General features: G+C 44.2%; 1 protein-coding gene and 1 long non-coding RNA gene across 4 annotated transcripts; one reads left to right on the top strand and one right to left on the bottom strand.

Annotated features, from left to right (window-relative positions):
* Positions 1-4,521: 4,521 nt before the first annotated feature.
* LOC143996976 (glyoxylate/hydroxypyruvate reductase B-like) lies at positions 4,522-101,168 on the top strand. 2 transcript variants are annotated; one of them, XM_077492310.1, is made up of 7 exons: positions 4,522-4,638; positions 5,686-5,724; positions 13,181-13,561; positions 90,080-90,251; positions 94,269-94,447; positions 96,560-96,656; positions 99,381-101,168. In XM_077492310.1, exons 3-7 carry the CDS (start codon positions 13,186-13,188, stop codon positions 99,535-99,537), a joined length of 981 nt encoding a protein of 326 aa, XP_077348436.1. In that variant the 5' UTR covers positions 4,522-4,638; positions 5,686-5,724; positions 13,181-13,185; the 3' UTR covers positions 99,538-101,168. The 2 variants fall into 2 exon arrangements, with proteins under 2 accessions (XP_077348436.1, XP_077348437.1); XM_077492311.1 differs by lacking the exon at positions 4,522-4,638 and adding an exon at positions 5,073-5,287.
* On the bottom strand, positions 72,409-106,799 carry LOC143996977 (uncharacterized). 2 transcript variants are annotated; one of them, XR_013277633.1, is made up of 3 exons: positions 105,392-106,799; positions 97,855-98,014; positions 72,409-72,689 (listed from the first exon to the last, which is right to left on the bottom strand). It is a non-coding gene; the product is annotated as an uncharacterized LOC143996977 (long non-coding RNA). The 2 variants fall into 2 exon arrangements; XR_013277634.1 differs by lacking the exon at positions 105,392-106,799 and adding an exon at positions 103,030-103,178.
* Positions 106,800-129,094: the final 22,295 nt, after the last annotated feature.

Here is a 129,094-nt window from a genome sequence, read left to right on the forward strand (position 1 = left end):
TACAAGGGATGTTTACATTCCTTGTAATAGGAATAAAAGTGATCCATTTTTTTAATTTTTTTAAAACAGTGTAAAAATAAATAAAATCAATTAAAATAAATAAGAAAAAAAATTTTTTTTTTAAAAACACCCCGTCACGACGAGCTTGCGCACAGAAGCGAGCGCATACGTGAGTAGCGCCCGCATATGAAAACGGTGGTCAAACCACACATGTGAGGTATCGCCGCGATCGGTAGAGTGAGAGCAATAATTCTAGCCCTAGACCTCCTCTGTAACGCAAAAAATGCAACCTGTAGAATTTTTTAAATGTCGCTTATGGAGATTTTTGAGGCTAAAAGTTTGATGCCATTCCACGAGCGGGCGCAATTTTGAAGTGTGACATGTTGGGTATCAATTTACTCGGCGTACCATTATCTTTCACAATATAAAAAAAATTGGGCTAATTTTACTGTTGTCTTATTTTTTTATTCAAAAAAGTGAATTTTTTCCAAAAAAAGTGTGCTTGTAAGATTGCTGCGCAAATACGGTGTGAAAAAAAGTATTTCAATGACCGCCATTTTATTCTCTAGGGTGTTAGAAAAAAAACAATATAAAATGTTTGGGGGTTCTAAGTAATTTTCTAGCAAAAAAAAATGTTTTAAACATGTAAACACCAAGTCTGAAAAAGAGGCCTGGTCCTTAAGTGGTTATAGTGTGATAAAGGTGTATTTTGGCTAGTAATATGGGTTAAAGGCCCTCCTTGAGACCCTGTATCTGAAAGCTGGTTGATATGTTGCTCTGAATGTGTGCTGGTGAATGGTGAGTGAATGGACACCCCTTGCCTGTACTGCATCCCATCCTGAAGATATCGGAAAGGAGAAGATACAGAAGACACAGAATGGTGACATGGAAGCTGTCACGGAAGAATGATGTTGGTGTGTCACCCAGTAACAATGCAGCACGTGTGGGGAAGTACAACATGTTAAGACCGTTATGGACTGTTCCATAGGAGCTGTTTCTGAAGCACATGTTGAAAAACGTAACAGATTAAGACATTTAAAGCGGGATTCCGCTGCCGAATCTTTTATTTTTTTTTCTGTGTCTTTGTTATGCGTTTACTAATGTGTTTTTGTACTCACTACTTGTGGCTTTTTACTCCCCGGCTTGCCGATTTCTTGCGGGAGAAACAGTTTTAAAAATTCATGCCGGCTGTTTCCATATTGCTTGTGGGCATTTGAAGCCTACAAGTATTTCCTTCCGGGATGCGGTGATGCTGTGCTCCCAGCATTCACCGCTCGATCTGACGCATGCTCATTGATAGCAGCAAGCAGCGCCATAAAACTTCGGGTTGCCATCACAACGGGCAGCGTCCTTGGAAGTTCCCGCCCTGACCAAGGGATTCCGCTGCCGAATCTTTTTTTTTTTTTTCTGTGTCTTTGTTATGCGTTTACTAATGTGTTTTTGTACTCACTACTTGTGGCTTTTTACTCCCCGGCTTGCCGATTTCTTGCGGGAGAAACAGTTTTAAAAATTCATGCCGGCTGTTTCCATATTGCTTGTGGGCATTTGAAGCCTACAAGTATTTCCTTCCGGGATGCGGTGATGCTGTGCTCCCAGCATTCACCGCTCGATCCGACGCATGCTCATTGATAGCAACAAGCAGCGCCATAAAACTTCGGGTTGCCATCACAACGGGCGGCGTCCTTGGAAGTTCCCGCCCTGTTGTGATGGCAACGAAATAAACAATGGTGCCTTCTGACACACCCTTGTCACATGACCGGCGTCATGTGATGCCGAAATCTCACGAGATTTCGGCAGGACAGCGTTCCCCACTGATTCATGGGAACAATGTGAGAAACCTCCCAGGGGACTTTGCGGAGCCGGGGAAAGGTGATAACCAAGCCTACTCCCACGGGAGGAGAGCCCGGAAGTCACCATTGAAATGTAAATTAAAAGTTAATTACGGCGATCGGATTTTTATAAAGGTTCGTTTGGCATCTATGGGAGAAACACTATGGCTTGTGAGCTTTTTAAAATGTGAGTACAACACCGCTTTAAGGACTGTTCCAAAGGTACTGGTTCGGAAACAAATGTTGGGAAGCGGCAAGCGTTAAGACATTTATTGAGTGTTCAAGGTTTGTAAAAAGGGCTGTTTCAAACAGAGAGCTCTCTCTTTTAACATCTGGAGACCAGCCTATGAGATTAGAGGATGTGAAAGGTATCTTTCATATTCTTTATTATGTTCTGATTGTAAGCTTTGTGATATTGTAATATCTTTTAATACTTTCATGTTAGTGTTTCCCATCGTCTTGGGAAATAAATAAGTTTTATTAAGCCGTGTGCTTTATTTCATAGCTACCCTTGTATTATAGTGATATCATCAGTAACGTGTTTAAAGTTTAATATAGATTACCTTCATGACTAAGCCTATTTTTGACATTTGGTGTTTACAAGTTAAAATCCATATTTTTTTGCTAGAAAATTACTTGGAACCCCCAAACATTATATATATTTTTTTAGCAGAGACTCTAGAGAATAAAACGGCGATTGTTGCAATATTTTATGTCACACAGTACTTGCGCAGCGGTGTTTTAAACGCAACTCTTTGGGAAAAGGGACACTTTCATGAATTTTAAAAAAACTAAACAGTAAAATTAGCCCAATTTTTTTACATAATGTGAAAGATAATGTTACGCCGAGTAAATAGATACCAAACATGTCACACTTTATAATTGCACGCACTCGTGGAATGACGACAAACTACGGTACCTAAAAATCTCAATAGGCGGCGCTTTAACATTTTTTTCTGGTTACCAGGTTAGAGTTACAGAGGAGGTCTAGTGCTAGAATTATTGCGCTCGCTCTGACAATCGCGGCGATACCTCACATGTTTGAGTTAAACACTGTTTACATATGTGGGCGCGACTTCCGTATGCGTTTTCTTTGCTGCACAAGCTCGCGGGGGGCTTTAAAAAATAATTTTTTCTTATTTATTTTATTTATTTTAAAATTAATAAATTGTTTTAAAAAAAAAATGTTTTTTGATCACTTTTATTGCTGTCACAACTAATGTAAACATTCCTTGTGACAGTAATAGGTGGTGACAGGTACTCTTTATGGAGGGATCGGGGATCTAAAGGACCCCCGATCCCTCCTTTACACTTCGCCGATTCTGAATACTGTATATATTTTTAAATCCGGCACCATTGGCAGCCGAGTAAACCGGAAGTGACGTCGCTAACATGTTCACAATTAGGAGACTGGAATGAAGCCGCTTACGGCTTCATTCCAGTCCCTCCCCAGCCGCCAGAAGCGGCGGATTGTGCATCGGTGCTCCCGATTGACCGGGAGCCCCGGTAAGAGCAGCGGGAGGGGGGACATCCCCTCCCGCTCCCCTGGCATAACAACCGAGCGGCTTTTAGCCGCATCAGTTGTTATGGCTGGAAAGCCAAACGCCCGCTCTAAAAATCAGTACCGGGATGATGCCTGCAGGTGTGGGCATCATCCCGGTATAACCCCCGGAAGCCGAGTACGCACATCAGCGTACGCTTGGGGGCAAGGGGTTAACTAACTATAGTGATTAGATAAATTAATATATAGGTACAATAATATTTATTGTATCATTTTTATTTCATGTTTTATACTCGCCACCGCCAAAGGTGAGGTTTTATATTCACTGCCCCTCAAAAGAAAATGGCTTATGTCCCCCGCCCCCAGAAGGAGAGAGTCTATACCCCCCCCACCCCAAAAAAAATAATAATAGAAGGTTTATACTCACCACCCTCAAAAGAAGAGGCTTTATACTCACCACCCTCAAAAGAAGATGGTTTATACCCCCCCCCCCCCAAAAAAGAAGATGACTTATACTCACCACCTTCAAAGGAAGAGGCTTTATACTAACCTAGCCCAAAAGAATAAACTTTTTTTTTCTTAACAATAAACTTTTATTGCAAGTTAGTTATTCATTTGTAACCAACATAGTTACATTGGTTCATAAAGATAAGAGTATAATATTTGCAGGGGCGGACTGACAACTCATGGGGCCCCCGGGCAATAGGAGATTATGGGCCCCCCAGGCAATCGATTATGAGGCCACACAGTATACACACAGAGTATACAGATACACAGACATGTTTCTATAATCTCAGGATTTTTAAACCAAAATTATGTCCGTAAGGGACATTTCAGAGACAGATGTAAAAAAAAAACACAGATTTTTACATACTGTCCCTGGTTTTACTGAGGCTGGCAACCCTGATGGGGCCCCCTAGTGGCCCGGGGCCCTCAGGCAGTGCCCGAGTAGCCAAATGGTCAGTCTGCCGCTGAATATTTGTTAACCTGTACCAGTCTACCCCTAATGAATCATCTATAGAAACAGTCTCCAAACAGTCTCCAAATGAGGGGAGATAGTCTTAGTATGCAGAAAGATGATGCTTTCTTCTTTTGGGCATCCCGTGAACAGCACTTACCTGATGAAAGCTGTCTGGGAGGCGATGGGGAGTCATAGCGCCGTCCCTGTCGAGGTCTCTTCTTCTTTCTGTATGAAGGAGCAGGAGCTAGGACCGCACTGACATCCCATCTACCAGCCTGCTCTTTGCTCAGTGAAGGAATAGGGCAGACATCAGAGAAGGTAGCAGACGGAGCCACAGGAGGAAGCTGGTAATGAGTTTGTCCTTTTAGGTCTCCATTACTTTCTAAGTTTTATATAGCTTACAGTTTAATACATTTGTTGAACTGTGAATATCACTATAACATAGCTCCCAACTGTCCCTTGTTTCGATGGACTATCCCTCATTCAGAACAAAGTCCCTCGCCTCTTTCCTCACCATTTGTCCCTCATTTTCTCATTTTGGTCTGATCTATATACCGTATTTATCGGCGTATAACACGCACTTTTTCCCCCTTAAAATTGGGGGAAAGTCGTGGGTGCGTGTTATACGCCGATCCCCACTGTCTGCGAGTCAAAAATTCCATACTGGGCGGGACTGCGAGCGGAGCCCAGCCGAATACACAGTACAGACGGCTCTGTCTTTTTCGGCAGTGCTCGCTAGAGAAACAGCAGGGAGCCAGGACTACGAGCGGAGCCGAGCAAGTCGGCTCTGCCTTTTTCGGCAGCACTCGCTCGGTCTGTCTCGGCGGCGGGAAATTTAAACATGGGCAAGGCTGCAAACGGCGCTGGCCAAGCTGCAAATGACACTGCAAAGCTGCAAATAGCGTGGGGCAAGCTGCAAATGACACTGATCATTTTGCAATGATGGACAAGGCTGCAGATGCACACTGATAAGGCTGCATTGACTGGCATTTAAATGTAAGTTTTTTTTTCCTTAAACTTCCCTCCTAAAACCTTTTTCCTTAAAATGCCCTCCTAAACTTGGGGTGCGTGTTATACGCCGGTGCGTGTTATACCCCGATAAATACGGTAGTTGTATATAAAATACGTTATTTATCTTTCAAAAAGTGTTTCTCAGTGCTAAAACTTTCATCCAGTTTCTAATTGCTGCATTTGTAAATTGCATAAATGTATAAAGGAATAGTAGAGGTGTGTCCTATGCCTACATACTTTTGTTAATAGGTGTCCCTCATTCCCATCTTAGAAAGTTGGGAGGTATGCAATAAGTACATTCCTATGTGCACATTGTCTTCGTATAGAAAATTATATAACTGGTTAAGTAACTAATTAACTCTTTTTTTTTTTTTGCTCTTCAGCAAAGCATTAGTGTGTCAGACGAGAGAATTGTGGCTGAGGTATGTACTGTCGAACTTTGTCTCTTTACCATGCTTTTCTCAAAGTTCTTTAGAGCTGCACATTTTTCAAGCATACAAATTCAATTTTCAGTTTGTATAACCGGTTTCTTTATGAGTTGTTAGGCTGGCTAAACCTGTGGAGAATTACATGGTTGGGTTGGCAGTCAGGTTTCTGGCAATTCTCAAATGAGACAGCTGAGTGCGGAGTGGGGATGAGGTTTAAGTCTGGACAATGCAGGGTTTTCCCCAAGTTCTAGCTGTTTGCCCTTCGACTAATTAGAAAACCAAAGGGCCTGTTCACCTGCCTGCCCACCACTGCAAACCTCTAGTTGTGCAGAAGTATTACTGCCACCACTAATAAATGCCAGATTTCCACTCAGGGCTGTGGGTGCTAGGATGTTGGTGGCTGTTGGCATCCTAGTAACCAATGACACATTCCTGGCCCCATTCAGCTGTAAAGGGTGGGGATGCCAACCTTGGCCAATAACATCAGCTAGAATTCCAACCCCTTTGTTTACATTTTCCTGCCAAACTGGGAATTCCCTGGCCAGCAGTAAATGCTGCCAGGGATGCGTCAATGGTTGCTAGGCAACTGGTGTCCTAGCAACCTCTATCCTGCTGTGAATGACAGCATTGAAGCTTGACTCATTTATAGCAAGGCAAGAGGATTGGTGGAAGGGTGGGACATTGACTTCATTGGACATTATTTTGGACATAACAAGCATGTCATAATTACCCAAACTATTGCACAGAGCAGCTCTGATCCTCCTCTTCTTGGGTCCCCCCACTGGTACTTCTGACCCCTTCATGTACCCCTCCCAGCAAGATGCTTGATATGGGGGTATTCGTAAGGGCTTGATCCTGAGCTCCACTGTGTGCATTAATTGACACAGATAGTTTGGCTTGACCCTGCCCCCTGCTCCCTCATCACTGAATTGATTGACAGCAGCGGGAGCCAACAAGGAAGGAGAGAAAGAATAGCTCTGCTACTCTTGTGTACAGCACTGGATTGAGACTAGGCTTGGGTAAGGATTGGGGGGGGGGGGGTCTGGGGAGGGAGCTGCACCTAAAAGGCTTTTTATCTTCATGCAGAAAATGCATTTAACCTTTAGAACCAATAACATTTTAAAAGTGCCATTTAAAGGCCAAGGTGAATGGTACCCGGGCCTCATCACCGAAGAAACAAGATTTTGCCTGTAATGTCTGCATTTGCATTCAATTGCTCTGCATTCAAATTGCTCTTGACAGAGTCAGCCGAAAGGCCCATCTCTTCACTAGGTTCGCTAAAGCCCCCGCAGGCTCTTCACGCCTTTCCTGTTCATCCATTCCTGGAACAGCTTATATATGCTGATTGGTTTCTCCCAGATGAGCATTTTCTCCCTCCTAAAAAAATGTCAACTCTCTATCCTATGGAAGAGAAATTTACCAGGAAGTGGAGTATTCAAGTGGTGGATGCTGCTATCTCCTCTGTGAATAAAAACCTGACTTGTCCTGTAGACAATGCCCAAATGTTCAGGGATCCAACAAATAAAACGCTAGAGTCTTTACTGAAGACTTATTTTTCTACGGCAGGTGCGGTAACTCAACCTGCTGTTGCGGCAATAGGCATCTGTCAATCCCTAAAAGGCCAGCTGAAACGGGTTCTTAGAGATATTCCAGTTCAGCAGGCCCGAGATTTAGCTGAACTGCCTAAGGTGCCTAGGATCTTGTGGCTGAAGAACTGGTCAGCCGAGGCGCCATGCAAAAAACTCTTGGCTGGGTTTTAGTTTCATGGTGAACGCCTATTTGGAGATGACTTGGATAAATACATCCAAAAGAGTGGAAAAAGTACCTTGTTACCAGTTAAATGAAAGAATAAGCGTTCCTCGTTTAAACAAGCTTCCTCTCCAGAGCCAGGGCCAACTGCCTCCAGTCAGTTGCGACGGCCTCCACTTTCAGGTTCAGAAGGTAAAACTCAAGGTAATGCCCAGGGACAAAAGAAGCCCTGGGGGAGGAAACCTACAAAGCAGAATTCTAAAGTCTCCTTATGAAGGGGTGCCCCCCTCACTCGGGTGGGGGGAAGACTTTTGCAGTTTGCAAAGGTGCGGCAGGAAGAGATTCTGGACAACTGGGTCACCTCCACAATAGCTCTAGGTTACAAACTAGAGTTGCGAGCATTTTCATTGCCTCATTTTCTGAGATCAAACATTGCCAAAGATTCAGGAAAAAGGCAATCTCTGTTACTGGCATTAGACCAAATGTTATTTCAAAGGGTGATCATGGAGATCCCCGTGGAAGAGCAGGGTTTGGGGTTTTATTTAAACCTTTTCACGGTGCCATCTGATGTCAGGCCCATCTTAGACCTCAAAGGGCTAAATTAATTCCTGAATATCGGCTCATTTTGCATGTCGACCCGGTCAGTCGTTTCCATCCTACAAGGAGGGGAACTTATGGCGTCAATCGACATCAAGGATGCATATCTGCATGTGCCTATTTTTCCTGCTCGCCAGAAATGTCTGCAATTTGAGGTAGAAGGGCACTATTTTCAGTTTGTAGCCTTGCCCTTTGGTCTAGCTACTGCACCCCGGGTTTTTACAAAGGTTCTGGCCCCACCTCTAGTCAGACTAAGAACTCAGGGCATAACAGTTATAGCATACCTAGACGACTTGTTACTAGTAGACTGGTCGGTAGCCCGCTTGGACCAAAGTGGGGTCAGCACAGTCAACTACCTGGAATACCTAGCTTGGATTCTCAACCTAGAGAAATCATCCTTAAAGCCACTAAGAAGGCTAGAGTACTTAGGTCTGATCATAGACACAGCCCAGAGTAAAGTGTTTTTGCCCCAGGAAAAAAAATCAGTGCTATAAGGGATCTGGTTCAGGTGGTCAGGACAAAGAAGAATCCCTCCATTCGCCTTTGCATGAGGTTATTAGGGAAGATGGTGGCCTTATTTGAAGCTGTTCCTTATACCCAGTTTTATTCAAGACTGTCGCAAAACAGTATACTAACTGCTTGGAACAAAAAGGCCCAAGCTCTAGATTTCCCAATGCATCTGGCTGTGAAAGTATGTCAGAGCCTCAGTTGGTGGTATTTTCAGAATCTTCAAGAATCTGCAAGAAGAATCTCCAAGAATATTCAATATACAGAAGGGGAAACAAAAGATGCCAACCTTATAGGTTGGGGAGCAGTCCTGGAAGAAGCGTCTGTCCAAGGAAGATGATCCATGACTGAGAAAACCCATCAACATTGTAGAGATTCGAGCGGCACCCTTGGCCCTGGAGGCCTGGACGTTCAAGTTGCAGAATTGTCCTGTCAGGATCCAGTCCAACAATGCCACAGCAGTGGCTTATATCAATCACCAGGGGGGGCACCAGGAGTCCTGCAGCCCAGAAGGAGGTAAATCATACTCTAGCCTGGGCAGAGAAACATGTACCTTGCCTATCGGCAATCTTCATTCCAGCAATAGAGAATTGGCAAGTCACCAGCAGTTGTTCCCGGGGGAATGGACTCTTCATCCCAGAATCTTCTGGGCTATGTGACAAAGATGTGGGACCCCGGATGTAGATCTATTGGCATCCAGATTCAACAAGCAGTTGGACAACTTTGTGTCAAGGACAAGAGATCCACTCGCTTGCAGGTCAGATGCGTTGGTGACCCCGTGGGATCAATTTTCACTGATTTATGCATTCCCTCCTGTTCAGCTGCTGCCTCATCTTCTTCGCAGAATGAGGCAAGAAGCGAAGCCGGTGATTCTTGTAGCCCCAGCATGGCCCAGAAGATTTTGGTATGCGGAGAGCATAAGGATGGCAGTGGGGAAGAAATGGACCCTGCTGCCACATCCAGACCTGCTCTCGCAGGGACCAGTATTCCACCCTACCTTACAAACGTAAAATTTTACCGTTTGGCTGTTGAAACCCATATTCTGAAGAATCAGGGTCTTTTAGGGTCAATGCTGTCTACCCTGATTAATGCTAGGAAACCAGCTTCCAGAGTCATATATTATAGTCTGGAGAGCATATGTTGCCTGGTGTGAATCCAAAGGTTGGCATCCCCGGAAGTATGTCCTGCAATTAGGAGTATAAATGAAGCTGGCTTTAACTACTATCAAGGGTCAGCTTACGGCTTTATCAGTATTGTTTCAGAGACCACTCGCTTCTCATTCCTTGGTCCAGACTTTTATACAGGGGGTAACTCAGCTTAATCCACCAGTTAAATCACCATTATGTCCTTGGGATTTGAACTTGGTTTTGTCGGCATTGCAAAAACAGCCATTTGAGCCGATACAATCTATTCCCTTGGTCCTTTTGACAAGAAAATTAGTGCTTCTGATTGCAATATCCTCTGCAAGAAGGGTATCAGAATTAGCTGCTCTTTCATGTAAAGAGCCGCATTTAATTATCCACAAAGATAAAATGGTGTTGCGGCCTCATCCAGTTTTTTTGGCTAAAATGGTGTCAGATTTTGATCTGAACCAGAATATTATCCCTCCTTCATTTTTTCCAGAACCTCTTTCTGGGCTACAGACGTCACTACATTCCCTTGATGTAGTGAGAGCAGTTAAAGTCTATTTAAAGGCAACTGCCCAGATTCGGAAAACATGTTTTATTTGTTTTGCCAGACGGTCCTAAGAAAGGACAGGCAGCATCAAAAACTACTATTTCTAGATGGGTTAGGCAAATTATCATTCAGGCTTATGGTTTGAAAGGGAGGATTCCACCCTTTTAAAGCGAAGTTCCACCCTAAAGAGGAACTTCCGCTCATCAGAACCCTGCCCCCCTTCGGTGCCACAATTGCCACCTTTCAGGAGGGTGGGGGGTACAGATACCTTTATAATACAGGTATCTGCACCCACTTCCAGTCATAGCTATCCACAGAATCTGAGGGTATTTATGCCACTTCCTGTGGGGCCCCCGCTGTCTGCTGGGAAACACACGGATCCCAGAGACAGCAGGGACCGTCCTTATTGCGCAGCGCGACTCATGCATGTGCAGTAGGGAACCCGGAAGTGAAGCCCGGAAGTGAAGCAGTAGGGAACCCGGAAGTGAAGCCCTGATTCCCATACCCAAGATGGCGACGGCAGCACCCGAGAGCCGAGCGACAGATTGGCTTCGGGTGCCGACTTCGCGGGCACGCTGGATGGGTAAGTGTCCATATTTTAAAAGTCAGCAGCTGCAGTATTTGCAGCTGCTGACTTTAAAAAAAAAAAAAAACGGCGGAACTCCCGCTTTAGGATCAAAGTACACTCAACCAGAGCAGTTAGTGCTTCCTGGGCAGTGCATTACCGGGCCACTATTGCTCAGATCTGCAAGGCCGCAACCTGGTATTTAGGCCATATGTTTACTAGATTCTATCAGGTGGATGTGAAAAGACATGAGGATACCGACTTTGGGCACAATGTACTGCAGGCTGCAGTATAGGTCCTCAAGTCTGATGGTATCCTGCTAATATGTGTCTCCCTCCAATCAGATGGCATTGCTTTGGGACATCCCACATCCCATATAGTTATTACTATTGCTCTGTGTCCCGTGATGTACAATAAAGAAAATAGGATTTTTATAACAGCTTACCTGTAAAATCCTTTTCTTGAAGTCACGGGACACCGAGATCCCTCCCCTCTTTGGGATATACGCTTGCTTTGGGATATATTGCTTGGCTACAAAACTGAGGTGCTCCCAGTGTGGGAGGGGTTATATAGGGAGGCAACTTCATGTCTTGGGCGTGCCAGTGTCCATCACCTAAAGGTGGTTATATACCCATATGGTTATAACTATGGCTCTGTGTCCCGTGATGTACTTCAAGAAAATGATTTTACAAGTAAGCTGTTATAAAAATCCTATTTTTTCTTTGTAATGTTACTTTTACTTTTGTACAGGTGTTCCACTTCACAAGCAGGTTTACGGCATCCCCCAAACATGTTATTTGAAGGAACTGTGCACTTTTAATGTTGCTTTTTAAGCCCCTTAAAAAGCGTTGCTCTCTCCCGCATGGTCATTTTTAAATATTTTTTATTTGCATGTACATTTTCTTCCTGGTAGTGCCCAGCTCCCCATAACTTTTTGTATGATAATTTCTTTCCTATCAGCCTTAAAAATAAGTTAAAATTTATTTTCAGGATTCATCCCTCATAGACTTCAATTAGGTTCAGAGAATGTTTGCAGTTTCTAAACTTTTCTTTAACTGTTTGGCGAATGTTCTTCAAACTGACCATTTGGTTCATTGCAAGTGCCGACACCAGCTCCGCTGTTAGAAATCACGGGGCCCAGTAATGCCTACCGGACGGGCCCCACCATGTGAAAATACCAAAATTATATTTTCACAAAGAATACGAGAAAATCATCATTAGTGGACACAAACATTCTGTCTCACTCCAAAATATCACCCGCCTAGCACAAACAAAACTTTATATCCTAGAACAAATCTTCTCCCCCAAATCCCCCCTCCCAGCACAAATCTTTGCCCCTCCAATCCCATACCCCGGGTCAAATCCCACTCGAATCCCACCTCCTAGCACAAATCTCCCTCACCCCCAAAAAATAACCTGCCTGGCACACATCCTCTTTCTTCTCAAACTTTCTATCCTAACACAAATCTTCTACCCCAACCAGCCCCTCGCCAGCACAAATCCCACCTGCTAGCACAAATCCCTCCTATTAGCCCTGAATTCCCCAACACCCTTCTGGCACAAAATCCCCCTATCTCCCCTCCCAGCACAAGACTTCTTACTTCAATCCCCCTCCTAAGACAAATTCCCACATATCTCCCCTTCCCAAATCCCCATTACATTTGCCAACATAAATAGCCACCCCCCCCAACTTACAGAGGGAAGCCACCACAAAGCCCGCAGGAGGGGTTCTGCTCTCCCCTCCTGTCAGAAGAGCGTTCTACTACACTCAGTATACAGCAAAAGGGAGGCCTGCACACAGTCCTGATCTCAACCGGATAGAACACACTTGGGATGAATTAGAGCAGAGACTGAGAGCCAGACCTTTTCATCCAACATCAGTGCCTGACCTCACAAATACGCTTCTGGAAGAATGGTCAAACATTCCCATAGACATACTCCTAAACCTTGTGGACAGCCTTCCCAGAAGAGTTGAAGCTGTTATAGCTTTAAAGGGTGGGCCAACTCAATATTGAACCCTATAGACTAAGACTGGGATGCCATTAAAGTACACGTGCTTGTAAAGGCAACTGTCCTAATACTTTTGGCAGTATAGTGTATGTCAAGCCTTTGCAAGAGAATGCATCAGGTTCAGAGGTGCATATAGAATATACTTTTCAGGCTAACAAATACCTGCTTTTAGTCCTGACCTTTACTTAGAATGTTTAAAATGCCTGGCAGGTTAACTTTAAAACCTCAAAGGTTGTTTGCCTATAGGCTACAATAGCAGCATTCAGGTTCTACAGGTAACTGTGCACTCTGTTTTCTATGTTATATCAATCATATGCTATCAATTGTTTTTCATATATTTTGTAGGAGAAATGGAAGAACTTCCCTATGCACTGTTATCCCACAGTGGTGGATCTCGGGGTTTTCCAAAACATTATGAAAGTTTTGTAAAACAGCACTTCCATATTGTATACCTGGATGAGTTTAACAACAACAGAGAGCTATATGCCCCAAAGATACAGGCTCTCTTGTTGTGGTGGCACCTGCCTGTAGTGACCAAAGAACTCCTAGATTCTCTCCCCCATGTTAAAGTGATATCGAGTTCCGGAGTAGGTGTGGATCACTTGGATCTGAAGCTAATATCAAGTTATGGTATAAAAGTCACCAATACACCAGGTGTAGGAAATGATGCCACTGCAGATACGGGAATGGCTCTTATGCTTGCATCTGCCAAAAATATAGTACAAGGTAAGATATTGTGTCATGTACATGTTAGCATTCTATTCTCGCTTTTCTGTACTTCAAGGTGATCTATTAGCAAACCTCCTAATGGGTTATCTACAATGCTAGGATATTTATCCAACTGTCCCTTGAATGTCTTGACTGAGGCAGAACAGATGTCCCCATTCCTAATAAGATTCCCTCATATGCCATCCCAAACCATTTCTGTACCTGTACCCACCAATAACCAGACCATACCAAAGTTTGGATATAAATTGACCATAGCAGCCTTTTATTACCATATAACAATAGAAACAAAAAACAATTCCTTTAAAACATTCCAAACCACCCATTCCAGGAAGGACGCAATGTTTCGACAATCGCACAAAAATGATCCATTTAATACTCCCCCTTGCGACAGACCCGAGGAGATGGAAACTGTCCAGATAGACAGGCAGGGCCAGATTAAGAATATTGTGGGCCTGGTACTGAGGATTTTGGTGGGGCTTTTTTATTTAAAATAATAATAAAATGCAAACAATTTTTTGCTATAACAAATTAAGTTAAATAGAGAGAGGGAGGTTGAGAGAGAGAGAGAAGGCATGAGAGAGGGGTAAGGGGTAAGGGAGGGGGAATGAGAGAGAGAGGGGGGAATGAGAGAGAGAGGATGCGCATGAACATGCGTGGGAATGACATCAACGCAGCTCGGCCAAAGCAAGTGACTGAGGGCACAGAACCCAGAAGGAAGACTGGTTAAAGATGGAAGCACCCGGGATCAGCTGGTTTGATCACAGCGCAGCGCTAGAGGGCTCAGTCTGACAGGTAAGTGTACCCTAATGTGCTAGTATGCTGTGCAGCATAGCATAACCTACCTTAGGGCCTCTAAAAAGTAGTAATGTTAGTGAAGTTTACTACCACTTTAATATCACAGGATCCCAGGAGCCTCTCAAGTTCATAGTTGCCAACATTTCAAAAATATTTTCAGGGGCACTTTTTTTTACCAGTAGTATATTTAGAGTAGCTGACATCCCCTATGTTCCTCTATACATCAAAATAGTAATCACAAAATTAAATGAGTACCGATAATGGGCAGAACAAATATGAGGGCATTCAATATAATTTTAAAGAACTGTTTTTGTGAGTAGGAGGCATAGCGGAGGAGTATGGATGGTATAAAGGTGGGAAGTATATGCAGGTAAGGGAGAGGAATGTGGAGGGTATAACAGAGGGCACTGTGTACAGGAGAGGAGTGTGGAGGGTATGGCAGTGGCCACTATGTACGGCAGAGGAGTGTGGTGGGTATGCCAGTGGGCAGTATGTACAGGAGAGGAGTGTGGAGGGTATGATGGGGGCAGTATGTATAGGAGAGGAGTGTGGAAAATATTATGGGGGCAGTATGTACAGGAGAGGAGTGTGGAGAGAAAGACAGTTGGCAGTATGTACAGGAGAGGAGTGTGGAGGTGTGACAGGATTCGCTTTGGGTGGGTGGTTTGTGGAACTTGGCTTACCTCGGAGAGCTGTGGAGACTCCATGTCCAGCTCCCATTGCCCCTCTTATGTGTTAATCACCCTGCATCCATTAGGGGCACAGGGTGACTGAGAGTCCCACTATGATCTGTGCTATTTAGGCACACTGTACGGCCACATTGGAATGTTGTATATATGTATATATTGTGTGTTGTCTCATGCTGTTGTGGACTCTTTGCTGTGATCATTTGGGGTGGGGTTGTATTCCAAGGTTCTATTGTGTCTGTCTGCCTTGGATATTATGGGATGCATATGTAGATTAGCTGTGAGATTGGTGGGGGTGAATTCCTCCAACAGCTCTCCCTGCTGATAAGAAGTTTACTGATGAGAAGTTTGAATACACCTGGCCTGTGTGTATATTGTGATTGGACAGTTTACCCCGCCCTGAATCCAATCGTGGGGGGAAGTGTCTCAGAGTTGGATATCTGTGGTAATTTGCTGAGTTTTTGTGAAGTTTTGATGTTGTTGTTCACCCTACACTGTGTTACGGCTGGTGACTGGATAAGCTAAGGGGTCGTGGATAGTGCTGGTTCTGGACAGAGGAAGCATTTATGGCAGACAAAGACCTGTTGAGGACAGGGGTTCGTAAACAGCTGGTTGGCAGTGGCAGGATCGTGCTTCCTAGCTGTGAACACGTACAAACCTCTACCTGGATCCAAGATCAGGATAGCAGACTTCAGTCACCCCAGCGGAGATATGGATCTAGCATCAGAGTTTCCGGGGCTACTGCGGATCGTCCTTTCAGCGTACACCAGGTCTGTGTCTGCAGATGAATACCTGGAGGTCAGGCAGCAGATTTGGGTAGGACTCTAGATTAGAGCACTCCAGGTTGCTGGTATGCAACCGGCAAGTGCTTTCCAACCCCAGAGCAACGGGCCAGTGAACAACTGGAGTTACGAATGCAATTCCTGGGAGAGCAGCCCAGGAGCAATGGGTGACTGAGTTGGACAGGCTGGACAATCGGTATCCGGCTCTGCAATGGCACGCAGAGGAGGAATATTTAGAGGAGACAACAGAAAGTTCTCCAGGGGGATATAACTTTGGTGGCCCTGGATTGCTGTGGGAGAGCCATTCAGATTGTTTTGTGTTTGGTGATGAAGGGGAACTTACCCTTGAAGACCTGCGAGAATACAGAGAGGCTATGCTCGGTCTTGCAGGGGTTTCAGCACTTAAACCTGACCTGGACTATTTGCTAAGGAAGGAACAGTATCTGGAAAGGGCATATAGAAAACTGCTAGAACACGTTCAGCTGCATACCAGAGAATCGGCAGTGGAAACTCAGGAGATTGCCATCTGCAAAGCAGAAGCGTTGACAACTGGACAAAGGGACCAAGACCTCTGCCCCACACCTGCGGTGGTTCCAGAGGCCCAGGGTGAGAAGGAGATGGTCACTTTCCAGGAGCTGATGCCACACCAGAATGATGCCAACAACCCAGAAGGGGAGCTGGCATCAAGGCCAGACATCACTGAGCTCTGCCCAACACCAGTAACCTCTTCTTCATTCTACGGACAGAAGGTGGCGAATCTCTATCCCCAGACACCAGTTATAGAAATTGGGGATATGATAGGCTGTTCTGCTGAAGAAGAACAACCTGGTGAGCCTCCAGCAGAGGAGCTGGTATTAGGACCAAACTTCCTGAGCTCTGCCCAGCACCAACAGCCGCATCTGTGGAGTTACCAGAGACTTCCACCAGCTGAAGCGCTGGCCACTGGACAGAGGGTCTAAGACCTCTGCCCCACACCTGTGGGAGTTTTGGAAGCCCAGGGGGAGGAGGAAATGGTCACTCCCCAACAAGGATTCGTGCACCTGGGAGACAGTGACAGAGAAATGTCATCCCAGCAGCCAGATGAGGGAATGGCTGAGGAAGCAACCGTCTCACCTCCCCAATGGCAGCTACACGGTTTGGGAGAGATGGAGGTCATCCTTCCACCCCAGCAGCCAGGAGGGCTCTCACCCAGAAAAATTCCTGTATACCTGGCTGAGGAACATTTTTGGGATGCACCCCTCCGTGCCCCCCTCCCACTGGAGCTCCCCCATGTGCCATAATTACACGGATCCTTAACTTTCAAGATTAGGTTGCCATTTTACGTCTTGCAAGAGAAAAAGGCCCACTGAAATACAATGCAAACACCATTTCAGTATACCCTGACTTTTCAGCAGACGTCCAATCCAACGACAACGCATCTCCTTTGCGACGATGAAAACCCACCTGCGCACTGAGGGCCTCTCCTATGCCATGCTTTTCCCTGCTAAATTGCATATTATTCATGATGGGAAGGCTCACTTCTGCACTAATCCTAAGGAAGCCATGGCATGGCTGAATGACCATCATGAAGCTGTACCAAGATGCAAGGCTGTTTGATCACAGATGGCCAAATCCCCACATATACCTATATGTTACTACATGGCAGTTTCCTCACCCCTTACTTCCATAGGACCCCTTTAATGCTAAAGCATTTTTTCTCCTCTCTCCTGTTGTGGTGTTCGCGAGCCAAGTCAGACACCACAACACCCCCGTACCAGTTGGTGGCGAGGCCACGGAACAGTTCTCACTTTGTTTAAGTGAAGGTTTCTCTCCGTTTAGGGATCCAAGGCTCGCTATGTTGGGTTGACCGAGCGGGGTGGGGGGGTACAAGGTTTTCCAGGGATTTCCTAACCTTTTCTTTTTTTGACTGTTCTCATTTTTGGTTTTGGTTTTGAAAACTTTTTTTCTTGTACTTTGGTTTTTCATGTTGTTAACCTTTAAAATCTATATTTCTGATTTATTAATCAGAAGATATGATATGGGTTAAAAGAGAATTCTATTGACAAGGAAAAGAAAGGTTTAACATAACACCATTTATTAGAGTAAGTTACAGGTCTATCTAATACACAGAAAATATTTATAGTCTTAAGCGAAGGAATAAAATATTAGGTTAAAATACAACAAGAATACAGATTACATTCATCACAATACAAAACAAGACATATGACAAGCAGGTATACCTTTTAAGTGCTGGGAGATGATCTGATAATTTATCTAATACTGGTCCATGGCCCTGGTCAGTTTCATCTGCCATCTATGTTGGTTTGAGTCCCACTAATAAAGGGCCATCTCTCATTGACTTGCACAGGACCACCCTGATTGGTTAGCCCTCTCCTCCCCCGGGCGTATCTCTTCCAAGATTGGTCCATTTCCTCCTAACTTAATTTCCCCTCAATAGCAACTCCTCTTTTGGGTTTAATTGGTTACTGATAATTAGTCTGAAGCCAACTTAAAGAGGAAGTCTGCTCTTGAATAGGGCACTTAACTATGCACAGTCCTAGCCGAGGTAAATTGTCCATTTCTGAACAGATCAAAGAAATATTTTAAGCATATCAACCACCCTTTGAAATGGATAAATGGTTGATTAGCACGGAAGAATACACAAGCCTTTATCTAGCAAATTAATTCGGCTCCGTACCGACTACACACCCAAATGGTATCTTTTCCTGGGCCTTTGACTACCACATTAGGTAAACAGCAGGACATCTCCCTAACACACACACTTAGCATACTTGTAAGACAAAAGGGACTTTTAATTGAATTATATACGCTGACCAGAAGTCTGTTCATGTATTTGAAAACATCCAGCCACGTTAACCTAATATTTATTATAAACCTTCTTTATTTCTTATCCTAATATATACATCTATAATACAAATATTCCCAGTTGCTAATGGAGATTACTCATAAACTCCTCATAAGGCAACAGATGACCCCTTGTGGCAAGTTGAGCCCGATGAAACGACGCCACACTTAAGTGAGTAATTGTTTATGTCTAATCTCCATTAGTGAGTTCAGTTTCTCCCTCTGCCATCTTAGAAGTCGGCCGAGATATATCCCCATGCCCGTCATAAATAACAGTACCCCACACTGCAATATGAGAAGACCTTTTATTCCCATTTCCACCCAGGTCCTGGTGGTGATCAAACTGAAATCCCCATCATGTAAAAGTTCATTCAACCTTTTCCCTGTTTTCTCCATATCATTACTAATTTGAATTATATGGGTATCCTTCCTTGCGAGCATATTGTGAAGGTTTACTGACAATAACAAGTATCAATTCTTATATCAAAATGGGGTAGATAGGTTATAGGATCTGGGACATCAAGGGGACTCTCAATGATATAGTCTTCTGTTAACACTGGTATGGGGGTTACTACAGTTTCCGCAATAATAGTGTACTCATGTGGAATGAAGCAAAAATTTGGATAGGGTGTTGGACACGACTGACCCCCATAGAGAAATGTCTGGTGATTGGTAACGACACAGTACAGTCCATCTATGTGGTAGGTGACCTTGGTGCTAGGTGTTCTCCATTTTGACAACTTCACTGGGCAGTTAGCTTCCATCTCACTTGTACTGGTTTCTTGAGGTGGTTGGCGTGGACTTTCCAGTTTGGGGTCCCTCGCTACTTTGGCGGTGGAATTCGGGTCATTGCTTAGACCACAGACTGGAGTGTCAATTTCAAACACATCACAACGGCATAAGTACCTATTGTCTTTGACAGTGCAGCAGCTAGTGTGTGGTGCTTTCCATCGCCCTTGAACTTGAATGAGCATTTCGGGGAGGTGCAACCTTTCCTTGTACATGTCGTTTTCGAGGTACCCGAGGGAGTGTATGGACGCCATCGTGTTAAAGTAGTCATCTTGTGGATGGAACACCTGCAGCGACATGGTAAAGGAAACATACATTAGGTCCCAGTAGGCGCACAGGGACGGGCTCTTCTTGCAAGCAAATGGCCCCCTATTTGGGCGTGGTGTTACTATCCCTATATTTCGAATTGTGGAAACTGGCAAAGGTTTGCACTTGTCTCCAGAATGTACATCCATTCCACCACTATTAGTGTGAGTACAATACCATTGGGTAATGTCGGTATCTCTTAATATATCAGGGATTTTACCTGCTTGGATATCTCGGATGATATTCGTGACCTTGGTTAAAACAAAATTTCCATAAGCAGTGCATATTCCCTCTTTCCCCATACCATCCTCTCTAGCTTTCTGATTCTTTATGTTTATGATTTCGTTTATTTTCTGTTGTGTCTTTTCAAACAACTGGGCAATATATTTCATGTTATAAATCGTAAACCTTTCCTCCTCTGCAAGCCCCTCAACACCCTGCAGAACTGGTTTCTGCACTTGCCGACCCTCTTTCTGTTCAAAATTTCCAATATGCCTGCGAATCATTGACAAATCGGCTCGGTTCCAAATTGACATACCAGATCCAAAAAGTCCTGGGATGGACCCAAGTATGCTGTCCAAGCCCTTTAACTTTCTGGATCTGAAAATGCCCCTATGGGGAGTGAGGTTTGGTTCTGCAAATGGGTCTTGAGTTCGGCTTGCATGGGAGGCAATCAAATCTACCAGCAAGGAGGAGTAAAACAGAGACACATTTGTCCGGGCACATGAGCCGAATTCAGCCATGTTCCACTGGGACAAATTAAGTACTACGGGTACATGAATGAACTTAACGTTATTGAACAAAATTCCAGGGATTGATGTTGCCGTTAGGCCACTAGGTGGTCCCTCTTGCAGTGATGGGTATTCCAAGGATGTTGGTTCATAGTAGGGGATTGCAGCTGTATTTTTGGGCAAAGTTGTAGGGGCAGGGGTGTTAGTCTTTGGGGACATGTGCAAGGTGACTTTTCCTGGGACGTACTGAAGAGTGGATGCCTGTGTGTTGCTGGACAAGGGGATGGAGATAACAAAAGAATATTTCCACTCTCCGGCATCACTCAACCGTGTCTCTTGAATCAACAAGGATCCATTCTGAAAACTCATGACTCTATCCCGGTAGTCAGTAATATTCCCTGCGACACCGTTACCCCAGACTAGATGATTATCAATGGGACTCCACCAATATACTTGCTTCCCCACAGTCCCTACAATGGCCACAGGCAATAAAACGGATTCCCCCTCTAGGCAGTAGACAGGATTCTTGTCAACGATCACGCTGATGAGTGGTCCAGTCTCCTCTCCCTTGGTAGGTGTGATCAGCTGGAGCAGGATAACAATCCACATCGACTTCATGGCTCTAAATGGAAAGAAAGCAGCACATTTTAGTTGATTTCTTTGGCTCCATGGAACTGTTTCAATTGGTTCGCATGAACCCATTTATCTTGTGTCTTTTTGCCTGCCTCTATTCTGATTTTATTAACAGACGGACTTAATCTATCAATAATAGAAAATGGGCCTCTCCATTTTTGACTTAGACTGTTATCCAGGGGACTTAGTTCCAAGAACATAACTCGGTCTACTATGGCTCAAGTGCATTCTCGAACCCCTTTTTCAAAATACGCCTTGGCTTTCTTTTGAATTTTACCCATTTGTGCTGAGAGTTCCCCAGTCTCATTTTGCAGTTTTTGCATGATTTCCTTAATGTTGTCATCCTGCCTTTGTATGTCCAAAATATCCGGAACTACTATGCAGGATTTTGTGAGGGCACAAACAATGGGGCACAAGACTGGGTCCGGTAAATTCGAAGGAATTTCCCAGATCTCCCCTCCCTGTGCTCCTTGTTTGGCCAAGCAATCCGCTACCTCATTTTGTTCCCAGTACCTGAATGACCTTTTACTTTGCATACCCATGGTTTGACTGAGTTAAGTCTTATGATGTATGTGAAGTATTTCACTGCCCAAAACGTAACTTGGAGGTGTTTTTCACATAGAGAGTACTTCATTTCCACAGGAGATAATAGTTTAGATGCATATGGAATGGGCCTCTGTTGCCCATGGATTTCCTGTGACAGAACAGCTGACATGGCTGTCTCTGATATGGCAGTCTCAATGTGAAAGGGCAGTTGGTACTCTGGGTTGGCTAACGCTGGCGCTTGCGCTAAAGCTTCTTTAAGCTCCTGCCCTGCATTGGTGTGTTGCTCAGTCCATTGCCATTGGGTATCCTTTTTCAACAAATCATACAGTGGTTCAGAATTTTGGGCAAAATCAGGGATGAATGCGTGTGAATAAATTACCAATCCTAGAAAAGATCTCAGAGTAGGGGTGCTCACTGCCAGAGGTAATTGTAGAATGGCTTTTACCTTTTCGGTTGCTATCTTACGTCCATTTGCTGTCACTGTAATCCCAAGAAAAGACACAGATTTCTTCAACAATTGTGCCTTAATGGGATTACACTTCAGTCCCGCCTTTCCTAGGATCTGCCGAAGTTCCTCCAATAGCCACAAATGCTCTTCTTTGTTGCATGTGGCTAGCAACAACTCATCAACGTACTGGAAAAGATTCTTTGGAGAAGAAAAATCAATTAAAATATCTCTCATGGTTGCATGAAATAACGTAGGAGAGTTATGAAATCCTTGAGGGACAGAATAGAAAGTATACTGTTTTCCCAGAAACGTGAATGCAAATTTGTATTGACATTCTTCTGACAACGGTAATGACCAAAAACCATTTGATATGTCCAGCACTGTGAAATATTGGTGTTTGGGATTTAACATGCTCAGGAAATCCGGGACAGATGCAAAGGTGGGGGCGCAATTGTTTGTAACACTGTTCAATTTGCGGTAATCGATTGTTAATCTCCACGAATTGCCAGTACTTTTGCGAATCGGCCATATTGGCGCATTTGTTATGGATACACATGGTCTGATGACCTTTTGGTCAAGCAGTGACTCTATGGTTTCCTGTATGTAGCTGATAGCTTCCTTTGGAAAGGGGTATTGTTTTTGCGGAACTGGGTCTGGCCCACTGATGTGTATTACCGTATTTACCTTTCCACAGTCATGTTTGTGTGTTGCAAAGGATCCCTGATGTCTTTCTATCACAGGCTGCAGAAGCTAATGTTCTGGGTGATCTGTAATGATCTCCAGTATGTCATATTTTAAATCATTGCGTTTGATGGCTGCAATTGTATGAGAATCAGGTATCACAATGGTGCTACCCATATCAGTTGGAACCCCTTGCAATAGTAACAGGTTGGTCAGATCCAACATACATCCATTGGGAATTAAGACGTCTGAACCCAGCAGGCTGGTTTCATTTGGCAAACACATTAATGCTAATGCCTGTTTTAGGGATAACTCACCAATTTGGATTGTCAGTGGCTTGGACAAGGCAGACTCAACATTATGTCCAGCAAAGTTCTGGAGATTCAGTGGCTTTCCTGAAGATAGTGTTTAGTTTAAGGGATCTTTGTCATGCATAATTGATATGGCGGCCCCTGTGTCTATTAGCATAGTACATTGACGGCCCCTAATCAATGCTGACACTACAGGGCACCCACACCTATCCAGAGAAATAGGTGCTACAATTTTGGGGCCTTGTAGTTGTCACAATTGATGACGGTCAGCCTCTGTCTGAGAAGCTACCTGTACTTCCTTTCCAGGGCCTACTTGAAAGGCCTGTAATTGTTGTCGTAACTCTGCATAAGTAGGAGCTCTGTGTGACTGACATGCTTGCCCTGTGATGGGTGGCTATGAGAGTTTTCTCTTCCTCTGCCTCTATAACCTGACTTCCCCCTATATCCCCTCCCCCTCCCTTGTAAACTTTTGTCCCAGTTGGGGTTGTATGGAGGATTGGATTCTCCTGGGGAATGGGGGCCTTCTACGGTGGTAGTCCTGCATTGTACTGCAGCCACCTTCCTAAACAGCTGTTTCTCTTCTCTTTCCTTAAGCCTGTGCTGTTTATATGCTTGGATGGCATGGAATGATCTATGTATTAATCCAATCACCTCCTCATAGCTGTGTTTTCTTGGATCTATCAAATGCTCACATTTTATTCGAATAGCGGGATGGGCATTGTGTATCAATAGGTTCTTATATTCAATGTCCTCTCTAGTGGTTTTACCATTGTTAGTGTTATATGCTGCCCACAATCTATTGGCATAAACTAAAGGGTTTTCCTCATTACTTTGTTTAATTTGATAGGCCACCATCAAACCTATAGCTGAGGGGTTTATGACTTTTTGCAATTCTGCCACGGTTACTTTGTAGCTCCCTTTGCCTTCCTTAATTTGATCTGGGAGTGCATTCCAGGTGTGGGCATCAAGGGTTAATTGTAACACCTTAACTTGGTCACTAGGATTTCTCACACCTAAGAGCTCACACCTCTGTTGTACATTGGTTGCATGTGAAGTAATGTGTTCATTCGTTTTAATTTTGCCAATGAAATCCGCCACACTCATAAGGGTTTTTACAGGTTGAATTGGATATACATTGGAAATCACCTAATTTCCTTCACTATCAAACCCCAAAAACGTTTGATTTCCTTCAGTAGAGGAGGAAATCTGGGTCCTACCCATGATGGGGAACTTGTCATGCTCCTCATTTGTAGATAGCTGGTCCCCATTGTCTGGTGGGTCTATGACAATGGTGCATTCTCGATTTTCCTGTGGCTCTGCGATTTCTCACATCGCCACAGGAAATGTGGAATCGGAACCCATATCTTCCTCTCCCTAATACTCTTCATATTCCTCAGTGTCCCCAATTTCATAGGCACAAGTAGGTGCCGTAGCATTACCTTGTTCGCATCTGTTGGCCACAGCCGCCTGTCCTTTAAGGATTGAAATTGTTTGTAGCAACTGTGACTCGGTTTGCGTGCAGTGTGTGTGATCTATAAACGTTCCTTTCTTAGCTTCATCTAACTGATTTTGGACTACTTTGTATGCAGTAGTTATGTGGTCCAGCTCAGTCTCGACTTTAGTTAGCATGCTTTTATATTGTACCACTTCTTTCTGGGCCAATTTTACACTTTTAACATTTTCCTCCTGTGAGGCATTAACTAATTGATTAAGGGTAGTTAATGTTTGTACCTGGTTCTGTAAAGCTGTATTCTCTTTTTCCTTCTCAGAAATTGTAATATTTTTATTATAGACTATATCTTCCAATTTCTGCATTTTAGCATTCATAGCCATGCAAGCTGCATACATGCCTGCTAAGGCTAGACTTTTGAGCTTACTTTTTTTTGGTTGTTTTAGCTTGTTCCTCAAATAACTCCTGGACATAAGTCCAAGGAGATGCTTTTAACTTGGCATCACAGGCAAATTCATTGCTCTTCTGTTTAAGAGTATAAGTTGCTACAAAACTTTCTAGACAGGACATGGCAGCCATTACCAATCTATACAATGCAAAATTTGTAAGCTAAATTAGGTTAACTGTTCCCCTGTACTATACAGTCACTTTGAGATTACCGTATAGAAGGAGGGAAGGAAAACAAAAAAAACAATAAACAAACTCAAATTAAATAAAAATGCAGAAAATACAGCAATAATAAAACAATATTTTCAGCTCACAATAAAACTCTTTTTTTTTTTATATTAGTGGGGAAACACTAATTATACTCACTATAGCATTGAGCATTCAATACAATAATTGACCCAGGGGACAATAGAACCAAGAGCTTTGAGAGTGTGTTCCGTAAGCCCCCAAGGATCAATTATGGTGAATACCCCTCTAGGCTGACAATAGTAAAGTAAACACAACCGTGTTTACACCAGTATTTGTAACTCAATTCAGTAATAAAAAAAAACCATCAACAAAAAATTTTGCAAGGTCTAATATACTATGCTCAGTGCACCTTATTTTACACTAATAATAATCTTTCTCAGAGATTAACTTCAGTATTCAGCAACAAGACTTCCACAGTTCTGTACTTTAACCACTTTCAGACCGGACCATTTTGCTGGTAAATGACCAGAGGTCTTTTTACACTTTGGCACTGCGCTGCTTTAACTGGTAATTGCGCGGTCATGCAATGTTGTACCCAAACAAAATTTGCGTCCTTTTCTTCCCACAAATAGAGCTTTCTTTTGATGGTATTTGATTGCCTCTGCGATTTTTATTTTTTGCGATATAAACGTAAAAAGACCGCAAATTTTGAAAAAAAATGATATTTTCTACTTTTTGTTATTAGAAAAATCCAATAAACTCAATTTTAGTCATACATTTAGGCCAAAATGTATTCAGCCACATGTCTTTGGTAAAAAAAAAGTCAATAATTGTATATTTATTGGTTTGCGCAAAAGTTGTCACATCTACAAACTAAGGTACGTTTTCTGGAATTTACGCAGCTTTTAGTTTACGACTGTCTATCTCATTTCTTGAGGTGCTAAATTGGCAGGGCAGTACAAAACCCCCCCAAATGACCCCATTTTGGAAAGTAGACCCCCTAAGGAAATTGATAAGAGGCATGTTGAGCCCATTGAATATTTTATTTTTTTGCCTCAAGCGATTGAATAATGACAAAAAAAAAAATATTTTTTTTTTTTTACACAAAGTTGTCACTAAATGATATATTGCTCACACATGCTATGGGCATATGTGAAATGACACCCCAAAATAAATTCTGCTGCTTCTCCTGAGTACGGGGATACCACATATGTGGGACTTTTTGGGAGCCTAGCCGCGTACGGGGCCCCGAAAACCAAGCACCGCCTTCAGGCTTTCTAAGGGCGTAAATTTTTGAGTTCACTTCTCACTACCTATTACAGTTTTGAAGGCCATAAAATGCCAAGATGGCACAAAACCCCCACAAATGACCCCATTTTAGAAAGTAGACACCCCAAGCTATTTGCTGAGAGGCATGTTGAGTCCATGGAATATTTTATATTTTGCCACAAGTTGCGGGAAAATTACAAACTTTTTTTTTTTCTTTTTTTTTTCACAAAGTTGTCACTAAATGATATATTGCTCGCGCATGCCATGGGCATATGTGAAATAACACCCCAAAATAAATTCTGCTGCTTCTCCTGAGTACGGGGATACCACATATGTGGGACTTTTTGGGAGCCTAGCCGCGTACGGGGCCCCGAAAACCAAGCACCGCCTTCAGGCTTTCTAAGGGCGTTACAGTTTTGAAGGCCATAAAATGCCAAGATGGCACAAACCCCCCCCAAATGACCCCATTTTGGAAAGTAGACACCCCTAAATTTAGGGGTACACTAGTGAGACTAGGTAATAAATGGCGGGTGCCCTGAAACTATAAAAAAATAACTAACCAACCAGCGTCACCTGTAACAGTTATATGGTGATCACTGGTGAAAGGGTTAACTAGGGGGCAATCAGGGGGCTTTATGCGGTAGTATATGGGGGTCCCTGGCGCTATAAAAAGCTGCGGCGAACCTAAATACCTACCTGCCTAACTAGCGTCACCTGTGACACTAATACAGCGATCAGAAAAACGATCGCTTATTAGGCTGGGTTCACACTGGAGCGATGCGGGAACGCCACGAATGCGCGGCGGGTTCCCGCATCGCATGCCTCCCGGCGGCAGTTCACACTGCCCTATGCGAACTGCTGGGAGTGTCAGTGAAATGTTAATGACACCCCCAGATCAGTTCGCATATCGCAGTGCGATCTGCAAACTTGGATCGCATGGTGTGAACACCCATGCGATCCAATTCTGCTGCGGACCAAAAAAAGGGTCCCGTGCGAGTTTGCGGCGGGTGCGGCGGGTGCGACACAAATTCAGCCATACTATCTGTATAGCTGAACTCGAATCGCACAGAGATCGGATGTGATTTGCACTGCAGTGCGGTGCGAATCACATCCGTTCTCATAAACCGCTGCAATGTGAACCCAGCCTTAGTGACACTGGCGACGGGGGGTGATCACGGGGTTAAACCTTTATTGGGGGGGTTAGGGGATACCTTAGAACTAAAGGGGGCTAACCCTAACTGCCCTAACAGTTATTAGTCACAAATGACACCCGCCGGGTGATCAGGGGGTTAAACCTTTATTAGGTAATAAATGGCGGGTGCCCTGAAACTATAAAAAAATAACTAACCAACCAGCGTCACCTGTAACAGTTATATGGTGATCACTGGTGAAAGGGTTAACTAGGGGGCAATCAGGGGGCTTTATGCGGTAGTATATGGGGGTCCCTGGCGCTATAAAAAGCTGCTGCGAACCTAAATACCTACCTGCCTAACTAGCGTCACCTGTGACACTAATACGGCGATCAGAAAAATGATCGCTTATTAGGCTGGGTTCACACTGGAGCGATGCGGAAACGCCACGAATCCGCGGCGGGTTCCCGCATCGCATGCCTCCCGGCGGCAGTTCACACTGCCCTATGCGAACTGCTGGGAGTGTCAGTGAAATGTTACTGACACCCCCAGATCAGTTCGCATATCGCAGTGCGATCTGCAAACTCGGATCGCATGGTGTGAACACCCATGCGATCCGATTCTGCTGCGGGCCAAAAAAAGGGTCCCGTGCGAATTTGCGGCGGGTGTGGCGGGTGCGGCGAATGGCTGAACTCGAATCGCACAGAGATCGGATGTGATTTGCACTGCAGTGCGGTGCGAATCACATTCGTTCTCATAAACCGCTGCAATGTGAACCCAGCCTTAGTGACACTGGCGACGGGGGGTGATCACGGGGTTAAACCTTTATTGGGGGGGTTAGGGGGGTACATTAGAACTAAAGGGGGCTAACCCTAACTGCCCTAACAGTTATTACAGTCACAAATGACACCAATGCAAAAAAAAAAAAAAAAAATGACATTGGTGTCACTGTGACTGGGGGGCAGGGGTAATTGGGGGGGTGATCGGGGGGTGTGAGTGTGCCTGGCATGTTCTACTGTGTGTGTAGAGTGTTGGTGCAACTCACCGATCCGCTCTCCTCCGTGTCGGAACGAAAAATACCGACACGGAGGAGAGAATACATCACTTCCTCTCCTGTGTTTACATTACAGGAGAGGAAGTGATGTCACGGGGGATTTCTATTCGTCGGGAGCGATCGCGAGGGGGTGGCCATGAATGAATGGCCGCCCCCTCGTCTCGGATCGCTCCCGGACGAAAACCGACCGCCGCAGGCACCGGGCGGGGGCCCGACCGGGCCCCCGACCCGCGGGAAGGCAGGGACGTACAGGTACGCCCATATGCCTGCCCGTGCCATGCTGTCGACGTACATCGTCGTGCGGCGGTCGGCAACTGGTTAACTGACAACAATGAGAATATTACTGCTTGTAAAATTCCACAGTTAAAACAAACAAACTACTATCTTGTAGCTATTTTCACTGTCCTATACACAAATATTATGCATTTAGTGGACAGACCATTTAAATTAAAACAAAAATTTGTTGAACCTTTTCAACAAAACCAAGACCACACTCAATTGGCGTCTTCCCAATGAAATGCATGTGCTCACCATGCAGGGCTCTCAAACAATGGTTGGAGAGAGCAATGAAGCTTGGTGAGCACCAAAGAATACAATAAAGAAAAAAAAAAATAATAAAGAAAAAAATAATAATAATAATAAAACTTTTCCCGCAAAGTTACTTCCTCCCCATTACATAGACCGGTATATAAAGGTACATCCAAAGAACTTTTTCAATTATAATTTGGGGATATTAATGAAACAAAAAAAATTATAAAAAATATTAATAATAATAAAAAAATAATAATAAAAAAAGTAAAAAAAACAAAAACAAAACAAAACGCAGAAAAAAAAAGAAACTGTGGTGTATATTCTCTCCTTAGAGTTAATGTAATACCCACTTAATAAAAAAAAACATTTACCTATATTTTTCCCTATATAGATTGGATAAGCTGACTCAGCTTAAATTCCCCCTAATAACCTTTTTATCTAGATAGATTGAATAAGTGGACTTAGCTTAAATTCCCTTAATAAGCTTAATCTCTAATACACAAATTGTGGTATTATATTAAATACTTTCAGTCCTGTACTGGCCTTCGTTGGTCGCCACTGTTAACCTTTAAAATCGATATTTCTGATTTATTAATCAGAAGATATGATATGGGTTAAAAGAGATTCTATTGACAAGGAAAATAAAGGTTTAACATAACACCATTTATTAGAGTAAGTTACAGGTCTATCTAATACACAGAAAATATCTATAGTTTTTAAGTGAGGGAGTAAAATATTAGGTTAAAATACAACAAGAATACAGATTACATTCATCACAATACAAAACAAGACATATGACAAGCAGGTATACCTTTAAGTGCTGGGAGATGAAACTGACCAGGGCCATGGACCAGTATTAGATAAATTATCAGATCATCTCCCAGCACTTAAAGGTATACCTGCTTGTCATATGTCTTGTTTTGTATTGTGATGAATGTAATCTGTATTCTTGTTGTATTTTAACCTAATATTTTACTCCCTCACTTAAAAACTATAGATATTTTCTGTGTATTAGATAGACCTGTAACTTACTCTAATAAATGGTGTTATGTTAAACCTTTCTTTTCCTTGTCAATAGAATTCTCTTTTAACTCATATCATATCTTCTGATTAATAAATCAGAAATATAGATTTTAAAGGTTAACAATGTGTATCTATGCTGCCTTTAACCTGAATAGTGCCTTACACATGTTATTCTTAGATATATCTGCTCCTATATATCCCGAATGGCATGCACTGTTGTGCCTCTACCACCAGCCCTAAGGATATATACTTTGCACTGCTTGCTGTGCCATGTCCAGGCCACTAAAAATAAACTCCTGGAATACTAGAGGATTGAACTCGCCTGAGAATAGATCCCTAGTGTTTACGGTCCTGAAAAAGCAACGTCCCCACATTATTTGTCTCTGGTTGTCCCTTAAGCGGCCCTGGCTGGCTCAATCCTATCATGCTACTCATACAGCTTATTCCAGAGGGGTCTCAGTTTTGTTGGCTAAATCTCTAAATGTGGAGGTTTTGCAGATTAAAACAGACCCAGAAGGCAGGTATGTCATACTTATGATACAAATTGCCTCAGTGACACTCACCTTGATGACTGTCTATGTATCTCCCCCCCCCCCAATTTCCGCAGATGTGCTGGTAAAACTGTCATTTATGTTATTGTCTAGGCCCCCAGGCCCACTGCTGTATGTGGGTTACTTTAATGCTGTAATGAGCCCAGCCATGGACTGCCTGGGGGGAGGGGACAGAACCTTCAATTCCTTTACTGACCGGGCCCAGGTGCATGGACCCACCGAGATATGGAGGTGGAAATATCTGGATATGTGTAAATTTTCTGGCATTTGGTACATGAGATATCCTCCCAGTGGCATCTGCCATATCCTACTTACCTGGGGGGGTGTCAAACCATGCCCCCCTGGTGGGGGATCTCCTTCTCCTTCCAGGATCAGGCCCGAGTGTGTGGTGCCTGAACTCATACTGGTTGGGGGATGAGAAAGTACAGGGGGAATGTAGGAAGAACATAGTGAACTACTGGACTGAAAACATGGGCACAGTAGACCCGCTTACCAAATGGGAGGCCTTCAAGTCCAAGTCTGGGGTACTTTAATGTCCATTACTGGCATTCTACGTAAAAATACCCAGTAACATACTGTGGAATTGGAGGCATCTATGACGTCTGCAGAAATTCCTATGCCTCCGACCCTAGTCCAGATAACAGAGATACTTGGCTGCAATGGAAGAGACTATGAAATTGCAAAGATGGACTTTATGGGCACACACATAGGATAAAAAGTATATGAAATTTTAATTAGATAAAGTTAAAACGGTAATATACAAAACATAAAAAGAAAACACATCATGTTAATGATGACATACGAATACATGACCCTCGGGACTCAAATAACACCTCCAAATATTGTAATCTAATCATGGGATGAGAAAAAAGATATAATATAATTAGTAGCGGCATACAAGAGGAATAAAGTGCATGGAGTTGTTGAGTTACAGTGTGAGGTCACAAGAAGATTTTCCACTCTACATGTTACCCGCACAATTGCGCTTCTTCAGGAACTTAATGATCTGGTAAACATGTAAAAAACATAGAACAAATATAATATCCAGTACATAAAGCAATATAAACAGTGAAATGGTCATTTCAATGGGATCTAGCAAGATGGAGCCCAAGTCTGGTGACCACTCGGGGGGGCAAGACGCAACAGTCCTTCTATGGGGACGCATCCACACATTGCAAAAATGTATAAATTGAAAAAAGGTTTTTATGCATAACAAGTCAAATTTTACAAAGTATACTTACATGATATGAATTTTTTTTAACCACTTCAGCCCCGGAAGGATTTAGCCCCTTCCTGACCAGAGAACTTTTTGCGATTTGGCACTGTGTTGCTTTAACTGATGTCTTTTTTTTACCCACAAATTCTTTTGGTGGTATTTGATCACCTCTGCATTTTTTATTTTTTGCGCTATAGAGAAAAAAATAGGGACAAATTTGAAAAAAAAGTATATTTTTTACTTTTTGCTATAATACATATCCCCCATAAATATATAAAAAAAAGTTTTTCCTCAGTTTAGGCCGATATGTATTCTTCTACAAATTTCTGGTTAAAAAAAAAAAATCGCAAAAGCGTATATTGATTGGTTTGTGCAAAAATTTATAGCGTCTACAAAACGGGATAGTTTTATGGCATTTTTATTATAATTTTTTTTTATTAGTAATGGCGGTGACCTGCGATTTTTATCATGACTGCGACATTATGCCGGACACATCGGACATTTTTTACACTATTTTGGGACCATTGTCATTTATACAGTGATCAGTGCTATAAAAATGCACTGATTACTGTTAAATGACACTGGCAGGTAAGGGGTTAAACACTAGGGGGCGCTCAAGGGGTTAAGTGTGTCCTAGGGAGTTATTCTAACTGTGGGGAGAATGGGCTACTACTTACATGACAGCGATCACTGCTCCCGATGACAGAGCAGTGATCTCTGTCATGTCACAAGGCAGAATGGGGAAATGCCTTGTTTACAAAGGCATCTCCCCGTTCTTCCGCTCTGTGACATGATTGCGGACACTCGGCGGACGCTGAGTTGTATATCGTCGTGCAGCGGTCGGAAAGGGGTTAAAGTGATAAATTGTAGGGGTCATGTATGACTAAATCAGACAGAGAATCCTCAATATTGGGAATATTGGGGATTCTCTGTCTGATTTATTCATACATGACCCCTACAATTTATTACTTTAAAAAAAAAATGTATCTCATGTAAGTATCTATTTCTATGGAATATATTTTGTAAAATGTGACTTGTTATGCATAAAAAACTTTTTTTCATTCATAAATTTTTGCAATGTGTGGCTGCGACCCCATGGGAGGACTGTTGCTTCTTGCCCCCCCCCCCCCGGTGGTCACCGGACTTGGGCTCCATCCTGCTAGATCCCATTGAAATTACCATTTCACTGTATATATTGCTTTATGTACTCGATATCATCTTATATTTATTCATTTTTTTACATGTTTACAACATCGTTAATCTCCTGAAGAAGCTCAATTGTGTGCATAACATGTAGAGCGGAAAATCTTCTTGTGACCTCACACTGTGACTCAACTACTCCATGCATTTTATTCCATTTGGATGCTGCTACTGATTATATTATATCTTTTTTCTCATCCCATTGGATTAGATTACAATATTTGTAGGTTTTATTTGCGTCCCGAGGGTTATGTATATATATGTCATCATTAACATGATGTGTTCTCTTTTTATGTTTTTATATTGCCATTTTAACTTTATCCAATTCAAATTTCAAATACTTTATATCCTATGTGTGTGCCCATAAAGTTCATCTTTGCAATTTCTTAGTCTTTCTTAGTCTCTTCCATTTAATATTGGGACGTTGGCATACTGTTATTAGTGTATCCACAGTGTCACCCTGTGAGGATATACGTTAAATTCCAATTTTTTTACATACTTGAATACAATCTCGCAGAAGGTATGAGCTTTGCTTACTGGACCTCATGCTACATGCCACACAAAAATTCTTTGGGCATGGTAACAAGGCTAGCCGCCTCTTAGCTTATCTGACTAGACCTGAACACCCCCTCCATTTCAATCCCAAGAATTATGACTGCACTGGGACAGATTAGTGATGCTCCAAGAGATATCATGGAGACGTTTCTGGACTTTTACAAGAACCTGTACTCATCGAGAGCAGAATACACTGACTTGAATCTAAGTGACTACCTGGCCCAGATATCTCTCCCCCCCCCCTCTAGGCTGAGAACAGTGGAGATTTAGAGGCACCTCTCTCTGTCGAGGAAATCGCGGTGGCCATTTTGCAACTACCGGAACATAAGACACCAGGCCTAGACGGCTTCCCTGCTGAGTGGTATTCCCAGTTTCAGCACTTACTATGTCCATCTCTTCTGCAAATTTATAACAAAGCCCACAATGAGGGAGGCCTTGATTATTCTATTACTAAAACCACTCAAGGATCCTCTTAAATGTGAAATCACCCAATTTCTCTTATTAATGTTGGTGTTAAAATCCTTCCCAAAGTATTGGCTAACCGTCTGAACACCGTAGTTGCGAAAATGGTCAGGTGCAATCAAGGAGGCTTTATACATGCCAGATCTACGAGAATGAATGAATATTTGGAAACTATTCCAAAATCCTTAATATCTCCACGAATGCACACCTACCTGGGTCACTGTGTCCCTGGACACATGTAAAGCCTTTGATAGTGTGGAATGGCCCTATCTTTTTAAAGTACTACAGCGGTTTGGCTTTGGCCCCCGCATTATTGCTTGGATAAGACTCCTTTACGCCTCCCCACAGGCCCGTATACGTGTTAACTCCCACACTACAGACACCTTTTCCATTACTAGATGCACTAGGAAGGGGGGCCCCTTGTCACCCCTCCTATTTGCTCTGGCTATGGAGCCACTAGCTGTGCGCATTCGCTATTCCCAACAGATCAGGGGCCCCCCTATCGCTACAATAGAAGAGCAGATCTCGCTATATGCGGACGATATCCTAGTATACCTGGCTGACACCCAAGACTAACTGCTACTGGAGACTGAAAATGATCTATCTACCTAAGCTGTTATATGTACTAGCTAACACACTATGTAAGATCCCTAAATCCATCTTCAAACGGATGGATACCATATGCACGGCGTTCTTATGGAACGGTAGATCCCCTAGCGTGGCACTAAAGACATTAAGGTTACCGCCGCATTTGGCAGGTTTAGTATTCCCTAACTTTTATTTATATTACTTGGCTTCTCAACTGGTCCATATCCAATACTGGCTCCACCCCGCTGCGGAAAACGCCATTGCCTCCTCCCTAGAGACGCTCCATAATATCATATACAGAGGCCAGGCTCCAAACTGTCCAAGTACATCTATGCCAACTACCTCACTCTCCTTGTTAAAAAGAATTAACAATAATTAACAAGAACTATGCTCTTTACCTGACCCACAACAATGGTACTCCAAAGGAGTCAAATACCTGTGCCATCTATGCGACACACAGGGATTTAAATCCTTCCAACAGACGCAGGGCAATTTAGACATAGCACGCTCATATATGTTCTTCTACTACCAACTCCATCCGTGCCCAGTTCGGCTTGGTAGAAAATCCCATTGTTATACCTCAGTTAGAGAAAGTACTATGACACCCTGACTCCACTAAACTTATTTTCACATACTATGCTGCCCTTATGACTGACTGTAAACCTAGATTTTGAGTGGCTCAGGCAAAATTGACCTTTTATGGACTCTACGCTTACAGAGGATGACTGGTCGGAGATTCCGTCGGAATGTGTCCGATCGGATCGGTTTGTCGGATATTCCGACTGTGTGTGGTATGCATCGGACAGTTTCCGTCGGAATATCCGTCGGACCAAATTTTCCAACTTGCTGGAAATATTTTCCGACAAACTGCTCCGATCGGACATACTCCGATCATGTGTAGAGAATTCCGATCGGACAAAGTGCCTCGCATGCTCAGATCAAATTCCTACACCAAAGCTATTGGCTACTAGCCTGAACGTAGTCCCATCGTAACGAAATTACATCATCACGTTCTGAAAGATCGGATTTTCCGACAACTTTGTCCGACCGTGTGTATGCAATAGTTTCGGACAAGATCCGTCGGACAAAATCCGACGGATTTGGTTGTCGGAATCTCCGACCGTGTGTACAAGGGCTTAGAAGATGTGGCCAGACGGCATACTTTTTACATTGTTTCTGAACTTTGTATTCCATAGTGACAATAGTTCAGAACTTTTGGACAGAAATAGGGTCTTTCATTTCATCGGCCATAGGCCTCCCAAACATTCTCCACCCCAAGAACTGCCTCCTGGGTATCTTTGGGGATCTCCGCATTTTTAACTCATGCAAAGAGACTTATTGATATCCTCCATTTTTATTGAAGAAAAAACATACTATTGTCCTGGGAAGGATCACAGATACCCTTAAAATCCCTTTGGTTAAAACTGATTAATGGCTAAATACCACTATACAAACTCATGTTTGAGGGTCGGAAAAAGGCCAAAACCTTTCACAAAATATGGGACAGATGGCTGGCCAGTCCTTTAACCCTTACACAAGATAGATAATATGCTATATAATGTTCATAGCAGATGCAGTGCACCTAAACCATGTACACCTCACTGGTGGCTATGTAACTAGAGAAGTGCATATTGTTCGTTCTTTGTAGGTTTATACTTAATGACTGTAAGAGACATGTTAAATGAAAATAGTTTATTGACCACTCAAGTGTACCTATGTAATATCACAATGCTATGAATAACCAAAGTTTTTTTCTTTTGTATGTTGATGCCACAAATGTAATAAAAATATCTTTAAAAAGAATAATAACACCTACCAGTGCCCATAAAAGTGCCAATCAGTGCCCATAAATGTGCTAACTAGTGCCCCAACAGTAATTCCTGTCAATGCCCTTCAGATGCCACTTATTTATGCCTGTCAGTAGCTCCTCATCAGTGCTGCCTATCCCAATACCACCTATCTGTGCCTATCAGTGCTGCCTATCAGTGCCCATCAGTGCCGCCTATCGGTGGCCATCAGTTTTTATTTTTAAAAACTGTCTGTCTTTTTTTGTTTATAGTGAAAAAAAAAATGCAGAGGTGATCAAATACCACCAAAAGAAAGCTCTATTTGTGTGAAGAAAATGATAAAAATGTAATTTGGGTACAGTGTTGCATGAACGCGCAAATGTCATTCAAAGTGCGACATTGCTCAAAATTGTCCTGGACAAGAAGGGGGGAAAGTGCCTGGTATTGAAGTAGTTAAACTGGCCAGACTATATGTAGCTTCTGACAGGCTCCACAAAGACCCCCATATCTCCGGGACCATAAATGATAGGAGACCCAAATTGACCAGTGGTGGGGTAGGTCTTCAGCTGCCTACCATATTTGGGGTTTCTGTGACCCCTGGTCACCAAGCCATGACCCTGGAACTCAATCTTTTTTTTTTTTTCTGTGATTTTTTTTGTTTGGCAAATGGGTCTATCTTAAGGTGAGGGGCCTGGAGCTGCATCTCCAATAGCCCCTATGTTAATCTAGCCCTGTGGAAGGCAACAATCTGAATGTGGAGTAAATGTCCATCTCAGCCATGAGAGAAAGCAGCCACGATGACAACACCAAAACCGCTGCATCAAGTGAAGTGCCTAAAACTGCGCTTGCTCCTGGGTCAATGTATCATTCATGGATCCCCCTTGGGAAAGGGGGAAGATGAATAGGCAAAACTGATTGGTTCCTTCTTGGGCACAACCCAAAGGGGCGAAATTACCAGATCAATGCACCCCAAGTCCACTTCCTTTTCGAAGCTTGTCCATAACGACCCAAGGGAGTTGAAATGCTGAACGTAAATTCTGTACTGCAGGCGGAATCACGGAAAGAGAACACGGGATACAAAAAGCCTTAAAAAAAACAGATTCCAATAAAAGAGGTGACAACTGATATGGGTACCTACTTAGGAAAGGACGCATACTTTCCCCTTTGACTGGCATCATCCCCTTCACCCGCAGACTCACCGGAATGTCCCATATCGTACTTGAAATATTGAGGGAGGGAATGAAGGAGAGAATGGGCACTGCCATATCGAGAGCATTTATGTTTGAAAACAGCATCCATTTCCAAACCTGCACACTCCCTATTAAATTGCCAACAATGCCCCTGCCATTTTATGGTCGGTTGCCCTGGGAAAGCTGAACCCCTGCCCCCCCTGGAAAGAAACGAGAAGTGGCCCATGCCAGAGTCATCTTCATCCACAAACTGAAAACCTTGTAGTCCCAGCGCAGTGATGGTCGAATGGCCTTCTGCTAATGGAATTGCTCATCACCACAAAGCCAAGCCATTCCTCTGTAAACCCTGCGAGCCTTACCAATAGCATCCAGGTAATAAAACAACGCAGAGCAATGCTCCTGTCTTTTTATCTGTCACACTAGCCAAAATGGCAAACGTCTGCTATCAATTGGCGAATGTGCAGGGGATGAGTCTGTACTGACGCTTCACCTAAGCTTCTTTCTTGCTCTTCTCTGACTTCAACCTCCCAGGTAAATTTCTCGAGAGAAAGCAGAGTAAGAATTTTGACATACTCACCCTACCAGATTGTTTCCCACACTTCCTGTTTGATAGGAGCACCCAATGGACCCTCAAACAAACATACACTTCACCTTTGCTGAATCCCCATGGCGCACGTCATCCGCACTCTTTGTGGTGTCCTTCGTCATCTTCTGCTGCTCTGCAACTCATGCAGATTAAGTGAAGGATTTCCTTAAAGCCGCCAACAGGTCGCACATACCCGTGGGCATCCCCTATGCAGCGGAAACTGGTGCCGCTGTTGGGTGGGTGGACAGGACCACAGTGTCGCTGGAAGCGAGTGCATCCAACCTCTGACCCCCAGTAGCCCCCACGTCTAGCAAACCCTCTAAAACTAGAAAGATAAAGAAAAAGAATAAAAGTTGGGTGAAAGACACACACCTGGCTGCCCAGGACCGGGCCTAACAGACGTATTCATCGCCGCTCGCAGACCTCTTGCTGCATCATCACGCGATTCTGAAACCTCCCCCTGCAGACCGACAGGCATCAGCATTGCACTGGCTCAGGGCCAGGCACTCTAGGGTTGCCGCCCCAGCTGCCAAGGATCTGAACAGCCGGTTACTCCAGCCCTCCTGATACATCTCACAAGGGTCCCAGATTCTCCATCCGATCTCTTGGCCTTCTTGCTGCCAAGTGCAGTACTGCTTGTGGCCACTGATGTCACTGTTGAGCTGGACCTCTGTCTTCCCTATGCCTCCAAGATCACAGGCAGGGAGGGAGGATCGCAGGCCGCACCAAGGAACTGGCCAGTGTTCTGTCAGATTAGGCGACCTGTCAGAATGTTTTCGCCACCATCTTGCTACACCCCGCACTCCTCCACAATAAGGATACAGTAAGAAGGGGGTAAGTGGACATCTTGTTACACCCATCGTGTTTTGCAATTTCAATTTTTTTTTTTTAAGTAAACTGAGTTTAGTGAAATACAGTACTTAGAACTCTGTGTAAATGTTTCAATGTTGAATTTTAAAAGCAGTCTTATTAGCAAACCTGTCAGATCACCAGGCTTGCTGCTGCTGCTTTTAAAATTCAACATCTAAACAGTCAGATGGAGTTCTAAGTACTGTATTTCACTTTATAAACTCAGCTTACTATTAAAAATAAGCATAAAATGAAAAATTCAGGTAGGTTTAACAAGATGTTCGCTTGTGCCCTTCTCAGTGTATCCTTACTGTGGAGGAGTGCGGGCTGTAACAAGATGGCGATGATGAAACGTCACTTCCATGACACATTCTGATAGGTCGCCTAATCTGACGGAACACCGGCATCCGCAGGGGGATCTCTCCCACGTTGGGCTGCATCCCTTATAAGCAACTCACCAGGGGAAGCAGCCACACACTCCCAATACACTGCTGAACGAGTGGGGGAACATACCCACGCACCGCAGAGCTCCATCTCAGGAGAAGATTCTTCCCAGGGCTCCCACTGGCAGAAGCTGGTGTGCGCTTCTCCAACAGGCTTGGAGGGTCCCTGCTGGGGCTCCTAGAAGCACTGAACTCTAGGGGAAGACTCCAGGCAGAAGTGCTCCAGTGGCCGGAACTGCCGAGCACGTGGACCATACCAGTCCCCCTGTGAAGCAGCTGTAGAGTTTCATTGAAAGATAGCAGACAGCTGACTTTGCAGCTAGGCAGTGTCATTTACAGCTGCAGCAGCACAGGTGTTCCAGAGGAGGAAATCAAGCTCACCCATCCCTGCTGTGAAGTGTCAGGACCCTTAAGACCCCCATGTGCAGTTCTCTCTCTGTCTGATGACCACCGGTTGAGGTATCAGTTTCTCCACCTCTTCCTGTGCTTGCCCAAAGCCCCTCCTGGACCCCTCACTTTCCACCAATCAGGTCATATATAATCCTACCCACCATCCCTTAACCATTTACCTCTCTGTCTCCCCTCTTTTTTTTAAATTCGTTTTTTATTTTTTTCACAAGCATAGTAGTACAATTTTCCCAATATATAAATCAGTACAACATCCGCTATTTTACATATAACAGCATCATAACTGACATCCATTACCAATACTCGTAGTCAAAACTTATATTTACTCATTATCTGTTATTTTTTTCTCTCCTTATACTTTTCCTGAGTATCTCCTATAAGGCCATCTAGCCTCTACCCTTGTTACGTTTTCATTTACCAGGGCCATACCCCCCAAAAAAAGCCCTGGCAAACCTTCCTCAGTTAGAGATAGATAAAAAAAAAGTGTAGAGAAAGCAAGAGAGAAGGAAACAGAAAAAAAAAAAAATAATAATCATCATTCCCCATCTCCCCCCCACATCGCCCATCAAGATATTATTTATTCCTTTTTTTCCTTTTGTTCCCTATATATAATATAGAGGGTCCAGATTTTTCGATATTTGTCCTCCTGCTCTCTTATCATCATGGCGAGGTTTTCCATTTGCTGGATTTCTGTCATCCTTGTAAACCATTGTGCTCTAGTTGGAGCATCTGTACTTTTCCACAGGGCCGGTATACAAGCTTTCGCTGTCGTAAGCAAATGCCTCACCAGCGAATTTTTTTATTTTTCAGTCGATAACGGAATATCATGCAACAAGAAAGCCGCAGGGTTCTCTCCAAGAGACACATCAGTAATTTCTTTAACTATTTCCAGAATTCTTTTAGTCCCGGGCATTCCCAAAAAATGTGCATCAGACTGCCCTCCTCGCCTTGACATCGCCAACAGAGATTCGATACTTGTGGAAACATCCGATTCAATACTACTGGAGTTCTATACCACCTACTCAAAATTTTGTAGCCCCCTTCCTGATATCTAGTTACCATTGGCACCTTATGTGTAAGTGTACAGATCTTATTTTTCTGTGCCTCGGAGAAAGTAACCCCAAGGTCTCTTTCCCGGGCCTGAAAGAAGGCCAGTTCTTGTGGCACTTTTGCTTCAATCAATAGGGCATACATCAATGAGTGTGAATGTCTTATTGCTTTCCCCTTTAAGCATATCTGTTCGAACTTAGATGGTGTATGTACTACTGTCACTCGCAGTGATAATGATTGAAGGAAGGCGTTCAGCTGCATTTGCCTAAATGGGTCTAGTTCCTCTGAAAACACACATTCAATCTCTCCACTTGACATCACATGATTGTCTTTTGAGAAATGCACAAGTCTTCTCCTACCCTGCCACCTTAGATTAATAAAACTCTGATCTGTAAAGCCTGGCTCAAATATCGGGTTACCTCAGATAAGTCGATATATCATTTTTTTAATATCTTTTTAACAGCTCTGAGAGTGGCCCCCACAGTAGGGTGTCTCCTCACCGCCTGTGGTATATCCAAATCCGAGGACCATATCAAACCCTCCAAGGGTATGTCGACCGTTGCTTGTTCCATGTGTATCCATGGCTTTTCTTTTTGAAGTACACACCAGTTCAGTACCCTTGTAAGGTGAGATGCTTCGTGGTAGCCCACCTGGTCGGGAAATTCCACCCCTCCTTTTTCTTTTGGGAGGGTCAAGAAATCTCTACGGACTCTTGCTGGTTTTCCAGCCCATATGAACCTCGCAAACCTTGATCTCCGATCCCTCAGAAATCCCGAAGGGTAGGGAATGTAACAGATATAACAATCTTGGCATTACATTCATTTTTATGATGTTAATTCTACCGAACCATGTAAAGACTTCCTTGTCCCACTGCTGCAGATCTAATCTGTTTTGCTGACGGGGAGAAATTGAGTTTGAATATTCTGTTTAATTTATTCTGTATTTTGGTCCCCAAATAACATATATGAGAGTCTGTCCATCTGAATGAAAAATAAGTAGATAGCTGTTGTTGTTTGGGATGTATTAATTTCCACTCCCATCGCCTCTGACTTACTATAATTTACCTTTAAAGTTAGACATCCTTCCGTATCTGTGCAGCTCCGACAATAGCATCGGGAAGGATATTACTGGTGAGGTTATAAAAAATAGCAAGTCATCTGCATACGCTGCAAGTTTATGCTCTTACCCCTTACCAATGGGTTTACTTCCTCTTTGATTCCCTGAAAAGGTAAAGCATAATGGACTACTATGCATCGCATAGTAACCCATTATGTGTCACTTACCTGACACAGGAGCCAGCGAAGTCACCGCTGTCCCCTTGTGTATGGAGCCTCCATCTTCTTGGTGGGTCTCGCTGCTCCGGTGCTGTCATTCGACGGAGCCGCGATGATGTCACTCCCGCACATGCGCACGGGAGCCGCCACTCGCGGTGTATCGCCACCGACAGCGGCGCTCTCAGTGTGCCTGCGCTCTGCTGTCTACGGCGCATGCCCCTTGTGTACGGAGCCTCCATGCCCCTTGTGTACGGAGCCTCCATCTTCTTGGTGGATCTCGCTGCTCCAGCGATGTCATTCGATGGAGCTGCGATGACGTCACTCCCGCACATGCGCACGGGAGCCGCCACTCGCGGTGTATCGCCGCTGACAGCGGCGCTCTCAGTGTGCCTGCGCGCCGCTGTCTACGACGCATGCGTGCCTGTCTTTTGGCAAACATCTCCTAAACCGTGTAGGTTTAGGAGATATTTCTTGGACCTACAGGTAAGCCTTAAAGAGGGATTCCACCTACAAAAAAAATATTAAAAGCCAGCAGCTATAAATACTACAGCTGCTGACTTTTAATAAATGGACACTCACCTGTCCCGGGGTCCAGCGATGCCGGCAGCCGAGGCCGATCGATCGCTCCACTATTCTAGGTGAGGGAATCAGGAAGTGAAACGAATCGGCTTCACTTCCCGGTTCCCTACTGCGCATGCGCGAGTCACGCAGCGCAATAGGAATTGTCCGCGCTGTCTCTGAGACCCGTGTGTGTCCTAGCAGACAGCGCGGCAGGACAGGAAATGGCGTAGACTCCCACGGGAGTCTATGCCCGGAAGTGGGTGTAAATAACTGTCTTTAACAGGTATCTGCACCCCCCTCCCCCCTGAAAGGTGCCAATTGTGACACCGGAGGGGGGGAGGGTTCCGATCAGCGGAAGTTCCACTTTAGGGTGGAACCCCGCTTTAATCTAGGCTTACCTGTAGGTCAAAGTGGTTTCTAAGGGTTTACAACCACTTTAAAAAGGGTTCCAATGTAAGAATAAAAACAATAGGTGACAATGGGCATCCCTGCCACATTCCATTACATATGGAGAAAGCGTATAAACTTGTGATCCAATTCTGCATCCCCTTTCTCAATCCTAACTGTTGTAGTATGGCTCTCAGGAATGTCCAGTCCACTCTATCAAATGCTTTTTCTACATCTGTAAATATCAACACTAAAGGTTTTTGATAATGTTGAGAGAAATGTATAGCGCTTAAGACCCATTGCGTGTTTTCTCTACCTTCTCTATCTGGAGTAAACCCCACTTGATCAGGATGTATTAGGGAGGGAATATGGGGCAATAGTCTATTCGCAAGTATTTTCGTAAGGATTTTGAGATCCATGTTTAGCAAAGAAATTGGGCGATAACTCTAGCATTGAGATGTATCATTCCCCTCCTTGGGGATTACTGTTGTATGTACCATTAAGGTCTCCTCTGGCATCGTTTGCCCTTCTCGTATTGAATTGAAGGCGGCCAGGAATCTTGGTGCCAGTTTTTCGTAAAAGGTCTTAGAGTAATACTGTCATGGTTATGCAATAGTTTGTCTGCTTACCTGTTCCCATGTGTTCATCTAGAGACCAGCCGACCCTCACCTGTCTGCTTTTGTATCCATCCTCTGGCATGGCTCCACCCTAGCTCCTATCAGAGAGCTCTATATTAACCTGTGCACTGCAGGCCAGCCTTGCTGATCAACCTTTGTGTGTTAGCTTCCTGTTTACTGCCGTGTGCTCTTCTACTGTTTTCTGTTACCGACTTTGGCGTGTCTTTGACTATCCCTGTTTGCCTGTGATCCTGACCTTTTTGGCGTGTCCCCGACTATTCTTGTCTGCTTGTAGCCCCGACCTTGGCTTTGTCCCTCACCATCCCTATCCTTCTGTTGCCTACTGTGGGTGTGAGCTGGGGCACCCTGGGGGTCGCGACCTGGAGCCAGTTGCAGCCAAGTCCATCCTCACCACTAGAGGCGCTGGTGAACACCTGCTGGCTCTTAGACTCCGCGCCCCAGGGAATCTTACGCTCTAAACCCAGTGGGATCTGTCCCCCGTCTGCAGCAGTCAGCCGTAGGGTCCACAACCTTGCGGTGCACTCCTGATCCCTATGGTGTGCATCTGTCACCTCGCCTCAAGGTGACCTGACAAATACAAAGTATACCCATCAGGGCCAGGGGCCTTACCTGGTTTTAACGATTTAAGAGTTTCTGAAAATTCTTCTATTGTGATTGGGCCATCTAAGTCCCCCACGTCTTTCTCGGGTAGTCTGGGCATTCCTGAGGCCATTATATATTCTTTAGCCACCTCCCTTTTCGTAGGCGAATTTGGAGAAGACACTTGACCCTCTATCTGGTAGAACCTGGTATAGTAATCTCTAAATGCCTTTGCACTTTCCTGTGATGAGCTAACTAATACATCTCTCTGGGATTTAACACGTTCTATATAATTCTGTGCTCTCGTCTCCCTGAGCACGTTAGCTAGCATCCTGCCTGGCTTATTTCCATATAAAATGCTCGCTTGCACCGAGTTAGAGTAGCTTTTGCTTTATCCATTAATAATAAGTTTAATTCCTCTCGTAAACATGCGAGTTTCTCCTCTGTCTGTTGTGTATGCAATTTCTTATGTGCCAATTCGAGTATTCAGATTTCCCCAATTAGGGATTCCAACTGAGCCCCTTAAGGCGCTTCCTTCGTGTACCTAAGGATATGAGGATTCCTCTAATATAACGCTTATGGGCTTCCAATATACATATAGGGGTTACTTCATCTGACTACCTGTCTCCCCTCTTCACCCAGTCATGCATGCCCTTCGTCTATTTTTTTTTGCTTCGGCCCACCTTTATAATTAAAGACACTGCCATGTCACAATTGACCTTAAGATGCATACAAGGTTTGCAGGCCTATCTACTCAGTACTTCAGTTTTTCTGGTACATTATATTCTCAACAAGGAAGATATAAATAGTAAAGTAGAGGAATGAGTGATGAGTTCCCCTTTAGCTTTGGTCCGCCACCCTAGCACTACCATTTGTGCTAGTCTGGTGTGTCCACAGATGTGCCGAACAAAAACAATATAAAGTTTATAAAATAAACATCTTAATGTGAGAGAGGGAGGGGGGAAAGGCAGGGGAAAATAACTTTTTATTAAAGGTGAAGGTCTACTTTAAGATTTTAAAGACAAGCTTTGAAAACCTGTTTTCAGGCTTTTTACAATTTCTATTTGTATAAGCAATGAAGGGACTTACTGGGTACCAAAACCCTGCATCTTTAAAACCATGAGTTAGCCAATAAACTCAAATTGTTCTACATTAGGAGGAGCTGCATTAAAGAGGATATGCATATCAAAGAACGATTGTAAATATGTTGTAAAAAATAATAGGGTCACAATGTATTTATCAATCATGCCTAAAAACACGGTTTGCAGGCATCATAAAAATTAAGAGCTACTGCAGCACAGACCAGGACCCAGTAGTCAAAATGACAGCTAAGTCTTGAGAATTACATTTGAAGGAAGGCCGGGAAGGTGAGAAAAAACAGGGTGTACTGTATGCCCAAGGTGCTTAAACTCTTTTGGGCTTATCTTGTACACCAGAGGTCCTTAGTTGGGTAGTACATTTGCAAAAACATTGAGGCCCAAGTATGCAAACATCTGCAAGTCATGTTGAAAATTACTTTAAAGAAAAAAAACTGCAATTATAAGTAAAAATGTAAATAAGGGCTGGCTGAAAATATACTCAAGGGAATTCAATAAAGCCATAAGGTCACTTTTTCTGGAGGTATGGCCCTTTGACCACTTCAATACTGGGCATTTATACACCCTTCCTTCCCAGACCAATTTTTAGCTTGCAGCGCTCTTACACTTTGAATGACAATTACTCAGTCATGCAACACTGTACCCAAACAAAATTTTATCATATTTTTCATAAGAATAGAGATTGCTTTTGGTGGTATTTAATCACCACTGGGTTTTTTATTTTTTGTGACATAAGTGAAAAAAGAGCGAACATTTTGAAAAAAAAACACTTTTTTTTAGTTTCTATGATAAAATTTTGCAAATAAGTCATTTTTGTTCATAAATTTGGGCCAACATTTATTCTGCTACATCTCTTTGGTAAAAATAACCCAAATTAGTGGATATTATTTAGTCTCTTTGAAAGTTATACAGAGTCTACAAGCTATGGTGCAGATCATTGAAAATTGATCACATCTGATCACACCTGATGCACTGACGGCCTATCTAATTTCTTGAGGCTCTGAAATGTCAGGAAAGTAGCAATACTCCCCAAATGACCCCTTTTTGAAAAGTAGACAGTCCAATGTATTTAGTAAGAGGCATGGTGAGTTTTTTCAAGTTGTAATTTTTTCCTACAATTCTTGGGAAAAAGAAGAATGTTGTTTTTTTTTACAATATTTTCATAATAACAAGTTATTTCTCATACACAGCATATGCATACTTCCAATTACACCCCAAAATACATTCTGCAACTCTTCCCAAGTATGGCGATACCACATGTGTGGGACTTTTACACAGGCTGGCCACACAGAGAGGTCCAACATGCAGGGAGCACTGTCAGGGTTTCTAGGAGCATAAATGACACCTCTAATTTCCTAACGACCTATTACATTTGTGAAGGCCCTGGAGCACCAGGACAATGGAATTACCCACAAAATGACCCCATTTTGGAAAGTAAACACCCCAACGTATATTCTATGAGGCATAATGAGTCTTTTGAACAGTTCATTTTTTTCCACAAGTCTTCGGAAACCGTGGAAAGAAAATGAAAACATATTTTTTTTTACACAAAGTGGTCAGTTTATAAGGTATTTCTAACTCAAACCATGTACATAGCAAAAATGACACCCCAAAATACATTCTGCTACTCATCCTGAGTATGGCGATACCACAGGTTTGTGACTTTTACACAGCCTGGCCACATACAAAGGCCCAACATGCAGGGAGTGCCATCAGGCGTTCTAGGAGCATAAATGACACCTCTAATCTACTCTGACGGGCTGGTGACAGATACTCCGTTACTCCGACGGGCTGGTGACAGGTACTCCATTACTCCGACGGGCTGGTGACAGATACTCTGTTACTCCGACAGGATGGTGACAGGTACTCCGTTACTCCGACGGGCTGGTGACAGGTACTTGGGTACTCCGATGGACTGACAGGTATTCGGGTACTCAGATGAACTGTGACAGGTACTCAGATAGACTGTGACAGGTACTCAGGTACTTAGATGAACTGTGACAGGTACTCAGGTACTCAGATGGGCTGTGACAGGTACTCAGGTACTTGGGTACTCAGACGGACTGTAACAGGTACTCAGATGGACTGTGACAGGTACTCAGATGGACTGTGACAGGTACTCAGGTACTCAGACGGGCGGTGACAGGTACTCGGTACTTAGATGGGTTGTGACAGGTATTCAAGTACTCAGATGGGCTGTGACAGGCACTCAGGTACTCGGGTACTCAGATGGGCTGTGACAGGTCCTCGGATACTCAGATGGGCTGTGACAGGTACTCAGGTACTCGGATGGACTGTGACAGGTATTCGGGTACTCAGATGAACTGTGACAGGTACTCAGATAGACACACCTCATCCACGATTGCCGCATTGTGAGCCCCCGGGGGCCCGCAGGAGCGGCAAAATACAGAGGCCGTCATATGACGTCCACTCAGCATGGGAGATCCCATCTGTGGGCGTCATTTGACTATGGCCCGGTATTGAGGTGGTTAATATGGCCTGTGTCTTATTCATGAAAGTCATGCATCAGATTTGAAATAAGTAACGACTTGTGCATCATATTCAGGAAATTCTTGATACTGCCACTTTTAAAAGCTGTCATTATGGCTGTGAACAGATTGGCTTACAGGGAGAGGTGGGTGTTGTATGTTCATTACTTTTTGTGACTAACCTCAGGTGATACACAGAGATGAAACAAATCCTCCTACATACGTTGTACCTGTTTATCTGCACTCTTCCCTACATCCATTCAAAAACCAAAGCTTGTGTTAGAGTTCTGAATAAAGGGGGCAGAGAGCTGAAATTACACTCTGCAGAACTCAGTGAGGAGAGCTCTGAGAGCTGATTGGAGGGAACGGGCACAGCCTCCTTCACACAGCGCACAGTAACAAAGCTAAGACTGTCAACCTGCTGGAGCTCCCTCCCCGTCACCATTTTTCTCTTGGTGTCAGGAAAACTTGTCAGAATTTACTAATGCTGATAGCAGAGGAATGAAACAGCAGACAGAAATAACACATAGTGCTCCTAATTGAGACAAGTACACACTATAGACTAGAGGAATATGCTTTGTTCATATTTTATGAGGTTTACAACCACTTTATGACATTATAAAACCATCACAAATGTAACGGTTTCTTTAACAAGCTTAAAGTTTACTATGCCCACTTAAGGTTGCCACCTGTCCAGGATTCACCCGGACAATCTGGGTTTTGATTTATGTTTCCAGGTTTCAGTCTACCTTAAACCCAGACACATTATTAAGACAGGAATGTGGCTTGGAACAGGGTTTGACAGGAGGGTTAGAGGGCACTATGCACGCCTCATTACTATTCTCAAAGGTATCCTAGGTCTGTTACAATCCTAGTGTAGTGTATACTAAAACAAAAACAAAATTGCTGTGCACCGCTAAAGTGTTTTGGTTTGGCTTGAAGAAAAACTGGCAACCCTATGCCCACTAGAGAACCCCTTTTCTGAAAGAATATGTAGCTGCACTCAGTCTTGGACTAAATATGTCCTGTAAATACACACAGGAAGATAAGAAATGTTGCAATTACTGATAAGTAAGGGAAGAAAGATTGTCTCAGCAGACAGTTTCAAGGCCAGTCCAATGCAGGCAAAAAACAATGATATCAGCTATGTGTTTTTTACAGGTTTAAAAGGAAACTATAATGTACCTTCAGTAATTCAGTCTTCGAGGCTTTATCATAACACAATTTACTTGCTAGCTGTTCCATATTTTGATAATTGTGTATCACAGAAAGATTTACACTCTCTGTAAGTTATTTACTTTAAAGTGGATGTAAACCCTCTCCTATACTTAGTAAAGTGAACAGCCTCAGATGATACACAGGGATGAGACAAATCTTTCTACATAAGTTTTACATGCATATCGGCTGTCTTCAGCTTTATATATTCTTTAGAAAGTTCAGATGTGTAGGAAGATTTTCTGTTCCTGTTCAGCACTGGGAGTAAAGCCTGGGTATACAAGACAGCAGATTGGAGGAAAGACACACACACCCCCTCTCTTCATAGGTAGAGTCTTTCAGAGCTGTTCTTTGAATGGTTCAGCTCTGTGCTTATCTATGTATAGCATCCTTCCAACACAAAACTCAGACTTGTCAGAAGTTATCAGGCTGATAACAGAAGAATGGAACAGGAGAACGCTACCAGACATAGTGCTTTGAAGAGAGATAAGAAAACACTGCAGATATATAGTATGTGCCCAGCTCAAATTTCATGTATCGGGTTTACAGTGGATGTAAACCCTCACATATACCCAGTGAAGTGAAAGGCCTCAGATGATACACAGACGGGGCCGCCATCAGGGGGTACAGCCCATACAAGTGTAAGGGGCCTGAGCGACCTGAGGGGCTGGTCCCTCCGGACACTTGGGCTCCAAGTTGGCACCTCCCCTTTGTTCTTTTGCCCTCCCTACACTAGTCCCAACTCCCGTTAGTGCTGCACTAGCGTCTGACTCCCAGGCAGTGGCATAGCATGGAGGGGCAGAGGGAGCGTTGTTAGCCGGTGTGCTCGAGGGGTGCAGAAATTACCTTGACCACCCTGCACTCTCCCTTATCCCCCTCTCTCTCCCTGCCCCCTCTCTCTCTCCCTGACCCTCTTGCTTTCTCCCTGACCACCCTGCTTTCACCCTGACCACCCCTCTCTCCCTGACCCCCTCTCTCTCCCTGACGTCCTCCGCTCTCTCCCTGACCACCCTCTCTCTCCCTGACTACCCCTCTTTCTCCCTGACCACCCCACTCTCACTCTAACCACCCCTCTCTCTCCCTAATCACCCCTCTCTCTCCCTGACCCCCTTCTCTCTCCCTGCCTCCCCCTCTATCTCTCTGCCTGTCCCTCCTTTCTCTCTCTGCCCTCCCCTCTTACTCTCGCCATACCCCCCCCCCCCTCGCTCTCTTATAACTTTAAAAAGCTCAGCATGCCTCTTACTAAATAACTTGTATTGTCTACTATCCAAAAAGGGGTCATTTGGGGTATTTGTATTGTCCTGACATTTCAGGGCCTCAAGAAATGAGATCGTCAGTACATCAAGTGTGATAATTTTTTTTAGGATTTGCACCATAGCTTGTAGACTATAATTTTCACACAAACTAAATAATATCCACTAATTTAGGTTATTTTACCAAAGATGTGTAGCAGTATAAATTTTGGCCAAAATTTATGAACATAAATTACTTACTTGCAAAATTGTATAATAGAAACTAAAAAAAAAGTGTTTTTTTTTACATTTTTGCTCTTTTTTTACTTTTATCGCAAAAAATAAAAAACCCATTTGTGAATAATTACCACCAAAAGAAAGCTCTATTTGTGTGAAAAAAATGATAAAATTTTGTTTAGGTACAGTGTTACATGACTGAGTAATTGGCATTCAAACTGTAAGAGCGCTGAAAGCTAAAAATTGGTCAGGGAAGGAAGGGTGTATAAATGCCCAGCTTTGAAGTGGTCAAAGGGCCATACCTCCAGAAAAAGTGACCTTATGGCTTTATTGAATTCCCTTGAGTATATTTTCAGCCAGCCCTTATTTACATTTTTACTTATAATTGCAGTTTTTTTTCTTTAAAGTAATTTTCAACATGACTTGCAGATGTTTGCATACTTGGGCCTCAATGTTTTTGCAAATGTACTACCCAACTAAGGACCTTGGGTGTACAAGATAAGCCCAAAAGAGTTTAAGCACCTTGGGCATACAGTACACCCTGTTTTTTCTCACCTTCCCGCCCTTCCTTCAAATGTAATTCTCAAGACTTAGCTGTCATTTTGACTACTGGGTCCTGATCTGTGCTGCAGTAGCTCTTAATTTTTATGATGCCTGCAAACCGTGTTTTTAGGCATGATTGATAAATGCATTGTGACCCTATTATTTTTACAACATATTTACAATTGTTCTTTGATATGCATATCCTCTTTAATGCAGCTCCTCCTAATGTAGAACAATTTGAGTTTATTGGCTAACTCATGGTGTTAAAGATGCAGGGTTTTTGTACCCAGTAAGTCCCTTCATTGCTTATACAAATAGAAATTGTAAAAAGCCTGAAAACAGGTTTTCAAAGCTTGTCTTTAAAATCTTAAAGTAGACCTTCACCTTTAATAAAAAGTTATTTTCCCCTGCCTTTCCCCCCTCCCTCTCTCACATTAAGATGTTTATTTTATAAACTTTATATTGTTTTTGTGCAGCAACACAGCACTTTTGTCTTTCCCGTGTAGGCGAGAACGAGGTTTGCCTCCTGGATTCTCCATGTGCGCAAATGTGCCACAGAGCCCTGCAGGACATCTGCACACATGTGGGCTTTCCTGTGCATGTGCAAAGAGAACATTCCCAACATTCAGAGTGTAATAAGTTTAATTCCTCTTGTAAACATGCGAGTTTCTCCTCTGTCTGTTGTGCATGCAATTTCTTATGTGCCAATTCGAGTATTCAGATTTACCCAATTAGGGATTCCAACTGAGCCCCCTAAGGCGCTTCCTTCGTGTACCTAAGGATATGAGGATTCCTCTAATATAACGCTTATGGGCTTCCAATATACATATAGGGGTTACTTCACCTGACTACCTGTCTCCCCTCTTCACCCAGTCATGCATGCCCTTCCTCTATTTTTTTGTTTTGCTTCGGCCCACCTTTATAATTAAAGACACTGCCATGTCACAATTGACCTTAAGACGCATACAAGGTTTGCAGGCCTATCTACTCAGTACTTCAGTTTTTCTGGTACATTATATTCTCAACAAGGAAGATATAAATAGTAAAGTAGAGGGATGAGTTCCCCTTTAGCTTTGGTCCGCCACCCTAGCACTACCATTTGTGCTAGTCTGGTGTGTCCACAGATGTGTCGAAAAGCTCGTCCCAGCCTTTGGGTCCTTGAAGAGCCATGCAGTACATCTGAATAAAGGTATTGGTTTTCCATGCATGCACAGACACTCTGAATGTTGGGAATGTTCTCTTTGCACATGCACAGGAAAGCCCACATGTGTGCAGATGTCCTGCAGGGCTCTGTGGCACATTTGCGCACATGGAGAATCCAGGAGGCAAACCTCATCCTCGCCTACACGGGAAAGACAAAAGTGCTGTGTTGCTGCACAAAAACAATATAAAGTTTATAAAATAAACAGAGAGGGAGGGGGGAAAGGCAGGGGAAAATAACTTTTTATTAAAGGTGAAGGTCTACTTTAAGATTTTAAAGACAAGCTTTGAAAACCTGTTTTCAGGCTTTTTACAATTTCTATTTGTATAAGCAATGAAGGGACTTACTGGGTACCAAAACCCTGCATCTTTAAAACCATGAGTTAGCCAATAAACTCAAATTGTTCTACATTAGGAGGAGCTGCATTAAAGAGGATATGCATATCAAAGAACAATTGTAAATATGTTGTAAAAATAATAGGGTCACAATGTATTTATCAATCATGCCTAAAAACACGGTTTGCAGGCATCATAAAAATTAAGAGCTACTGCAGCACAGACCAGGACCCAGTAGTCAAAATGACAGCTAAGTCTTGAGAATTACATTTGAAGGAAGGCCGGGAAGGTGAGAAAAAACAGGGTGTACTGTATGCCCAAGGTGCTTAAACTCTTTTGGGCTTATCTTGTACACCCAAGATCCTTAGTTGGGTAGTACATTTGCAAAAACATTGAGGCCCAAGTATGCAAACATCTGCAAGTCATGTTGAAAATTACTTTAAAGAAAAAAAACTGCAATTATAAGTAAAAAATTTAAATAAGGGCTGGCTGAAAATATACTCAAGGGAATGCAATAAAGCCATAAGGACACTTTTTCTGGAGTTATGGCCCTTTGACCACTTCAATACTGGGCATTTATACACCCTTCCTTCCCAGACCAATTTTTAGCTTTCAGCGCTCTTACACTTTGAATGACAATTACTCAGTCATGCAACACTGTACCCAAACAAAATTTTTATAATTTTTTTCATACAAATAGAGCTTTCTTTTGGTGGTATTTAATCACCACTGGGTTTTTTATTTTTTGTGACATAAGTGAAAAAAGAGCGAACATTTTGAAAAAAAAAAACACTTTTTTTTCGTTTCTAAGATAAAATTTTGCAAATAAGTCATTTTTGTTCATAAATTTGGGCCAACATTTATTCTGCTACATCTCTATGGTAAAAATAACCCAAATTAGTGGATATTATTTAGTCTCTTTGAAAGTTATACAGAGTCTACAAGCTATGGTGCAGATCATTGAAAATTGATCACATCTGATCACACCTGATGCACTGACGGCCTATCTCATTTCTTGAGGCTCTGAAATGTCAGGAAAGTACAAATACTCCCCAAATGACCCCTTTTTGAAAAGTAGACAGTCCAATGTATTTAGTAAGAGGCATGGTGAGTTTTTTGAAGTTGTAATTTTTTCCCACAATTCTTGGGAAAAAGAAGAATGTTGTTTTTTTTTACAATATTGTCATAATAACAAGTTATTTCTCATACACAGCATATGCATACTTCCAATTACACCCCAAAATACATTCTGCAACTCTTCCCGAGTATAGCGATACCACATGTGTGGGACTTTTACACAGGCTGGCCACACAGAGAGGTCCAACATGCAGGGAGCACCGTTACATTTGTGAAGGCCCTGGAGCACCAGGACAATGGAATTACCCACAAAATGACCCCATTTTGGAAAGTAAACACCCCAACGTATATTCTATGAGGCATAATGAGTCTTTTGAACAGTTCATTTTTTTTACACAAAGTGGTCAGTTTATAGGATATTTCTAACTCAAACCATGTACATAGCAAAAATGACACCCCAAAATACATTCTGCTACTCATCCTGAGTATGGCGATACCACAGGTTTGTGACTTTTACACAGCCTGGCCACATACAAAGGCCCAACATGCAGGGAGTGCCATCAGGCGTTCTAGGAGCATAAATGACACCTCTAATTTCCTAACGACCTATTACAATTGTGAAGGCCTTGGAGCACCAGGAAAATGGAATTACCCACAAAATGACCCCATTTTGGAAAACAAACACCCCAAAGTATATTCTATGAAGCATTATGAGTCTTTTGAACGGTTAACTTATTTACACAAGTCTTCAGAAAACGTGGAAAGAAAATGAAAATCTTTTTTTTTTTTTACACAAAGTTGTTTATAAGATATTTCTAACACATAGCATGTATATAGCAAAAATTACACCCCAAAACACATTCTGCTACTCCTCCTGAGTATGGTGATACCACATGTGTGAGACCTTCAGGCGTAATAGGAGCATAAATTACACATCTCATTTTGTTCCTACCTATCACACTTTTGAAGGTCCTGGAGCATCAGGACAATGGAATTACCCCCAAAATAACCCCATTTTGGAAAGCAAACACCTCAACGTGTATTCTATGAGGCATGGTCTGCAAATAGGTACTCGGGTACTCTGACAGGCTGGTGACAGGTACTCCGTTACTCCGACGGGCTGGTGACAGGTACTCCATTACTCCGACGGGCTGGTGACAGGTACTCCGTTACTCCGACGGGCTGATGACAGATACTCTGTTACTCCGACGGGCTGGTGACAGGTACTCTGTTACTCCGACGGGCTGGTGACAGGTACTTGGGTACTCCGATGGACTGTGACAGGTATTCGGGTACTCAGATGGACTGTGACAGGTACTCAGATAGACTGTGACAGGTACTCAGGTACTTAGATGAACTGTGACAGGTACTCAGATGGGCTGTGACAGGTACTCAGGTACTTGGGTACTCAGATGGACTGTAACAGGTACTCAGATGGACTGTGACAGGTACTCGGTACTTAGATGGGTTGTGACAGGTATTCAAGTACTCAGATGGGCTGTGACAGGTACTCAGGTACTCGGATGGACTGTGACAGGTATTCGGGTACTCAGATGAACTGTGACAGGTACACAGATAGACACACCTCATCCACGATCGCTGCTCTGCGAGCCCCCGGGGGCCCGCAGGAGCGGCAAAATACAGAGGCCGTCATATGACGTCCACTCAGCATGGGAGATCCCATCTGTGGGCGTCATTTGACTATGGCCTGGTATTGAAGTGGTTAATATGGCCTGTGTCTTATTCATGAAAGCCATGCATCAGATTTGAAATAAGTAACGACTTGTGCATCATATTCAGGAAATTCTTGATACTGCCACTTTTAAAAGCTGTCATTATGGCTGTGAACAGATTGGCTTACAGGGAGAGGTGGGTGTTGTATGTTCATTACTTTTTGTGACTAACCTCAGGTGATACACAGAGATGAAACAAATCCTCCTACATACGTTGTACCTGTTTATCTGCACTCTTCCCTACATCCATTCAAAAACCAAAGCTTGTGTGAGAGTTCTGAATAAAGGGGGCAGAGAGCTGAACTTACACTCTGCAGAACTCAGTGAGGAGAGCTCTGAGAGCTGATTGGAGGGAACGGGCACAGCCTCCTTCACACAGCGCACAGTAACAAAGCTAAGACTGTCAACCTGCTGGAGCTCCCTCCCCGTCACCATTTTTCTCTTGGTGTCAGGAAAACTTGTCAGAATTTACTAATGCTAGTACACACTATAGACTAGAGGAATATGCTTTGTTCATATTTTATGAGGTTTACAACCACTTTATGACATTATAAAACCATCACAAATGTAACGGTTTCTTTAACAACCTTAAAGTTTACTATGCCCACTTAAGGTTGCCACCTGTCCAGGATTCACCCGGACAGTCTGGGTTTTGAATTATGTTTCCAGGTTTCAGTCTACCTTAAACCCAGACACATTATTAAGACAGGAATGTGGCTTGGAACAGGGTTTGACATTAGGGTTAGAGGTCACTATGCACGCCTCATTACTATTCTCAAAGGTATCCTAGGTCTGTTACAATGCTAGTGTAGTGTATACTAAAACAAAAACAAAATTGCTGTGCACCGCTAAAGTGTTTTGGTTTGGCTTGAAGAAAAACTGGCAACCCTATGCCCACTAGAGAACCCCTTTTCTGAAAGAATATGTAGCTGCACTCAGTCTTGGACTAAATATGTCCTGTAAATACACACAGGAAGATAAGAAATGTTGCAATTACTGATAAGTAAGGGAAGAAAGATTGTCTCAGCAGACAGTTTCAAGGCCAGTCCAATGCAGGAAAAAAACAATGATATCAGCAATGTGTTTTTTACAGGTTTAAAAGGAAACTATAATGTACCTTCAGTAATTCAGTCTTCGAGGCTTTATCATAACACAATTTACTTGCTAGCTGTTCCATATTTTGATAATTGTGTATCACAGAAAGATTTACACTCTCTGTAAGTTATTTACTTTAAAGTGGATGTAAACCCTCTCCTATACCCAGTAAAGTGAACAGCCTCAGATGATACACAGGGATGAGACAAATCTTTCTACATAAGTTTTACATGCATATCGGCTGTCTTCAGCTTTATATATTCTTTAGAAAGTTCAGATGTGTAGAAAGATTTTCTATTCCTGTTCAGCACTGGGAGTGAAGCCTGGGTATACAAGACAGCAGTTTGGAGGAAAGACACACACACCCCCTCTCTTCATAGGTAGAGTCTTTCAGAGTTGTTCTTTGAATGGTTCAGCTCTGTGCTTATCTATGTATAGCATCCTTCCAACACAAAACTCAGACTTGTCAGAAGTTATCAGGCTGATAACAAAAGAATGGAACAGGAGAAAGCTACCAGACATAGTGCTTTGAAGAGAGATAAGAAAACACTGCAGATATATAGTATGTGCCCAGCTCAAATTTCATGTATCGGGTTTAGGCCTCATGCACACGAGACGCAGTTAAACGCGCGTTCAGATGCAGTTGGACAGTTTTTTCAACTGCCCCTGAACTCATTCAATGTTATCCTATGTGTCCATGCACACAGTCTCGTTTTTTTCCGTTTTTATGCAGTTGCGTTTAATCTCGTTTTTCCAGAAGCAAAAAAATGCGTTCAGAAGCAAAAATTTCCACGTTTCAGACGCAAAACACGGCTAAACGCGGCACCCGCGTTTAGCCGCGTTTGCGTTTATATGCGTTTTTAAAGGTGACCTTTTTTTTTACATTAAAAATCTCAAAAATGATTGCAAATGATGAAAAACCATTAGGAAAATATTTTAAACAATTGCAATTGCAAGTGGACAATCCACAACTTGTGGCAAGTGACATGGCAGGTGGCAAGTGACGTGGCAAGTGGACAATCCACAACTTGTGGCAAGTGACATGGCAGGTGGCAAGTGATGTGGCAAGTGGACAATCCACAACTTGTGACAGGTGACGTGGCAAGTGATGTGGCAGGTGATGTGGCAAGTCACGTGGCAAGTGGAAATCCACAACTTGTGGCAGGTGATGTGGCTGGTGACGTGGCAAGTGGACAATCCACATCTTGTGGCAAGTGATGTGGCAGCTGACGTGGCAAGTGACGTGGCAAGTGACGTGGCAAGTGGACAATCCAAAACTTGTGGCAGGTGACGTGGCAAGTGACGTGGCAGGTGACGTGGCAAGTGGACAATCCACAGCTTGTGGCAAGTGATATGGCAGGTGGCAAGTGATGTGGCAAGTGGACAATCCACAACTTGTGACAGGTGACGTGGCAAGTGATGTGGCAGGTGATGTGGCAAGTCACGTGGCAAGTGGAAATCCACAACTTGTGGCAGGTGATGTGGCTGGTGACGTGGCAAGTGGACAATCCACAACTTGTGGCAGGTGGCATGGCAGGTGACATGGAAAGTGGACAATCCACATCTTGTGGCAAGTGACGTGGCAGGTGATGTGGCAAGTGACGTGGCAAGTGGACAATCCACAACTTGTGGCAGGTGATGTGGCAAGTGACGTGGCAGGTGATGTGGACAATCCCCAACTTGTGGGAGGTGACGTGGCAAGTGACGTGGCAAGTGGACAATCCACAACTTGTGGCAGGTGACGTGGCAAGTGGACAATCCACAACTTGTGGCAGGTGACGTGGCAAGTGACGTGGCAGGTGATGTGGCAAGTGACGTGGCAAGTAGACAATCCACAACTTGTGGCAGGTGATGTGGCAAGTGACGTGGCAGGTGATATGGCAAGTCACGTGGCAAGTGGACAATCCACAACTTGTGGCAGGTGATGTGGCTGGTGACGTGGCAAGTGGACAATCCACAGCTTGTGGCAGGTGGCATGGCAGATGACGTGGAAAGTGGACAATCCACATCTCGTGGCAAGTGACGTGGCAGGTGATGTGGCAAGTGACGTGGCAAGTGGACAATCCACAACTTGTGGCAGGTGACGTGGCAGGTGATGTGGCAAGTGGACAATCCCCCAACTTGTGGCAGGTGACGTGGCAAGTGACGTGGCAGGTGATGTGGCAAGTCACGTGGCAAGTGGACAATCCACAACTTGTGGCAGGTGACGTGGCAGTTGGACAATCCACAGCTTGTGGCAGGTGATGTGGCAAGTGACGTGGCAGGTGATGTGGCTGGTGACGTGGCAAGTGGACAATCCACAACTTGTGGCAGGTGACGTGGCAGTTGGACAATCCACAACTTGTGGCAGGTGATGTGGCAAGTGACGTGGCAGGTGATGTGGCAAGTCACGTGGCAAGTGGACAATCCACAAATTGTGGCAGGTGATGTGGCTGGTGACGTGGCAAGTGGACAATCCAGAGCTTGTGGCAGGTGGCATGGCAGATGACGTGGAAAGTGGACAATCCACATCTCGTGGCAAGTGACGTGGCAGGTGATGTGGCAAGTGACGTGGCAAGTGGACAATCCACAACTTGTGGCAGGTGATGTGGCAGGTGATGTGGCAAGTGGACAATCCCCAACTTGTGGCAAGTGACGTGGCAAGTGACGTGGCAAGTGGACAATCCAAAACTTGTGGCAGGTGACGTGGCAAGTGACGCGGCAGGTGATGTGGCAAGTCACGTGGCAAGTGGGCAATCCACAACTTGTGGCAGGTGACGTGGCAGTTGGACAATCCACAACTTGTGGCAGGTGATGTGGCAAGTGACGTGGCAGGTGATGTGGCAAGTCACGTGGCAAGTGGACAATCCACAACTTGTGGCAGGTGACGTGGCAGTTGGACAATCCACAACTTGTGGCAGGTGATGTGGCAAGTGACGTGGCAGGTGATGTGGCAAGTCACGTGGCAAGTGGACAATCCACAACTTGGGGCAGGTGACGTGGCAGTTGGACAATCCACAACTTGTGGCAGGTGATGTGGCAAGTGACGTGGCAGGTGATGTGGCAAGTCACGTGGCAAGTGGACAATCCACAACTTGTGGCAGGTGACGTGGCAGTTGGACAATCCACAACTTGTGGCAGGTGATTTGGCTGGTGACGTGGCAAGTGGACAATCCACAGCTTGTGGCAGGTGGCATGGCAGATGACGTGGAAAGTGGACAATCCACATCTCGTGGCAAGTGACGTGGCAGGTGATGTGGCAAGTGACGTGGCAAGTGGACAATCCACAACTTGTGGCAGGTGACGTGGCAGGTGATGTGGAAAGTGTACAATCCCCCAACTTGTGGCAGGTGACGTGGCAAGTGACGTGGCAGGTGATGTGGCAAGTCACGTGGCAAGTGGACAATCCACAACTTGTGGCAGGTGACATGGCAGTTGGACAATCCACAGCTTGTGGCAGGTGATGTGGCAAGTGACGTGGCAGGTGATGTGGCAAGTCACGTGGCAAGTGGACAATCCACAACTTGTGGCAGGTGACGTGGCAGTTGGACAATCCACAACTTGTGGCAGGTGATGTGGCAAGTGACGTGGCAGGTGATGTGGCAAGTCACGTGGCAAGTGGACAATCCACAACTTGTGGCAGGTGATGTGGCTGGTGACGTGGCAAGTGGACAATCCAGAGCTTGTGGCAGGTGGCATGGCAGATGACGTGGAAAGTGGACAATCCACATCTCGTGGCAAGTGACGTGGCAGGTGATGTGGCAAGTGACGTGGCAAGTGGACAATCCACAACTTGTGGCAGGTGATGTGGCAGGTGATGTGGCAAGTGGACGATCCCCAACTTGTGGCAAGTGACGTGGCAAGTGACGTGGCAAGTGGACAATCCAAAACTTGTGGCAGGAGACGTGGCAAGTGATGTGGCAGGTGATGTGGCAAGTCACGTGGCAAGTGGACAATCCACAACTTGTGGCAGGTGACGTGGCAGTTGGACAATCCACAACTTGTGGCAGGTGATGTGGCAAGTGACGTGGCAGGTGATGTGGCAAGTCACGTGGAAAGTGGACAATCCACAACTTGTGGCAGGTGACGTGGCAGTTGGACAATCCACAACTTGTGGCAGGTGATGTGGCAAGTGACGTTGCAGGTAATGTGGCAAGTCACGTGGCAAGTGGACAATCCACAACTTGTGGCAGGTGATGTGGCGGGTGACGTGGCAAGTGGACAATCCAGAGCTTGTGGCAGGTGGCATGGCAGATGATGTGGAAAGTGGACAATCCACATCTCGTGGCAAGTGACGTGGCAGGTGATGTGGCAAGTGACGTGGCAAGTGGACAATCCACAACTTGTGGCAGGTGACGTGGCAGGTGATGTGGCAAGTGGACAATCCCCAACTTGTGGCAAGTGACGTGGCAAGTGACGTGGCAAGTGGACAATCCAAAACTTGTGGCAGGTGACGTGGCAAAAGACGTGGCAGGTGATGTGGCAAGTCACGTGGCAAGTGGACAATCCACAACTTGTGGCAAGTGACGTGGCAAGTGACGTGGCAAGTGGACAATCCAAAACTTGTGGCAGGTGACGTGGCAAGTGACGTGGCAGGTGATGTGGCAAGTCACGTGGCAGGTGGACAATCCACAACTTGGGACAGGTGCCGTGGCAAGTGACATGCTAAATACAAGTACACTGCAGCTCTCACAGCTGCTGCTACTCACTCTGGTCTCACAAAATTGCTGAAATAGTTAATAATACAGTTTTTTTGAGCTGGGGAGGGTCTATGATGTTAGCTTAACTAAACGCTTCTAGACGCAAACGCGGTAAAACGCGGTAAAACGCCGCTAAATCGCGGTAAAAATTGCGGCAAAACGCGCGTTTCTAAACGCCGGTTTCAACACGTGTCCAGCAGCGTTTGCATCTGCGTCTCGTGTGCATGAAGCCTTACAGTGGATGTAAACCCTCACATATACCCAGTGAAGTGAACGGCCTCAGATGATACACAGACAGGGCCGCCATCAGGGGGTACAGCCCATACAAGTGTAAGGGGCCTCCGGACACTTGGGCTCCAAGTTGGCACCTCCCCTTTGTTCTTTTGCCCTCCCTATACTAGTCCCAACTCCCGTTAGTGCTGCACTAGCGTCTGACTCCCAGGCAGTGGCATAGCATGGAGGGGCAGAGGGAGCGTTGTTAGCCGGTGTGCTCGAGGGGTGCAGAAATTACCTTGACCCCCCTGCTCTCTCCCTGAGCACCCTGCACTCTCCCTTATCCCCCTCTCTCTCTCCCTGACCCTCTTGCTTTCTCCCTGACCACCCTGCTTTCACCCTGACCACCCCTCTCTCCCTGACCCCCTCTCTCTCCCTGACGTCCTCCGCTCTCTCCCTGACCACCCTCTCTCTCCCTGACTACCCCTCTTTCTCCCTGACCACCCCACTCTCACTCTAACCACCCCTCTCTCTCTCTCTCTGACCCCCTTCTCTCTCCCTGCCTCCCCCTCTTCTTTCTCTCCCTGCCCCCCTCTATCTCTCTGCCTGTCCCTCCTTTCTCTCTCTGCCCTCCCCTCTTACTTTCGCCATACCCCCCCCCCCTTGCTCTCTTATAACTTTAAAAAGCTCAGCATGCCTCTTACTAAATGACTTGTATTGTCTACTATCCAAAAAGGGGTCATTTGGGGTATTTGTATTGTCCTGACATTTCAGGGCCTCAAGAAATGAGGTACATCAAGTGTGATCATTTTTTTTAGGATTTGCACCATAGCTTGTAGACTCTATAACTTTCACACAAACTAAATAATATCCACTAATTTAGGTTATTTTACCAAAGATGTGTAGCAGTATAAATTTTGGCCCAAATTTATGAACATAAATGACTTACTTGCAAAATTGTATAATCGAAACTAAAAAAAAGTGTTTTTTTTTTTTTTACAATTTTGCTCTTTTTTTACTTTTATCGCAAAAAATAAAAAACCCATTTGTGAATAATTACCACCAAAAGAAAGCTCTATTTGTGTGAAAAAAATGATAAAATTTTGTTTAGGTACAGTGTTACATGGCTGAGTAATTGTCATTCAAAACTTGAGAGCACTGAAAGCTGAAAATTAGTCTGAACAAGAAGGGGGTGAAAGTGCCCTGTATTGAAGTGGTTAAGGGGAACCTTATGACAGAATTAAGAAGAAAAACGGTGTGGTTTTCCCCCCAAAATCCATACCAGGCCATATGGGCCTGGTAAAGATTTAAAGGGGAACTCCACGCCAAAATAAAAAAATGTGTGGGGTCCCTCCAAAATCCACACCAGACCGTTATCCGAGCATACAGCCTGGCAGGCCAGGAAAGGGGGGGGACAAGCAAAACCCCCCTTCTGAACCATACCAGGCTGCAACATAGGGAGGGTACTTTGGGGTGCCCCCCAATGCACCTTGTCCCCATGTTGATGGGGACAAGGGCCTCTTCCCGACAACCCAGGGCTGTGGTTGTCAAGGTCTGCAGGTGGGGCTTATCGGAATCTGGAAGCCCCCTTTAACAAGGGGGTCCCCAGATCCCTGCCCCCTTATGCAAATGGGTATCGGGTACATTGTGCCCCTACCCATTCACCAAAAAAGTCTCAAAAAATAAGAAACACAGTAAACTGTTTTTGACAACTCCTTTATTAAAAAAGAAAAAAAATAGTGTCCCTCGATGTTTCTATCATCAGTCACATAGCCCGCAAAAATAGAAAAAAAAAAAAGCCTGCTGTCATCTTTTGAGAGGCCACCAGCTGTGTGCAAATAGCCGGTGGCCTCTGAAGAGATGGCAGTGGGCTTCTTTTTTTTTTTTTTTTTTTGGTTCGGCGGCGGCGACTGTGGATTACATCAAGGGACATTTTTTTTTTTTTTTAATAAAGGACTCGTCAAAAACTGTTTACTGTGGGGGGCGTGGCCTGGACCGGCATGGCGTAGGGAGTGTTAGACGGGAGCTCCGCTTGCCTAAACTCCGTTTTACCATATCCTGGGGATAAACCTACTATTTTTTCTGCCTCAACTCGTGGGCTATACACCGGGGACCATGTCACCACCGAAGAGGGCGACTGATCCGGCGGCTAAACTGGCTAAATACCGTCACAGCGAGGCGGGGGGCCTGGAAGAACATGGCGCCGGCGTGCCTCCCACGGAAAGTTCGGCGGCTGCTGACACTGCCCGGGTGCTGGAAGCTATCTCCGATTGTAAGAGTACTCTGACTTGCAAGATTGATGAGGTGAAGGTCGATGTCTCCCTGATCCGTCAGGACATGCAGAAGCTTAGGGACCGCGTCACCGAAACAGAGGCCCGCATATCCCAGGTGGAGGATGACTTCCGGCCGCTTCATACTACCACCGAATGGTTACAACACCAACTTACCATGGTCCTTTCCAAACAAGATGATATGGAGAACCGCCTCCAGAGATGCAACCTGCGGTTCTTGGGTTCCTGCCGGAGGGCACGGAAGGTTCGGACCCCACCTCGTTCCTGGAAGATCTGCTGATCAATACGTTCGGGAGGACCGAATTCTCCTCCTCGTTCGTGGTGGAGAGAGCCCACAGGCTGGCGGGCCGAACGCCTCCACAGGGCGCGCCTTAACGTACCTTCATTGCAAAGTTATTGAACTTTCGTGACCGGGACGCGGTCCTTCACTTACCAGATTGAAGGGGAACATACCCTTCCGGAATGGCGACATTAGAGTATTCCCTGACTTCTCCGCCGAGGTGCAGAAGAAGAGGGCGCAATTTACAGAGGCCAAGCGACAGTTGCGCATCCGCCACTACTCCTACGCAATGCTCTTTCCCGCTATTCTCCGGGTCTTTGGAGAAGGCAGAACACACTTTTTTGATACACCAGAAGCGGTGTTTGCCTGGCTTGAGGGGAGAGTGGAATGGCTGCGAGACCAAGCCTGATCTTCTGGTATGCTTCCCTGACAATCTTCGCGATCTCGGCTGAAATGGATTTGATACAGATTGGGAATCCTTTGTGCTCTGAACCCCGCTTTGCTCCGCTCACAATGTACTGTATTATATCCCCCCCTTCTTCCTGCCCTCTATCGATGACACCAATGACATATGCTATATGGAGGGCGCTCTTATGCTCCCTGGATGTTTTTCTCCCGTTCTTCCTGACCTCACCGTTTACTCCACCTCCCCGGTTTTTCTATGCAATCCTGCAGATATTTCCCCCTTACTTTTTTTTATTGGGGGGACTGGTCCCACTGCATAACCCCCCCCCCCTTTTTTACCTATACCTGAATGGCAAGCTAATACCCACTGTGGCATCCGTGACATGGACTCAACGGTTTTCATACTCCTGTACACTGATCCTGCAACATCCTGGAGTCCTTGACCTGGAGGCCACCCTCCCTGCGCTGCTGCCTGATTTGCAGCGACGAATGCAGTAAATGGCCCTGCTTACTATAGTTTTCTATGTTCTGCTCGTCCTAGAGCGCAAGCAATGTTTCCCTGGACTGATTGGACCCGGCGACCCACCCTTGTTGTGGATGGGGGGTGCTGGCTGTCCGACCCGGACAGTGAGTTAAAGTTAAAGTTTTTGTTCTGTTATAAGCTTTGCATGTTTTTCTTGATTTCTATTCTTGGTATAGAGAAGTACAGTATGGTACGCCAACTATGGCTATGTATGTTATTTGTACGGTATGCTGGACACGGGTGTGCGGGAGGGGTGCAATGTGACGCGGATGTGGGGGGGCCCCGGGCCTCCGCGGGGCACTCCGCGCCCCCTCCCTCCGTTTGGGGGTGGGTGCGGAGAGCGTGTGGTGGCGTGGGGGTGGGGGGGGCGATCTATATGTTCTTATTTAGGAATGCCTGTACTGAAATGTATAACTTGGAATGTGAGGGGTTATTAGGGCCAGGCCCAAAAGAAATGCAGTCCTATCGTACCTTAAGGCGCAAAGGGCCGACCTGATGGTGCTAGTTGAGACACACTTGACTGGCCAATTGATGCTATCCCTCAAAAAACCGTGGGTGGGCTGGGTGTACCAGGCACCGCATACCACTAATTCTAGAGGGATTGCGGTGTTGGTGGCCAAGGCCGTCCAGTTCTCTTTGCTCACTATCAAATCCGACCCGCAAGGCTGGTTCCTCTTCTTACACGCTAGGGTGGGTGGTCTAGAGACATTGATACTGGCAATATATATACCACCACCTTTCCAGTTCGCTGTTCTCACAGAAGGCTTAGCGTTTATGGCTCAATTCCCCTCAATACCAGCTATTTGGCTGGGGGATTTTAACAATGTGATGGACAGAGAGCTGGATAGGCTGCAGGCTGTCCTGGTGAGCCCATCCCCACACTCGGGCCCCCGTTTTGGAAAGTTTCTAACTGAGTTGTGGACACTTGAAGACACTGTCACCCTAAAGATAAGGTTTTTTCTTGTTTCTCCGCGACGTACAACAGCATGTCTCGTATTGACCTCATCCTTATTTCACGGTCCCTTCTTCCATTGCTGGGGGGGTGGGATTCTGCCACCGGGTGCTCTCGGATCACTCACCCTACTGGATCAAGCTCTCCATAGATTCTCTACCCTCGACATATAGTTGGAGACTCAATCCCTTTTGGTTAACAGTAGTTCCAGATTTGGAGGAAGCTGGCGGGGAGTGGGATATATTTTTTCAGACCAATGTAGGCACGGCCCTTTTGAGGTTGTGTGGGATGCATTTAAATCTCACGCCCGTATGACACTAGCCCACCGCATAGCCAGATAAAGGAAGACTTCTTCCCAAGTGGTCCACCAGGTGGAACAAGCTCTAACGGCGGCTGAACTGGAGTTTTCTAATGACCCCTCCCCCCTAATGCTGATAAGTTAAAATTGCAAGCCCGTATTGTGAATAATCTTCTATTTGAAAAAGCTGAACGGAAGATTTTTTATAATAAGCAAAGGGCGTATGAGTGTGGAGAGCGAGCGGGTCGGCTCTTGGCCGACCTGGCGCACCTGGACCACAGGCCGCCAACGGTGGTCTCTCTCCGCTCCATGACCGGAGGCTTGGTCACAGACCCTGATGCGGTGGCGGGAGAGTTTCGCTCCTTCTTCACATCCCTATACTCTTCCACTAATGACAGCTCCCAGGAGGACATTGAAACGTTTCTAGCTGGTATAGATCTGCCCATATTGACAAGACCCCAAGTAGACTTGCTCGACGCCCCCATCACTGAGGATGACATTACTAATGCCATATCTCACCTCAAGCCCTCCAAAGCCCCTGGCTCGGACGGCCTGCCCCTCGAATTTTATACTACGTATCGGACAGCACTTCTCCCTAGATTGCAGGAACTGTTCTCTCACATATACTCCACCGGTGTCCTACCACAGTCCATGCGCGAGGCCTACATCATATTGAAATCCCGAATTCCCGGAAAACTATCGCCCAATATCCCTCCTCCAATTGGATATTAAAATCCTAGCCAAAATCCTGGCGCTCCGGCTGAATGGGGTGATCTTGGCCCTGATTCACCCGGACCAGACAGGGTTCATGCCTTCCGACAATACTGCACATAACCTCCGCAGACTCCATTTGAACCTGCAGGCTACCCATGATCAGATGGGGTCCAGGGTGGTGGTGTCGCTGGATGCCGCCAAAGCCTTCGACTCCGCGGAGTGGAGGTACCTATGGGGCTGCCTGGGGAGATTGGGTTTTGGGCCCAAATTCACCGAATGGATACGCCTATTATACCAGAGCCCTAGTGCCAGGGTTCTCGTTAATGGCAGGGTCTCTGATGCTTTCCCCCTGTCTAGGGGGACACGTCAAGGGTGCCCTCTATTGCCCCTCCTATACGCGATTGCAGTGGAGCCCCTTGCCTCTGCATTGCGTAATCATCCTGGTATAGGAGGCCTGCAGCATGGTCAGCTACATGACAAAATTAGCCTCTATGCTGATGACATGCTGCTTACCTCGCGTACTCTGGCCCATCTCTACAGGTGGCCCTGGACATCATTAGCGTTTTCGGCAAATACTCGGGGCTGTGCATTAATTGGGACAAATCCCAAATTCTCCCCATAGACTTTGGCCCTCCCACGGCAGGACAGGCTTCCTCCCCCCTGAAATATTTGGGTATCACAATTACTCGCTCCCCCGCAGATTTTACTAAGCTCAACATAGAACCTCTGATTGCGACCCTTAAAACCAAAACACAAACATGGGCTAAACTTCCCCTTGGGGTAATGGGCCGCATCAACCTAATAAAAATGATTCTACTCCCCCAATTTTTGTATGTTCTCTGACACGCCCCAATATATCTACCCCTTCGAACCTTTAAAGTTATTGAAGCGATCCTCAACTCCTTTGTGTGGGGGTGGAACCGGCACAAATTGTCATGGCAAACATTAAAGCGTCCCACTGATTTAAGCGGCGCGGTGTTACCTGACTTTAACCTGTATTACCTAGCTGCGCAGCTTTCTCACTTTTTTTATTTAGACAAACAGGACAAGGAACGGTATCTGACCCTATTGTGCTCTTCCTTGTCTGATATGTACACCCACCCCTTTCAAGTGCTATTTAAAAATACAATAGACCCAGAGGTGCTGCGACATCGTCGGGGCCTGCTGCATACTCATTGCAGAATATGGGAATTAGTGGGGCGCAGGCTGGGACGACCCACCACACACTCGCATACCCCCTTATGGAACAATCCGGGACTACAAGAACGATTGTCAATACCAGACTGCGGCCTGTGGTTAACCAGGGGGGTGGCATACCTCTCAGATGTTTATAGTAATCAGGCTCTTAAATCTTTCTAACAGCTCAAAGATTAATTCCACCATCCCCCGAGTCTGGAATGTACGGGCATTCTAGATACCTTACTGGGACAGAACCCCTCCAAACTAATCTCCCTCTTCTACAATGGCCTTCTCCGTCCCGTAGCAAATGCCTCTGCATACACACTGAGGGATAGATGGGTTGGGGACGTGGGGCAGTTGGAGGATGAGGAATGGGAGGATGCACTCAATACCTGTAAAAAGGTGTCTACCAAACTTTCTGATCGCCTGACACAAATATACATTATTCACAGGGCTTACATAACCCCATCCCGCCTCACTAAGTTTAACCCGGCCCAGAACCCCAACTGCCCCAGGTGCAACAGTTCGCCCGGTACTTTCTTTCACCTTTTGTGGTCATGTCCGGTAAATACACGACTACTGGTCCCACATAGTTAAATTCATACACGACGAGATGGGAGATCCGCCCTGACCCTGTGCCCTAAACAATGTTTATTGGGTATATTCCCGGATCCAGACTTTGACAAGCCCCATATCACTTTTCTACAAGAGGTACTATTTACTGCCAGGTTATTGGTAGCAAGGAAATGGATGAGAGGGACGCCCCCAAGCATGCAAGAATGGATAGCTACCATTAATGGTGTCCTTCCATATAAGAAAGAAATATATGCACACAGGGGCTGCCCAGCTAAATACGGGAAAATTTGGGACATATGGTTAAACAATGCAGCTACTTGCAACGCCATCGATGACAATCCTTGATCCCAAACGTGCTAGCCCTTTAGATTGTCTATCCTCTTTGTTTTCGCCCCTCTTTCCCCTCTCCTCCCCAGGACAGTACAGTATTGATGGTTTATAGCTCCTTTTCCGATCTGTCCCAGTGAAGTAATCTACCTCCTATTTATGTGACCCTATTGGCAACTCTGCAATGTACCTTCTCCATCCGTTTGGTCTCTGTTACTTTCTGCTTTTATCCAGCATGCTGTATTTTTGCTTTAACTGCCTACTGTATGTATTTTGTACCCTGTATTTGTGAACCTTCTCAATTCAATAATATTCACTTTCTTTGTAAAAAACAAAAAACAAAAAACTGTTTACTGTGTTTCTTACTTTTTGACACTTTTTTGATGAATGAGTAGGGGTACGATGTACCTGATACCCATTCACATATGGAGGGGGCTTGGATCTAAGGGCCCCCTTGTTAAAGGGTGCATCCAGATTCCGATAAGCCCCCTGCCCACAGACCCCGACAACCACAGCCCAGGGTTGTCGGGAAGAGGCCCTTGTCCCCATCAACATGGCAAAGCATTCACTCCCACATGTTGAGGGTATGGGGCCTGGTATGGCTCAGGAGGGGGGGCAATCACTCGTCCCCCCCTTTCCTGACCTGCAAGGCTGCATACTCAGATAAGAATCTGGTATGGATTTTGGGGGGGACCCCACGCCAATTTTATTTTTACATTTTGGCATGGGGTTCCCCTTAAAATCCATACCAGACCCGAAGGGCCTGGTATGGACTGGGGGGGGGGGGGGGCTCCACGCCGTTTTTTTTTCTTCATTTTTTAAAATCTGTATCGCCAGGAGCCAGCAATCCATTACAACCATGAGAAAGTTGAAATTACATTTCTTTTTCATACATTATGAGACACAGACTAATATTTATTACCTACTGGGTTTTATGCCATCTCTAGGTGAATGGACGCTGGTAGACAAAGTCTTAGCCCTTGTACACACGGTCGGACATTCTGACAACCAAATCCGTTGGATTTTGTCCGAAACTGTTGCATACACACGGTCGGACAAAGTTGTCGGAAAATCCGATTGTACATAACGTGATGACGTTATTTCGTTACGACAGGACTATGTTCAGGCTAGTAGCCAATAGCTTTGGTCTAGGAATTTGATCTGAGTATGCGTGGCACTTTGTCTGTCGGAGTAGGCTACACATGATTGGAGTATGTCTGATCGGAGTATTTTGTCGGAAAATTTTACGGACAAGTTGGAAAACTTGGTCCGTCGGATACTACGACGGAAACAGTCCGATGAAGACCACACACAGTCGGATTTTCCGACAAAACGGTCCAATAGGACACATTCCGTCGGAATCTCCAACCGTGTGAATAAGGGCTTAGACAGGAAGTGATCCCCTATATAACCCCTCCTATAAAGGAAGTATATTTTTTTTACCAGTGTCTGCAAGGTGGATAGGCACGTTTGTTTGAGCTCTCTGAGCTCCAGGTCTCTAGTCCCACAAATGCTTCTTAAATGAATCAAGGGACTGACCGATCGGATCCATTTGACACCGGCTCCATATGCTTAGATAAATGGTACCTGAGCCTCGCAAAGAAGACTCAAGATCCTGCAAGATTTTGCCTGTAATGCGACCTCTGGGCGCTGGACCCTGCGAAGTGGAATCCGGGACACCATAGCACTAAGGCATTCCTGCAGGGTGCTGTAAAGGTCCAAGGGAGTGGAGGACCCTAAACATGAAAAGGGTACCCAGTCCTTGAAGGTCCTCAAGTGACAGGAACCCACAGTGATGAGTGAAGATTTGGCTCTTAGTTTCTAAGCTGCCCTGCACCTGGATGGGTATGTGAAACCCCTTTACTTACTTATTGTGGGGTGTCCCAGTGATTGCAACAATCAGTCAAGCAAGCTAGAGGCTGGACACCTGTGTGCAATGACCATACAGGGGAGTTTTGGGCTAGCTGTGGGTGTTTGCAAATTGTACTATTTTTACTTGTGTCTGGTTGTTTTTTACCTGTACGATAGCACGCAACTGTGCGTCATTTTGCCTCTTGGTTCGCCATGGCGCACATGCATTCGCAAGAGCGCTGCTGTTCTCAACAGTTTGTTTGTTTGGCAGCCATGGTGCATGCAGCGGAGCCACACATGCACTGTAGCCTTTATCAGGGAGCACGAAGATTCACATCATACGCGAATACTGCCGCACCCATTCGCCATGCACGTACATGTCCACGCATGCGCAGAACGTCTTGGCGCACAGCCAGCTTATTTAAGCTGTGTATGCCAAGCATGCGGTGCTTCCAGAAAGCAGCTGTGGGATTCAGAGTAGGCTCTGAACCAAGCACTTGCAGTGGTTAATTTTTCCTTACCCAGGACACGGGTGTCACCAGGTGTTACTTGGCAGGCTAAAGGTGCTTAGAAGGATTGTTGCATAGGGGCTTGGTGAGCCCTATTAAAGGGTCTCCCTTCTGAGGTGTGTTAATACTACACCCAGATACTCTCTCTTTGTGGCTTGTAAGTGTTTTCAAAAAAGAGGGGCAGGATTAACATTACAGGGAAGGGCACACCTATGTCATCAATAGTTCCTGATGAACCTAGTCGTATCCCTGGTGTTGTATGTCCTGAAAGACCAGAGACTTCTGGGCAATCTGAGCCGCTGTGCCTATCTGATATTGTGCCTACAGTGAACACTGCTGCTTCACCCTTTATCATCAAGGATGAACTGTCCTCGGCCCTAGACGGGTTAGAGCACAGGATTGCTGACATGATTGCCTCCATCCTGCAGGGTGGCAAGAAGTGTGACAGATCTCCCTCCCGGAGCCTCCTAGTTTGGAGCAGGAATGGCTTGAGGATGGGGAAGAGCTAAAAGCTCAGGATTCTGTGGAGGGCCTGGCGGATGAGTCTGCTTCTGAGCAATCTGGACAAGAAGATATCCAGTTGATGTCTGCCTTTCAGTTGCAGAGGTATTTGATCCAGACTCTTAAGGAGATGGTTCGTTCTGCCTTTAAGTTGCCTCTTGCAGAGGTCACTGAGCCCCCCTGGTCCTCTTTGGGGTCCCTGAGACCTCTTCAGGCCGCACAGACTTTCCCCTTACACCCTTGGAACAGGCAGTGTATGTTGATTGGGAACATCCTGACAGGATTTTTGTGTCAGAAACCATGAAAACAGACCGAGACAGAAGTACAGTTAGATCACACTTGTTTAATAATAAAAGTAAATAGAACAAACATAGTCAAAACATAGCCAGAGATCAGGATAGCCAAATGTCAGGGAGCCAGAGATGAGCATAGTAAAACAGCAAGCAGAATCTGGAGCCATGAAGGTTGTCAGCCAAGCAAGTCTTTAACAGGAATGCAGGAGATAGTCTCTGTGATGTTGACCAAGGCAAAGACAGAGATCCTCTGGACTGGACAGCTTAAGTAGGCAGGACTGACGAGCAGGATATCATCAACAGCTAAGTAACTGTGGAGAGATAAGAGCTGGAAATTAGCCGAAATCTGAGCGGCCAGCTCAGAGAAAGAAGGGCTGAGCCCAGCCCTGACATTTTGTTCCTGCTAAGAGGTTTTCCCTTTCATGTCCCACGGATGAAAAGTACATTAAGAAGTGGAGCATGCCAGCCGCAGATGCAGCAAGCACAAGAACTTAACTTGTCCAATAGATAATGCACAGGGCTTGAAAGACCTTGTTGACAATAAATTGGAGTCGTTATTAAAGGCTTCCTTTTCTTTGGTCAGTTCAGCTATTTAGCCAGCTGTTGCAGCAGTTCGTATCTGCCAGTCCGTAAAGAATCAGTTCATACGGTCTGACAGGCCTAACCAGGAGGATGATCTGGCTGAAAATAAGACAGATATTCCTTGAGCGCTGTATTTTACTGTTGACGCCTTAAATGTTTCAATACAGCAGGTTTCTTATTTTAGCTCTCTTGTGTGTACATATGCGCAGACTTTTGTGGCTTACGAACTGGTGAGCTGAACTTATAAAAAATTATAAAAAGTTATTGGCAGGTTTCCCCTTTCATGGGGAACGTTTATTTGGTGATCATTTGGACAAATATATCCAAACGATATCCAGAGGGAAGAGTTTTCTAGATCCTGTGAAGGTGACTTCTTCAGTTCTCCCCTCCTCCAGGTGCGTCCCCCCTTTTGTAGCGGTGTATCCAACACTAATTCGGACTATAAGCAAATTATGTAATAAGCAACCAAAGAATTACTCTATAGAACAAGGGACAACAAGCAATATTTAAAAAACATACACAATCCAAAAATGTATATACATAAAAAAATATATGCATATGAATATATATATATATGTGTGTGTGTGTGTGTGTGTGTGTGTGTGTGTGTGTGTGTGTGTGTGTGTGTGTGTGTGTGTGTGTGTAAAAAAAATCTTATCATTAAAAAGTATATAATAAAGGAGCTTTTTGTTATAAAGAGTGACTAGAGTGGCTGTAAATTAATATATGTTAAAGAGGTATTCATATGGTATATGTAAAAAAACACCAATAGGTATGGATAAAAAAACAATTGGTAAATATAGAAAAATGATTATAGATATAGAAAATATTAGCACAAAAAATATTAATATAAAAATATTGATATAAAGATAAAGAAATAATAGGGGGGAGGGGGGAACAAGAAGATTGCCATATCTCAAAACGAAACCAAATGGATATACCGTTTGGGGTCCCTGGTTCCCAAAGGATTAAAAGTTGATATTGACCTCAATTGTTTTTTATCCAATTTCTGATGGCCCTCTCAGTTTTTTTTTAAACAAATTTATTGCTTTTTTATATTAATACATTTTTGTATTGAAATTTTTCATGTTAATATATATTTTTATTTATTTTATTTATTTTTCACTCTTTTATTATTTCTTTATTTTTATATCAATATTTTTATATTAATATTTTTGTGCTAATATTTTCTATATCTATCAGAATTTTTCTATATTTACCAATTAATTGTTTTTTGTCCATACCTATTGGTGTTTTTTACATATCCCATATGACTACGTCTTTAACATATACTAATTTACAGCCACTCTAGTCCTTCTTTTAGATGTATAACAAAAAGCTCCTTATTATATACTTTTTAATGATAAAAACATTTTTTACATATATATATTCATATGTATATATTTTTTATGTATATACATTTTTGGATTGTGTATGTTTTTTAAATATTGCTTGTTGTCCTTTGTTCTATGGAGTAATCCTTTGGCTGCTTATTACATAATTTGCTAATAGTCTGAATTAGTGTTGGAGACACCGCTCTTTTGCTGATCGTATTTTCACCAGTAGATGCCACTTTATAGAGGTTAGCCTATAAATTACATACGTAGGGGCATGAGGCATGGAATGTCTCTGGGCTCTAATTGGGCCTTACTTTCCCCGAGCGACCTCTCCCTGATTGGCCTCCATCCACTATATATAGACGTAGGGTGTACCAATATGGCATCAGATCAGATGACGTCCGTATGACGAAATGCGTAAGGCAAGACATAGTTGGTACGCAATACGTCACTTCCGCTTTCTCCGAAACTTTCGGTTTTTGACCTGGAGCGCAAGCCGAGCACACACCGGCATTGCGGAAGTGTCTCATTTGTTTTTAGTGAGAACATTTGATTTCCTTGTTTTAATTGTCGTGACTTTATGTTGATAAAATAAATATCTTCTTTTACGGATTCACACTATGGGATTCATCCTTTTCTATACTTATGTGGATGTCTGGTACTGAGAAACTCTTGGATTTCCTAGCGAGAGGAACATTCTGTTTAAACGGATTACAGTGCCCGGACAGAAGGGATCCCCTGCTTAGGGGGAGACCATCGCCTGGACATAGTCTATACGCCTGTTACCCCTGCAGGGGTGAGGCGTTCTGGTGAGTGCAGCTACAAAAGGGGGCATGCACCTGGAGGAGGGGAGCACTAAAGAAGTCACCTTCTATTCTGCTGTCACACGGATCACCATTCACAGATTGCTATTATTGATTTTTTGATGACTTTATATATTTTTAATCACATCTATATTTTTCACTAGCTTTTTACACACACACACACACACACACACACACACACACACACACACATATATATATAGTGATGGATGAACTTCCGACAGGACTTTTCGCGAACGCGGCCGATAGTTTGCGAACCGTAACGTTCACGGCGGGCCCCATTGACTTCAATGGGAGGCGAACTTTGCAAACCTACAGGTCAAATTTGCAGCCACAAAATAATTACTAGCTGTGCAAACATAGTCCCACCACATGGCCAATGACATAACACATGTATGAGGTGAATCTGGGATCGACAACTACAAGCATTCTTTTTTTATATGTGAAATTGCTGTGACAATTCAGGACTGTGGCGCGCATGAAGGCAATGGAGGAGAGGGAAGGTCAGGGTAGGCAAAGAAGAGGGTGCCGGAGATAATCACAAGCAGCGTGACATACAGCAATGACACCTGCACCGTGATAGAGTCATCTGACACCAGCACCGTGATAGAGAGCACTGACATCAGCAGCGTGACATACAGCAATGACACCTGCACCGTGATAGAGTGATCTGACACCAGCACCGTGATAGAGAGCACTGACATAAGCAGCGTGACATAAAGCACTAACACCAGCACCGTGATATACAGCACTGACAGCAGCACCGTGATAGAGAGCACTGACATCAGCAGCGTGACATACAGCAATGACACCTGCACCTTGATAGAGTGATCTGACAACAGCACCGTGATAGAGAGCACTGACATCAGCAGCGTGACATAAAGCACTAACACCAGCACCGTGATATACAGCACTGACAGCAGCACCGTGATAGAGAGCACTGACATCAGCAGCGTGACATACAGCAATGACACCTGCACCGTGATAGAGTGATCTGACAACAGCACCGTGATAGAGAGCACTGACATAAGCAGCGTGACATAAAGCACTAACACCAGCACCGTGATATACAGCACTGACAGCAGCACAGTGATAGAGAGTACTGACATCAGCAGCGTGACATACAGCAATGACACCTGCACTGTGATAGAGTGATCTGACACCAGCACCGTGATAGAGAGCACTGACATCAGCAGCGTGACATAAAACACTAACACCAGCACCGTTATATACAGCACTGACACCAGCACCGTGATAGAGAGCACTGACATCAGCAGCGTGACATAAAGCACTCACACCAGCACCGTGATATACAGCACTGACACCAGCACCGTGATATACAGCACTGACACCTGCACCGTAAGCAGCCTCAGGAGGAAGTCAGCATAGCACAGGGATGGTGGGAGCCCCTCATAATGAGCATAGCACAGGGATGGTGGGAGCCCCTCATAATGAGCATAGCACAGGGATGGTGGGAGCCCATCATAATATGCACAGCAGAGGTACAGCCCCAGGAGGAAGTCAGCACAGCACAGGGATAGTGGGAGCCCCTCATAATAAGCAGCCCCAGGAGGATGTCGGCATAGCACAGGGATGGTGGGAGCCCCTCATAATAAGCAGCCCCAGGAGGAAGTCAGCACAGCACAGGGATGATGGGAGCCCCTCATAATGAGCATAGCACAGGGATGGTGGAAGCCCCTCATAATATGCACAGCAGAGGTACAGCCCCAGGAGGAAGTCAGCACAGCACAGGGATGGTGGGAGCCCCTCATAATAAGCAGCCCCAGTAGAAATATGACACCGCTCAACCTCTTCAAACACGAGGGTACGGGCATATAGTACGGTGTGCTTTTTTTGGACAAGGAAGTGAGCCAAATGAAGAAAGAAGGTCTGTGTGCTCGATTAAAAAAATTGTTTATAGACATATACATGGTCTACTGGTCACATGTGTTGAATTCCTCTGAGATCCATGCCTCATTCATTTTTAGAAATGTGAGGTAGTTCACACTGTCGTGAGCTAGGCGAGTACGCTTATCGGTCACGATCCCCCCTGCTGCGCTGAACGTCCTTTCGGACAGGACACTGGACAAGGGGCAAGCCAACAGTTCGATTGCAAATTGGGCAAGCTCTGGCCAGAGGTCAAGCCTGCCCACCCAGTAGTCCAGGGGTTCATCACTCCTCAGAGCGTCCACATCGGCCGTTAACCCGATGTAGTCGGACACCTGACGGTCTAGGCGTTCCCTGATGCTGGATCCGGATGACACCTGTCGATGTGTCGGCTGAAAGAATGACCTCATATCCGAAGTCACCAACACATCTTCAAACCAGCCTCTTCTTGCAGGCGCTGTTGGATTGGTACCCGCAACTCCTTCTCTGGGAGTGGGAATTGCTCCTCTGCCAGCGCACGCAAAAGCAGAATGCAGCATTTCTCGAAGCAAGGCCTGGAAGTGCTCCATTCTGACAGCCCTCTGTGATGGCGATAACATTTCCGCCATTTTGTGTTTGTACCGGGGTCTAAGTACGTTGCCACCCAGTACTGGTCCTTGACCCTTATGCTTTTTATACGGGGGTCCCTATTAAAACACTGGAGCATGAAGGCCCCCATTTGTACTAAACTGGAAGCGGTGTGGTGGCCTGGCTCCTGCTCATCATCCAGGATAATGTCGTCCTCTTCATTCTCCTCTCCCCATCCACGCACAACAACAGGAATCCCAGAAAGGTTTAAAGCATGCTCTTCTTGCTCCTCCTCATCCGCCCCGGCACCATCCTCCTCTGACTCCTCTTCAGACTCCTGTTGTTCACTTGTCTCAGATAGATTAGCTCCCCCTGGGAATTCATCCTGGATTGCGACTTCCTCATCTTCCCGCTCCTGCTCCTCCACAGCTTGATCAATGACACGACGCAATGCACGCTCCATAAAGAAGGCATAAGGTACCATGTCACTGATGGCGCCATGGCTGCGACTGACCAGTTTGGTGATCTCCCCAAATGGCCGCAGAAGTCTGCATGCGTCGCGCATGAGCAGCCACTGGTGAAAAAAAAACAGCTCCCCAGAACCTGTTCTGCCGCAGAGTTCATACAGGCAGACGTTAACTGCACATTTCTGCTGGAGCAGCCTATCAAGCATATAGAAGGTTGAGTTCCATCGCGTCGGGCAATCGCAAATAAGACGTCTGACCGGCAGATTGTGTCGCTGCTGAATGTCAGCAAGGCGAGTCATGGCCGTGTAAGATCTTCTGAAATGGGCTGAGATTTTCCTTGCCTGCCGCAAGATGTCCTGGACCCCAGGGTATTTGACAACGAATGGCTGCATGACCAAGTTAAGACGTGTGCCATGCATGGCACGTGCGTAATTTTGCCCTGTTTCAATGCGCTAAGCAGATTGGCACCGTTGTCACACACCACTTTACCAACTGTCAAATTAAGCGGTGTTAGCCACTGATCTGCCTGTGAACACAAAGCTGAAAGGAGTGCCGGGCCAGTGTGGCTCTTGGCTTCCAGGCACAACAGACGCAGCACGGCATGGCAGCGTCTCACCTGGCATGTTGAATAAGTTCTGGGGAGCTTGGGCGGCGCAGCGGAAGAGACGCTAGCAGCGGAAAAGGAGGAGTCAGCCGAGGAGGAGAGGGAGGAGGATGGAGTAGGAGGAGGAGGAGTAGAAGAGCCAGGCCTGCATGCAATCCGTGGCGGTAAAACCAAATCTACACGGGTGCCACGGGTTACATGCTTGACGGCCGTCAGAAGGTTCACCCAGTGGGCAGTAAAAGTGATATACCTTCCCTGCCCGTGTTTGCTAGACCACGTGTCTGTGGTTAGCTGTATCTTGGCACCGACACTGTGTGCCAGAGATACATTCGCTTGCCGCTGAACATGGCCATATAGCTCTGGGATGCCCTTCTCTGAGAAATACTTCCTTCCTGGGACCTTCCATTGTGGTGTTCCAATGGCCACAAATTTTCGAAAGGCCTCCGAATCCACCAGTTTATATGGCAGTAGTTGGCGGGCTATGAGTTCTGACAAGCCAGCCGTCAACCGTTGGGCAAGAGGGTTATCCGGCGTCATCATTTTTTTACGCTCGAACATTAGGCCCACGGAAGCCTGCCTTTTTGCAGAAAAACGTGAGCTTGGCGTCATGGAAGGTGGAGTGGAGGACAATTGTGAGGAGAGAGGAGAAGGAGAAGTAGAAGACGAGGCTGGACGGTGAGAGCCTGGAGTGTGGCTTTGTGTGTTCCATTGCTCCCACTGGGCTCGGTGATGGCTGCTCATGTGCCTTCTTAAGGCGGTCGTCCCTAGGTGAGTGTTGGGCTTACCGCGTCTAATGCGTTGACTGCAAAGATTGTGGATGGCAACGCTATTGTCAGCAGCGGACACGTTAAAAAAAGCCCACACTGCGGAGCCATGTGCCGGTGTCCTGGGAGCGCCAGATGTGACCGTACATGGTCGATGACTCGCTCCTGATACATTTGCAGTCTGCTTTGTTCCTCCTGTGCAATGTAAGTTATTCCTGCTTCTCCTCCCTATCTGCTGGTCCATATCTCCCTCTGAACTCCCCTCCTCTTCCTCTCTTGTGGGCACCCACGTGACATCACTAGATACGTCATGATCGACGTCACCTTTCCCACCGCTATAAGTAGAGATCTCGGAGTAGGCAGCAACATCGGGGACCAACCTCCTCCTTGGGCTGATCTGGGTACTGTTGTCAGACTGCTGAGTGGCGGTTGTTGCTACCTCCTCTTCCTGATCCAATACCAAGAGTGGCTGCGCATCAGAAATGTCTTGATATGGATCGGAAAATAATTTCTGTGACTCAAGCGGAAGGTATGTGGTGGTGGTGGTGGTGGTGTTGTTGGTGGTAGTGTCTTTGGGGGTGCACATAGCAGAGAGTGAAGAAGAGGGTGCAGATCGAGAGGATGAGGAGGGTGCAGAAGAGTAAGGCTGAGTGAGCCACTCAACCAAGTCTGGTGCGTCCTTTAAAGTAATTGAACGCACCTTCTGCAACTTCCCACTTTGGCTCATGCCTGTTGCTCCTGCCCTATCCCTACCACCCCTGCGGAAGCGCCTGCCTCTTCCTCTGCCTGTCATTTTTTAAATGACCCTGTGACAAAACTCTCAGTCCCTATACTGATAAAGGACTACTGCAGCAGTAGGGCAGCAGTCAGCAGTAGTGCACCTCAACCCTATGTATTGTGGACCTATACCAGTCCTTAAGGAATAGCAGACTGTACCTCACTCAACCCTATGTAGTGTAGTACCCTATACCTTACCAGTCCTTATAAGGACCTTTGTGGAACAAGTAGGTTGTGAATGATTAGCAGACTGTACCTCAGTCCCTATACTGATAAAGGACGACTGCAGCAGTAGGGCAGCAGTCAGCAGTAGTGCACCTCAACCCTATGTATTGTGGACCTATACCAGTCCTTAAGGAATAGCAGACTGTACCTCACTCAACCCTATGTACTGTAGTACCCTAGACCTTACCAGTCCTTATAAGGACTTTTGTGGAACAATTAGGTTGTGAATGATTAGCAGACTGTACCTCAGTCGCTATACTGATAAAGGACTACTGCAGCAGTAGGGCAGCAGTCAGCAGTAGTGCACCTCAACCCTATGTATTGGGGACCTATACCAGTCCTTAAGGAATAGCAGACTGTACCTCACTCAACCCTATGTAGTGTAGTACCCTATACCTTACCAGTCCTTATAAGGACCTTTGTGGAACAAGTAGGTTGTGAATGATTAGCAGACCGTACCTCAGTCCCTATACTGATAAAGGAATACTGCAGCAGTAGGGCAGCAATCAGCAGTAGTGCACCTCAACCCTATGTATTGTGGACCTATACCAGTCCTTAAGGAATAGCAGACTGTACCTCACTCAACCCTATGTACTGTAGTACCCTAGACCTTACCAGTCCTTATAAGGACCTTTGTGGAACAAGTAGGTTGTGAATGATTAGCAGACTGTACCTCAGTCCCTATACTGATAAAGAACTACTGCAGCAGTAGGGCAGCAGTCAGCAGTAGTGCACCTCAACCCTATGTATTGTGGACCTATACCAGTCCTTACGGAATAGCAGACTGTACCTCACTCAACCCTATGTACTGTAGTACCCTAGACCTTACCAGCCCTTATAAGGACTTTTGTGGAACAAGTAGGTTGTGAATGATTAGCAGACCGTACCTCAGTCCCTAAACTGATAAAGGACTACTGCAGCAGTAGGGCAGCAGTCAGCAGTAGTGCACCTCAACCCTATGTATTGTGGACCTATACCAGTCCTTAAGGAATAGCAGACTGTACCTCACTCAACCCTATGTACTGTAGTACCCTAGACCTTACCAGTCCTTATAAGGACTTTTTTGGAACAAGTAGGTTGTGAATGATTAGCAGACTGTACCTTAGTCTCTATACTGATAAAGGACTACTGCAGCAGTAGAGCAGTAGGGCAGCAGTCAGCAGTAGTGCACCTCAACCCTATGTATTGTGGACCTATGCCAGTCCTTAAAGAATAGCAGACTGTACCTCACTCAACCCTATGTACTGTAGTGCCCTATACCTTACCAGTCCTTATAAGGACCTTTGTGGAACAAGTAGGTTGTGAATGATTAGCAGACTGTACCTCAGTCTCTATACTGATAAAGGACTACTGCAGCAGTAGGGCAGCAGTCAGCAGTAGTGCACCTCAACCCTATGTATTGTGGACCTATAACAGTCCTTAAGGAATAGCAGACTGTACCTCACTCAACCCTATGTACTGTAGTATCCTAGACCTAACCAGTCCTTATAAGGACTTTTGTGCAACAAGTAGGTTGTGAATGATTAGCAGACTGTACCTCAGTCCCTATACTGATAAAGGACTACTGCAGCAGTAGGGCAGCAGTCAGCAGTAGTGCACCTCAACCCTATGTATTGTGGACCTATACCAGTCCTTAAGGAATAGCAGACTGTACCTCACTCAACCCTATGTACTGTAGTACCCTAGACCTTACCAGTCCTTATAAGGACTTTTGTGGAACAATTAGGTTGTGAATGATTAGCAGACTGTACCTCAGTCGCTATACTGATAAAGGACTACTGCAGCAGTAGGGCAGCAGTCAGCAGTAGTGCACCTCAACCCTATGTATTGTGGACCTATACCAGTCCTTAAGGAATAGCAGACTGTACCTCACTCAACCCTATGTAGTGTAGTACCCTAGACCTTACCAGTCCTTATAAGGACTTTTGTGGAACAATTAGGTTGTGAATGATTAGCAGACTGTACCTCAGTCGCTATACTGATAAAGGACTACTGCAGCAGTAGGGCAGCAGTCAGCAGTAGTGCACCTCAACCCTATGTATTGTGGACCTATACCAGTCCTTACGGAATAGCAGACTGTACCTCACTCAACCCTATGTACTGTAGTACCCTAGACCTTACCAGTCCTTATAAGGACTTTTGTGGAACAAGTAGGTTGTGAATGATTAGCAGACCGTACCTCAGTCCCTAAACTGATAAAGAACTACTGCAGCAGTAGGGCAGCAGTCAGCAGTAGTGCACCTCAACCCTATGTATTGTGGACCTATACCAGTCCTTAAGGAATAGCAGACTGTACCTCACTCAACCCTATGTACTGTAGTACCCTATACCTTACCAGTCCTTATAAGGACCTTTGTGGAACAAGTAGGTTGTGAATGATTAGCAGACTGTACCTCAGTCTCTATACTGATAAAGGACTACTGCAGCAGTAGGGCAGCAGTCAGCAGTAGTACACCTCAACCCTATGTATTGTGGACCTATACCAGTCCTTAAGGAATAGCAGACTGTACCTCACTCAACCCTATGTACTGTAGTACCCTAGACCTTACCAGTCCTTATAAGGACTTTTGTGGAACAATTAGGTTGTGAATGATTAGCAGACTGTACCTCAGTCGCTATACTGATAAAGGACTACTGCAGCAGTAGGGCAGCAGTCAGCAGTAGTGCACCTCAACCCTATGTATTGTGGACCTATACCAGTCCTTAAGGAATAGCAGACTGTACCTCACTCAACCCTATGTAGTGTAGTACCCTAGACCTTACCAGTCCTTATAAGGACTTTTGTGGAACAATTAGGTTGTGAATGATTAGCAGACTGTACCTCAGTCGCTATACTGATAAAGGACTACTGCAGCAGTAGGGCAGCAGTCAGCAGTAGTGCACCTCAACCCTATGTATTGTGGACCTATACCAGTCCTTACGGAATAGCAGACTGTACCTCACTCAACCCTATGTACTGTAGTACCCTAGACCTTACCAGTCCTTATAAGGACTTTTGTGGAACAAGTAGGTTGTGAATGATTAGCAGACCGTACCTCAGTCCCTAAACTGATAAAGAACTACTGCAGCAGTAGGGCAGCAGTCAGCAGTAGTGCACCTCAACCCTATGTATTGTGGACCTATACCAGTCCTTAAGGAATAGCAGACTGTACCTCACTCAACCCTATGTACTGTAGTACCCTATACCTTACCAGTCCTTATAAGGACCTTTGTGGAACAAGTAGGTTGTGAATGATTAGCAGACTGTACCTCAGTCTCTATACTGATAAAGGACTACTGCAGCAGTAGGGCAGCAGTCAGCAGTAGTACACCTCAACCCTATGTATTGTGGACCTATACCAGTCCTTAAGGAATAGCAGACTGTACCTCACTCAACCCTATGTACTGTAGTACCCTAGACCTTACCAGTCCTTATAAGGACTTTTGTGGAACAATTAGGTTGTGAATGATTAGCAGACTGTACCTCAGTCGCTATACTGATAAAGGACTACTGCAGCAGTAGGGCAGCAGTCAGCAGTAGTGCACCTCAACCCTATGTATTGTGGACCTATACCAGTCCTTAAGGAATAGCAGACTGTACCTCACTCAACCCTATGTACTGTAGTACCCTAGACCTTACCAGTCCTTATAAGGACTTTTGTGGAACAATTAGGTTGTGAATGATTAGCAGACTGTACCTCAGTCGCTATACTGATAAAGGACTACTGCAGCAGTAGGGCAGCAGTCAGCAGTAGTGCACCTCAACCCTATGTATTGTGGACCTATACCAGTCCTTAAGGAATAGCAGACTGTACCTCACTCAACCCTATGTACTGTAGTATCCTATACCTTACCAGTCCTTATAAGGACCTTTGTGGAACAAGTAGGTTGTGAATGATTAGCAAACTGTACCTCAGTCCCTATACTGATAAAGAACTACTGCAGCAGAAGGGCAGCAGTCAAGTATAATATTCTTTCTATATTTGGAAGAAAGAATATTATACATGTACAAGCCTATTACCATACCAGTCCTGAAAAGAACCTTTGTGGACCTAATAGTAACAGCTACTGATTAAACTGACTGTCCCTCACTGCCACACACAGCTTCCTGTCTGTCCCTATTTAAACTGACAAAACAGAGGCTGCTGCAACAATAACTTGAATAGCACTTTTGTGGACCTAATAGTAACAGCTAATGATTAAACTGACTGTCCCTGCAGCACACAGCGTCCTGTCCCTTTCTCTACACTGACAAAAGACACTCAGGCTGCTGCAACAATGACTTGAATAGCAGTGCCTCAAACCTATATCCTGAACTACACCTAACACCTATACCATGATACCAGTCCTTAAAAGAACTTTTGTGGACCTAATAGATAGCGATTTGGGTCACTGAAGTCTCTCCCTGCTCCACACAGCAACCTCTCCCTATAGTGACAGAAGAAAGAATGTAAAATGGCCGCCGGATTGGGTCTATTTAAAAGTTAGGGGGAATGTCCAAGTGTCCATGTGCTGTAATGTCTCAATTGGCTGTCCTGTACCCCATGATGGATGTGTCATCATAGGTCAAAGTTCTTTTACACAGTATACACGCAAGTCCGCCTGGGCGAAGGGCGGCAATAGTCCGGCGGACGGCGAACAGCTGAAATTCACTGCGAAACGACCGCCGGGCGAACCGTTCGGCCATCCCTATATATATATATATATATATATATATATATATATATATATATATATATATATATATATATATATATAAATTAAAACTTTTTTTTTTTTAGCTTGGACATTTACGAGTATAATTACTTTGGACATTTATTTATTGTTTAGGATTGGTTTGTGGCGGATATTAGCACTTGTCACTTTATATATATATACTGCTGCTTATACATATTGCACATATATATGGTTTGCACTTTAACCTTGTAGTGATATTGTATTTTAAGTACTATTTTTTTATTTATATTTTCATCAGTTTGTGTCATAGTTTTTGGTATTTGCACTGGTTCACTTTTCAACACAGGTGCTAGCATTTGCACTTTATATATATATTTTATTTTTCGCTATTTTATTTTTTCACTATTGAGTTTTTACTCCCTGGTTTATGCTTTACCTCCAATCTAGGGATGAGCTTCGTGTTCGAGTCGAACGTACGTTCGACTCGAACGTACGTTCGACTCGAACATTGGCTGTTCGGCCGTTCGGCGAATTCCGAACGTTTGGGCCGTTCGCGTCAAAATTCGAGTGACGCGCGCACGGACCACAATGCACTGCGGTGGCGCAGTGCATTGCTGCCCCATGATTGGCCAAGCATGCACTGTGACCCCGCATGCTTGGCCAATCGCAGCGCCAGCAGCGAGGAGAGCCATGATTGGCCACAGGCATCCTGCCTGTGGCCAATCATAGCTCAGGCTGTGTAGTGCACGCCCCACACTATATAAGGCCGCCTTTGAGGCGGCCTCGTGTATTGTGTTACTTAGCATCTGAAGCAGTGGGTGTTCTGTGTACCTTCAACACAGTACACACCAATCGTTTTTGGCTGATTTCCTATCTTGCTGCTGTGTAGTGGTTGTTGTCTGTGCCCTGACTGCAGTATACACCACTATATTCACCTCACCTATATAGCTAGTGATCTAGCTTTAACCACTTAACAACTGCCCATTGCCGATTAACGGCTTCAGGGGGGTTGTTTAACTCTGAGAGGCCGTTAATTAACGGCCTCCCATAATTCTGCTCTCGCGTGCCCCGAGGTGTGCGCACTCGAGAGCATCCGTGACCGCCGGGTCGCATCACGGATCACGGTAAACGGCCGCTCATAGCGGCCGTTTACCACGTGATTGCTCCGTCAAATGACGGAGTGATCACTTGGAAACAAACCGGCGTCATGTTATGACGCCTGTTCCTCCCTCCCCTCTCTGTACCGATTGGTACAGCGGAGGGGAAAGAGATCGGTGTCAGCAGCGATGTGGGCTGCATCTGCAGTGCCCACATCGCTGCTCACCGAATTTAACCCCTCAATTCCTTGCCAATACTCTGCAATACCAGTGCATACTCTGCAGTACCCTGCCATTACTCTGCAGTGCAGTACCCTGCCATTACTCTGCAGTACCCCCCATTACTCTGCAGTAACCCCCATTACTCTGCAGTACCCCCCAATACTCTGCAGTACCCGCCATTACTCTGCAGTACCCGCCATTACTCTGCAGTACCCCCAATACTCTGCAGTACCCTGCCATTACTCTGTAGTACCCCCCAATACTCTGCAGTACCCTGCTATTACTCTGTAGTACCCCGCCAATACTCTGTAATACCCTGCCATAAATTGCCATACCCAGCCATACTCAGAGATACCCAGCCATACTCGGTGATACCCTGAAATACCCAGCCATAGACGCCCCCCACCCCTCACCGCCCTCCGGTGCTTCTACCAACTCGCCAGTACGATCAAAGCCAGAATCTTTTTTTTATTTTTTATTTCAGGCTTCCCAGCCTAGAGGTGAGATGTGGGGTCATATTGACCCCCCAGATTTCACTGTAAAGAGGACCTGTCACCCCATATTCCTATTACAAGGGATGTTTACATTTCTTGTAATAGGAATAAAAGTGATCAAAAATATATTTTTGGGGAAAAAAATGTCAAACTAACATAAATAAAGTAAAATGAACAATAAAAAAATAAAATAAAAATTAAAGCGCCCATGTCCCCATGTGCTCGCATGTGCCACACATGTGAGGTATCGCCGAGAATGTTAGAGCGAGAGCAATAATTCTAGTCCTAGACCTCCTCTGCAACTCAAAACATGTAACCAGTAAAAAAAAAATTAAAGCGTCGCCTATGGGGATTTTTTAAGTAGCGACGTTTGGCGCCATTCCACGGGCATGTGCAATTTTGAAGAGTGACATGTTTGATATCTATTTACTCAGCATAACTTCATCTTTCACTTTATGCAAACATTGGGCTAACAAGTGGTTAATAATAGAGCTTGCAGTCAGTAGTGTTAGGAGATAGTGCGTGCTGTCTGCGTGCTCTGTACCCAGTACATACCGCTATAATATAGGGCAGGCCCCTACTTTCAAACATCCAACTTACAAACATCTCCTACTTGCAAACGCAAGGACACAGCAGCAAGTGAGATGAAAAAAGATGGACGACAAAACAAATTATACAGGGGTGATAACCCTTCCCTATGTTTTCCAAAAAGCTTAAAGATAGTTTTTTTGACTGGAGCTACACTTTAAAAATGTACCGGTTGAAAATGACAAACAGATTCAACTTAACACAACAAACCTACACAGTCCCTGTCTTGTTTGCACCGCCTGTATACTGCTGTTCTGAGTATATAGGGCCTGGGGGCCACACGCATTTCCTTTTTTTAATATGGGTACGGGGTTCCCCTTAATATGCGTACAAGACCCAAATAGGCTGGTAATGGGCAGGGAGGGCTACCCATGCCATGTTTCTCAATGATTTTCAACCATATTGCAGGAACCAGATATAACATTAAAACCGCAAGCAGTTTTAAATGGTGTTATTTCCGTTTAATGTCATTTTGTGCAGGGACTGTTCTAAACACGGGAAACACGTGGCACTTCACAGGCATACTACAGACACCCCCCAGGCACCATATTTAAAGGAATATTTCACTTTTTTTTTTTCACTTTAATCGTCATTAAAATCAGTGCTCCCGCCAAAACGGCAGTTTTTAAAACTTTTTTTTGCAGTGACCCATGTCCCCTGAGGCAGGAGGCAGGTCCCCAAACCCTTTTTAGGACACTATCTTGCATATTAGCTGTTAAAATTAGCACTTTCCAATTCGAACGTTCGAGTCCCATAGACTTCAATGGGGTTCTAACATTCGTACCGAACGCGGGGGTCGTTCGCAAGTTCTGGTGCGAACCGAACCGGGGGGTGTTCGGCTCATCCCTACTCCAATCCCTCTCCTTCTACATTGGTTGCACAGGATTCTGAGAGGGGGTTCCAGTCATTCTGGTGGCACCAGCCTGGCCCAGAAGGCCCTGGTTCCCGGAGATTGTGAGACGGGCCATGGATGCTTCCACGTTGTCCTGATCTACTGTCTCAAGGTCCTATATTCCACCCCAATTTACAGTCTCTAAATTTGACGGCATGGAGGTGTTGAAGGACCATGGCTTCTCGGGACCAGTGGTATCTAAGTGAAAGAAAGGGGGGTAAAAGTGCGTCACCTAATGCTTGAATCAAGATAATACAGTTTATTCTTCTACAAAGTGGATAAATACAAACAAAAGTTACTACATTTTCATAAAAACTAGGTTACAAAATATACATTAACAATTGGGCATTGTTAATGTATAACAATGTCCTTTTTTGAGGATTCAGTGCTTGCTACAAAACTGAAGTACTTGCTGTATGGGAGTGGTTATATAGGGGATCACTTCCTGTCTAAGCCCTTGTATACACGGTCGGAGAATCCGTCGGAATGTGTCCTATCGGACCGTGTTGTCGGATAATCCGACTGTGTGTGGTATGCATCGGACTAATTCAGTCGGAATATCCGTCGGACCCAATTTTCCAACTTGTTGGAAATATTTCCCGACCAACTGGGTCGATCGGACATACTCCAATCATGTGTAGAGAATTTTGATCGGACCAAGTGCCACGCATGCTCAGATCAAATTCCTACATCAAAGTTATTGACTACTAGCCTGAATGTAGTCCCATCGTAACGAAATTACGTTATCATGTTCTGAAAGATCAGATTTTTCGACAACTTTGTCCGACCGTGTGTATGCAACAGTTTCGGACAAGATCCGACGGACAAAATCCGACGGATTTGGTTGTCAAAATCTCCGACCGTGTGTACAGGGGCTAAGACTTTGTCTACCAGTGTCCATTCACCTAGAGGCGGCGTATAGGTAATGTAGTAGGAAATGAATATTAGCGGAACTCTATGTCCTCAAAGAAACTGTTTTTTTTCCTTTAGAAATGTCATTATTGCTGCAGCATGTTCTATACATCGCACAGATGCACCACTTTACAGGCAGACTCATTTTTATTGTTTCCCTTTTAAGCATCATTAAAATCACTGCTCCTTTAAAAACTATTGTGTTTAAAACTTTTTTTTTGCATTGATACATGTCCCTTAGGGCAGTATCCGTGTCCCCATACAATTTTTATGGCAATAACTTGCATATAAGCCTTTAAAATTAGGACTTTCGTGTTCGTGTCCCCTAGAACTTTTTGCCTGTTCGAGATGCTCTGGTGCGAACTGAACCGGGGGGTGTTCGGCCCATCCCTACGTCTAATCTTCTGCTGTCACTTTGTAGACACTTCCTATCTGCGTGCATGCACTCCAGTGGTGGCTGCATGCCCATGTGATGTGTGTGGAAGTATCTATTTGTCATCTCCATTGGAAGCTAATGTGACAAGGAGGCAACACAAAACTGAAACTGCAGAACTGTAAAACAGGGGCCTGAAAAAGCACCTTCATAACAGAACCACCAGATATTATTGTCATTAATTGCAAATTCAGTAAAATATTAAAATAATTTTTTGATTACATTGCGAAGGTAAATATGAGATTTTGTTGGGTTTATGTAAAAAAAGAGTGTGTCCCTTTAAATCACAGTGCTTGTGAGTTCTGTAATATTGTGCTTGGGCTTGTTAAAGTTTATATCGTTTTTTTTACCCAGGTCCTATTTTTTTTCACAGGTCACAGGATTTCATGTTCACCAGATACAAAAGAGGTTGATTTTAACTGTGTGGGGGATGACATCACAGATGCAACACTGGGCATTATTGGAATGGGCAGTATTGGCTACAGCATAGCTCAGCGTGCCAAGGCTTTTAGAATGAGAATTCTTTACCATAACAGGAACAGAAGGTGAAATGTCTTTTCTCATAACTAATAAACAAAATGATAAAAAAAGATCCAAATTAATGAACAAATATTGTTTAAAGTTGAATATATCTTTATTGGTTATAAGCATAACAGCGAGCTGACAGTAAAAAAAAAGTGCGAAAAGACAGGTGCTAAATTGGTCCAAAGATTTCCGTTTAAAATAACACATATCAGAGAATATTGATATGAGACAGGAATATGTCACAAAAAGTTAGAATAAACTTATACATATCATTCTATGAATTAGGGATGAGCCGAACACCCCCCCGGTTCGGTTCGCACCAGAACTTTCGAACGGACCCCAAATTCGTACGAACGTTAGAACCCCATTGAAGTCTATGGGACTCGAACGTTCGAAATGAAAAGTGTTCATTTTAACGGCTAATATGCAAAATACTGTCCTAAAAAGGGTTTGGGGACCTGGCTCCTGCCCCAGGGGACATGGGTCAATGCAAAAAAAACTTTTAAAAACAGCCATTTTGGCGGGAGCACTGATTTTAATGACGATTAAAGTGAAAAAAAAAAGTGAAATAATCCTTTAACCACTTTCAGACCGGACCATTTTGCTGGTCAAAGACCAGACCACTTTTTGCGATTCGGCACTGCGTCGCTTTAACTAACAATTTTGCGGTCGTGCGACGTGGCTCCCAAACAAAATTGACGTCCTTTTTTTCCCACAAATAGAGCTTTCTTTTGGTGGTATTTGATCACCCCTGCGGTTTTTATTTTTTGCGCTATAAACAAAAATAGAGCGACAATTTTGAAAAAAACGCATAATTTTTTACTTTTTGTTATAATAAATATCCCCCAAAAATATATAAAAAAACATTTTTTTCCCTCAGTTTAGGCCGATACGTATTCTTCTACATATTTTTGGTAAAAAAAATCGCAATAAGCGATTATTGATTGGTTTGCGCAAAAGTTATAGCGTTTACAAAATAGGGATAGTTTTATAGCATTTTTATTAATAATTTTTTATTATTTTTTTTTTTACTAGTAATGGCGGCGATCAGCGATTTTTATTGTTACTGCGACATTGTGGGGGACCCATCGGACATTTTTGACACATTTTAGGGACCGTCACTAGTTGCTAGGCAGAATGGAGAAATGTTGTTTACAACGGCATTTCTTCATTCGGCCGCTCCATGAGACGATCGCGTGGATGGCCGCGGCGATCGAGTCCGCGGGTCCCGCGACCGCACTCACGGGGGTTCCGACCAGCGCGGGAGCGCACCGCCGGCGGCGCGCTCCCGATGGCAGGGCGGCAAATTTAAAGGGACATACATGTACGCCCATTTGCCTGCCCGTGCCATTCTGTCGACGTAAATCGTCGTGCGCTGGTCGGCAAGTGGTTAAATATCGTGCCTGGGGGGTGTCTGTAGTATGCCTGTGAAGTGCCACGTGTTTCCCGTGTTTAGAACAGTCCCTGCACAAAGTGACATTTAACGGAAATAACGTCATTTAAAGCTGCTTGCGGTTTTAATGTTATATCTGGTTCCTGCAATATGGTTGAAAATCATTGAGAAAAATGGCATGGGTAGCCCTCTCTGCCCATTACCAGCCCCTTTGGGTCTTGTACACATATTAAGGGGAACCCCGTACCCATATTAAAAAAAGGAAATACGTGTGGCCCCCAGGCCCTATATACTCAGAACAGCAGTATACAGGCGGTGCAAACAAGACAGGGACTGTGTAGGTTTGCTGTGTTAAGTTGAATCTGTTTGTAATTTTCAACCGGTACATTTTTAAAGTGTAGCTCCAGTCAAAAAAAACAATTTTTAAGCTTTTTGGAAAACATAGGGAAGGGTTATCACCCCTGTATAATTTGTTTTGCAGACAGCACGCACAATCTCCTACCGCTGACTGCAAGCTCTATTTAAAACTAGCAAGATAGTTAGCTATATAGGTGGATATAGCGGTGTATACTGCGTTCAGAGCACGCAGACAGAATGCACAATCTCCTACCGCTGACTGCAAGCTCAATTTAAAATGAGCAAGATATTTAGCTATATAGGTGGATATAGCGGTGTATACTGCGTTCAGAGCACGCAGACAGCATGCACAATCTCATAACACTGACTGAAAGCTCTATTTAAAACGAGCAAGATATTTAGCTATATAGGTGGATATAGCTGTGTATACTGCGTTCAGAGCACGCAAACAGCATGCACAATCTCCTAACACTGACTGAAAGCTCTATTTAAAACGAGCAAGATATTTAGCTATATAGGTGGATATAGCGGTGTATACTGCATTCAGAGCATGCAGACAGCACGCACAATCTCCTAACACTGAATGAAAGCTCTATTTAAAACGAGCAAGATATTTAGCTATATAGGTGGATATAGCGGTGTATACTGCGTTCAGAGCACGCAGACAGCACGCACAATCTCCTAACACTGACTGACAGCTCTATTATAAAAGATAGATATATCGCTAGATATATAGGTGAATATAGCGGTGTATACTGCGGTCAGGGCACGCAGACAACAACCACTACAGAAGAGCAAGAACGAAAAATCGGCCGATAACGATCGGTGTATACTGTGTTGAAGGTACACAGAACACCCACTAACTGCTACAGATGCCAACACACTACACAAGGCCGCCGCGCTGGCGGCCTTATATAGTGTGGGGCGTGTACTACACAGCCTGAGCTATGATTGGCCACAGGCATCCTGCCTGTGGCCAATCATGGCTCTCCACTGCGCCATCGCAGTGCATTGTGGGCCATGAGCGCCACACGAATTTGGTGAGAACGGCCCATAACGTTCGAAATTCGCCAAACGGGCGAACAGCCGATGTTCGAGTCGAACGTATGTTCAACTCGAACACGAAGCTCATCCCTACTATGAATGGAGAACAAATGGGGTGCACAGGGAGCACAATCCATGAAGAAGGTCCTTTGACATCTGTGTATACTGGAATCCAATATAAATTACATATATTATATAAGGGATGAACCAGAAAGAAGAAAACTTGAACGGGGAACAGATAGAGAAGAAGAGAGAAAGAGAAAAAGACAAGGTCAGGACTTAAGCTGCCATAAAGATGGATAAATAAATAAGGGCTCAATTCTATCTTTAAGGCTGGGTTCACATATGAGCATGCAGCGGCTCACAGCAGGAGTCCAGTGCATCCTCGTTCACCGTTTCAGGTCCGATTTCAGTCCGAATTTTTGGCTAAATTCGGACCTGAAAGGGACCAAGAGACGCACAGGGCTCCTGTGCAAATCGCACTGAAGCTGCTGCAGAGATATGTGAACCGGCTCCATAGAGAAACCTGCATCTAATTCGCACTAGTGTGAACCCAACCTGAAAGTATCCGATAAGGAATACGATATATAGGTAATCTATAAAGAGCATTTTTCTAATGAGTCTTGTTCTTGTGCTAGGAGTGCTTCCATCTGCATAATATCATTCACTATGTGTACCCTATTTGAAAGGGAAGGTGCGTAGGGATCTCCAAAGAGACAGTATAAAGCTGCCTACCTGCAGATAGGAAATATTTAAGAAGACTGGATTTTTGTTTACGCAGTGAGCCTGGCAAGATGGACAAAATGGTGGTTTCAGAAGGAGATAATACATCATCATAGATTTCATTATATACACAATATATCGAAAATTGTCTTCCAAAAGAATTGAATCTTACTACATTCACACCCATTGTGTAAATAGGAACCTCTTGCATGACCACATCTCCAACATTTATCTGAAACCTGAGGATCTATACGGTGGAGGGAGAAAGGGGTCCCTATGCCATCTAGTAACTACTTTGTAATTTTTCTCCTGGGAATAACACGAGTGTGTGGATTTGTGTGAAAAAAGTGAAAGCCTTGGCCTACTCTATGGAGTCAACATCACAGCCCAAGTCTCTGTTCCATGCTGCTACAAAATTAAATTTAAAATGAGTAAAACAAACATAACTGTATTTTGAATGCTACAGTTTATTTAATGTAAACACACAAATAATAATGTTGCTGACATTATCTTTAAACAGGGCTGTGGAGGAAGAATTGGCAGTGGGCGCAGAGTACTGCGGTGATATGGCGGACTTGCTCCAGAAAAGTGATTTTGTGATGGTGGTTGTCAACCTGACTCCAAAAACCCACAATTTGATTGGACGGGAGCAGCTTCAGCTGATGAAGCCCACAGCAACTCTTATCAACATCAGCCGAGGTACATTAAGTAAATTCTCTACATACACGTAAACATTTTTAAATTAATTTGAACATTGACTTGGTGTCCATTACTAACTCCGTTATAAAATAAAGATTTAAAAACATGTTTTCGTGTAGCACTTATTAATGCATTCACAACTGTGCACCTGAACATATGCACATTTTTTATGTACTACGGTTTACTTGTAATGTGGAAACCAAAAAGCAAAAAGGTAATGTATTACAGCTTACCAATTCTTAAATGTAGTGACTGCATTAGTTTTCACTTTTTATGCTTTTTTCTCTATTTTGACCTAGTAATCCTGCTAGTAAGTCAACTTCCTTTGCAAACAAATGAAAAGAGCGTACAGCCGCCCTAGTGTGACACTGTTTATTTAAACAAATGATAAAAACAATCCATAGATTGCACTCACATTTCCTGTTACAAATGAAGGCATATAATACATAAGTACTCCTCTCCCAGATGGCCATTCTGCATTGTGGAGGTTGGATGTTCCCCATCTACTTGTCATCCCCTGCAGTGGCCATCTGGGAGAGGAGTACTTATGTACTATATGCCATCATTTGTACCCGGCATTGTGAGTGCAATCTTTGGATTTTTTTAATCATTTGTTTAAATAAACAGTATCACACTAGGAGGCCATGCGCTCTTTTCCTTTCTTTGTTTGCATACATTCTATTCCATCACCCAGTGGATTAACACAAGAGCTGCAGTACCCTTAGTGACAGAAGACGTGTTCCTTCTTTTTTAATCAGGATTACCAGCTGAAATTGGAAGTGTTGTCTGATCAGCACATGGACTGGTGACATGTTTTATAGTCAACTTCCTTTAAATGATACATTTACCTTTACAGAAAATCTGTAAGGTGAGCTTATACTGGACCCCCCCGGTCCCGCTGTACCAAAGGCTGGCGTTCACCCACTAGGAGACATCGGGTCACCGAATCACAGGTCCAGGGATTTGAAATCCCCGCAGCTTAATCTCCTAAACGTACCTTGTAAAGGTAAGTACAGTAGGCATTCTAATTGGCTGACACCATCACTTGGACGGTGCTGACCAATCAGAACCTGCCTAGCCCGTCCTGTCAGTGGGAGAGAAAAAGAGAGAAAGTCATGAGGATTTCAAATCCTCAGACTGGTGAACCGATGTCTCCCATCAGGTGATCGCCGGCCTCAGGTACAGCGGGACCAGGGGGTGGGGAGGGGGTACAGTAAGTAAGATTTTATGTAAAGGTGAACTTACATTTTAACAGAACAAGCAGTTCAACAAAAGTTTCAGAGGGTTGAGACAAACCATTTAACACTGATAGGGGTGCTTAGAATGGTCATCTTTTATTCATTTATGGAAAACCTTTATCCCAATGTAACAAAACTATTGCTGGAATTGCTTGAAAAGTGTTAGGTGGAGTTTGATTCAGATTTAATTTGTTAATCAATTCCATCCAAATCTGCTAGTGCACCTAATGCCGCGTACACACGATCGGACTTTCGGCGGAGTTCCAACGGACTTTCTGAACGAACAGACTTGGCCACACAGGAACGTCCATTCGAAGGTCTGTTCATTTTGAACGTGGTGACATAAATGGGACTAAACAAGGAAGTTGAACAGCCAGTAGCCAATAGCTAACCTTGCATCTTATTTGGTCCGTCGGGCTAGCACACAGACAAAAGTTTTTTCCCGATTTTAGTCCGTCGGAATTGAGTCCGTTGGATAGATTTGAAACATGTTCTATTTCTAGTCCGTCTGATTTATTTATTTTCAAAAAACATTTGAACTAGCCCACACAAGATTGGATTGTCCGATGGACTGATCCCATCGAACCTAGTCTGCTGGAAAGTCCGGTTGTGTGTACACGGCATTACAGTACCCTCTACCTTATTGACAATGCTGCTGTCCAAGCGTGTCTCCAGTGCTCCTCCATAGAGTGGAGCCACACTAGGACAGGAAGGGTGTTACTGGCTGGATCACCAGATGAAAATAAAGTAAAAATGCAGCCACTACGGATTGGCAAATTACAGTATATTACATTTTTTGTATTTGGATTTAAATACATTTTAATGGATTGTTATTAATATTTATGATAAAACTATAAGCAACTGTTTATTTCAGGCCAAGTTATAGACCAGGATGCACTGGTAGATGCCCTGAGACATGGAGTTATAAAGGCTGCAGCTCTAGATGTCACATATCCAGAGCCTCTACCAAGGTGAGGCGCCGGAATGCTTAAATTTGTGTTATTTTACAGGTGGCTGGCTCTGACTATATTTTACCCCATTTTCACCACTGCTACAAGTAAGCTACCTATATGAGAATAATAGTATTATTTATGAACTAAGAAACCTCAAACGTGTCTTTGTCAAGTCCACAGTTCAGTCCTCCTGATCCAGAGCCAAGAGTAAAGTGTAAGGTGCCCATTTGTAATAATTGAAACCCAGGTATTGTAGTTAATATGTATAATTCAGCTTCTTAAATTGCACCTGTGCCCAGATTATGGATAATAAACGACTTCTATATACAGTACTACTATATATTTACGTACAAGCAGTATAAGATTTGCAAAGCACCATTCTGACCTCTTTAAGTGCTTATAATGTGAAGTTATTCATTCTTAAAAGAGAAGTACGACCACATTTTTTTTTTGTCCATACTTCTTTTCTGGGTCACAGGAGTGCACTTACTTTTGCTCTCCTGTGACCTAGACCCAGCTTATAGTTTTCTATAACCCACTATCAGCTGAGGTTACAGAGTCGTTCCAGGCTCTGGAAGGATCCTGATCATATTGTTGGGATCCACTCAGCTGCCTAAGTGACAGCTGTCTCCACCTCTCAGGGTGTGGCTGAGAGCTGAAGCTAGTTGTGCCCGCCCCCTCTACTGCCCGACACTCCAGTGAGTACAGGAGGAGCAGAGTGGAGAGCGGTGATTGACTGTCACTGGTCTCTGCTGTAAGAAGACTGAGAACTGACTGATCAGTGGCCATGTGATCTCTCAGTACTCTGGCTCAGACACGACGGGGGACCAATGCCGCAGCATAAAGATGAGTATACTGTATGTTTGTTTTTTAAATACCCCAAACTTCTCCTTTAAAGATCCTCAAAGATCAAAAAAAGTACTTCAAATAAAGTTTACTTTTAACATTCATTTTTGAAATGAATTGACCTGCCCAAATGAAAACCATATTCACTGTTAGAAATTTGCTTGTGCGAGAATAATTTTCCATCCAGCTCTTTCAAATTTTCTCATCACGGCAGTCAAAAACTAACATTGATTTGACCCCACAAGTGGAAAATCGAACAAACGTTCTGAAAACATTCTAAACAAAACATTTCTAACAAATTCTACTAGTGTATGGCTAGCTATGTGCCTGTCTGTGTCGTTGTAGGGGCAAAACAACTTGAATTGCCTACCTGCACACAGCACCTGCTGACTAGGGATGCAGGAACAAACAGCCTGTTCACAGTGTACAGTCATCAGTGTATGTGTAAGGCCTGTCTTGATTCACATCTGTGAGGGTGGTGTGGCTTGCATTTGCACGAGACCATTCTGGTAGCCTTCCAAGATTCTTTTCTAATAAAAAAATAAATCTCAGATTAGTTAAAACCTCCAAACATTATACATTTTCTAAAAGCAAAGACCCTGGAAAATTCAATCTTGGTAATTGCAATGTTTTAGTCACATGATATTAGAACACATGCTTATCAATCCCCTATTTACATTAAAAAAATACATGCACATACTATACACAAAAACACAATATATATATATATCCTTTTTTGTTTGGTAAAATATAAAAGATTAAGTTATATCAAGTAAATAGATACCAAACATGTCAAGCTTTAAAATGTGGCAATATTATCCATAGGTGATGGCTTAAAAGCCTTTACAGGTCATCAGTTTAGAGAATTATTGCTCTCAGGCGCCATTCATACCTCAGCATTTTGTAGCTTGAAGCCCGAAGCTCCAAAACACTCAAGGTGAAAAAAATCAATTATTCTCTATGGAGTTGGTTAACATCACCACTCCAGGTTGTCTGAAGCCAAAGGCCTGAAGCTCAAAAAAGTTTGAGCTTCTTTTTTATCTCAAATTGGGAAGCTTTGCGCTTTTTTATTCACATTGAAATGAATGAAAATGCGCAATTTGTGTGTTTTTTTTGTGTGCATTTGTGCACTTTGTTACATGTTTTTGTTTGACTTTCTGCTCAAATGAACAAGTTTAAGAAAAACATTTTTTAATAATATTAGAATAAATAAATGTCACATAAATACACAAATAAGTAACAATCATAAATAATAATATAAATTAATAATATGTAATAGTAAATAAATAATAATTAACCCCTAACCTTAAACAAATTAAATAAATTATTATTAATAATATTAATTATAATAATAAATAAACACCCCAAAAATATTATTATTAATAATATTTAACTTGTTTATTTATTTTTTAGGGGTTAATTATTTATCTATTTGTACATTTATTTTACAGATAGTAGTAGCAGTCATGGTGGTAGTAGTAGCAAACCTAGTAACAGATGATAGTTTTCTCTACTTGCTAAAAAAACAAAAAAAAAATAAACACTGTATAAATATGTGCATAAAATTCTGCCAAAGTCAAACAGAAAAATCCTCAAGGACACTACGCTCAGGTGGGAATGCAACCTCACTTTGGTGTGTGCAGTGATACCTAATATGCAACCATTATTTTCATACACAGCCAGCCTCAAGTATGCATTTACATTTTTATGTTTATGTGGGAAAAAAAGGTTAACATTTTTTTTGTTCTTTTGTTGCTTACTATTTACTTGTCTATGTCGTCTATTAATAATATTATTAGTACAACTGCTAATATAAAATGGTTACTGCAATTGTTACTGCTTATATTATAGTTGTTATTAAATTATTACAACTATTTATGACTTTTTTGTCTGTAGAGATCATCCTTTGCTGACAGTCAAGAATCTTATTCTGACACCACATGTAGGCAATGCAACGGACAAGACAAGAAGGAGAGTTGCTGAAAAGGTTATACTAAATGCAGCAGGCATCATCAAAGGTCTGCCTGTAACCGACATAGTTAATGCTTTGTAATCAACTACCTTATATAATTTGAAAATACACCCATAGATGGATAAAATTTTGAATACTTTCCACTGTTGTGTAAAATTCATAAACGGGTACCTGTACTGAGAACTATGGAGGTTACTAGTACTGACTGGACTTTGGAAAATACTAGTTCTTTGGCTGTCATACTGATCCAGTGATTTTGGTACTTTGTAAGCAACAAACCCAGAACAAGTGTGCAGACAAAAAAGCTCTGACTTTACTTATCTGTTTGCTTGTTTTGGGTCAGTGACACAGAAATGATTGGGCCTCCTGAAGGAGGTAAATAATGATAGTCTCCATATTTCTCTCACTACAAATTTTCTTTAAGTTCAACAAAAGTTTAAAGCCCCATACACACTGTCAGATTTTCTGCTGATTTTTGTCTTAAGATTTACCAAAACCATATGGTACAAGGGCCTGCCTGATTGCATACAAATTTAAACTCTTATGCCGCGTACACACGATCGGAATTCTCATCAGAAAAAGCTCTGATGGTTTTCCTGTGGAAATTCCGATGGAATGCCGCTGAAGCTGTCTTGCCTAGACATGGTCACACCAAATTCCGATCATTTAGAACGCGGTGACGTACAACACGTACAACGGGACTAGAAAAAGGAAGTTCAATAGCCAGTAGCCAATAGCTTCCATCTCGTAGTTGAATCTGAGCATACGTGATTTTTGGCGTGTCAGAATTGCATACACACGATTGGAATTTCCGATAGAAAGTTTTTCCGTCTGGAAAATTGAGAACATGTTATCAATTTTTGGCAGGCGTAAATTCAGACAGCTAAATTCCGATGGAGCATACACGCGGTCGCATTTTCCAATGAAAAGCTCTCATCTGTCTTTTTATGGCTGAAATTCCGATCGTGTGTACGCGGCATTAAGGTTTGACCTCATATTATATGTTTTTGGTAAATCTGAAGGAAAAAATCAGCAGAAAATCGGATAGTGTGTATGGGGCTTAAATGTTTGCTGGTTTTCCCCAGAGCTTAGTAAATGTGGTAAAGTTCTGTTGATTTCCATCAATTTCCATGATTTTTTTTAATTCCCCTGCAACTGATGGGGTATACTTTATAAAGGGAAACTTTACCACATTTACTAAGGAGCAATTAGTGCAACTGTATTTGCCCTTAGTAAATCAACCCCATAGTTTTTATTTCTGCCTGGATTACTTTCCTATGGACTCTTGCTTCGTTGACACCCCACTGTTTGACCTCCCACCTGTAGTAACAATGTTTTATTGTGTGCCATAATTACTTCCTACATAGCCCTTACATCCCAATCAGGCTGCAGCTCCCTGACCCTCCCTTTTCACCTTCCCTACCTTTAGTTACTTTGTTTTCAGCATGGAAGCATTGAGGGTCTTTGGTATACTAACAGGAACAGAGTGGCAGTTGATGACTAATGAGATTTCAGTGACATCATAAATTACATTGTAAATAGTAGTAAGACAGTCTTTATTACATGCTGCGCAGATGAACATGGGTCTTGTGTTCCATTGTCATACTTCTAACTTGTAAACTTTGTATTCATCGCTGCTGTCAAGCAATAATGTTTCTCATTTCATTGTACCCAACTGAAATGCTTCATAAATAAAGATTTATTAGAATACAGTGATCTTTTTGATGTATTTATTTTTTGATTGTTAGAAATAATAAAATAAAGGAAAGCCATTAAAGAACTTCCTAATTTAATAAATTGAGAATAATGCATCAATGTGTACCAAGAATTCTTTGTGCCCATGTACACCAATCAAATCCAGATATTTTCAGCAGATGAATCTTGTGATCAAAGACAATTCTGAGATTTTTCAATTAGCCCATGTTGATGAACATACCGCCATTTGTAAGTTGATAGCCCCCTGGCTGTCCTGCTCATCCTATGGCTTTACTAGTGAGTCACTGAGCTAAAAGTTAACAAATTTCAAAATCCCAACCTGCATGTTTATTCTGGGTCTATGATTCATTTTGTAGTAAAGCCGAAGGATGATTAAAGCAACTAAGGAATAAATAACTTGTTTATTATGACAGGTCCACTTTATGAACAGGTCCTCAGACAGTAGTATGTGTATTTCTGAGAGGTTTAGAGGGTACTACTGCTTATGAAATTAAATAACCATTACCACATCAAGAAATAATACATAAAACAAACCTCTGTATTATTATTATTATTACATATTATTGTACAGGATTTATATAGTGCCAAAAGTTTGTGCACCACTTTACATGGAGGCAGACAGTACAGTTACAATACAATTCAATACAAAAAGAAACAGAGGGCCCTGCTCATTAGAGCTTAAAATCAAATTATTTAAAATCATAATAGACTGTAGAAAAAATGTATACATAGTTATATAGTTAGTAAGGTTGAAGACACCAGTCCATCCAGTTCAACCTGAGTATCATCGGTCCCTACCCTCAAGGAGCCCACAATCCAAGGTTCCCAACTCACATTCATATACTAGGGTCAATTTTTTTTTTTGACAGAAGCCAATTAACCTACCAGCATGTCTTTGGCATTATTAGTGGATATTCATTAATAAGTATTTAAAGGAAAACTCCACCTCTATCTTTATATTATAACTGGGTAATGGGGCAATATAATCAAGTCCTTTACAATGAGTCCATGTAAGGATGACAAGAATAGTTGTCCTTAGAGGCTGCCAGATGGGAAAAGCTAGAAGGAGCTCTGAAACGTGAAAGGAACAGGAAGCAGCGCCTTCTAACTGCAGTAATACATTTTAATGAGTAGAAGTATATATAAAACACTCACAAATGAGCGATTATAACCAGCAATGTATAGTGGAGCATCCACTATGTCCCGGAATGGTACCAGGTGTCGATGGCTTGCTGAAGCTGCATAAAATCCGGCCGCACTGTTGGCTCCCAGCACTTTCCAGAGAGCTTGTGGAACGCAGCGGTGTACAGAGACACTCAGGGATGATGTCACCTCTGGGTACAAGGTCACTGGGCAGTGTGCGCATTCGGAGCACGTGTGCTCCTTCTTTGAGCTCTGCTGGGGGCCATCTTAGAATAGGTTATATATGTATACACACACATGGAAGTGCTGAATAGTTTATATAGATATATGTATATATCTATATTTCTATCGCTCTCTCTCTCTCCCTTTCTCTCTATATTATGACCTGGACATTTTATAGATAGGCAACTCCTATCCTCATATTGATTAGTGGTTCCAAATTAATAATAACTACTTTAGTCGGGAACAGACACAAAAGATACACTCCACATCTTTCCAAATGACTGTTCTGCTTTATTATGATGCAATTGAAGGTTTTTATACACATGATTACGTAGGTATCACATTAATATTATGTAGCACTGACTCCCGAAGGAGCGGCTGATTTGATTTGGGCCTGCACTCTAGTAACAAAACCCCACTAACTGGCCTCAGTCCCCTTGATACAGCTGTGGTTTAATACAATACAGTACAATATAATATATCACAATATACCTGTATTGTCCTCTCAGGATCCACTGGCTCCACCTGCTTGGAGAAAACAATACTTCACACAATGAAATACTTAACCAAAGTATGTTTTACTATATATATTTGTAAATAGGTGACAGCAATTGTACTGTCATCCAACATGGATTGACAGGACAATGAACTTTGGTAAAACAGTAACAAACAATATATATATATATATATATATATATATGTGAATATGGGAGCTCCCCCTTCTTTTATAGCTATGCATAAGATCTCACTTAAATTACTCATTCTTTATCTTCTGATCTTCGCTAGCAATGGTAACTCCATATAAATTTGTAATCCCAGGTTACAGCAGTTAAGGTTGAATTAAGGATGATCCTACTATTGCTTCCGCAAATATAGTACAGTGCTTGAAGTGTGATAGTAAGTAGGCCTTATGCCTGCCCAGCGTCAGTTGCTATACTCTTCCTCTGTGGGACTAAGTATCCCAGCGAGGCCTGTATATAGGTCTGACTAGGTGCAATGGTTAAGAAAACAGTGGGTAGAAACCCGCTCACCAACTGGATCGGAACCTTGGTATGGTAACTTTGGTCCGGTAGTTGCAGCTTGCTTCTGCGTTAGCCGGCTCCATAACTCCGTCCATTCCGACAGGTGGACATGGTCTTCCGATGCTCAAACGAGTGTCTCTGGATCCTCTCAATCCGATCTCTGAGACTCTGGCACTTCAGGTCACTCACACAACCGAGCAGGGTTGCGCTCTGCATAGGCAATAGGTCGCTTCCTCCGGGAGGCCTCTGCACAAGTCCTCACAGCAAACCATGTGTTCCCAAGAAAGCTAAAATGGCCTCTCCGGGGCCTTTTATGTCCTACCCAGCATGCAATGCAAGACAGGGTGTCCATGGGTAGGTCACTCAGCATCCTGGGTAAAGGGGTCAACTCTTTAATGTAAATAACAGTCACTTCCTGTAAATAGTTCAATGCTTGAAAGCCAACTATTATTTAAGTTCACTTTCAGTATTTGGCCGCTAGATGGCGCCAAACACTAAGCTATTGAACCGTCCATAGACTTTCATTATAATGCTAATACACATCAGACAAGGATTCCAGAGCTACAATTACAATTGTACATTTATGGTAACAAGGGGCGTAACATAGGCAGACTAATTCTAATCAGGGCTCGAAAGAATGCAAACATTTAATGAAACATTATTAGTGCCATGTGCAATTATATACAGAATTTACAAATTCCTTTACAGTCTCCTCCTCCATCAATATTTTGATCACTAACCATACTTGCTATCACCTTTTAACCTTTAACCTCCACACACTTAGGTGTAAGTAGTCCCGACCAAAGAGGCAAAACTCCATTGTGGAGAATATAATTGCTGAGCAGCTTTTTCATTACAAAATTACTTTTCATTGTGAAAAACAAATGATTTATAAGACATATTTACAGAGTACTGGCTATACACTCCTGTGGCTAGAATGGCCTTCTAGCTTAATTGTTGACATGCTGACTTATCAGCATATGTAAACGCAGACAATTCTACATAAGATGGAAGACGTACAAAAGACAAATATGACTTCAACATGGCTAAACTACTTTTCAAATCACATTTTATATATATATATATATATATATATATATATATATATATATATATATATATATATATATATATATATATATATATATATATATATATATATACCATATTTTCTGGCGTATAAGACAACCTTTTACACTTAAAAAAACTGGGCAAAAAGGAGGGGTCGTCTTATACGCCGGGTCAGCTGCTGGGATGCCTTCTGGATGTCCGCTAATACTGTATGTAGCTTCGGCTACATACAGTATATACCACTGAGCCAATCCCAGTGAGCGATGTATTCAAATGAATACAGAGCCTGCTCAGATTGGAGTAACAATCTCTGCCAATCCGAGCAGGCTACACACAGTAGCCTGCTCCGATTGGCTTTGAGAGTGAGAGAGGCGCGGGCTGATGATGTTACAGCCTCCGCCAATCCCAGCAGGCTTTGTATTCATTAATAGAATACATTGCTCGCCGTGATTGGTTCCCCAGCACCAGCAAGAAGGAAGAAGGAAATGGCTCCAGCAAGAATGAAGAAGAGGAATATGAAACGTCGGAAGCCTCGGAATGGGGGGTCGCCTTAAACGGTGAGTACGGGCAAAACATTTTAAAAACCTGTACAGTTAGGGGGTCGTCTTATATGCCGCGTCGTCTTATACACCGGCAAATACGGTATATATATATATATATATATATATATATATTATATATATATATATATATATATATATATATATATATATATATATATATATATCCCTTACAATTAAAGCAATTGAATCAAAAAGTACCTTAAACTGTGATTCCAAGAGGGAATCAAATCAGTCACAGAGATTTCTTTAATTTAGTAATTTTTGCAGTATTTGATGTGGATTCAGGTGACTTTTCCTTTCAGTTTTGCACAACTGTATATGAAATAGATGCTGTATTGAGTCTCCCAATATTTCCTTATATATAAATGTCTCTTAACAATCCACAAGTCACCTGGCGGTAGTTTTAGATCCTTCCAAACTTTTAGGATCTGGAATTGAGGAGAAAACACATATAAGCAAGTGAGTAACACACTCCCAAACCAAATCCCATAGGAACTTGATAAAATATAAGAAAACATTCAGGTAAAAGTTTTCTAGTTTCTTACTCTACTTTTTCCGTTGTAAAATTAAAACCTCAAAACTTCTAGTAAGGACTCTATAAAAATGATTTCCTCTGTTACTCTGTAGATTCTGCACTCTGTACTTACAAACTACTTCTGATAACACTTTTACTGTGACCTTTGCAGTAGCATTTGCCACTGGACATCCAGAAAACATGTCCATACAGACAAAATGCATACTTGTAAGATCCTGACTTGGGCATCTGGATATATATTTTTGTAATCTTTGGAAGGGATGTTCAGCTTTTGGCAACACCTTTGGTAAGAAGTAAAACAAGAAGTGGTATGTTATAAAAAAACAACTGTAGAGAACCCTAGCTCTATCCCATGCTCATTTACTAAGACAGCCATAACTGCTTGTGACTGATGACACGGTCCATGTGTCAAGATGGAGGGAAAAGAGTGGCCGGCAGACATAAATGATCACCTTTTCCAAAGTTCTGTTTCATAAGAAGCTGCCCCCTGTGGACCACTTGTTCTACTCATTCTGGGGTCCTTAAAGAGGAAGTAAACTCTTCCACTCTGATGCTTCTTTTCATTTAGTCCATTATAATAAGTAATTATCAAACTATAGCCACTGTAATCCAGCCCAAATTGCAAATTACTGTTTAAAGAAACTTTAAAAAACGTGTTTCCAGGGGTAAAGCAGCGCCATCTTAAGTATTGTTTTCTGGGTCTACAGTAGAGTGTAGTTCCGCCCTTACATTGAGCACTTCCTGTACTGTTACCCAATGCCTCCTTCTCAATCCAACGTTTCTATGGCAACCCTGCTTCCCTGCTCATAGCTGACTTGTTTTAATTCATAGTATTTACTTGTGCCGATTATCTAGTGTTTGCCTATGTCAGTCTTATCAGCTTCAGCTGACAAGACTGCAGTAATGCTGTCCGATGCCTTTTTTCCACTCCATGTGATGTCACATGATCACATGGGGTGTAGGAAGAAGCTCTGAGTGAAAATGTAGTCTCATTGGATTTCAGTGTTGTGCTGTAGGAAGTCCTGATAATAGATAGACAAGCACGCAGAGTGTGTCGTAAATCATGGGAGATATGGGCATGCTCAGTGACGACATTCTAAAGAACAAAAAGGATTACAACAATACTATTCAAGTAAGTAGATATTGACAAGCAGTGCTCATTAGGGTTTTTTATGCTGATTCACATGGGACAAAGTTGCTGGGGAGAGTTTACAACCACTTTAAAGTTGAATTATTAATCCCAGCTATACTGGGTGAGAACTAGGGTGGAATCTGTGAGTTGCACAGACCCAGCAAGTGTCCGGGGCTGTAATGCAGCATCCTTAGTCGCCTGGTCTGCTTCCATGTGTGAGTTTTAATGTTAGTATGGCTACCTCAGCAAGAAGATGGAAGGCTGAAAACAGCCAATCATATTAACTTAGCATGCTTTATTGGTTTACCTGCCAAAATAAAAGCAAATTTCTGGCCCTGCAAATGGAACCAAAAGCTCTCTATATCTCGAATATCTAAATAAATATATATACTCTTTTTATAGCTCACAGGCTTCGCTAAAACATGGAGCTCTGCTTCTTGCGCTAAGGAAAATGATCCAATGACTCTGAATACAGAGTATCCTTCTGGGTGATAAACTGCATACTCAGTATAAAATCGGGATCAACTCTAAAAAAATTAAATATATGGGTCTTGAGGGAATGTGTCCTGCACTGAGCTCATAGCAGCTGATTCCTACATCATCTATTTAACATATGTGGTTTTTCTTTGTCTCCAGCCTCCTCCAATAGAGGCAATAAGGTGGCTGGATTCAAATGTATGCATTTTTCATTGTTAGATTTGTACATAAACAAATAAAACAAATTCATATTTTGAACCTTTCCTTTGACAAACATTTAGTTAGCTGTATATTTGCTGAGCAGAATGTGGGACCATTAAAAAATAAATATTTGACCAAAATGATGTCTGTAACTTTGTCTAATAGCACCTTTGCATAAAGCTACAGCTCTGATATATCGGGGTGCAGTGCCGGGACAAGGTCATCCAGTGCCCATGGCAAAGATGCCAAATGGCGCCCCCCAACCCCCCCACCCTGGAATACCAGGTGGGATGTGATCAATTCCGATACATGCAGTTTAATAGGGGTACACATTCTACCCTGCAATTAAATGTGGGGCTCATAACGGTGTGGAAAAAAATTCCCCAGTATTAGTTGTGAGGGGAAAATGCCCCCGCATGTGTGGTATCACCTGAAGGAAAAATGGTGCAGTGTCTGTGGTGTCACTGAAATGAAAAATGTGGTGTGAGTCTATGGACTGATTTGGTGGTGGTTTGGAGAGGGAGGGGGGCTGGAAGGGTGGGGGCACTATGGGATCAATTTATCTAGGGGGCTGTGTGTGGCTCTAAAGGGAGTAAGGCTTCATTCCCTGGTGCAGCCAGGGGTTAGTAATACCAGGCAGTTGAGCCATGGCTTTAAGCAGTGGCTGATTCTGGCTACTCATTACAGAATTTTACTCATTGCTACAAATAAGCTAATGTAAAACAGATGCGTCCGATTACACCCACTTACCTCGAGGTCCACTCCTGTCTTTAAAAAATAAATGAATATATGCTGCATTCTTTTCCATTTTTTTGGACCTAAATATGACAGATATAAGGTAGTATGATGTAAACGAAAGTGAGTCAATTTTTTTTTTTTTATCCAACCACCCATAGATCTAACATACGGTAGGTCCAGTTGCAAAATAAAAACCTGAATAGACATAGGTGTTACAAAAGTGGCATCTGTTCTGTTCTGCTCTGATTCAGCAAGTGATCTATTCTCAGATCCCCTGTTGAGTGAACCAGAGGATGGCCATTTCAGTCCACATTCACACGGAAGGTTGGTTTTCAAACCGGCATTTCAGTCTGACTTCGGAGGCGATTTGACAGACATCTGTGCGGATTCATTCAGTAGTAGTGCAGGAACTACTTTTGGGAATTGGTGTGGTGCCACAAAGTCGGCATCACACTGATTCGGATGGTGCTGTTAACGGAAATAGGCAGTGATTTGAAATGCGATTTGACATGTTAAATCCCTTATCCAAATGGCCCGATGTGAATATGGGCTGAAAGGGACCTGACAGCTTAGAAACACCTGCTGCTTGTTTACATTAGTAAACAGACAGTCTGCCAAGATCTGCTCTCCATAAAAAAGATTTCTTTTCAATACCTGTGTTGTGAACATTAGAAAAATAGGATTTTTAAAACGGCTTACCTGTAAAATCCTTTTCTTTGATGTACATCAGGGGACACAGAGCCATAGTAATTACTACGTGGGTTATATATCGGACCGACAGGTGCTGGACACTGGCACGCCCCTAAGGCCTCCCCCATATAACCCATCCCATTACTGGGAGTCCTCAGTTTTGTAGCCAAGCAATACAAGTGTATACGAAGAAGGGAGGGACCTCTGTGTCCCCTGATGTACATCAAAGAAAAGGATTTTACAGGTAAGCTGTTTTTAAAATCTTATTTTCTTACATCAGGGGACACAGAGCCATAGTATTTACAATGTGGGATGTCCCATAGCAATGGCAACTGAAGGGGGGAGAGACAGAACAAAAAACAGGAGGCCATAGCCATCTTTATGATCTCCGTAAATCTTCTGGGACCCGCTAGGGCCACCAGAATCACCTCCTTTTGTTCCTGCTTAATCCTGCAGAGAAGACGTGGAAGTAGCAGAACTGTAGTAAATGCATAGGTCAGTGAAAACTTATCCCATGGGAAGACTAATGCGTCTGTTCCACCTGCTAGTGACCTGCTAGTGAATCTGGACGCGATAGGCCCATGTCCAGAATAGCCCATCTGACATATTGCTAGGAAGATCTCCCGGAAATAATTGTTGGCGTCTCAAGTAGTACGCCTGAAAAATTTGAATTGCTGATAGGCAAGGAATGTTGTATTCTGCCAAAGCTAGAACATTATTCACCTCTTTTTAGGCTGCACGACTTCTCGTGTCTCCCCTGGTGATCGATGTAAGCCACCGCCGTGGCCTTGTCAGACTGAATCCTGTCAGGACAGTCCCATAGTCTGACCGCCAAGATTCCAGGGCCAGATGTACTGCCTGAAACTTCCAAAAAAGTTGATAGGCAAGGTCCTCTAACCTGGACCATCTCCCCTGGACAGAATATTCTTCCAGGGCTGCTCCCCAGCCTAGAAGGCTGGCATCTGTTGTTAACACCCTCCAGGATAAAGATTTTCCCTTTTGCTGGATACCAGCCACCAATTTAGGTTCTGACCTATGTCGGGAGCCAAGCGTATTGGAAACAAACAAGGCCTGAATCTTCTTTATTCCAGACCAACAGCATGGTGTCTTGAAGCAGTCTTTGAGTAAAACTGCGCGTAAGGGACGACCTTGAAGGAGGCCACCATTTCCCCTAAAAATCTGCTGCACAGCCGAATGAAGGAATTTTCCTTTGTTTTGATAAATTGAATTAATCCTACAATGGAATTGATTCTCGTCTGGGGTAAGAATATTTTCTTCTGTATGGTATCTATAACCAGTCCCCGAGTACCATAATCTCCTTGATGGTTTTAAGGAGAATCTTCCTAGGTTGGGAATCCAACCTAGAGATTTCAGATATTTATGGCTGAGATCATACTCTGGTTTTAGGCCGCGTACACACGGGTGGATTGTCTGCCCAACTAAGTTCGGCAGACAATCCGACAGACAGTCCGTTCAAAATTTACATGAACGGACTTGACCACACACGATGAGCAAACAGTCCGCTGAAAGCGTGCGTGATGACGTTTACAGCACGTACGAAGGGACTAGAAAAACGACGTCCTATACACTGCAATGCAACCTTCGGCCGTGTAAACCCTTTCTGAGCATGCGCCATACTTAGTCCGTCCAACTTGCCTACACACGAGCGGACTGTCCGCTGAAACCAAGTTTGGACGGACAAAACCAAGTTTGAACGGACTGTCTTACGGAAATTCCGTAAGACTTTGTTCGTCAGACTGTCCGCTGAAAAAGTCCGCTGAAGCCCACACACGAGCGGATTGTCCGCTGAAACACTGTTCAGCGGACTAAGTTGGACAGACAATCCGCCCGTGTGTACGCGGCCTTAGACCTGAGACTAAATGATCTATTAAAAGTAGATCTTCTAATAGGCTAGGATATCTATGCCTTGAGCCCTTAACCTGAGGTGCCAGAATCTTTCAGAACACTCGTGGTGCTGTGGCTAATCTGAATGGCAGGGCCACAACTGAAAAAATTATTTTATATTTCAAACCGCAGAAATTTCTGGTAAGTGGGAAACTTTGGCACATGGAGATATGCAACTCCACTCCTCGCAGGATGGACACAGCCGATCGAATTATGAAAGGATCGGATGTTTAAGTGCCGATTCTGATCTTTGAGATCTAGAATGGGTCTTACCTCTCTGTTTAGTTCTGGAATCTTAAAAGGTTTGAGCCAAAAAAAACCCTGTTCAACTAAGGGAATCTCTGATATCACCGACTGGGATAACAGCTGATTCAGAGGCCAGAAAGAGAGACTTCTTTTTTCTGTGGATCTTAGGAACATTCTCAGAGGAGATAAAACTCTTGCATGAGGACTGCCGCATCAGCAGCCAAAGGACCCCACAGGCAGCACCCAAACAGGGACCCAAACCCCGGACCTTCAGATCAAAAGCCGACTGAGCCATCCGGGCTCTTGGAACTCTAGTCGTGACCTAGAGAAAAAATTGCAGAAATCCCTCTGCTCTTGACATTGTTCCTGCCAGACTTTGAGAATCGCAGGACCTTTCCCCTCACCTAAACGAGTGGGGGTGCTCCTTCATAAGAAGGCTTTAGCATTCTGCTTTATGGGCTTTCTGCCCCCAAGATCCTGGTTCTGCCCTTGGAGCCTTTCCCCTGAACCTGACTATTGAGACTGCCTAAAGGCAGATGCCCCAGGCATAGGAGAGGCAGCACGATTAAAGGAGAAATGTTTGAACCTTCTTTTACTGGTATAGAGAGCTTTACCCTTTTGGATGTATTTATGCACTCCAAATAGCCGTACCCCAGGAAGGGACACAAACTGGCTATAAGTTTTCACACTTCGGCTGATCAATATTTCAGCCACGGAACTCTGCAAGAATGCACTAGTCCAAGTATAAGCCATAAGGCTTAAACGATAGAGTCTATCATAGCATCTGTGAGACACAGTGCATCAGTTACACCAGCCCATTGCCGGGCCTGCTGATCAGGCAGAATTTCAGGTATCTCACAAACTGTTCCTTAACCCTTAGAAGTCTACATTTTTCAATGAACTAGTGTGATTCAAAATGTGCTCCACCAAAATGGTGGAGAAGACATTAAAGGGTTAATGGACAGATACACCAATTGTAGCAAGAATTGCAAAAGACATCTTGTCTTTAAAAGAAAGTTCCAACCTTCATTTGCTGGATCCTTTAACATCAGTGAATTATCCACTGGACATGTGAGACCCTTCTCACTGAGGTGATTGCAGCATCAATTGCTGGAACCCCCCATTTCTTCATAGAAATGTTCCCATTCAGAATACATAAGCTATGCATGAATAGTAAAAAACATCCCCAGAGGTGGAGGAACCATATTAGAGGTAGGTACCTCAAGAGCCTGTGCTGCAGCCAACAAAAGGGCTAAGTAAGGGAGTAGACAAACACCTGACTTGTGAGGCTACTCCCTCCCTGTTAGGATCCTCCAAAGAGGAAAAATAAGTATCTTCCAATATTTGGGAAGATCTACCTGATCCCCAGCCTCCTGCACCTCAACAAAAGGGCCCTGAGGACTAGATGGGAATCTGCTATGTTTAGTCCTACTATGGAGAGACATCATAGCAATAATCTTTTTTTTTTTTTAAATGGTAGAAGAAAAACAAAAACGTTTGTATGATATATACAGGGACTGAAGTGTTCAGCCCTTGACGGTTCAATCTGACTAGCCGTATCCCTCTCAGGGGAGGATGACATTCTTTTGGAAAGGGTTTTTAGTTTGTTGTATAACCATTGACCCCTTAGAACCCTTAGAGGAGTTCCAGGTCCCTTTGCCACTCATAGCTTACAGCACAAAGCAGAAGCACTACCAGCAAAAGAATGTAAACTTGCTAGGCTGTAGTACAGTACAATAACTGCTATTAATCCTATCCTTTAAAGTACAATGTTTTTAAAGGGAAATGCCTGTGTCACCAAACCTGATCCACCCAACCTCTCTGCTCTGTCCCTCCACCACCAGGCAGCAGCTTCCTTCACAGTGCTTTAAACACTTCCTGACCATGTGGTCAGTGTTTGACACCGTTAGCCACACCCCCCCCACGCGGAATATGGCCCCCTTCTTCATTTTTCAAAGGAGCTGATTTTCCCGTGCATGCAGTGTCCTGCAGCATGGAGGGGGTAAATCCTCCGCTCTCTCGAACGGCCACGGTGTGCTCTCTAAAAAAATAAAATATAAAAAAAAACCAAGGCAGATGGTCTGGCATACTAAAGAGAGAAAACGCCAATCTGGGGGCACAGGAAGAGATCAGACTCCCCTTTCCTTACCAGAGGGTCTGTGCCAGCTGAAGGAGAGGAGAGTGAAGGCTTCTGCTGTTTCCAGCCTCAGGATGGCGAGTGCTCAATACAGCCCTCAGTGGTGACACATAGACATGACAATACAATACATAGAAGGAGAAATTCCTGAGAAAATCTCCCTTACCTTATCCTCACAGCAGGGTTTTATCAGAGATAAAAACCCAATCTTCACCCTTCACTGTAGGCTCCGAGACCTTAAAGAAAACCTTCAGGAACCAGGGAACTCTCCGGTTATCCCACAATCCTGGACCTGCGACAGCACCCTGCCAGTAAAAACGTAATGGCCTTACTACCAAAAAGTACTGGATCCCAAGGCCCAGCTCTCAAAGAGAAGCGTTCACAAGCAAAACCTTGTTTCTTCGGATTACAAGGCCCGGGTACCATTCATTTAGCCCATTACAAAGACATCAGAACGGATCCGGTCAGCGTGGCTGGCTCTCATCAAGGATTACTGCCCATGGAGCTCCGCACAGCACATCTTTACTTGTGCCCAACACCTTAGACACTGGCGAAAAAACTGAGGACTCCCAGTAATGGGAGGGCTTATATGGGGGAAGTACATGCCTTAGGGGCGTGCCAGTGTCCAGCACCTGTTGGTCCAATACATAACCCACATAGTAATTACTATGGCTCTGTGTCCCCTGATGTAAGAAAATAAATGTAATTACTTCACAATACATAAAGATAAAGAGATGAATGGGGGCTTGTTTTCAAAGCTTTTACTACTTGTTCTGAAAATTTAAATCCTTTACATCGTCACAGGCTTACCTTAACGCAGGGATAGCCCAGTACTGAAATAATGCAAACAAAAACAATACGCACACCAACCTGGTGCAATAAAAAAAGATTTACTAGTTTTACTAAAGCATAATCCTTAAAATGTACTCACATATTAAGGGAAATGGTGCACTTTCCCTCAGGATATGCATGTTTTAACTACAAACAATGATGACTAATTGGCCAAAAAGATGATAAGATGGTCTATATCCCTCCAAAAAGTGCAAAAAAAAAAACGAGTGCACAAAAGTTAATAAAAGGTACAAAAATTCATGCAACTCACATGCAACCTTAATTGCAAAAAAACTAAAAATGCAATGATACACTATTAAAAAAGAAAAAAAAATTGTGGTAGTCTCCCGAAAAATCGTTTTTGTCCCAGGCAGGGATGGACTGGGCCGAGTTGTCTGATCCCCCCTCTTAAAGCAGGAGTTCTGCCGTTTTTTTTTTTTAAAAAGCCAGCAGCTCCAAATACTGCAGCTGCTGACTTTTAAAATAAGGACACTTACCTGCCCAGCGCGCCCGCAATGTCGGCACCCGAAGCCGCTCTCTCGATCGTCTCTCGGGTGCTTCCGCCGCCATCTTGGGTATGGGAATCAGGAAGTGAAGCCTTGCGGCTTCATTTCCCGGTTCCCTACTGCGCATGCACGAGTTGCGCTGCGCAATAAGGATGGTCCCCGCTGTCTCTGGGATCCGTGTGTTTCCCAGCAGACAGCGGGAGACCTGCGGAAAGGGGCGTAGATTCTGCGGAAAGGGGCGTAGATTCTGCAGATATCTATGCCGGAAGTGGGTGCAGATACCTGTACTGGGGAGGGTTCCAATGAGCGGAAGCTCCACTTTGGGGTGGAGCTCCGCTTTAAAAAAGATAAACCGCTTCAGCTTGCCATCACCTGGTGCCGCCCACACAGTATGATGGAAAGGATGTAACAGCCAGCTACTAGCTTGGGAGATAGCAGGGGCTGCACCATATCCTAGCCAATCAGTGCCCGGGGTGAAGAAAGCTCCGCCCTCACAGGTGTCAGCTGACTGCCGTCACATGACAAGAGAGCAAGAGAGATGGCCGCCCCCTGCTGCATGCTGCTGATGTTGTTGGTTCCCTCAGCCAGAATCCGCTCTCCAGGAGCCTTAGCACTGTGCCCGGGAGGAGGGGGTGACGCCGTCGCCTGGGCTGCACCGACGGACACCATCAAGCAGAAGAATGGGTGAGCAATACAGGCTGACCGGAGGAGGGGGGGAGATCATAGAGATGATGACAAAGATGGAGCTCTGCTAGATAACGTGATGGCAGGAGAAGGTGGGAGCTCATTATGAAGCTGATACCAGAAGGAGTTCCCATTGTTTATGTGACACCTAAAGAGGATGGAGGAGAACTCATTGCTAAGGTGATCCCAGGAGATGAGTCTCTCTCTCTCACACTGTGTCACACACAAGTAATGCCAGCTGCAGACGTCTAAGCAGCAGCAGCTCGCCCATTCTGTATGCAGATCAGCCAATGCTCACACTGGTTAGTAAATGACTCCCTTGCTCTTCAGACCCCTTTCACACCACACCGCCCATAGCGTGGGCGGTAAAACTTTTGCGGTGGATTTGCGGCGCATTTCGGCCACTAGCGGGGCGCATTTACCCCCCGCTAGCAGAGGAGAAAGGGTTAAAACTGCCGGCAATACGCCACACTACAAACAATGGTGCAGCTTTTTTAGGGCGGATTGCAGGCACTATTTCTAACGCTATAGCGCCTGCAAAACGCCCTGGTGTGAAAGGGGTCTTATTTACACTGCACACAGGACAGGTGAGCACACCGATAATGATTAGACTTCTGGAAGACACTGTGACAGTGTTCATGATGATTTGCAGCTGTTTCTAAAGAGCTCTTGGTGTAAAAGTCCATTGTGCTCTGCATGATTTGTTTATTTTTATGTTGCCTTTCATGATTTGGTCAGACTTGGAACTTCACAGTCTTATTAACCATTTATTGTCTAACTGTGCTTGGCAAATTAATTGTTAGTAAGGCTCGGTTCACACAGGGGCAACACGACTTTTGAAGGCAACTTGGACGTGACTTGACGTGACTTGACCTGAAGTGACTTGACCTGAAGTGACTTGACGTGACTTGACGTGACTTGGACACGACTTACAACACTACTTTAAGTTGCCCCAGGCCAGGCGACTTGCCGTGGCCAATCAGAGAATGAGCTCTCAGGGGGGAACTCCTTTTGAGAGCTGATAATTCTCTGAGAGTCGCCTCTGTATAGACGGAGATCCGACTTGGAGGCGACCTCCATTGAAATCAATGGGTACCAGTCGCCTACAAGTCGGATAGAAGTAGTACAGGAACCTTTTCTGAAGTCGGAGCGACTTCAGTAGTGTGCATTAAGACGGCTCTCATTCACTTACATTGATTTTTATATGTTGTGCGACCTGAGGTGACTTGGGGCGACTTGAAGTCAGATCTGAGTCGCCCCTGTGTGAACCGGCATTAAGACAGAAACTGCAGTCTCTGATCTCTTGTATCATGTCTGCAGTCTCTGACTGTCTCCTACACACACTCTCTAACCATCTCTTGTATCTGTTTGATGGGACATGCCTAGGGGGGTGGTGCTTGGAGTATCTTTATCTGCTTATTGTTAAACTTTCTGGAATACACATATTGCTATTGTGGTGTAGGATATGGGCCAGCTGTCCTTCCTTCCTTCCCTCTTTCCTTTCACTTTCTTTCTTTCCCTTCTTCTTTCTTTCCCTCTTTCATCTCAGACTCCGACACCCCCCTTTAGGTTATCTGAAAGATGGCTTTTAAATGTTTGTGCAGTTTCAGTGCTTGCCATAGGTGCCATTTTCACTAGATACGCCTCTGGTCCTGTCATATGCAATGTTAGAACTTTCAAAATATTACTGAAACAATTCACATAACACAAACAGTGAACATCAACAAAATAATAAAAAAACATTGTGAAAATACCAAACAATACATTATAGAACTAAAAACACAAAAAGGCATAGCAGCACCTCATTATGAAAATGTATATCATCCAGACACCATATACTGTATCTTACAAAAGTGAGTACACTCCTCAAATTTTTGTAAATATTTTATTATATCTTTTCATGTGACAGCACTGAAAAAATTACACTTTGTTACAGTGTAAAGTAGTGAGTGTACAGCTTGTATAACAGTGTAAATTTGCTGTCTCGTCAAAATAACCCAGCGCACAGCCATTAATGTCTAAACCGCTGGCAACAAAAGTGAGTTCAACCCTAAGCGAAAATGTCTAAATTGGGCGCAATTAACCATTTTCTCTCCCCGGTGTCATGTGACTCATTAGTGTTACAAGGTCCCCACTTTGTAGAATTTGCTAAACGTGTGAACGGACAACCAAGTCGCCGCCTTACACACTTGAGCGACTGGCGCTTGATGTCAGAAGGCCCGAGAGGTTCCAATTGCCCTGGTGGAATGGGTTATGACAGGAAAGGGGGGCACGTGCCCCTTCAAGTTGTAGGCCTGTACCACAATCTGTCTGATCCACCTGGAAATGGTGGACGACGAGACCACCATACCTTTTTTTTGGACCAGCTACCGAAACGAACAGAGAGTCTGACTTCCGAAAGGGAGCCGTGGCAGACAAATACACCCTTAGAGCCCGGACCACGTCCAGGGAATGAAGGGCCACCTCCTTAAGATCTGTCAATTTAGGACACAGATATGGTAACACAATGTCTTCATTGATGTGAAACACTGGAAACCACTAGATCGGCGTACCAGGGGTGCCGATGCCAATCTGGGGCAATCAGAATTACTGGAATCCCCTCAAACTCCACTCTGCGGAGCAAACGTGGTAGTAGTTTTAGCAGAGGAAAGGCATAGATCAGTCGGTACTGATCCCATGAAGCCACCAGCGTGTCTGACGTGTCTGCCCAAGGACCTTTTGTCCTGGATACAAATCTCGGCACCTTTTGATTGAGACAGGAAGCCAGGAGATCCACGTCTGGTGTGCCCCATTGCAGGTACAGTAGCCTGAACACCTCCGGATGCAGCACCCATTCTCCTGGGTCCAGCATCTGGCGACTTAGGTAGTCCATGAAAGAAAATTTCAACCTGAATGAATTAATCAAACGAGTGCTCACATGAATCTCCAGAATACAAATTTCCGTGCCCAAACCACTCTTATCCAAAACTCAAAAAAAATCAATAATCAGTTGATCAGTGATAAAAAATACTCGGTGATAATGATAAAAAATATCCCTGTTAGACCACTCATAAAATGTCTAAAAATAAATAAATAAATATGTGGAACATAAAAAATTAAAAATGGTGAATTTGCCTCTCACGCAGACTAGCAACAACAAAAAGAATGAATTAATTAATCAATCAATAAACCACCAAAGAAATAAACTTAAGTGTCCCCTATGTTGTGCCAAACACTCTCACTCAATAGAACTACAAGTGACAGTGAACCATTCTTAGTGATAAATGGTAAATAATTACTCAAAAAAAGTCCACATTAATCAACTAGTATGAAAAAAAAGGAAGTCCGTATAATGCACAGATCAAATGGACATTGAACTTCAAACAAAGTTGTTTCTCCAGAAATGTAGCAAAAACTGACACATTAGCAACAGTCTATCTTCCAGCCCTCTCTTCATGCAGCGGTAGCGCACATCTCTCTGCAGATAATAGCTTTACAGGAAAGGAGAAATATAATCAGTTGGCCGCATACCAGATCCCAGATGAGCATATCTCAGACCAAGGCCTCCACACAGAGCGATGTTCACCTACAACTCATTAGCTTGAATCCTCCGCTCTCTCAGTGTGCAGCAATCACTTCCTCTCCGTGTTTCAGCTGCAGACCACACACAGCACTTCACTTCCTCCACAGGCTATGCGCACGCCACCTCTTCCTCCGTCCAGCATGCATGGCAGAAAAAACTAATAGTGCAATATTGTTGGGTTTTCTTAAAAAACATTTATTTTAAAAAATGGCACCCATATGGCTCCAAACCACACAGTGCATACCAAATCACGGCAAACCAATAAATACTGCACGCACAAAAATGTTTTAAAAACAGTAAAAATGGCAAAACAGATCTTGGCAAAAAAGCAGTGATAGAAATATTACAGCTGCCAATGCTAGCTGAACCGCATGTCTGGTCCTTGGCTCTAACCGTCACGTTTCTCCGTATAAGGCTTCCACTGGGAAAGGAGACCTGGGTTGACTGTACGCCCAGTACTCCACCCCAGCCGGTCAGGCTGGCGTCCGTTGTGATCACTGTCCAATGTAGAGGTAGGAACGACTTCCTGGACCAAAGTGCCGGGGACCTCAGCCACCAGAGCAGGGAGTCCCTGACTGACTGGCTCACCCGAATCTGCCTATCCAGGGATAATGGAGATTTGTCCCATTTCATCAAGATCTCCTTCTGCAAGACTCTGGTATGAAACTGGGCGTACGGCACTGCCTCAAAGGAGGCCACCATGAGCCCCAGGACCACCTGTGGTTCATCAATAGTTTTACAGCGGCTCTGAGAGTCTGCAGTTTGTCTGAAGGGAGAAACACTCTCGCTTCCATGGAGTCCAGCAATAGGCCTAGGTACTCCAAGCACTGAGTCGGTATAAGCACCGACTTCTTTAGGTTCAACAGCCATCCAAAATCCTGCAGGGTTTGCATGGTGATCGCCATATCCTCCTTTAATTCTGAGGCGGAAGCTGCTCTCAGGAGGAGATCGTCTAGATAGCCTATGATCGCGATCCCTCGTTTTCGCAACAACGCCAAAATTGGAGCCAATACCTTGATAAAGACTCGGGGAGCTGATGCCAAGCCAAAGGGGAGAGCCAAAAACTGGTAGTGGGCTTCTCCAACTGCAAATCGCAGAAACCTCTGATGCCATAGGTACATGGGTATGTGCAGGTATGCATCCTGGATGTCCAACGACGCCAGGGAGTCCCCGTGAGGGAGTGCAGCAACCACTGAGCGAACTGATTCCATTCTGAACCTCTGTACTTTTACAAAGCAATTGAGGGCTTTCAGGTCCAAGATTGGACGTACCCCTTCCTTTTTGGGGACTACAAACAGATTGGAATAGAACCCCTGGAACCTTTCCGACTCCAGAACAGGCACTAACACCCGGCAAGTTAGCAGGTCCCTTACCGCCCCCATTAGGGCCTCCCAGCGAGCCGGGAGTAAGGGTATGCTCTTCCCCCGTGTGGCATTCTTAATGATATCATCCAACGAGGCTCCAAAGAGCCACTCCCCAAGGAAGGGTAGATCCGTCAGAGCTTTTTTAGATGCTTGGTCCGCAGACCAGCATTTTAGCCAATTCAGGTGCATCAGCACCACTGCTAACACTGTAGCCCTGTATAACAGAGGAAGCGTATCAAGGGCTGCATGACAAAATGTACTTAAGGCCTTGCACTAACTGGTCTGCTAGTTCCACGCAGACTGGGGAGGCCTGTTGCTTCCCCAACTCGCGGTGCAAATGTTTTGCCCACTCAGTAAGTGTCTGCGACACAAGTGCTGAGGCCAGCACCGGTCGCACTGCTGACCCCACAACCGTAAACAAGGAATGAGCCACTGCCTCGGTCTTCCTGTTCATGGGGTCCTTAAATGCCGGAGTCCCCTCTACCGGGATCGTGGTTAATTTATTTAACCTGTATACTGGAGGGTCCACGACCGGAGGAGCCGACCATTTTTTAAGAAGGCTCTCCTCAAAGGGGTAACGCACCACCATACTTTTTGGGGCCCAAAAGGTCCGTTGCGGTCTTCCCCATTCCTTGTATATGAACTTATCGAAATAAGTCAGATACGGAAACACCTTAGGTGCACGGGCTGGCTTACGGGACCCAAAAGGGACCGATACTTCAGCAGAAGGATCTGCTGTATCCTGAATCTTCAGGGTATCATGCACAGCTGTGATAAGTGCTCCAACTAGCGCTTTGTCTTACGCGGACCCGGATGGGGACTCATCCTCACTGTCCGATCAGTGTCCTGGTCAGCGTCATCTGAAACGACAGAGCAGGGGCCACCAGTCTCAGCGAGGCCTGAGTCTGCGTCAGAGCTCTCCCCAGAGGACAGGGGCAGGAGCTGCTTTTTACCACCTTTGCGCCCACACACCGCCTCCATCCTGGCAACGAACATATCAAGGACCGCCGATAAAGCATCCAAAGGCACTGCACTGTTTGCAGACGAGCCGGCTGCAATTGCCGGGAGTTCGGGGGAAGAAACACCAGTTTCTGAAGCCATGCTGACCCACCCTGTCTGCCACCCTTGGGGACTTAGGATAGGTGCACAGTCCCACCCTCCTAGCTGCTGCAGACTGAGGGACATAATCACAGGGAAAATGGCCACCAAACTACAGCAAAATGGCCCCTGACCATGCTTCCCACTGAGGCACACCAAACATGGCCGACAAACAACTGTACACAGGGAAAACACAGTGAAAATGGCAGCAGAACAGCGCTATGGTGATCAGCATATGCAAACCTCCAGACACCCAGTGGGGAGACCACAGACACCCAGGGACACAGCCACCCAGTGCAGCCCCCCATCCAAGGTGAGAGCCCCCTGGGGAACCCCTGGCTATAGGCACACACACTGCTCAGCAGCCCATCATGCAGCATCCCCCACGGGGGGGAAGATAGGGACAGGGAGAGAAGAGAGGGACCCCCGAATCAACCTCCCAGGGAATGCCCAGCTGCTCAACCCCGCCGAGGCAGGGAGAGCTGTACTCACCATCCAGACAAGCTGGGGACATCCCATGACAGACCCGCTCTCCGATCAGTACGGGGTGGCTGCTGGCCATGGCACACTGTGACACAGACATCAGTAGCCTGGTCATATGTGTGACCCGGAGCGTTGCTTTTACCGGCTGCCCCTGGAGCCTGAGGGGCATGTTGTGGCTGACCTAGCTCGTAGCTATGGTCTGCACACGCTTGATGGCCAGGCTGGGGAGACTGCAAGGATAAGGGTATCCAGCCTGCCACCCACAGGATCCAAAAATCTTGAGCAAAAGGCAAACTTCTGCAAAAATATCCCAGGACTGATGGTGCCGCAGGGTTCCTAGGTCCATCTCCTTCACTAGGCAGAAAAAAACTGAAGCTGCAGGAAGCAGGTTGAGGGGTTGTTACTGAAGGGGCCGCCCCCTGGGCAGAACTATAAAGTTCTGTTTTTGTTTCACATGTATAACATGCTCTGCCTAGTCCTCTCCTGACGTGGTGTAACAACCCTATGGTTAACAATAATGGAGCTGTGTCAGTCAGTGAACGAAAGAGAAAGTTGTTGTTTTTGTAGCTCTAGGGAGAAGTCTGGAAATATTGACACTTTGCTGTTTTCATAAATCTCCCTCTTTTGTCTTGCTTTCCGCAGAATCAAGTCTATCTCCACAGTTCAAAAGTCGTGCCAGCAGTGGCCTAGAGGGTCCCCCTGGTTTTTGTGGTGCTGCAGGCACTCTGTGTGCTCTTTCCACTGCAAATGCTGGTGATACCTCTATACCAGGAAATATACTTTTCAGCCATTTCTCAACAAAGTACTACGGGTTATACCCCTCCACTTTCTCTGGCAATCCCACTATCCTTAAATTATTGCAATTCTCAAAATCATCTGTTTTCTGTTGCCATATAGCAATCTGTTTTTCTACTATTGGCACATTTTTGGGCATAGGAGATACAGTGTCCATGTCATGGTTATGCAGTGATCTTCCTCTGTTTGCTTATCTCCCCTCATGTGTTCAGACTAAGAGGCCAGCCACTTCCACCTGGTGGTTTTTATAACCTCTAAGCGTGGCTCCACCCCAGGCCCTATCAGGGAACCCTATATTAACCTGTGCACTGCAAGCCAGTGCTGATCAATCATTGTGTGTTTGGCATCCTGTTTTCTGCTTCCCGTGTGCTCTATGTTTGACTCTGTTACAGACCTTGGCGTGTTCTCAACTATTCCTGTCTGCTTGTGACCTTGACCTTTTGCATGTTCCCGACCATCCCTGTCTGCCTGTGACCCTGAACCTTTTGCGTGTATTCTGTTGTTCCTGTCTGCTTGTTGCCCTGACCTCTGCGGTATCCCCTTACTATTCTTGTCGTTCAAGCCTGCTGCTTCCTTCTCCTGTAGTCTACTGTGAGCGTGAGCTGTGAGACCCTAGGGGCTGCGACCTGTAGCCAGACTGCAGCGAAGTCCATCCTCACCACTGGAGGCTCTGGCGAACACCCACTGGCTCTTAGACTCCGCGCCCTGGGGAATCAATGCTCCAGCTCCCATTGGGATCTGTGTTTCTGTAGACCTGTGTCCTGAATCTCCTTGGGTACAATCCACAGAAGTTAGTCCTAAGGTCCACTACCTAGTGGTGCACTTCTGACTCCTACGGAGTGCATCTGTCACCTGGTCTCAGGTGACCTGACAGTCCATCAATAGAGATATCCTGTTTTCAGCTTCTGCTACCCTGTCTCTAATTCTTTGCATATCCTGCCTAATCAGTCCTATATCCATTTTAATCTTGTCCATTTTTCCTGCCATTAATTGTGAGCTTACTTGTTCCAGCGTCAGCTTGGGCTGCTTCTCAGGCTGTGATGTGGTGAGCTTCTGGGTTTCCAAAGCTGGTGGTCTGCCACTCTGTGTCTGTGGGGGGCTGCGCCCCACGTCCTGCTTGTAGGTCCTCGCAAATTCTCTGAGGCGGTCCGCTGCCGACTGTTTGCTGCTCGTCTCGCCGCCGGGATCTATTCGTTTCCGGGTTGCAGGTCTCAGTAGCAGATGCTACACAGGATACTATCGGAGACTCGGGCTGATCTCAGAACTTATGCTAATCACATCTGGCTGTCATAGCAGATGCCACGCCCTTCCTAAGCAACACTTTTTATGATACTTTGATGTAAGAATCCATTTGTCTTAAATAAATTACTGTTTGTTTTAACATACTATACTACACTATGGAGGGCAGTTTTATCTATTTGATTTCCATGCTGACTGGAGCCTATAGTGATATGGTAAAAGTTTGAAGCTTGATGTCTGGAGCTTGATATTGGATATCGGTGTTACTATATGTGCCTTGAGAAGCTGATAACACACCACCTGAAGGCTGAAGGCATATTCCCATATCTTTGAGGCTGGATATACATTGTTTGGTGGTGAGAGTTCTGGGAGCACATAACAGTTGTGTGAAGACAAGGAATGAATAATATTTATTAGAGAAAGTTTAATCATCAAGAACATTTTTGCACATCAATTGAACTTTATTTTGGTGCATCACCATTGCACTTACTTCTTTGTCTGTGACAGTCTATTACTGCGTGAGAACACTTTTTATTTATTTACCATTATGTTTATTGTGAACACTATAGACTTTGCAGCTGGTTACAATCCTTGATTGTCACGTTTTTCACATTGTATTATTCACATTGATCCAATAGGTAAGATGAAGGGCATTTACATTTCCTATATACTGTAACTATCAATACAATTTATACATATAGAATAAAGAAAATAACTATAGATTTATAGATAAACATGATAATATGCACACAATATTTCTAATAATACTAATAAAATCAACACCTTAACTATATAATGGGATTACCAATAAACAAGCATAAGATAATATTGTTACTGAACCCACAAATATATAAATGTCATTGTTTAAAACAAGAATATTGACTTTCCTTCAGCTGGCCAAATCGGCAATTGAGCGAGTCCTTAAAAGTTTCATTTACATTTTGTTTTGGCACTCTGTATCCTGCCTTTGACGGTTGGCTTGCATTTACTAGTTTCAAGGATTATTAAACAAGTCTTGTTTTAGGCGTAGATAAAGTACAAACTCATTGTTCTTGTAACTCTTTGTACACTTTGCAAACCCCCAGTCAAGAAAAAAAAACAGAAACCCCCCCCCCCCCCCCAGAATATCTCTGACTTGAGACCTGAAATTAACCTTGGATCTCTGGGGCTCAGTCTCAAAACGGCCATGATTCCAAAATTGAAATGATAAAAGATACGCATTTCTTTAGAAAAGTTCTGACAGCTAGCATTGTTTTTTTTGTTTTTTTTACATTTAGATGAGTCATTCGTTATTAAGCACATGGCAGCTGGCATCCCGGAATGCCCCTAAACAACCAGCTATTGTTAAATTTCCATTTGTACCATATCCAAATCGCAGTTGAACCACTGAAGAGATGCTTTGGAAATTTGCAGTGGAAAAATTTGCACTAGACCTGTGAAACTAGCAGTAAACCTGCAACCAAGCCTTTAATGCCTTATTTAAAAAAAGTGTGTGCACAACAATTTTCCATATATTTAAAGCGGGGGTCCATCCAAAAAGTATGTGTAGCTGCTGGCTTTTAATAATAGGACACGTACCTGTCCTGGAGTCCAGCCATGTCGGCACCGCAGCTGATGTTTACATCAGCTGTCGGGTGCTGCCACCGCTATTGCGGGTAAGGGAACCCGCCAGTGTAGCCTTACATCTACCCTACTGCGCATACGCGAGGCCCCGCTCCTCTCTCCTACTGGCCTGGCGACAGGGGGAGAAGGAGGGAGCCCTGCGGTGACTTCTGGATTGAACTCCCAGAAGTGGGAACAGGATACCTGTCAAAGACAGGTATCCTGTCCAACCTTCCCCCGAAAGGTGCCAATTGTGGCACTGGAGGGGGAGAGGAGACAAATGAGTGCAAGTTCAACTTTAGGTGGAACTCCGCTTTAAGACATGCATTTTGGTACTGGAAAAAAAGTGAACATAATTAATGTCAAAGAATAGAATAGATAAAACATAACAGCATTAGCCACCACTAGTCGTAACAATTTTTGATTTTATTAGAAATAACAATAATCATAAAGGCTTTAATCAGTAAAATATATATACTCATAAAAAGGTGATGATATGTAATCATACCTTGTTTGTTTTACACATAAATTAATGTTCAAAAGTTGCAAAAGTTGCACAAAACTTAAATTTCTTACTTTTAACTGGAGTGAAGAATAATTTAGTGTTTTTTTCCATTTCAGAACAAAGTAGGTCCCTACTTGAAATGCATCCATGTAGTCATCCAAGCATACAGTGGTGTGAAAAAGTGTTTGCCCCCTTCCTCATTTCCTGTTCCTTTGCATGTTTGTCACACTTAAGTGTTTCGGAACATCAAACCAATTTAAACAATAGTCAAGGACAACACAAGTAAACACAAAATGCAATTTGTAAATGAAGGTGTTTATTATTAAAGGTGAAAAAAAATCCAAACCATCATGGCCCTGTGTGAAAAAGTGATTGCCCCCCTTGTTAAAACATACTATAACTGTGGTTGTCCACACCTGAGTTCAATTTCTCTAGCCACACCCAGGCCTGATTATTGCCACACCTGTTCACAATCAAGGCATCACTTAAATAGGAGCTGCTTGACACAGTAAGGTCCACCAGAAGATCCTTAAAAGCTACACATCATGCCGAGACCCAAAGAAATTCAGGAACAATTGAGAAAGAAAGTAATTTAGATCTATCAGTCTGGAAAGGGTTATAAAGCCATTTCCAAAGCTTTGGGAATCCAGCGAACCACAGTGAGAGCCATTATCCACAAATGGCGAAGACATGGAACAGTGGTGAACCTTCCCAGGAGTGGCAGGCCGCCCAAAATTACCCCAAGAGCGCAGCGACGACTCATCCAAGAGGTCACAAAAGACCCCACAACAACGTCCAAGGAACTGTAGGCCTCACTTGCCTCAGTTAAGGTCAGCGTTCATGCCTCCACCATCAGGAAAAGACTGGGCAAAAATGGCCTGCATGGCAGAGTTCCAAGGAGAAAACCACTGCTGAGCAAAAAGAACATCAAAGCTCGTCTCAATTTCTCCACAACACATCTTGATGATCCCCAAGACTTTTGGGACAACATTCTGTGGACCGATGAGACAAAAGTGGAACTCTTTGGAAGGTGTGTGTCCAAGTATATCTGGCGTAGAAGGAACACTGCATTTCATAAAAAGAACATTATACCAACAGTAAAATATGGTGGTGGTAGTGTGATGGTCTGGGGCTGTTTTGCTGCTTCAGGACCTGGAAGACTTGCCGTGATAAAAGGAACTATGAATTCTGCTGTCTACCAAGAGATCCTGAAGGAGAATGTCCGACCATCTGTTCATGTACTCAAGCTGAAACGAACTTGGGTTCTGCAGCAGGACAATGATCCTAAACACACAAGCAAGTCCACCACCGAATTGCTGAAGAAAAACAAAATGAAGACTTTGGAGTGGCCTAGCCAAAGTCCTGACCTGAATCCTATTGAGATGTTGTGGTATGACCTTAAAAAGGCCGTTCATGCTCGAAAACCCTCTAATGTAACTGAATTAGGACAATTCTGCAAAGATGAGTGGGCCAAAATTTCTCCAGGACGCTGTAAAAGCCTCATTGCAGGTTATCACAAACGCTTGGTTGCAGTTGTTGCTGCTAAGGGTGGCCCAACCAGTTATTAGGTTTAGGGGGCAATCACTTTTTCACACAGGGCCATGATGGTTTGGATTTTTTTTCACCTTTAATAATAAACACCTTCATTTACAAATTGCATTTTGTGTTTACTTGTGTTGTCCTTGACTATTGTTTAAATTGGTTTGATGTTCCGAAACACTTAAGTGTGACAAACATGCAAAGGAACAGGAAATGAGGAAGGGGGCAAACACTTTTTCACACCACTGTATATTGCAACTACAGTATCTTACAAAAGTGAGTACCACCCCTCACATTTTTGTAAATAATTTATTATATCTTTTCATGTGACAACACTAAAGAAATGACACTTTGCTACAATGTAAAAGTAAAGTAGTGAGTGTACAACTTGTATAACAGTGTAAATTTGCTGTCCCCTCAAAATAACTCACACAGCCATTAATGTCTAATCCGCTGGCAACAAAAGTGAGTACACTCCTAAGTGTAAATGTGCAAATTGGTCCCAAAGTGTCAATATTTTGTGTGGCCACCATTATTTTCCAGCACTGCCTTAACCCTCTTGGGCATGGAGTTCACCAGAGATTCACAGGTTGCCACTGGAGTCCTCTTCCACTCCTGCATGACAACATCATAGAACTGGTGAATGTTAGAGACCTGGCGCTCCTCCGCCTTCAGTTTGAGCATGACCCACAAATGCTCAATAGGGTTTAGGTCTGGAGACATGCTTGGCCAGTCCATCACCTTTACCCTCAGCTTCTATAGCAAGGCAGTGGTCATCTTGGAGGTGTGTTTGGGGTCGTTATGTTGGAATACTGCCCTAAGGTCCAGTCTCTGAAAGGAGGTGATCATGCTCTGCTTCAGTATATCACAGTACATGTTGAAATTCATGTTTCCCCCAATAAACTGTAGCTTGCCAGTGTCAGCAGCACTCATGCAGCCCCAGACCATGACACTCCCACCACCATGCTTGACTTTGTATGCCTCCCCTGGTTGCCACCCCACACGCTTGACATCATCTGAACCAAATACTTTTATCTTGGTCTCATCAGACCACAGGACATGGTTCCAGTAATCCATGTCCTTAGTCTGCTTATCTTCAGAAAACTGTTTGTGGGCTTTCTTGTTTATCATCTTTAGAAGAGGCTTCCCTCTGGGACAACAGACATGCAGACCAATTTGATGCAGTGTGCGGTGTATGGTCTGAGCACTGACAGGCTGACCCCCCCACCCCTTCAACCTCTGTAGCAATGTTGGCAGCACTCATACATCTATTTCCCAAAGACAACCTCTGGATATGATGCTCAGCACGTGCACTCAGCTTCTTTGGTCGACCATGGCGAGGCCTGTTCTGCGTGGAACCTGTCCTGTTAAACTACTGTAATCTTCTTATAGCCTAGGCCATCTTTATTTAGCACAACAATTTCTTTTTTTCAGATACTCAGAGAGTTCTTTGTCATGAGGTGTCATGCTGAACTTCCAGTGACCAGTAAGAGAGTGAGAGCGATAGCACAAAATTTAACACACCAGCTCCCCATTCACACCTGAGACCTTGCAACACTAACAAGTCACATGACACCGGGGAGGGAAAATGGCTAATTTGGCCCAATTTGGACATTTTCACTTAGGAGTGTA

The sequence above is a fragment of the Lithobates pipiens genome, unplaced genomic scaffold, assembly GCF_037356315.1.
Source record: "Lithobates pipiens isolate NorthernLeopardFrog02 unplaced genomic scaffold, aLitPip1_a1.2 Scaffold_19, whole genome shotgun sequence".
In the NCBI taxonomy this organism is placed as follows: Eukaryota; Metazoa; Chordata; class Amphibia; order Anura; family Ranidae; genus Lithobates; species Lithobates pipiens.

Bases quoted from the DNA above. Each gene is read 5' to 3' on its own strand.
- LOC143996976 (XM_077492310.1), top strand. From the start codon at position 13,186: ATGGAAGAACTTCCCTATGCACTGTTATCCCACAGTGGTGGATCTCGG. The intron at 94,448-96,559 runs GTACATTAAGTA...TGTTTATTTCAG, and splicing joins TCTTATCAACATCAGCCGAG to GCCAAGTTATAGACCAGGAT. The intron at 96,657-99,380 runs GTGAGGCGCCGG...TTTTGTCTGTAG, and splicing joins TATCCAGAGCCTCTACCAAG to AGATCATCCTTTGCTGACAG.